Consider the following 138,109-nt stretch of genomic DNA (forward strand, 5'->3'; position numbering starts at 1 on the left):
AACCCCTTGCTAGGGATCAGCCGTGTGCCCTGAACTGGAATCCATGCCCCCTACCAATTCTGCAAAAGCCTCAGCCGTTGCCTCTGGGGGTGGTGCCGGCCGCCCAGCGAGCTTCGCGCTCCAGCCGCTCCGTTTCCCACGCCTGGAAGTTCCGCGGGGCCCTTTCTCAGCTCCCTTCCGGTGCGGTCTTTGCGTCCTCGCCCCGACCTCAGTTCTCTCTGCAAACATCTCTAACTCACTCGCTCCGATCATGCAAACACCTGAAACCCGATCTGGTTTTGCACTGACTGGCTCACCGGGGGCTGCTTCCTCCCGTGTTTGCCATTGGAGTTGAGGCTGTGAGCCAGCTGGCAGCTTGGGGGCCCTGGCAGGACCCGGACAAGAGTGTGCTCCATCCAGCCTGCGCCCCCACTACCAACCCAACAACATACTAGGTTACTACCTTGGCTTGGGGTTCTCAGGACCCCCAAATCCGGGCCTCGAGGAAAGTGGAGGTCAGCCTAAGCAAACCCATTCCCATGGAGACTCTCTTCACCCGCATCCACGGCAGAGGCTGGGACAGATGAGCACCTGGCCATCGTTTTCCGCTAGAAGGTTGGTTTGTATGGACCACCCTCTTCCACTCACGGCGCCACTTTGAAGTCCCCAGCTGCGGACGAGGGTTGCACTTCCTGCTCCCATTCTTTCATGCGCTCAGAATAAAACAATGTCTTCGGCCCCCTGCATCGTGGGGAAAACCCAAGGTTCCGGGTCACTGTCAGGGGCAAAGGCTTCGGTGCAGCCGGAGGTCAGCCTTTGCTTCCTCTTCCGGCATCCCTGGTTTCTTGGCAATTCCCCTCAATTCCTCGCAAACTTAGCTGCCCATGGAAGAAAGAAGCATGTGGTAACTGATCCTGCATTTTGGGGTGTTTTGTAATAGAAGAGTGTCTGCCCCACTCCCCGCCCACCCCTGGAAGACCTGACTGGAGCACAATAGCTCTTGCTGCTCCCCAAACCCCTGCTTCTCCCTCTGGGGCTCAGAATGAGCTTGCACCCCAGCCCTCCCGCAGCCCCGTGTACTCCCGTGACGGTGTCCTGTCCAGTGGGGCCGTCCTGAGGCCAGCCCGCCGAAACCTCCCACACGGTCCCCCGAGTGAAGATGCAGGAGGGGCCTCTAATCGCCGCCTCCATTGAAAGCCCCACATACAATTGTTCCGCCACTTAGTCTCTACACACATACCCTTTGCAGAGCTTAGGGACGTCACAGGTTTCCATCTGGCCTGGCTCTCAGGAGGCGGGACCACTGGTCACAGAGCCTGAGGGGCTTGTGGGTATTGCCGATGGGCCGACGGTCTGAGAAAGAACCCCCTTCCCTTTCCCGCCTTGTCAGCACCCCAGGCCAGGCCCAGTGCTGGCCACTGAGTCCCAGGCCACTCGGACGTGGCCCTGCTCTCGAGGAGCCCCTGGGTACCAGGGACACAGGTGCAGACACAGGTGACCCCGGGACAAGGAGACAAATGGCTGCAGTGGGCTGAGGACAGGGCTGTGGGGACTCAGGCCAAGGCCCATGTGGGCTGAGGTTCAGGGCCCAGCCGCACTGGAGGGAGAGCAGCAGGGAGGCCTGGCCCCCGGGCCTGAGTGGGCTGGACTCCAGGGGCCCTCCCTCCATCCTTGCCCGAGGAACTTTGTGGGGACACAGGGCCTGTAACAACAGCTAACATTATTCTGGGGGTGTGAGGGAAGTTAGGGGGCGGTCAGAGAGGGGGCTCCAGTGGTGGCGCAGGATTTCAGGTTTGGGAGCGGCACGGTCTCCCTCCCTTCCCCTAACTGGCCGAACCCGGGCTGCAGACGCACGTTTGCAGGGGCCAGGGACCCAGGGAAGCCTCGTCGGTGTCCCACGCTCACCGCCAGGAGCAGGGGCCTGGAGGCTGGACCACGCGGCCTTTCTCCTTGCGACGAGAAGGACTTCGGGGAGGCCCTGGGGAGCCTGGGGGCTGGGAGGCATAGCCCCCTCTACGCCAAGTCACTGCCGGTGTGGGGCCCGACTGCGTGGGAGTGAGGTCGCCAGAAACCCCCAGCCGGGCGTCTGCACGGCAGCCCTGGAAGAGAGGAGGCCAGCGTCCGAGGAAGGACAGGTCAGGAGACAGCGCCCCCCTGCGGCGGGATCACCGCACCCTCCGTGCGCCTGCCCTGGTGGGGGAGGCGGGGCCTCGGAGGTGGCGTGTGCGCCCCTGGGGCTCCACCAGCTCCTCCCCATGACAACACGGAGCCCGCACAGACACCGCCCTCGGGAAGTCTAGCCACTGTCACCGGATCTCTCCCACAGGACAGGTTTCACCTCTGCTTCAGAGGCCGGGAAACTGAGGCACAGAAGGAAATGACACCCCGGGGCCGACACAGCCCCGCCCGTCTGAGCGCCCGCACCTGGGGAATCCCAGCTTCGCAGCTCTCCTGCTGCGCCAGGTGGAGGGACTGACTCACGCCTGCCTCAGTTTCCCCGCCTGTAAATTAGGAACCATCCTCCTCGTGTGCCGGCGTCCAGACGCGTGAGACGCCGCACGGGAAGGGCCCTCACCAGATGCTTCGCACGTGACAATCCCAGATGACAATTACTGTCGGACAATTACTGTCAGAATAATAATGCTGTTACTCTAATTTGCTCCCATTAAGCACTCTGTATTTACTAAATAAGTGATTTTTCCAATATTTCATTATGAAAATTTCAAACACACAGCAGAGTCGAAAGAATTTGTAGCAAACACCCGTATACTATAGTGGCAGACTTCTACCACTTACATTTCTTTTTTTTTTTAAGATTTTATTTATTTATTTTTAGAGAGGGAAGGGAGGGAGAGAGAGAAACATCAATGTGCGGTTGCTGGGGGCCGTGGCCTGCAACCCAGGCATGTGCCCTGACTGGGAATCGAACCTGCTATGCTTTGGTTCGCAGCCCGCGCTCAATCCACTGAGCTACGCCAGCCAGGGCTAACTTACATTGCATAACGTTGTTTTACCCACATCCACCCATCGGTCCATCTCATCATTTTGACATCAGTCCAATCCCCCCTAAACAATTTAGCATCTGCTGTTTGGGACATGAAATTTACATAGGATGAAATGCGCACATCCTGAAAGTCCGTTGTTGAATTTTGACAAATGCATATGCCCGTGTAACACAAGCCCCTCGGAATAAAGGGCACTACCCTCCTTCCAGAACATTCCCTCCTGCCTCTTTCACTCAGTCCTGCCCCGACTCCCGGGAGGCAAGCACTCTTCCCATCATTCTTCACTGAGGATGCATCTCACCTGGTGTAGAATGTCATGTAATACAGGATGCGGTTTCGTGATGCAGCATAGTTTGTGCTTATATCAGTCATCTACAGCTGCGTAACAAATTACTCCAAATGTAGGCCGCTTGAAACAGCAGCTCTCATGCTGTCACGGTTCCTGGGGGTCAGGAACCCGGACTCAGCTTAACTGGAACCTCGGGCTGGAGGGGTCCCGAGGCTGCAGTCAGCGTGTCGGGCTGGGGCTGTGTCTCACCTCCAGGCTCGGCCAGGGGAGACCTGCTCCCACGCTCACTGGAGCAGTGCTGGCAGCATCAGTGCCTCGGGGGTTGCTGCAGGAAGGGCCTCCCCCGACCCCACCCCACCCTCATGTTGGAGGGAGACAGCGTTCAACCCCATGTCACCTGGGCATCTCCATGGGGTGGCTCACGACCAGGCAGCCGGTTTCCGACAGAGCGAGTGAGTGAGAGGGGGAAGGAGAGGGGCCCGCACGGTGGGAGCCAGTCTCTCTGCCACCTGCTCTCAGAGGTGACGTCCCGTCTCCTCCGCTGGTATTCTGTTCGTTAGAAGGAGGTCGCTAGGTCCAGTGCCTGTGCAGGGGACGGGGACTCTGCACGGGCATGGGGACCCGGAGGCAGGATCGGTGGGCACCATCAGAGAAGCTGCCGACCACGGCTCCCGGTGGGAAACCCATGGCCCGACCACCCTCTCTCCAAATGCGCTTCTGGCTCCAGGAAATGACCACAGTGACAGACCTGGGCTTGTGTCCCTCCGTGTGGCCTCGATGTGGCCTTGGTGCGGCCTCCTAGGTGGTTGCAGGTGGCCTGGGCCCTGACCCAAAGCTGCCTGGGACTCTGAGGTCATGCCCTTTGCTCCTCCCACCCTTCCTCCCAGGAAGAAGGGTCTTATGGGGAACTCCCCATCAGCGGGCATAAGAGTGGGGTGCCCTGGGGTTGGGGTGAGGGGCTCACCCGGCTCTGCTTCTGGCTGACGGGTCCTGATGGCACTTTTCGGCCAGGGAGGCAGCGGGGCACTGTCAGCCCAGCATGCGGGTCGCCCCCTGATTGGCCCAGAGAGGGCGACCTGGACCATGGTCACTCAGTGGGCTGATGGCAGGATGGGCACCCTGTCCTGAGTGGAGACACAGGAGGCGAGTGTTCACCAAAAAACAGTGCCCTGCCCCGTGCGAGGAGAAGAGAGCACAGAATCAGGCCCCCCAACCCACATGGAGGGGACCTGCCCTCCCCCCTCCCCGGGGGCTGTGAGCACGAGACCTGGACGTGGGGCTGGGCCTGGGAGGTGCTTTCTGTGACTGTACGTACGAGGGGGCAGTAGCCCAAGGCAATCAGCAGAGATGGAAGGAGACGGACAGAGAGATAGAGATAGATAGACAGATGCAGAGAGGGAGGGAGGGAGGGAGGGAGCCACGGGGAAGACTGAAGTTCAAGGACAGGAAACCGAGCGGCTGCTGCAAATGGGCTGAAGCGGAGTGCCTGGACCTTCCCGCCCAGCACTGGCCTTTCCCGGGGAGCCCAGAGGTCGTCCTTGAGGTGCTCACATCTGGTCCTGACAGTGAGGGGACCCTGGAAGCTGGCAGCCCCTCCCTGAGCCCTGCTGAGGGCAGCAAATGCTGCTCGGGTCCCCAGACAGCTGCGCAGAGGGGGTCAGACCTGCACCTCCCCTCCCCCCACCCCACCCCGGCAGAAGAGGGCACGGGGCACCTGTGGGCACCACACACCTACCTCACCATGGAGGGGTCAGTGCAACGGGTGTGCAGGGGGCCTCTCCTCCCCGGAGCTCAGAGCGGCACAAAATGCCGCTGCTCTGTCCTCCCCAGCTGTCCCCTCCCAGGAGTTGGCCTCGGGCGCTGTCCGGGCGGTAGAGGTGGGTCCCCGGCCCACTGAGCCTGCAGGCCCAGGCCTGGAGCCCTTCCAGACTGCTGGCCCTCGGCTTCTTCCGGGCCACGCATGGCCCTGGCAAGCTTTGGCGAGGGAGGGTGCACCACACAGCCACCCCTCCCCACCCTGGGCAGGAACCCCCACCTCTCCCCTCTCTCCTCCTGCCTCCCACCGACTCTCGGAGGGAAGTTTGGCTTCTGGAAATGAAATCACTCCGAAGAAACCACGCACCTCCCCTGAGGCTAGGAGGCACATGTGCGCTAAAAAGAGAAGACGGAGAACGGAAACGGGGGAAATGAGGGAGGCAAACAAAATCTGTAATAACGCGTCCAAGTTTAACCTGGCGTCGCATGGAAGTGGGAGCCGCGGTGGAAGTGGAAACCGGGGAGCCAGAGGCCCTGGGAGACCGTAACACATAATGACCCGGGGACCCGGCGGTTCCACCTCTGGGTAGAAAGACCCACAGAAAGGAAAGCCCGGGTCTGGACGGATGCGCCGCAGCATCAGGCCCCGCGGCCACAGCGGGAGACGACCAGGCGCCGTGAACGGACACACATGAGGTGTGGTCAGTCCGCACGGCGGAAGGTCGTCCAGCCCAGAAGGAAGGCAATTCAGACACAGGCCACGACACGGATGACCTTGGAAGACATTCTGCTGGTGCAATAAGCCACTCACAAAGGGACAGACGCTGCGTGACTCCGCCCCTGCGCGGCCCCTGGAGGAGTCACGGTCACGGCCACGGAGAGCGAGAGCGGAAGGGCGGCTGCGGGAGGCGGAGACGGGAGGGGGGCAGGGAGGGGGGCGGAGCCAGTGCTCCGCGGGGCGCGGGCTCTCTGCTTGCGAAGGTGGATGCAGGGGCTGGCGGCACAATAATGTGAATGTACTCGATGCCCCTGAACTGCAGGCTTCAACATGGTTAAAATGGTGAGTTTTAGGTCATGTATATTTTGCCCCCATTTGAAAAAAAACGCATGGCTAATACCGTGAGGGGCTGAGCGGCAGCAGAGGGCGGGGACACCCTGGAGCTGCAGGAAGCTCCCACGAGGCTCGGTGCCCGAGCTGGGGCCTGAAGGCTGAGGGACAGGCGGCCGTGGGAACCGAGGCTGGAGCGAGGGCAGGCGGGCAGGCGGGGAGTTGCGCTGGTCGCTGGGTGGGGCCCAGAGCACCCGGGGCTTTGCAGGCCTCCAAGCAGGTGCTGGGAGCCCCAGGGAGCCTCGGGGCAGGGCGGGGCAGGCCGGGCCAGGATCAGACTGGCAGGCAGGCCGTGAACAGCCTTCCCCAAGGACCAGGACCAGGGCGGGGTGGCCGGGTAAACCGGCAGAGCGCGTGCCCGGCTTTGCTGCGGGTGGCCTGGGCAAGTCACCGCCCGGCACAGGCTTGCCAGATTCAGCAAATAAAAATTTGAATTTCAAATGAGCCAAGGATAACTTTATAGTGTATGTCCCGAACATGGCATGAGACATACTTACACTAGAAAATTTGTTCATGGTTCATCTGAAATTCAAATTTCACTGTGTGTCCTATATTTCTCTGGCAGCTCTACTCTGCAGAGTCACCGATGCCTGTGCATGGCTATCTCCCCCTTGTCCTTGACTCCCCAGCGGGGCCTCCCCGACCACCTGGTGGAAGGCCCTCCTCCTCTCCCCCACCCCACCATCACTGCAGTGTGTGTCCCCCCTCCTACCCCTCTCTATTGCCTTCCCGGTGCTCCCAGGCCCCCATGCATCCGCTTGCTTTTATTAGCCGTCTCCCGCTCTGAGATACAGGTTGGTGAACTCAGCGACCTGGCGCTGCTGTATCCCCAGCACCTGGCATGGCCTAGTACATAGTAGGTGCTCAACAAATATTTATTGGAAGATGAAAGGGATGCCTCCCTGGCAATCAAGAAGGGGAGGGGGAGGCTGTGGGGGCACTGCGCACTTGCTGGGTGTGCCCCCCACCTCCTCCCACCGGCGACTCGCCCATCTCCAGAGATGTGCAGGGAGGGAGCTGAGCCCAGCCTGGCCCAGCTGGCTGCACCCCCCCCATCCCCGAGGACCAACCAGCCTCTTGTCCACAGATTCCCTTGACAGCCCTGTTACTATGGCAACAGCAATCTGAGTTCCCAGCGCTGGAAACAGGAGGACGCCTCTCTCCTGGAACCCACCACTGAGTCAGAGTCTAATTTTCACTGCAGCCATGATAGTGGCTTTGCACAACCGCACGTGTATTAGTGCTGAATGTCCCCATGTTTGTCTGGTTAACATTCATGAATTCGGGCCTAAATAAAAAGTGCTGATGGCTAAAGCTTTTCATTTTCTTCCAATGTTCCTGGGTGTTTTTGTTATTGTTGTTGTTTTTTATCTTTTTTTTTAAGTCAGTCACTCTCCTTGGCAGCAACTTGCGTTTAATCCCATCATTAATGGGTAAGGGAGGCGAAAACAAGGCAGGTCTGTCCCCAGGTGACCGACCCGGGGGGCAGGTGACCACAGCAGGAGAGCTTGGGTGATGGCTCCCCAGTGGTGGAGGGGCCAGTGTGGGCACCGGTCGCCCCAGCACCACTTCCCTGTGCGACCTGGAGCAGCCTGTCGATGTCCAGGGGACCGTCTCTGGACTGTCCGGGCCCCTGGCCTCACCCTGAAGGGCAGGAGGAGAGCCGCTCTTCCCAAGAACAGAGCCACCGGGACCTGAGCCCAAGGCGAGCAACCCCGGGTTCTGCGGTGTGCCCTGTGCTCCTTCCCTCCCTCCAGCAGGCGCACAGCAGTTTTCCTTGGCCGCGTGCGAGTGGGCTACCCCCGTCCTTGGACCCCAGAGTTCAGGCCGGGCCCATCAGAGCGTGGCGGATCCTGCGGATTTTGCCAGACTGTCAGGGAGAGCAGCTTTCGTTCACCTGGGGATGGCCCAGAAGTCTGGGCTGCTGGGGGCCACTAGGACAGGAGAGAAGCAAACGTAGAAAGAAGCAGAGCCAAGAGGTGGGGAGAGACAGTGTCCTGACAGCTGGGGCCCTTGATCCAGCTGCACCTGAAGCCAACACTTCCTCAGAGGTCTTTGGTTACTTAATTCCTTCCTGTTTCTTTCTTCCCTCCCTCCCTTCCTTTTCTCTCTCTGGCTCTTTATTTCTTTTATTCTTAAGCTCCTTTGAGCTGAGCTTTTGTCCTTTGCAGCCAAGAGAGTTCTGATAAGATGTATAATATGAATTCTGGAAAGAGCACCAAAGATGAGTAGGTTATTATTCCCATGTGACCCTTTCACCCAGGTCCAGTGTCTCAGCTACAGAACCAGAGTGTGCGAGCCAGGCCCTGCCTCCTCCCCAGCCCAGCACTCCCTGGCCCACACCCCGGCCAGGAGAAGACCCTCCCATGGGGTGCTGCTGTAGGTCCCAGACACCCCACACCCCCAGCCAGGGCATGATGGAGAACCCCACCCCTGGGAGACTCCCCCAGCTCAACACCCGCCTGCAGAAAAACCAGGACAGTCACACAGAGAAAATCTGAAATAGGCTTCTGGGTTTTTATTCAAAACAACACTGGTGGCGGCTGCCACTTGGTTTCTCTATGCCCGGGCCGTCTGGGCCAGCAGGGACCAGTGCCCTCAGCAGCTAGGAGGGAGGTCACTCACACCGTAGAAACTGTACAGCGACTGGGAGTGCAGTAGTCACAGCGGCAGAGATGGGCCAAGGGCTTCCCGGAGGGGGCGGCCTCCGCCTCCCCCTCAGGCCCCAGCTCACCCCGGCTCCGCCAGGAACACGGATTATTGCACAAAGACGAAAAGAGTATGTGTATCTGGGCTAAACAGAAGCTTCTAAGACCCCAAGCCCTCACACAGCACAGCGACGGGGGCTGGAGGCGACCCTGGAAACTGAAGACCCCCTGGGGAGGGTCTAGGGGGGAAGACAGGCAGACAGACGGGCTGGCACTGTGCACACTACGTTCTTTGGGGCGCCGCCCGGTGCAGGGGAAGGACGGGCAGGCGACGGGAGGAGGCTGTGGCTGGGGCAGGCCACAGCCCCAGCGGGTCCTAGGTCCATCTGCGCAGATGCCACGGTGCCTGCCAGCCGCCACTCTGCAGAGCCCTGCAAACAGAGAGCTTGGGGTGCTCCACACCAGGCTCCCCGCTCGCCCCAGGGCCAGGGCCAGGCCCATGGGGGTGAGGGTAAGGTTGTGCTTTTGTGATGGACAGGCTCTAGAATCAGGAAGGGCAGAGGGGCCATTCACCCCACCCTATCCATTTCAGCTGGTCCAGGCCAGCCAATCACAGCCTCGGTGTCCCCAGGGCCCTGGACGAGCACAGGGGCCCCCCCGGGAACCAGACCCGCCTCCTGTGACTCCCCAGGCAAAGCTTCTCTCCTCTGGGCTCGGTAGGCCCCACGCTGCTCTGTCCTGCCCTCTCCCCTTCGCGCCCGCGCTCCAGTAAGCCCCTTTGCCTGGACGGCCCTCCCCACGTGCCTGCCCGTTTTGGGACCACAAGGTTCGAGGTAAAGGGATGACTTCTAGTCAGGCACACCCGGGATGTTGTCTGCCCAGCCCTATGTAACCCAGTGACTCCCCGGAAATCACCCCCCTGCTCTGTACCCACCGCTCTGGGCCTCCGTGCGTATTAAACAGGGTGCACCTGGGCCCAGGAAGCGGGAGCCGCTGACAGGTGCCAGGCGCAGGCCCTCTGAGCCCAGCCAGGTGAGCCCAGTTAACTTCCTCCCTGTGGGCTCCCCAGGCCCCGCCGCCTGCCCCCTTCCAGGCTGCTGCATACAAGGCTCTCTCTCGAGAGAGAGACATGCTGACTTACGTGTGTGCTGCCCCCTCTAACTCCACTGCTGGGAGCCCCCACGGTGCTGGTGGGCAGGGTGCGCCAGCCAGGCCTCCCTGTGCCCGCTCCTCCCCCAGACGAGCATCCCACAGGGAACCAGTCAGCAGAGCAAGGACGGCTGGCCCAGCGGCTCCGGCCCTGTGCACAGCACCCCACCCCCCCACCAGGTGTGGGGACGCCCGGGGCAGAGGGTGATAAGACCCCAGGTCCACCTGCTCCCTGAGAGAAAGGGCCGGGCTGAGCCCTCACCCTGGAGGCTGCTGTCCCGGGATGGAGCCCAGTGCTGGGACCCAGGGTCTGTATCGTCACCGAGGCCCACTGTCCACCCTTTGGGGCGAGGAGAGGGAAGCTCTCGGGGTGCGGGGGCAAATCCAGGTCTGGCTGCCATACCAGCCCAACTCCATGGGAGGCCCCTGGCCGGGCTCTGCCTCCTGGGCCCGCCCTCTTTGAACGCAGGCCGATCCTCACATCCCAAGTGCTCAGGTGCTGGCCCAGCGCGGTTGGGGAGATGGGCGGCCTCTTTGCTGCCAGGGCCCTGAGGGATCCCGGGCTGGCCCCTCCACCCCGTCCCCACCTCCACCCCAGCTATTGAGAGAAGGGCTTTCCGGCCCACTGAGCTTAGGCCACTCATTACCTCCTCCCTTTGCTACAGTGTCCAGGCCCCAAGGGTGGCTCTGCCAGCCTGGGAGACACCCAGAGCCTGTCCAAGCAGCTACCCCCACCTCACGCCACTGGGTAGCCTGGCCAGAAGCCAAGTACTTTAAGGTCAGGGTTTGGGACAAGGACAGGCCCGCCAGAGACCGTCTGAGATCTCCAAGGCCCGTGGCCTGGTTATTGCTGAAGCGCAGCTGGGCCCCAGACTCGCCGCAGCTCCTGCCCCACGACTCTGCCGCCACGTTCCCAGCCTTCTTGAGAATGACCTACTCGCTTTTAAAACCTCAGCCTTGGCTTAGGCAATACGTTTGTGAAATCGTGGGTTGAGCACACTGCTTTTTTCCTAATAAACACTGAAATAAATGCATAACTCTTCAAAGAAAAAAAATGCCTGTCTGCGCATCTGTTTGAGTAGCATTTCTGCAGGGAACCTCACCTCCAGCTTTGGGAAGGTGGGGGAAATGAGACAGGTGGAGGGCGGGCTGGGGTCTCCAGGTGACAGGGTGGGAAGGAGCTGAGCAGCGGGGCTGGTCCCAGGCAGCTGCCCCACCCCTGCTCCCACCTGGAGGGTGAAAGGCCGTGGCCAGCATAGACCAGGTGGTGCCCTTGGCCTACGCAGGGCCTGCTCACCCCCCTTCACTGTTCTCCATCTCCTGCTGCCTCAGTCCTGCCCACAGCTTCCTGGGGGCAAGGCCACAGCAGACCCCGCCCTGGGAAGTGCCCGCGGGGACAGGGGCCCGCCCCCCACCCAGCCGTGGAGCGCTGTCCACCCCACCCCAGCCCTAAGAAAATACAGCTATCGCCCCTGATTTTTCTAGAGAAACACAACTGGGGGACTAAGAGTCCGTGGACTCTGGGAGTCTACAAAAGACTGTCCACGCAGCTAGACGGTCAGGAACAAGACAGACACCCCAATACGTGGGGGAGGGGTGGGGTCTTAGCAGCATCTCTTCTTGAAAGGAAAAAACGCACCCTGAATGACACCTCTTTTTCTGGGCCTGTCTCCTGGACCGTGGGACCCTCGGAGAACGGAGAGCCCTCTCCAAGCTACTCCAAACCCAGGGGAGACCCCCAAAACTTGGGGTGCCTAGGCCCCAGCAGGACCGTCTGCCCCAGGGCAGGTGTGGCCTGGGTCCCAAGCATCAGGCAACAAGCCCTGTCTGGGCCCCGGCCCGCACTCCCCAACTTTAGCACTTTCTGGAAGTCGTAAACTCTCGGTAAAAAAAATAAATATATATATATGTCTGTCTCTCTCTATATATATGCATACATATATATATACACATGTATCTGCACGGGAAGGACCACGGCCGGGCCACGGCTGGGCCCCGGCCCCCCAGACACGGCCCCACCGCGCTGTCGGCAGCCTGGCGCTGGCCGGCCCTGCTGCGCGGTGCCCAGGTTGCGGACCAAGTATTGCTGTCTCCCCCCAGGCTCCTGAGGTCAAGGAGGTGAGACGGGGCGGGCGGCGGCGGCGGCGGCGGCGGCGGCGCGGGGCCCCTGCGGCCCTCATCTCTTCCTCTTGCTCGCAGCGTCTGCGGGCTGCGGCTCTCCCGGGGGCTCCGCCGGGCCGGGCGGGTCCTTGCTGCGGTCCGCGGCCCAGGAGGGGCTCCGGGCCAGGCCGTGGGGTCCCACGGCGGCGGCGCGGGGGCGACCGGGGCCGGTGGCCAGGCTGCTGGTGCTGCTGAACCTCCGGGCGGGCGGGAGCAGCCCCGGCGGCGCGGGCGGCCCGCAGAAGAGGGAGGTGAGCGAGAGGCTGCTGAGGGTCTCCGAGTGCTCGCTGCCCCCGCCCCCGCCGCCCGCGCCGCCGCGGCCCGCGCCCTCCTCGTCCGAGGGGTCCATGGAGTCGTGGTGGGTGCATCCCGGGCTGGTGGAGCCCCCGCTGCTGTGGCTGCGCTGATGCGCGCCCAGCCCCCGCCGGCTGAAAAGGCCCCGGCCCCGAAGGCTGAGGCGGCGGCGGGCGGTGGGAGACAGGCCGGCCCGGGGGCCGGGGGTGGGCGCGGGCGGCCCCAGGGCGCACCGGGGACTGTCGCTCAGCGTCAGGCTGTCCTCCAGCGTGGTCTGCAGGCTGCCCGCCGAGCTGCTGCGGCTGGCCTCCAGGGACGTGTCACTCCCGGTGGCCTGTGGGGAGACACGGGGGATGCGAGCCGCCTGGCGTCCCCCAGCCCGCCCCCGCAGCAGCCTGCCCCCGGCGGTGACTGCAGCCCTCCGGTCCCTCGGGAACGCCTTCACAGCCCGCCCGGCGCCCCTGCCCACTCAGCGCTGGGGGCTCTCACCGCCATCGCCGCAGTGGCCTCCTCGGGGCCCTCCCCCCACCCGCCCCCCTGCTCTGGTCCTCAGGGGGAAGCCAGGGTCATCCCACTCACACCCAGCCAGACCCTGGCCTGAGGGCCCCGCCCCACCCCCACCTCTGCTCTGCCTGCAGCCTGGAAAGCTCCGCCCCAGACTCTCGGCCCCCCTCGGGCCGTCCCAGCTCCTCCGCCCGCACCGCCGGCCCACCCCACAGGCCCCTTCCTGCGCAGTGTCCCCCCCAGGGTGTGCCCCTGTCAAGCAGACAACACCCCTTGTGCGCTGGTTTCAGCCGTCCGTCCCTCCTCTCGCACCTCGGAAACATGCATGCTACACGCGACCCAGAGGCCGCAGGGGCAGGGACTCTGCGTTCGTGGCTGCCGCAGCCTCCAGGCCCAGCACACGGCCTGGCACACAGCTGGGGTCGCCAGCCCCCGAATGCACAAATGCCCGGAAGAGCCCCGGGCCCCGCCCTGCCCCCACCGCACTGTGGGATCTGGGGCAGCTCCCACCCGCTCCCTGACCCCTGAGGGTCTGCCCCCCCCAGAATGGGCTCCTGGGTCTGCAGGTTCCTCTGCGTGCCCAGGGGGTGGCCCTGGCCGATCCAATACAGGTGGCCCTGCAGGCGGAAGCCTCCCGTCCCCTAGACCTGCTCCCCCGCCTGGAACGCCAAGGCCCCGCTCCGATGCCCCCCAGCGAGGGAGCTCTGGGAGTCAGGGAGGTGCCGTACCTGCCGGAGGAGGGTGCAGTTGACACTCGGCGACCGCAGGGACGCCCAGGAGCCCTGCAGGGCGATCTTGGGGAGGGTCCCGGCACCGGCACCCTTCTCCTGCCCCTTCTGGCTGGCCGACACGGCGGGGTGGAAGAACTCCGCGGGCATGGGCAGGAGTGGGCTCGAAGGTGCTGCTGGGGAGGGAGGAGAGGAGCTGGGGGGCAGGCTCGGGCTGCAGGGGGGGGGACCTAACAAGCAGGCTGTGAGACTATGGGCAAGTCTCCCCCTCTGAGCCTCGATGTCCCCACTGTGAAAGCAAGAGAAAAATGGTGAGCCTGCCCGTGTCACTCCTGGGAGGACAGGCACTGGGCAAAGGCACAGCTTTCGGAGCCTGGAGCAGACCCGGCTCCAGGACCCCTGGGTTCCTGCCTCTGTGAGACGGGGACCGGATGCCTCCCCTGAGGGGTGGCGGGTGGCGAGGACCAGCAAAGCAGAAGTCCTGAGTGCCGCCCGCCAGGGTTTGACGCCCCACGGGGCCTGGCCGGGCCTGGGGGCCCATCCAGGATGGTAGGTAGGGTGGGCGCTGTGCTGGGTGGGCTGAGCTGACAGAAGGGCGCTGCTGGGTCTGCCCGGCCCGCTGCACCGGGGGTGGACGGGGCAAGGACGAGGTGAGGGCAAAATGGGGGCCAGGCCATGGGGGTGGCAGGGAGCCGCTGCTCACGGTCCCCTCGGTCCGTGCCTTCCAGGGTGAGGATGGGATGAAGGAAGTGGGGAACGTGTACCCAAGGTGGTGGACAGCCTGACTATCCCCAGGTGCAAGGACTTCTGTTCTACGGCATCTTATGATTTAAGGAAAAATAAACAAATGGTTAACTAAGGGGGGATGAGGTTTCATTCGATCAGAATGGCTCTTGGCCCCAGCTGGTGTGGCTCAGTGGACTGAGTGCCAGCCTGCAAACCAAAGGGTCGCTGGTTGGATTCCCAGTCAGAGCATATGCCCAGGTTTCAGGCCAGGGCCCCATTTAGGGGCGCACAAGAGGCAACCACACATTGACATTTCTCTCCCTATCTTTCTCCCTCCCTTCCCCCCTCTCTAAAAATAAGTAACATCTTTAAAAATAAAAATTAAAAAAGAACGGCTCGTGGGTCAGTCCTGCGCCCTGCCTCTTGGTTGGGGTCCTCGCACCTCAGCCACTGTGTCCAGTCCAGGGGCCACTGGTTTTAGGGGAAGTCCCTGGGACAGTCACTGCACCGCCAGCCCCTGGAGGGGGCTCGATGCCAAGCCAAGCCCCTCCACACAAGACTACGGAGATGAGCTCAGCCCTCTGTCCCCTTCCTCAGCCAGTGCTGTGAAACCAGATTCCCGTCACCCTCCAAGAGCACCCGAGGCGGAGGTGAGCCCTTGAGATAAGCAGGCCAGCTCTGTCCTCTGTCCCGGTGCCACAGCCGAGCCGGAGACCCAAGGCACAGCACAGGGTGCGGAGGGAGCAGAAGAAGGAGGAGGGAGCGGACGAAGGATAAACGTCAGCACGTTTTGTTGAAGGGACGGAGCGGGCGACGGGCGTTCTGTGGTCCAGCATCACGGTGTGCGAGGCTCCCTGGGCGCAGGCCTCTCAGATTCAGCTCCAGGGAACCCCTCAGCAACCTGGCGGCTCTCTCTGCTCAGGGAGGGGAGCTGTGTGTGCCCAGCGTGGTTCTCCTTTTCCCCGCCGCTCCTGGGAACCACAGCAGGAAGCCCCCCTTGGCCCAGGCTCCTGGTATAATTTTTTTCTCGTCTCTGTTATCGTTTGGCTCTTGATCTTTTATCATTGTTACCTCGGGCCTGAGATTGCTATCTTTTATTGTCAGTTACTTATCGGTTTCTTTCCCGACTCAATACAATAGCCTGGGAAAAAAATCGCTGAGGACAAAACTCAACCAGTGGCCTCTGAAGCAGCCACCCCAGAACGGGGCTGGGGGGCGTGGGGGGGCGGCCCCACCCCTCACCTTGGCTGCTCTCGTGTTTCAGCCAGGACTGGACGGGGTTGAACGGGACAGCCTCCATCTCGCACAGGAAGTTCTCTGGACCCGAGGACACGGCCGTGTTGGACAAGGGGAAGAAGCATTCACCCAGGTCCCCTCCAAGCCCGGGCTCTGGCGGGTCCGGCTCCTCCTGCAGGAAGAGGGAGGTAGATGGGTCAGGAGGCGGCAGAAGGCGCAGGGGCCGAGCCCACCACAGCTGCCTGCAGGCCCCTGACCCACAGTTCTTTGCTTGGGCAGCTCTTGGTGCCTGGGATGGCCTTCTCCTCACCCTGTCCACCTGGCCAACAACCGTCACCTTCCAAAACCCAGGTGACAGGGCCCCACCTCCAGGAAGCCTCCCCAGTGTCCCAGGCAGGTCACAGTTTCCTGCTCACTCCCTTCTTGACTCTGAGATCCTTGAAGGCAGTGGAGGGTCTTCTTACTCGGACAAAAAATATCCAAGGTGACAAGGAACACCCAAGGCCACTCGATGCCGTGCACACGGGGTCCTGGCTGAACGTGTTGCTGTGTGACCTCGGGCAAATCACTGCGCCTCTCTAAGCCCCACTGCCCCCATCGGACCCACGAGAGACGAGAGTCGGGCACACAGCAGGCGCTGCTCAGGTGGGGTGCTGGGGGGACGCGGTGTCCCGGCTGGGCAGGCGGAGGCCAGGCTGCAAGGGTGGGCCCGCTCACCTTGCTGTCCTTAGGGCGAAGCGGGCAGGCTGTGGGGTCCTCGAGACTCAGGTCATCGCCCAGCAGGATGGATGAGGACCTGTCTGAGTTCAGGGAGAAGGCTTCCGTCTCGGCCAGCTGCACCTGCGGGGAGAGGTGGCCGCCTCGGGTCACCTGTGGAGCTGGGACCGGGCAGGCCTGGTCCCCCAGAAAGGTGCAGGGTGGTGGCCAGAGAGGTCCAGAGACCTGCTGAGCGCGAATGGTATGCCCACCCTGAGCAGGCAGCCCAGCCTAGGTGGGGGCTGGGCGGTGGGGGAGACACGATGGCATCTCGGCCACCGGAGCTCCAGGCCGGGGCTGGGCCAAGGGCAGCTGAGTTGCATGAGCTGTGAACTCCAAAGCACGGCCGCCTGCCCACAGGCCAAGTGTCCCGGGAGGCTGGCCAGCGCGAGCAAGTCCACGGGCAGCTCTCTGCCCAGAGCTAGGCTTTTCCCGCAGGCCAGCCCACTGCCAGGCGCCGGCCTCACCTCCTGCTTGTCGTGATGGCACCTCCGGCAGCCGGCCGGCGAGGAGTAGTGGTGGAAGATGGAGCCAGACAGGTTGTCGATGATGGTCAGTTCCCCCTCCAAGGAGTCCTTGATGATTAAAGAGACGCTGTCCAGCCACAGATTCTCCTAGGCGGACAGGATGGGCGGGGACAGGTGGGATTATCACTGGGTGGGGACTGCGGGGTGGGTGGGGCACAGCTGCCCTCCCGGTTCTCTGCACCTGTGGCCCGGTGGACCCCGGGGCCGACGCATTTGTCGCAGGAGCACACAGAGCTGAGCAGCAGGGGCAGGGCCCGAGGGACAGAGGTCTCTGCCCAGGCCACCCGGGCCAGCTTCGCTGGCAGCCCCCAGGCCCTGCCCTCGGGGACCCGGCCCCTGCCCACCTGGGCTGGAGAGTAGCAGTGCCGGCACAGGCGGCCTTCCGAGTCTCCCCCGCAGCCGGGCCCCCCCGGCGCCCGGCCCGGTGCACCAGGGGAGCTGGCAGGCGGCCGCGGGCTGGGCCCGAGGCCCTGGGCCATCTCCAGCTCGAGCTCCGCGTCCATCTCGGCGTCCTCCTGGGCCTCCTTGTTGCTGTCATCCAGGTGCTTCATGAGCACCGCCACCACCACGTTGATGAGCACGAACTGGGCCGTGAGCACGAAGCTGACGAAGTACAGCGGCGACACGAACTGCAGGCTGCTCAGGCAGCTGCGCTCGTCGTGGGTGCAGTCCCGCAGCGTGTCCTGGGCGGGCGTGGAGGGCGGTGAGGACCTCGCTCCTCGGGCCCTGCCCCCACCCCGCCGCCCCAGGCCGGAGCCAGAGGGCCTCCGCTGGGTGACGGGCAGGGCAGGGCTGCCAGGGCCCTGGCCCCCGGAGGAGCAGTGACTTCAGTCCCCTCTGGCCCTGGGGGGAGTCACGCCCCCCAGCACCTGAGCACGGGTCTGAGCGCCGGCCAGCAATTAGGGGCGGACAGAGAGCGCTGGCCTCCTCTGCACCTCACCGCGATGTCCGGTCGTGGCCAGGGTCTGCTGCGCCTGGGCCCTGCCCTCCCGTCTCGTGGGTCATGGGGCGCCCTGACCGTGGGGACTGTCACCAGCGCCCTCATTCTCAGAGCCCGGCCTGAGCTCTCCCTCCACAGCCTGCCCACAAGCACCTTCATGATCCCGTTCCAATTGTCGCCGGTGGAGACCTGGAAGAGCGTGAGGAAGGCCATGCCGAAGTTCTCGAAGGTGGCGTGCCGGCTCATGCCCTCGCACGGGTTCTCGTCATTGCAGACTGCAAGGGAAGGAGGTCAGCCGTCCCGCGGCACAGCCCGTCCCGCGGCAGAAGCCCCTCCCCTCCGCCTCCTCTCAGAATCCCCACTACAACCCTCGGAGGTGCGTGCGACTGAGCCCAGCCCACAGACGGAGAAGCTGAGGCTCAGGGAGGTGGCACCCACGCCGGGGCTCAGGCTGGGGTGAGCCCAGCTCCTCCTCCAACCCAAGGATCAGTTCCAAGGGGAGAGGACGGGGTGGGCGTGGGCCGGCCCCCAAGGGAGCCCTGCCGTCTGCAGCCCATCCTGTATTGCCCTGGCCATTCTGCCGGTAGGGGTGGCCCTGGCCCAGATGGACACTGGCTTGTGGGGCCAGAGGGGGCATACCCAGGGGTCAGACAGCTGGGAGGCTCCAAGTCAGGGCCCGTGCACAGGCCCAGGGCAGGCATGTGGACCCAGGCCAGCATCTCTCAAGCTCCCAGCCACACGGGAGGGGGTGGGGTACGGATGGCAGAGGGCCCTCATCCACCCCCCATGGCCTGCTGCGAGGACATCTCCCCAAGACCCTGATGGGGCAGTCCGGGGTGCTCTCAGGCCTCCCCCCGACAGCTGCCCCTCAGGCCCAGCCCAGCCCACCCCCCAGGCCCACGTCACTCACCCAGCTTCCCGAAGAGCTCCACCCCCAGGGCGGCATAGATGAAGAAGAGCAGCATGAAGAGGAGGCCCAGGTTGCCCACCTGTGGAGACAGCAGGTGGGGCTGGGCAGGGCCGGGGGAGGGCCGGGGCGGGCAGCAGGCTCCGGGTGAAGGGCAGCCTGAGCGTCAGGGCAGCTGCAGCATTTCACCAGGGTTCCGTGTCCGTGTCTGCCACTCCCCGCATGGCCCCCTGGGGGGCAGGCTGGGCCCAGCACAGGGCACAGGAAATAATGAACCGTTTGTGACGCCTTTACTGTCAGTGGCCTGGGTCGAAGCCCGTCACATTCACGGTTCACTTACTCCGCACGATCCCCCATGAACTCTGTATCACCCCCATTCTCCAGAGGAAGAAGGAAACATACTGAGAGGTGAAGTGCCTTGCCCAGGGTCACACCACTAGCACACTGTAGGCCTCAGATTCACACCCAGCCCGCCGACCCCTGGGTCCATGAAAACAACTGCTACTCTGCACACTTGTGCATGGTTAGTGCCATCCCATGGGCGAACAGAGAGAGGAAGGAGAGGAAGAGAGAGGTGCCTCCGCAATAATGCCACCTCTTCCACGAAGTCTGCCCAGATTCCTCCAGGCAGACTGAGATGCAGCCTGACAGGGAGTATAACCAGTATGTCCCAGCCGCGGTCTCTGCTGGCCTGGGAAGGCCTGGGGAGCAGGAGCACGGCTACATTAAATCAGATCCGCTCTCTCAGACTGGCACGGAGCCCGGCCGCACAGCGGACTGGGCACGGGAGAGGCAGTCGTGCAGGCCTGCGGGCCCCAGAGCCTCCCGCAAACCCGGCCACCCCCGACCCACAGCTCCTGTGGGAGGACAATGTCCCAGATTCCAAACCTATTTCCAATCTATCCGCATGCCAGAGACTGCCCTTCACGTGTGCTGTGGATAAGGTAAGGCTCTCACACGCTCCGGCCCTAGAAATAACGAGCCGTCTCCTAGACCCCGCGGAAGGCCCGCGGGACGGAGTCAGAAGACAGTCGACGAATCGCTGAGAAGGAGCCCCGTGCATCACGGCCTCCGGATGTCCCCTGCTCCGGAGGAGGAGGCTTCCCTCCGAACTGCTCCACAGTCACACCGGCAGTGTCTGACTAATTAAGTGACGCTCGTTCATTAATAAAACGGGCACTTGGCGAACACCTGTGAGGCCCCGGCAGCCGAGGGGAGCGGAGCATGCGTGAGTGGTGGCCCTCGGCCCTGGCCTGCCCCGCCCCGCCCTCTGCAGGACCCAGTCGGCCCATCGTTAGCCAGTGTCCACCTCCCCTTTCCTTTCTCTTTCTTTTTAATTTAATGTATTCATTTTCAGAAAGAGGAGAAGAGAAGGAGACAGAGAGGGAGAGAAGCATCGATGGGAGAGAGAAACATTGATCTGTTGCCTCTCACACGTACTCTGACCGGGGACCGAACCCACGACCCCGGCAGGCGCCCTGGCTGGGAATCAAACCTTCGACCATTCAGTTTGCAGGACGACGTCCAACCAACTGAGCCACACCCGCCGGCGTGTCCTAAGACCCAGGTCCCATTCAATGACTGTTAACTATTTTAAACCTCGCAACACCCTTTTGAGATGAACACTGTTATTACCCCCCATTTCATAGGTAAGGACACCAAGGCACAAGAAGTGTCACATGCCCAGGGTCTCACAGGGGACTAGGCTTTGGCCCCAGGCAGGGTGGCTTAACTCTGGGCTCCACCCACTTCCTGTCTGCACACCGCCCCCCCCAACCAAGCACTCACCCCCATATTCCATGTAGCAAATTCTTTTGAAGGGATTTAGTGTCAAGAAAAAAACACATCTCTTTGAATGAATGCCCCTGCTTTCCATCCAGACCTGGTGAGAGTTATGCTGCTTTCCCTTTGCAACTGGACTGCTGGGAAGCTCACACCAAACTTGAGAACGGAACTCACTAACGTTCTTAGCCCAGGTCACTGTGAGAATTAGCTTTGCTTTCACCTTCCTTTCCCTGAGTTGTTAAATCTTTTATCCTCATTTTTAGTAACTGTGCCTTTTTATTTTAAGATGCATAATGTTCCTTAACACTAGGTGAGTCATGGTGAGTAAATGAATGAGTGTGAGGCTCACTGCGGAGCAGAGGGCATCCTGGGGGGAGGGGGAGGCGGAGCTGTAAGTAGCCAGGACAGCAGGGAGGGAGAGACTGGGACGCGGCGTTCCCAGGAGGATGAACGGTGACCCCTCGGGGGCCCTGGCCCTATCTCCCTTCCACTACTGATGGGGTGCGGGGTCAGGGGGCCGCTTTCCTAACTGCTTAGATCTGTGCCTGGGTCTTGTGCTGTCCCCCCACCAGAATGTCAGAGCCTGTCTGTCCACATCACCACCCCCTTCTGCCAAACCACCCAACGAGGTCAAGCTCCAAGTCCCTGACACCTTCCCTGGTTCCCCCCGTTGTGTCAGGGCCGCCTCTCTCCCAGGCACAGTGCGGGACCCTCGCCACCTTGCTCTGAGGCCTCTGTCTTCCCTACCAGCCTGGTGACTCCTGAGGGCAGAGCGTGGGTCCCCAAGAGCCAGCCCGGGGCCCGGTGCAGAGCAGGGTCAGAGAGCAGCTAGTGACGGCAGGAAGGAGGAGGCAGCGGGGACCTGTTCCGTCTCTCGCAGCCCCAGCTGGAACTGCTTCCCGGAGACCAGACGCGTGCTGGCTCTGGGCCGGCTTGGGGAGAAGGGAAGGCAGGGCCCACAGGGCCCCCGGGACCCGAGTCTCCAGTGCCCAGTGGGACACCAGAGACAGGCAGGAGGGGTGGCCGCAGGGGGCAGCTCTTACCTGGGGCAGAGCTTGCACCACCGTGTCCAGCAGGGCCCGCATTCCCGTGGCCATCTTCAACAGCTTCAGCACTGTGGGGGACAGGCAGCCGGCCCACTCAGCCCAGGCCGGAGGGACAGGTGTGTGTGTGTGTGTGTGTGTGTGTGTGCACTCGCGCACACATGCGTGCGCACGCTCAGTGTGCAAATGCCACGAGAACGTGGGTGCAGCTACAGGGTGAGTGGGGTGTGCATGAGAACGTGTCACACAACACATGGACATCAGTGTAAAAAAGTCCTAGAGAGGGAGGGCACGCCCAGTGGGACCCGAGGGGTAGAAAGACTGTGAATGAGCACCTAATTCACCGCGATGACACAAAAGGGACCAGCCGGGGTGTGCCCGCGCCCCTTCCTGTGGCTCGGGAGGGCTCAGTGTCCTGCTGAGTTTCTCCGCCCCCACCCCCACCTCGGGATCTGGGGGAGATGGGCAGGTGCAGGGCGGGGGAAGAGTGACAGGCACCTGGGTGAGCATTGAGACAGCAGGTGTTTGAAGGAAGTGGGGGGACGGCCTTGGGGGCAGAGGGCAGTCTGGGAGAAGAAAAGGGGTTGTAAGAAGCGCTGAGGCCCGTGCGTCCCAGCTGGTGCTGGGGAAACGCCGGGGAGGAGCCCCGTCTGCACTGGCTGCCTTCGTCCTGCTGAGACCCCTGGACCGAGTGCGGCGTGACCGGAGGCGGGCGGGGGTGGGGTGGGGTGGGGGGCGTGTGCTGTGCGGAGCAGCTGTGGCCGGGCGCTGAGTGTGCACACACACGGCGGGGAGCGTCTGTCTGTCCGGTGTGAGCTCCTCCAGTGTCCCTGCCCATCCTGGAGGCCTGTCCCGCCCACCCCACCCCCCCGCCCCCTCCCGGCTGCCCTCCACCCTCCGCCCTCACCCCGGGCGATGCGCAGCACCCGCATGATGCGGATGATGGTGGGGTTGATGGGCAGGGCCGCGTTGATCTCGATCTCCTCCAGCGTGATGCCCATGACCGACAGCAGCACGATGGCCAGGTCCAGCTGGTTCCACCTGCTCGGGCGCACCACAGAGGGAAGCAAAGCGAGTCACTCTAGCGCCGACAGGCCTCGGGGCCGGGGGAGCTTCCCAGCTCTCCACCCTCCGACTGTGGCCGGCGGGCATGCGAGCCCACCCTCCCTACGAGCTGCTCCAGACCCCCCTAGGTCCAGCTCCCTCTCTACCCCCGGACAGCCTCCCATTCCTCAGGCAAGGGGCTGAGCAGGCTAAATAAACATCTGTGGCCGCCTGCAGGGGGGAAGAAATGGCTCTCTCTGACTTCAGGCTCTGAACTTGACCCTGCCATGCCTTCTGTGTGGCCTAGGGCTAGTCTATCGACCTCTCTGAACCTTCTCTGCTCCCTCTGAAGAGGAGTGGGGCGTGCCCTGCTCTGTCTGTGGCGTCTGGAAGACCCACGGGAGGAGTACTCAGGGGGCTTGGTGGAATGCCCCGAGCCCACCGGGCAGGACCGGGACTACCTCCCGTTCAGGCCTGTAGGGTGCACCCAGAGGCCCGGGCCATCAGCGCACAGGCACCTCTGGCTGCCCTGGGCTTCCCCATCCCGCAGTGCCCTCTCTGCCGCCGTGAGCCGGCCCAGCCACTCACCGGTCCTTGAAGAAGCGCCTCAGCCCAAAGGCCACCAGCTTCAGCACAGCCTCCAGCACAAAGACCGTGGTGAACAGGTAGTTGCAGTACTTGAGGGCCGTCTCCAGGGACTGTGGCGGGGAGGCAAAGAGAAGCATGACCCAGGCCCCAGGACCTGCCCCCGCCTTCCTCTGGTCAGCAGGCCTCCGCCCACCCCTAGGAGGGGGATGGAAGCCATTCACCTTCGGTGCAGTGGCTGAGGTGCCTGCCTTTGTCCCTCCCCTCTCACTAACTCGCACTACTTCTTTCTCGCGGCCGCTCCCCTCCCCGCATCTCTGCAGGTCTGGCCCAGGGAGCCCTTCCTGGAAGCAGCGCTGGGCCACGGTGAAGGGTCATGGCTAAGAACCAGACGGCCCAGACTTACACGCTGGCTCGGCACCTAACTCCTTGTTCGCTGTGGCTTTGGGCGAGTCCCTCGACCTCCGAGGGACTTGGCTTACCCACCCGTGGCACCAGGACCTCGCCCCAGAAAGCGGCTGTGAGAAGTAAGGGAACTAGCAGCCCCGCGCCAGACTGAACTATCGACGTAGCACGGGGTGAGCGTGAGCTATTATTATCCCACTTCTTCGCGTTCATTCGGAAGCTCTGCAACCGCTGCTCCCTTCCGCTCGCGGCTGCCCTCCTTTCCCTGCGTGTGTTGCTGTCCTCTCCCGTCGTTCACGCGAGACACTAACCCCTCACCCGGGGCTCTGCTCCCCTCTTGGTGCCCCGGCTCTGATGGGGTGCACTCGCCCCCACATGCCCCTGGCCTGCCCCTTACGCACGCTGCCGGCCACCAGCTGGGAGCTGGCAGCCCTCCCCGACCTCCGCCTTTGCCCCCAGCAGTCCTGCCCCCCAGGCTGCCCCTCCCCCGGGCCCCACTCGCCCGGGGAGCAGTGGAGGCCACGTGGCGGTCCTTGAACACAAATCAAAGGTCCAGCCCGGCTCCACTACACACTGACTGACCAATCGGGGCAGCCCTTTCACACCTCCGAGCCTCAGTGTCTTCGTCTACAAAGCCTGGAGCCAGCCCCCTCTCCCGCCGTAGGGGCGCTGCTGCGAGGGTGGGAGTCAGAGCTGCAGCCGCCTTGCAAAAAGTCACATGAAACGCTCCACAGCGACTGTTACCCGTGCTCAAGGTGGGGCCCAAATGCCACCTCCCCACTCACCAGAAATGGGAGACCTTTCTCCCTGGCCTTTCCCTTTTGTTCATGTCCTGCCAGGCCGTGAGCTTTCTGGACAGAGGCCCCGGCCCGGGGGAGGGGGGGTGCTGCTCAGGGCCTGCTCCCGGGGCGGGGTCCTGCTGAGGCCCCGCTCCACCGGGGACCCTGGGCTGGGGTAGGGGCTCGGGCTCACCGTTGGCTGGTTGTAGTGCTCCAGGGACATGGTGACCACGTTGAGGCAGATGATGAAGGTGATGAAGATGTCCAGGTAGTGGCTGGTGCACATGGAGTGGATGAGCAGCCGGGTGGGGCAGTAGGTGGCATAGTACGGCAGCCGCTGGGCCTCTGCCGGGGGAGCACGGGGCAGTGGCACAGGCCGCAGAGGGTGGCCACGGCGGGACCAGGACGCGGGGAGGGCGAGGCCGAGGGGAGGGAGGAAGCCAGGGGCAGAGGCGTCAGTCCCCACAGGCCCTGGGAGTCAGAGTTAGGTCCCCTCCACCCAGCCAGGGGGCCACAGGGGACATGGGTAAGATGTGGGGGTGGGGGCAAAGGTGGCAGGACACAGATTCTCCCTCTCCACCCCAAAGCGCCCACGGCAGGGGCTCCGGGCCTGCTGTGGGTGGGGGACAGGGGTCCCACAGCTCAGGGTTGGCATCCCGTCAGGCAGACACTGGGGACGGGGCAGGGCCAGGGGCCCAGGGGCCGTATCCGTTGTCCCTTCCAGCTCCAAAGGCCCAGAGGCTGGTGCCAGGCCCCGCCCCCGCCCCCGGGAACATCAGCCACAGAGGGCAGAGGAGGCCAGGGCTGAGGTGGCCCCTGCCCCCCAAGCCGCCCACTCACTCCGGCGCTTCTTTTCCAAGCGCCGCAGCCGCTTCTCCTCGCGCCGCCGCGCCTCCTCGGCCTCCTGGTGCTGCCGGCACTTGTGGAAGTTCTCCACCACGACGCCCACGAACATGTTGAGCACGAAGAAGCTGACGATGAGCAGGAAGGAGATGAAGTAGAGCAGCATCCAGGGGTTGTGGTTGGCCACGGGCTGCAGGGAGCCAGACGGGCTGAGGCAGGCGGACCCGGCCCTGCAGGGCCTGCTGGGTGGGGGCGGGGGCGGGGGCGGGGGCGGGGCCCGGGGCTACCGCGTACGTGCGCCTCAGAGACACGGAGAGAGCCTGCCTCCCAGGTGGCTGAGGGGTCTGAAGGGGGAAGCTGGTAGGAAGTGCCCACCCTGGCCTGGCAGGAGTTAGGTGCTCAGCAAAGAGAGCCCCTCCCCTCCCCTCCCCTCCCCTCCCCTCCCCTGCTGCAGCCTCCTGGACACATACCCACCTGTCTTCTTCTTCCTCACACCCACGTGCCCAACCACCCACTCACTCACGCATCCATCCTCCACCCACTCATCACTCATGACCCACACCCCCCCACCCACTTTTCACCCACCCGGAAAGAAGGCCGCCAGCAGGGGGAACGCACATCCCCGGCGGAGTCTGGGGGGGTGTGTGCTGGGGGGTGGCAGGCAGGAGTGGGTAGACAGACTCGGAAGTGGAGGGGGATGCCGCCAAGCACTCTCATTCCCTGCCTGGCCCCAGGAGGGGCCCCTGCTCTCAGGGGGACCTTGGGCACAAGAGCTCAGGCCTCCCATCGGGGCCCGACTCCTCTCTGACCCCTTTCCACCCACCCTGCCCTCGAATCCACGTCCCTCTCCTGCCTCGGGCCAGCTCTGCTGTCCCCACTGCCCGCCAGCTCGGCCCCTCCCCACCCACAAGGCCCTGCGCCCCTCCAGGCAGGGGGCAGCTTGGAGGGCTGTCCCTACGGAGCAGGGCCTTCGTTGAAGCCAATGGAACACGACTTTGGCAGCCCAAGGGGTGGCCCTGCTGGTGGAAGAGTCAGGCCAGGGTGCGGAGGGGTGAGCCATGGCGCAGTGGGAGACACTGGAGCCGTGGGTCTGCTGGTGTGGGTTCCAGGCCCCTGGCCCCCAAACCACCGTGTCCCTTCCCTGGTGCCCTGCTGACCTGGCCCCAGCCACACCCACCTGCTGGTCCACAGCGACAGCATCCAGTCCATTGTACATGATGTTCACCCAGCCGTCCTTGGAGGCCAGGACAAAGAGTGACATCAGCGCCTGGAAGACATGCGGGGGTGGGGGGGACATCGAGGTGATGAACTCAGGCAGCTCAGGTGACATCTGCCCCCCCTCATCTCTCTATGGTCCTGTGCCTGGGTGGCCGAAGGATAAGAGGCCTTCTCCATGTCGAAGGCAGAGCTGTGCCCTCAACGGACAAAGCGTTTCTGAAGACCTACTAGGTGCCTGCCATAGACCCTGCAGGCACTGCTGCAGGAGAATGAGCACTGGACCAGGAACCCTGGGTTCCGGTCCCGGCTCTGACGTTTTCACTGGCCAGGGCCCTGACCGATGCTCAGTCGGCTGAGCCTTGTCCTGCAAAGTCAAGAGGTGGCCAGTTCAATTCCCAGTCAGGGCTCACGCCTGGGTTGTGGCCCAGGCCCCCGCTGAGGCACGTGCGAGGGACAACCCATCGGTGTTGCCCTCACCTCTCGATGTTTCTCTCCCTCTCTTTCTTCCTCCTCTCCCTTCTCTCTAAAAATAAATAAAATCTTTTCTTTTAATTAACTGGGCAAGAAAATTCATGAGCTCTCGCCCCTCGCAACCGCAGGATGGAGCTAATACTTAAAGGGCTGCCGCCAGGTTTGCTGGGAGAGTCGGCTGCGACCTCAACCTGGAAGGCTCCTCACAGACACGGTGTCCCTGCTGCTGTCCCTCCAAGCTTGAGCCCGAACACCCCTGGACGTGGGAGGCCCCAGAGAAGTTGGGAGCCCTGGGTCCCAGCCCAAGCTCTGCCACTAAATGGCTGTGTGACGTGGGGCAAGTTCTTTGATGTCTCAGCTTCCTTGTCTATACATGGCAATAATCACCGTCACCAATAGGAGATTTGGGGACAAGGTGATCCCCAGGAGACAGCCAGCCAGGGGACTCCGACCCAGAGAGCAGCCAAAGCATCCGCAGTGTCCCTTCGACAGGGCGGCAGGCTGGTCCTAGAGGACCCAGTGCAGACCCCCATGTGCAGCGGGCGCTCAGCAAAGGTTCTCTGAGCTAGGCTGACCCAGCGCCATCCTCGTGGAGCCCCGGCGTGGCGGGTGTTAGCAGGCTCACCGAGGGTCCAGACCAGCAGAGGCTGCCCCGGAGGCACACCCCCTACTCCGGACACCTTTCCCTCCCGTGCTCCCATCACACTGTTCATCTGGGCCGGGGAGTGAGGCTCTGGGCCGGGTCCACAGTCCCGCCCTGGCCCCTCCTTCCTACCCGGCCAGGGCTCAGACCCGCCCTCTTCCCTTCCAGCGGCTGCTGCGGTGCTGAGGGCTGCCCGGAAGGGGCTCGGGCCCAGGAGCGGGGCAGGGCAGCAGACGCAGGGGAAGCCCTCCTTGCCAGGGGGATACAAGAAGCTCTCGCGTGCCGGGGGGCAAATGTCCCCGTAGACCCTTGGATCGCAGCGGCCTGAAGCGCAGGGAGCCTGAGACAGGGAGTCCCGGGCCTGCTATCCCTGTCCCCGTCTGTGGACGAGGACACGGAAGCCCAGCGAGTGACTGGACACACCCGAGGACACGCAGCAAGGAGTCGGAGGCCCCAGACCATGCTGCCACCCCCGGTGGCTCTGCGGGCCGAGAGCACCCCGCTTAGGGGCCGGGGCATCGGCCTGGCATCGAGCACACTCCGACCGGGAGGGCCAGGACGCCGCACAAGTGCTGGGACCCGGGCCTGGCGCTGGGTCAGGGGTCGGGAGCAAGCTCATCAAGGCCCCCTCAGGCCTTCCCCCAGCTTCTGGGAATATCTTTTTTAAAACATCTGTTTTGCCAACCGTTCCGTTGTTAATAACCTGAAAAGGCGCTGCTTCTGGAAAGTCTGCAGGAGGTGAGGCAGCGACTGTGTCCCACTTCCTGACCCCCTTCCCCTGGCCACTCACTGTCCCTCGGTGGCACCCCCTTGGCCCATCTCCCAGGAGGCACGGGGAGTAGGGTCTCTGGTCACGTGGGGTGCGAGCTCCAGTGGGAACCAGCTGGAGGGTCCCAGCAGAGGGGCAGGGCATGGGCCCCTGGACGCATGGACCCGGACCCCGCTCCCTCCCCATCTGCCATATCTACCCCCCCCCCCCAAGGCCTTCAAGAGTTAGGAGCATTTGGCGGGGGAGGCGAGGAGGGGGCGGTTCTTTGTAGGCAGCCAGCAGGGGTCTCTCATCTGGGCTGCGGCCCCCAGTGGAGGAGACTAACAGCAAGTCAGGACCTGGGGGGGGTCTGCCTGTGACGGGAGAGCACAGCTGAGCAGGGGGGTGACGGGAGAGGACGCCCACCGGGGCCAGGGCCTGGGCACGCGTGAGCCTCTGCAGGGAACGGCACAGCCAGGACTCGCAGCCACCCCAGGGTGACTTTAAAGTTCCCGTCGGCGTCCCCCGTGGGTGGGGGGGACCGGGAACCAGCGCCCCCTGAAGAGCCTGTGAGGCGCCAGGCGCTGGGCGCTGGGCGGGCGCTCTGCGCTCAGGAGCTCCAGCCCTCCCACACCTGCACGGGGGCGCTGCCCCTGCCCGTTCTGCAGAGGAGGAAACTGAGGTTTGCAACGGGGACATCACAGGGCCAGTCCTGGGAGGGCGGGTCTGCAGGCTGGCCCACACCCCCAGGCCGCTGGCACTGCAGAGCTGCCGCCCCAGCGCCCGCGGTGACGGGGCAGGGACGCGGCCGGCGGGCGGAGCTCACCTGGCCCAGGTTGTCGAAGTTGTACTTGTGATGGACCCAGCGGTAATTGGCGGCCATGCAGTCGGAACGGTTGGTGATGTTGCGGGTGTCCACGCCGAGACAGTGGTAGAACTTGCCCTTGAAGAGCTGGGGGAAGGGACACAGGCCGAGTGACTGTCCTGTCGGCACTCCCGGGGGTAGGGGTGGGGTGCGAATAAGAAGGGGAATGGCCCCTCAGGAGGCGCCTCGTCCCCAGTCCATCGGTGCACAGCCCGGGCCAAGCACTCAACCACACCATCTCCCCTGCCCCCCAGCGGGAGGGGGGGCCACTCTCATCCCATCTCACGGATGAGGAAACTGAGGCCAGGGTGACAGGTAACGGTCTCCAAGTCACTGGAGGTTGAGGAAGCGCCAGAGCCAGCGTTCACACCCCGGTCTGTCTGATTCTGGGCTCCCCACAGACCCGAGACCGGACCCAGTCCCTGCACTGCAGGCGTGCGCAGGGGCCCCGAGGGAGAAAGGTGTCTGCATGTATCCCCAAGGGAGAGAGAGAGTAAAGGGACCCTCCCCAGGGACCCAAGCCCTCTCCGTGTCAACCGCCGGGAAGGGGCGGGGCCACTGTCCACGCGGGGTCCACTCCACTGTGCATCTCTCAGCAGCCCCAAAGCGCACCTGTGCCCAGGGCTCCCCACCAGTCACAGCCCCACACGCGGCACCAGGTGAGGAAACTGGGGCCTTGAGGCCCCGACACTCAGCACACAGGAAGGGTGTCAGCGCCGCTCGGACTGCAGAGGACCCGGGTCGCTCCAGCCTTCCCCATCACACACACTATGACCCAGCCCGCTCTTCCCGCCCAGCCCTGAGGCCTGTGGAGTTCCTGGGCTGGGCTCCGCACCCAGACCCACGGCAGCTCACGGCCCTGCCTGCATCGGAGGCCTGCCTCCCGGAGCCCCGAGCCCGGAGGTGACAAACCCCACCCCCTCAGCCGCCACTCCAGGCCTCTCCCCACGGCACCCAGCCCACCACCAGGCTCGTTTCTCTAGCCAGCCGGAGCTCTGGGGCTCACCTCCACGCATGCGTCTGTCCTCCCCGGAAACACCTTCCCCCACCACGGCCTGTCAAAATCCCTGCTCCTTCAAGGCTCGGTGCAAAGGCTACCACCTCCTTCAGGGTCCTTCCCTCATCGTCCCCAGCCCAGCTGCGTGTTCCTGCACAGCTTGGGCCCTTGTGACCCCCGTGACCCAGCCCGCCTTGCCCTTGGCCGTGTCGGCTGTGTCTGTCTCCCTCTCCGGCCCGGGAGCTCACCACCCACCGGGCCACCTGAGCCCCCACGTCAACCAGCACAGGGTCGGGGGAGCTGGGTGGGAGGGAGGAGCCTCTTCTCCGACCTTGGAGCCCGCCCCTACTGCCTGCCCAGCCCGGGAACCCCTCACCTGCACCCCCAAGATGCCGAAGATGATGAAGAAGGCACAGCAGATGAGGACAATGTTGCCGATGGGCTTCAGGGAGGAGATGAGCGTCTCCACCACCAGCTTCAGGCCAGGCGCCCGGCTGATGACACTGCAGGCAGGAGGGACCAGGGGCACAGTTAGCCCTCGGCCAGGCCAGGAGACAGCCAGCCCCCGTCGTCCCAGAGCCACCAGGGCAGTGGCCCCAGGCTCAGGCCTGTGTGCAGAGCAGGGCACCGTGCCTCCACCCCACGCCCCTGGGGTCCACACTCCTTCACGTAGAGACTGAGGCCAGAGACAGCAGTGAGCCACCCGGGGCACACAGAGAGGGGGCGGCCATCCTAGGGGCCCCTTCAGCCCTGGTCTTCCAACACGCTCACACACACGCTCACACACACGCTCACACACGCACACTCACTCCAGGCTCCTGCCCTAGGAGCAGGGCCCACAGCCGGTAGCGCGCTGGGCCGTGCTAGCAGAGGGCCGAGTGGGCGGGGAGGGGCGGTGCCAGGGGTCCACTGAGACCTCAGGGGCTTCCGCAAACACAGAGGCGTCCTCACCGCAGGGGCCGTAGGGTGCGCAAGAGCCGCAGGACCCGGAGGACCCCCAGGATCTTGGCTCCACCGGCCGAGGCCAAGGACACCACGATGTCGATGATTGACACGAAGACTAGAAAGCCGTCCAGCACGTTCCAGCTGCTGCGCAGGTACGCCTGCTCGCCGAAGTACAGACCCAGCGAGACCACCTGGGGGCGGGGCGGGAGGCGGGGCCAGTGGGCTCAGCGGAGCCAAAGAGGGAGGGGCTGAGGGGGAGCGGGAGGGGTGTGCAGGGCAGAGTCAGGCGAGTAGGGTGGGGCCAGGAGGCTGGCAGAGGACACTTGGCCCGCTGCCCACTCAGAAGGTGGGCAATGACTGAGGACCCGGAAGGTCTGGGCCCCTGGGGACACTCCTTGCAACTCGGGCGTGTGGCCTGTTCCCATGCGCTCTCCCCGCAGGCCTGGCAAACCCCATCAAAGCCACACTGTTACACTGTGAAGGTTTCCCAGTGCGGGTCCCAGGGGGGAGTGGGCCTCCGGGGCCCCTGTGGAAAGCTGCTGACAGGCAGGTGAGTGACCAGCTGTGGGTGGGCTGGGCCAAGGCCACCCCTACCCACCCCGACCCCCAGGGGGTGGGAGAGGCCGTGGGGGCTACCTTCAGCGTCATCTCGCCCACAAAGATGGCTGTGAAGATGTAGTTGGACACGGTCAGGAATATGCGTTCCTGGAAGAGCCAGGAGACGCCATGGGCCTGGGGCTCCTGGAACGGCCCGGCCACGCGGTCGCCTCTGCCTTCAGCCAAGGGGCACCCCGGGGAGCCTGCCCCTTCGCCGTCCAAGGAGGTGTCCTCTCCCCAGAGACAGGCCCCCGCCATGCCTTCCCACACACACCAATACCCACCCTGGTGAGCTGCCCTAGGCCCCCGGCCCTGCGCCCTGTCTGTCCCCTAGCGGCCCCAGGGGCCTGTCCCTTGCCCCCCAGCCACTCACGGTGCTGCCAGCCTCAATCTGGGGCCGCTCCAGGGCGATGGTGATGCAGTTGAGGAAGATGAAGGCCAGGACCACGTAGTCGAAGAGTTTGTGGGCGATGATGGTCTGGCACAGGACGCGGAACCTGGGCCGAGTGGGCGGGGCCGAGTGGGCGGGGCCGTGAGGGGCAGTCGGCCCCTCCCCCAGCGGGGGCGGGGAAGACAGCGGGCTGCAGCCTAGGGACGGCTTGGAGCACGCTGACCCTTCTCTTCTCCGTCCACCCACAGGCAGCAGCTTTACATCCGCCCAGGGCGCCCCCTGGAGCCGCCTCCCCTGACCACACACCCACAGCCACTCCTGCAGCCGCAGGAGGAAGGGCGCCCGCCTTGCCCTGGCACTCGCGGCTCTCCCCACACGCGGCCCACAGCCCTGAGCCCTGCCCGGCAGCAGGGGACACACGCTGTGTGCTGCCCAAGCGGCCGCCCCAGACCCGCGCTCAGGCTGCTCCCTGCACCCGCCCCCACCCCCACCCCTCACGACCTTGCTGCGCCCATAATGCTACAAGGGCCTCCTCCTGCCGGAAGCCACCCATGCCCCTTCCAGAAGGGTCAGCTTGAGGATCTGTCCAACCTGGTGCCTGGGACAGGGACAGCCTAGACTACAGGAGAGGCCCAGGAGCCCCCATTCAAACACACCCCCGTCCCGGCAGCCACTCTACCACAGGGGCAGGGGGGCCCTCTGAGGTGTGGGCGGCACCCTCCTCCACGGCCCGGCCTGGCTGCGTGGAAGTTTCTCCCTCCCAGACCCATCCACCCTCCAGTCCACCCTGACCCTGACCGCACGCCCGGCCCCGCCCACCTGTTCTCGGGAGAGAAGAGGTAGACAGACCAGTCCTCGCGGACCTCGCACCAGTCCGGCTTGTAGGCGTCAATCATCTTGCGCACGCGGAAGCACAGAGTCTGGCGAGGAGGGCAGGGGACGCGGCCTGGTCAGCACGCCGGGACCTCCCCATCTCTGCCCGCCCGCCCCGGCCCCCGCAGCACACGGGGGCCTCTGGGTGACCTCCAAACTCTCCCAGCAAGCCCAGCACCCTCGCCCCCCACTCCCCATGGCAGCGGGGAGGGCTTCGCTCCCGGAGGTGGGACCGACTCAGGTGTGGGCAGCTCCAGCCGCCTCCTCCTGCTCAGCTGCCTGGAGCCCCGTACCCGGGGGCCGTGCCCCTTAGTGCCCCCTGTGGGGCCCTCCAGCTGCAGCCCCGCCCCGCAGGCGCCCCCCCCCCCAACCCAGCAGACCTCCTCCACCCCACTCACGTAGTCAGCCTCCTCCTCATCCTGCGCCTGGTCGCGGCGGTCGTTCATCTGAGTGAAGACCTCCTTGGCGATGCTGGGCATCCGGCCGTTGCAGTCCTCGTGCCCGGGCGCCAGGCCCGCTGCCCTCCAGGCGGCCCGGGGGTGGGGGCCCGCAGCGGGCCCCAGCTCCACCAGGTCCACTGAGTCTCTGGTGTCCAGGGACAGCGTCCGGCGGTGGTGGTGGTGGTGGTGACGGTGCACCACGTGGGGACCGTGATACGCGTGGTGGGCATGCGGGGTGTGCAGGGGCGCGGCCCGTGGCTGCGGCCCGCCCTCCTCGCAGGCGCCCTCGCAGGCCCGGGCACCGCCACCCCGCTCAGCGGAGAGCAGGGACTCGTGCTCCGCGGACGGCGGCTTGTGCTTGAGGCTGTTCCAGCTGGAGCGGCGGCTGGCCCAGGCCCCGCTGCGGCCCCAGGGCCCGTAGTAGGAGCTCCGGGAGCTGGACTGGGAGGAAGCCGGGGCGCCGGTCAGCGCCAGCCACACACACACCTGCGGCTGTGACGGACGGCGGCCTGCGGGCCCGCTGAGGCCCTACGAGGGCCACCGGCCGGGCCAGCGGGGGACGGAACCAGCCAGACGGCAGGGGTCCTCTCCCCACCCAGCCTCTCATTCCCCCCACACCCATGGGTGTGTGGGCGTGTCTACAGTGCGCTCCGTCCGCTCCCCACCCCACTTCCCTCGAGGAAGCTGCGGCAAGTCAGGGCCATCCTCCTGTCTACAGGTGAGGAAACCGAGCCTCTGAGAGGGCGGTAACCTCCTCCTGGCCGCACAGCCTGGCAGTGTCGTCAGAGGCCAGAGTCGAGCTCGGGTCTGCCTGGCCACCCCTGGCCCGGCTGTTCGCCCCGGAGCTCCTAATGCGGCACCATCGTCAATACCCGATTCTCCACACCAGACCCACAGGCCTCACCCATTCATTCCTTCACCCCTTGTCACCCGGTCCCGCTCTGACACCGGGAACCCAGAAATGCAACGGACGTGATCCCTGCCTGGTTCCTGCTGGACTCTCTGGCGCCCAAAGCCTGGGTACCAGTCTGAAGCTGGACAGGCAGGCACTTCAGCCCCCCCGGGTCCCTCACGCATGCCCATCAGGGAGCAGCCACCCCGAGCACCCCCAGGGACTCACCAGGGAGCGCTGGTCGTAGCTCACCCTCCCCAGGGACATGACGCTGCTCTTGCGGGAGCCCAGGGCCACCAGCACGGGGTCCGGCTGCAGCGACAGGCGTGCAGGTGCTGCAGCCCCAGCGGGGCCCAGGTGTCCGCCCAGAGGCAGATTGGGGTCCAGGTGTCCATTGGGGGTCAGAGGAATTGGGCAGAGCTTGGGATCTGGAGGGGCGAGAAGGGGACAGAGGGAGGGGCGGGCAGAAGGCCAGAACAAGAGCAAAAGAAGCCATGAGACAAAGAAGTGGACATGGACAATAACTGAAATGGAGAGGGTTTTTTTTTTTTCTGGGGAGGCCTCCTCCACCAGGAAGTCTTCCAGATTGGACCCCATCACCTGTGCCTCCCCTCTGCCTTGCCTGCAGGGCTCTTGGCTTTAATTTTGCATAAGTGAATCCACTGCCTTCTGTATTCAGGACAACCACCGAGCTTCAGCCGGCATGAGAACCTCACTCCCATGGCCACAGGGGGAACCCAGCCCAGTTACTGAGGGCACGGCGTGGGCTGGGGCAGTTTGACCCCAGCTTCCAAAGGGCGCCAACCAGGACCAAAAACCAGGCACCCTGAGGCCCAAGGCTCTTCCCAACAGGCCACACTGTGTGGAGGCGGGAGGGTGGGCTGCAGCCAGCCCTGGGTCTAGAACTCAGGAAGGTCAAGAAGGTCACTGACTTGTTGAGACTTAGCCCATCTTTCAACGAGGAACGCAAACAACAAGCCACAGAAATGAGCCGTCGCAGAGCCCGGGCTGGAGGGGAAACCAGATGCTGGGTCCCAGAGGCTGTGCCCCGTGCCCCCCTGGGTCTTCGGGGAAGGGTCCTGGCCCCTGAGGGGACAAGCGGAGCTCCATTTACCTCCACCGCCGCCGTCCAGGCCCTCCTGGAGCTTGTCAAACTCCTCCACGTTGGACAAACTCTGGTCATCATCGGAGTAGGAGCGATTGGCGTCGCCCTAGGAGACCGTCCCTCGCATTGGAACACGTGTCGGCGCAGCCCTCCCCTCCCTCGAGAACTTGCCAACGGACGTGTTCACCCCCATTTTACAAATGCGGAAACTGAGGCTCGGGAAAGGGAAGTGACGAGCTCACGGGGCCCTAGACCCCCCCTCTGCCTGACTGCAAGTTCCCCAAATCCTCGGAGAACAGAGGAGGCAGGGTCCAGAGCCCCAGGCCTCGGAGACTTGAGCATCTCAGAGATGGAGAGGCCTAGCCTTGCAGCCCTCGGGGAGAGGCAGGGACCCCAGGCGCTGCCTCCATTTCCATGCCTCCTGTGACGGGAAGCTCACTACTTCACTGGCAACCCCCTCTCTTCTGGAGACTCGCCTGCTAGATGTTTGAATTGCCTCCCTCCCCCATCAAGACCCCCTCCCCTCACCCAGTCCGGTGCAGGCCCCGTGGGGGTGCTTCCTCCACCAGGGCCACAGTCACCTCCGCCTGGAAGCCTTCCACCAGGATGGCCACCAGCAGGTTGAAGAGCACGTAGTTGCCAAAGGTCATGAGGGCAACGAAGTAGAGGGAGGCCCAGGGCGAGGTGGAGGCCATGCCGTTGTAGAGGACGACATTCCAGTCCTCCTGGGTGAGGATCTGTGGGGGAGGGGGGCGCAGCTCAGCACCAGGACACCCCCGGGCCCCGCCCAGCCCAAGGACAGGCGGAGCCCTCTGGGCCGCACAGCTCCGGGCGCGCGGCGGCCCAGGCACACCTGCAGCATCCTCCCGCAGGTGCTCGGGCACGCCCAGGGACCTCGAGTGTCCCAGCGGTGGCTGGGGGAGTGCCCACCCGGCTCCACCTCTTGCTCACACACACACACACACACACACACACACACACACACACACACACACACACACTCTGCTCGGCCTGCTGCCCCCAGCGCACCCGCACCTCAAGCCCGTGTCGCACGCCCCTGCACTGACATTCACTCCTCGCTGAGCGCCGCTCCCTCCCGCCCGCACAGCCCCATCCTCTGCCCTGCTCGTGCGACCCGCCTGCACCTGCAGCACAAGCCCACCCCTCCTCCTCCCCCCTCCTTCTGCCCCCCCTGCACTGTGTATGCACACTCACTCCACCACGTCCACGTGCCGGGGGCAGCCGTCTCAGAGAACACTCCTAACACGCCCAAAGGCTCAGGGCGGGAGCGGACGGGCCAGGCATGGGCCTCGGGTGGGCAGCCCAGCTCCCAGAGCCTGTCCTGCACCGGCCGGGCCACACACCCCAGACCCGCCGCCCACTGAGCTGGAGCTGAGGGTCCCCCCCCACCCCGTCAGACATGGTCTGTGGGGTCTGTGAGGCTGGGAGCATCAACCAGAAAACTGCCCTGGTCACGTACGGACGCACGCTCACCTGGAACACCGTGACGATGGCCCACAGCAGGGAGTCGAAGTTCTTCCTGTCGGGGACCGTGTCTCCCGTGTCCGTCCGGAGGCTGAATTTGCAGCCGAAGATGTGCATCCCAAGGATGCTGGGGGGGGAGGGGCAGAGGCAGCTCGAGGGACCCACGGACACCGAGCTCTGGCCCGCTCGCCCTGTGTCCTCCTCAGAACCACCCAGTGGGACCGCTGGATGCTGTGTCGGCCCCGCTCGACAGAAGTGCGCCCTGCCACTCAGAGGGGCCAGTGCTCGCCCAGAGCCACAGGGGAGTAAGGGGCAGAGAGCTCGGCCCAGCCACGCTCCCACCCGCAGCCCCACCCGGCGTGGCCCCCCGGCGGGGGGGCGGGGAGCAGGGCTCACCTGAAGATGAAGATGAAGAGCATGAGCAGCATGCAGAAGGTGGCCACGTTGTCCATGGTCTTCATGAGCACCACGAGCTGGCGCCGCAGCGCCGGCATGAAGCGCACCAGCTTCAGCACCCGCAGCAGCCGGAAGGTCCGCAGCACCGAGAGCCCGCCGTCCGCCTGCCCCACGATCTCCCAGATGCTGCGGGGGGCGGGGGGGAGGGGCAGGAGGCAGGGAGGGGGGCAGGGCAGAGGACCAGGTGGAGTTCCATCACTCACCCCTTCCTTCACCCAACCAATACTAGGTCCCACCGGTCACGGCTGCTCCGGGGCACCCTGAGGTGGGCGCTCCCAACCTGGAGCCCGCGGGCCCCTCCCCCAGGGTGTCTCTGGACAGAATTCAGAAGGCCCGCGAAGGTCGCTGAGCTCTCTTTGAGATTTAACGTTCTTTTGATTACGAATGGAAACAACAAAATACAGAAAAGTGGCGGCTCCCGTGACCTCGTGGTTAATGGAAATCACTGGTTTTATATCCCACGATGGCTGACGTGGGTCTTTGCGAAGACAGTGCACGCTCGTCCCTTCCTGGGGATGGCGGGAGTCACAGGCCTGCCGCCACACTTCGCTATCTGATGCGTTAATCCAGCCGCACGGACACGGCCACGTCACACATTCGTAAGTATTTTGGTTAACCGTGTTTCCACGGCACTGGCTTCCTCGGACCTTACGCACTCCGTGCACAGGCTGGGCCACCCCCTCTTCCCCGGCTCCGCCTCTGGGCCCACCGCCTGGGGACGGGGGCGGGGGTGGGGGGGCACGGGGGGCACAGGCACCTGATGATGACGATGACGCTGTCGAAGATGTTGTAGGGGTTGCGCAGGTAGTCGAAGAGCCCGAAGGCAGCCAGCTTCAGCAGCATCTCCAGCGCGAACATGCTGGTGAAGACCACGTTGCAGATCTCCAGGACGTTGGTCAGCTCCTCGGGCTGCGGGGCGCGGGACAACCCTGTCAGGCGGGAGGCAGCCACGGGTCCCCCACGGACGCCCGTCAGCTCTTAGGACCCCAGGGAGGTGGCAAGGCGTGTGTGTGGCTGCGTGGCCGGGCAGGGCGGTGTCCGTGCCGGAAACCCAGCACCACGGCCTTGAGGGCCTGACGGTTCTGCTGCCCCGGGTTCGGAGAGGCCCCCTGAGACGGTGGGACCCCGCGGGCTGACCCTCCACAAACTCGGAGCTGGTGCTACTGCTGCGCATGGAGGGAGGCATGACGACACCCGTGGTACAGGTGGAGAAGCAGGTTCAGAGAAGGCCCGTGTGCTGCCCGAGGCTGCGGGGCTGGTGGGAGGCAGAGCCAGGGCTGGAAGCCAGGCGGCCTGGCTCTCGGGCTCCCCGGTCCTCCACCCCCTCCCGCGCAGCCAGGGCCCTCCCGGGACTGCGGTGTCGGGAGACCACGACACCCTGGGAGGGGATGCTGGAGACCATGCCCCTACTGTGTGCCACGTGGATCTTCATTCCCTCAAGCACCCCAGCCAGTGGGGCTCACTCCACCCATGTCCCACGGGAGAGCACGGGGGCCCAGGAAGTGAACAGGTAAAGCCACAAACGGGTCACAAGGAGACCAGCCCCCGCTGGCTACAGATCCGCTCTCTGCCCCTAAGCTGTCCACCTCCTGGTTTTTAGCATCAGGCAACACCCCTGAAAATGGGACCATCGGAGCGACCCCAGTATACGAAACGGGCTACGGTGTAGGCCACGAGTGGGGTCCACCCCACCCCTCCTTGGCCTCAGTTTCCTCATCCACAAAACAAGGGAGTGGAACGAGAGGTATTCGTTCCAAATCTCTCCGCGAAGGGCCACACGCTGCTCCAGCCCCTCTGTCCCCACCACCGTCCCTCCGGGATGGGGAAGGGCCCCGCTTCTGCTCCCCGTGGAGCCAGGCTGCGCCCCCTGCGTCGCGGACAAGGGAAGGGCCGTCGACAGGCCTGACCACTGGCCCGTACGGAGCTGGCCACCCGGCGCGCACATACGCCGGTGTCTCAGGCGGCCTGGGAGGCCCCGTAGGCGTCCCCCGTGGGCAGACGAGGAGACAGAGGCCTGGTGAAGTGAACGCACTGCTCAGAGGCCCCCGGCAAGGATGCGGCAGAGCCGAGCACTGAGCCAAGCCAGACTCCAGACTACTCGCCAGTTACACACACCAAGACCCGCCACTACCCCGAACTCCTCCGCCCCTCCTCCACCCGTTCACCGGTGCGGGCACTGGGCCTCCACCGTGTGCCAGCTCGAGCTACCCAGGTTGCGGGGGGGGAGGGGGACGGAGGGAAGGAGTCAGGACGTCCTTCCTGCCCTCGGGAAGGGCAGGCTCTGGGGACAAAGCCCCACACGCAGGTGAGCTAACCAGTCTGTACGTAGGCCCTAAGAACAGGAAAGTTGAGAGTGTTTCGGGGGCCACTGGGGTCAGGAGCAGCTTCCTGGAGGAACTGGCATCTCATCAGAGACCGCAAAGCTGAGAGGGAGCAGGTGACAGGGAGACGAGAAGGGGACCAGGCTGAAGGCCCGGCCAGAGTGAGGGCGGGAGGCGGGGGGCTGGCCATCCATCAGCACCACCCACCCCAGCCCAGCCCAGCCCAGTCCCTCTTCCCGGGACAGGGCATCAAAGGGGCCTGACTTTGATTCCATTTGCGTTAAAAGGAGAAGGAAAAAAAACAACCACCCACTTCCCGCCTGGTGCCTGGGAAATCTAATAAAACCACCAGTTCTTCTCCAGTCCGGATGAAAGGAAAAACCCCATTCCCATCTGTGATTACATCTGACTCACAGAGTGGTCCCGGCAGGGGCCCCTCTGTGGCGAGGGGCTGGGGCCGGGCACCCAGGGCTAGTCGGGGCCCAGATGCCGCTCAGAGCCGCCATTTATTTCCCTGCTGCCGGCCAGGTGATGTTCAACACCGGGGAGGTGAAGACTGTGACGCTGGCCATCCACCACGGCAGACCACCACCCACCCCGCTCTGAGCCCCACGCCGCACCACCCGCTGCCTGCAGGTGGGGGCGGGGCCCGCCGCTCCCCTGGGAAGGTCACCCACGGGCGTCCCTCCGCCCTCGAAACAGCTGTTTGTCTAGTCGAGTGCACATCTGCTCATCTTTCTCTAACGGATCATCCGTCACTCCTGAGAGTGTTTTTCTGGGAGAGAGACAGTGAGTGGGAGAGACAGACAGACAGACAAACAGAGGCTGGGGAGCAGCAGCTGGAAAGAGCAAAGACCCACCCAGGGAAGGAGGAGATGCCTGAGAGCAGAAATGCCAGGTTCAACCCGAGACAGGAGGGTGGGGTCAGGTGAGGAGGGGCTGCCACCTGGAGGTGAGTGCCAGGCCTGGGAGGCACCAGGCAGCCCCGCCCCTGGCCATTTCTGCAGGGGCAGAAGCCCAAACTGCCCCCAGGAGCCCTGGAGCCCAGCACCATCGCCACGGTAACCACGGCAGCGGCTGCTAACATCTCCCACGTGCCAGGCGGTGCTGGCCCCCCCCATGGATTATCTCTCTGAGCCTCAGACGTCACCACCCTGTGGCATCCCCACTCCCAGGCAGGAAGCCTGAGGCCCAGCACCATGGCCGGCCTGTGGTGGGATCCACTCCCAAACCCAGGTCCCCGCCCTGTGGCCCAGGCACCGGCTCCACTTTTCTGACCTGAGGGTCCGGTTCAGCACAGACCTGTCACCGCCCTGTTTACAAGCCTTCCCTGGCCCCACGGCCCTAAGGACAAGGCCAGCCTCAGGACCCTTTGTGGATGGACAGCTCCCCAGCCTCCTGGGCCCTGCTCCTGTCTCTCCTCTGTCTCACTGATGGGATCTAGTCTCCTTCAGCATCCATCTCCAGTACCACCGCCTCCGGGAAGCCTTCCCTGACTGAAACCCATGTTGGTGCCTCCCTCCCCCAAGCCAGCACAGAGGTGGGATGTCGGGCACCCAGCCACCCCAGCCTCATCTTCCCAGGCTCACCCCAGACCTGGGTCAGCTGTGACTTGGGGGCTGCTGGAGGGAGAAGAGAGCCGGCTTTGGCCCATCCACCGGTCTGGAGGCCTCAGATGCAGCCCCTGGCAGCTGGGGCCAGTGCACATGCCCCGGCCTGGGTCACCCCTACCTCGGGAGGCTCCCTGTACCCCTGCCCTGCCCAGAGGGACGACACCTCTGTTTTTTGTTGTCCCACTTGGAGACCATCCTCCAGCTCCAGGACAGCCTTGCCCAGCTCAGGAGGGGTCACTGGCCTAGACAGGGGACAGCCGGGAGGGGGAGACGTGGAGACAGGCATTGCTCCCAGCCCCTGTCCCACCTCCTGTCCGCCCTGTGGAACCTCAGAGCCCAGCTCTAACAGCCGCTCACCACGCCTGGGGTTGCCACCTGGGGCAAGCCACTCCGCCTCTCCGAGCCTGTTTCCCCATCTGCCCAATGGGGTTAAGACGCCCACCCCGCCTGCCGCACAGGGCCGCCATAAGGATGGTCAGGGAAGAGATATGACGAAATACGACTGCAGGTGCCGATGAGGGGTCTGGTGCCCGAGCTGACCCCGCCCACCTGCTGGTCACGCAGGCTCAGTTACTGACAGCTCTGGGCCCACCCTCCTCCCAGGGTGGTGGGGGCTGGGGGAGCACTTCAGCACCCTCAGACGGCCTCATGGGTCACCAGCAGGCCCCTGCCTGGCTGGCACTCCCTCTAACCTGTCCCTCTCCCAGACCAGTACCCGCAGAGACTGGCGTCTGTGGCCACCAGGAACCTGGTGACGCCCCATTGTGATTTCGGCAGCAGTGGCCACCTAAAGGCCACAGGCAGCTATGAGGTCATCTCTCACTTGAGCACGGTGACCAGAGCGGCAGGGGTGGCCCCCACTGCACAGACCGAGTAAGGAAGGAGCGGCCAGGCCCTGTTCCCTCCTCTCACCACCTGCCACCACGCCGGCCACACCAAGCTCCCTGCCAGCAGGATGGGCAGCCGCGAGAGGCAGGCACCCAGGGTGCCTCCCCTCAAGGTCACCGTCCCTGCAGGAGAGGGGGCCGTGCTCACCTGCTTTCCCTGCTCCTCCCCTTCTCCCCTGCCCCCTTGAGGCCCCGAGCACCCCCCTCTCTCTGTGGAAGCCACTCAAGGCAGCTCAAAACAAACACGGGGCAAATCACTTCCCACGGAGCGACGTCTGGGAGTCATAAGGAGAGGGAGAAGAATGCCAGCAGGGTCCCACGCGGAACTCTGCTGAGCGCTGGCTGCCACTCGGAGCCACTTTAAAAAGAGCGTTGTTAAAATGCTCCCTCCCCCTCACTTCTTCTTTAATTAATTTTTTGAGGCTCCAGATAGCAGATGGTAAACTCATCCCAAAGGTGGTGGTGTACGGCCCCAAGGAAAGTTTCAAAACAATTCCTAACTAGGGAATACCTACTATGTGCCAGGCTTCTTAATGCACTTCACCTCCCCAGTCACTCCGTGAGGAGGTTGTGAGGACTCAGTACACCACGCAGGCTCAGGATCTGGCACTTAGTAGGTGCTCTGTCCATGGGAGCCATTCCCTCTGAGGGAAAGGGCACAAAGCTAGGACACCTGCTTCTCGGATAAAGAAACTGAAAATCCAGACAGTTGTACTTGCACAAAATGCAGACAGCTGTACTTGAACAATAAAATAATTTTTTAAAAAACCGAGGTGGACCCTGTGAAGGGGCAGGAGACTAGCCAGTGAGAACTGCCTCTCCCAGCTCGGTGGGGACCCCGGGGTGCCTGCAGTGCCGAAGAGCTGAGGCTCCGCCATACTCGAGGGTAGAAAGCTTGCTCGAGTGGGCTACGGCAGTGAGGGGGCCAGGCCCAGCAGGGAGACCCTGAGCTGGCCCGGGCAGGGGCCATGGCCTGGCCTGAGGCCAGGGCCGATGGGTGGAGGGAGAGGCTGCGCTCAGCAGACAGGGCTGCCCGGCTGTGGAGTCGCCCTGGAGGGGACAGCTGAGAAGACAGGGACCAGCAGCACGGCGGCAAACAGGCCTCTGAAGAAAAACCCTGACTTGTGGTGCGTGCCAATTTCCGTGGTGTAAATATTTCCACCGTGGCCAATTCCGAGCTACCAACTGTGTTTAGCGATGTCCTTGCAAAATCCCTGTGTTAGAAAATTGCTCTTGCAAGCTGGTCCCAGGAAGCCACTGGCACGGAGAGTGCCCGGGCTCTGGTGTGGCAGGGCTGTGACCCGCCCTCTTGGTGCTGCCCCACTGGAGAGAGCCAGCGCCCCCAGGCTCGGGGTCCCTGTGGGGCCTTCCCCAGGAATGCTGGCCTCCCGCAGCCCTGAGCCAGGCAAAGGCCCCGAGGCTGGACCCCCAGCGAGAGGGTCCGCGCGGCCTGTCTCCCCAGCTTTCCCGCGCAGACAGTCTTCCCCGGCCCTCCCCGAAGACCTGTTTAATTAAGCCAGAACGGCTGGTAAACCAGCAGCTCTGAACAGAGTGTCACAGCAGCCCCAGGGGCCGCATTTAAGTAAATTGAATGGGGCCTGCGCTTGGCGAACTAATGAAGAGGGAAATGAGAGCGTGGCCTACCACAGGGCGCAGCGGGCGGGTGGGCGGCGGGCAGGGCTCTGCAGAGCCCGGGCTGCAGGAGGCGAAGGGGCCTCCAAGTGCCGAGCCCTGCGGCGGGGCCCTGGGCCAGCGACCGCCCCTCCCTGGGCCTCAGGGCTGCCAGCTGCCAAGTGGGGAGCCCTCCCAGGGCTGGGGTCACCTACGGGCGGGGAACACTGGGAGCCAGAAAAGGGTGCTTTTCCAAGTGGAGCCAGGGTGGGGGTGTCACCCGGGCTGTCACCTGGTGTGGCCTATGGACTAGGGACATCTGGGTTAACCCCCCACAGCCCCCCATCTCATGTGTCTCCTCCCCTCCTGTATGCAACCACCCCGGGTTCCTGTCCCCTCCCGAAAGCCATCCCCTCTCCCAGGGGCTACTCCCCCTGGGGACCCCCTTCTCTGAAAGCCCCTCACCTCTGAACCCCTGGCCCTACCCCGATGGCCTCAGGGGCCCGGGGATACACCATCCGACTCAGGCAACGCCCCTGGCACCCCCTGCATACTGTAGGGCTGAGGACAGGGGCACCCACAGGGGTGGCCGGGAGGGAGACCACAGTGCCACCCCCAGTGCCGAGGGGGTAAGGGGGGCACTGGGGACCGGGGTGGGGGACGCCGTGTGAGCTGAGGTGTGTCGTGCACAGGGCACGGGGAGACTCGGTATCAGTACAAAGTGGGGTCTGAGCCGAGGGTGCAGGGAGCTGCGGAAGGCTGCGGGCAGGGCGGAGCCCAGCCTCTGGAAACATCTCTCCTGCCGTCCTGGGGGCACGGACAGGGGGCGCACGTGGGGAAGCAGTGAGTGGAGGTTACACTGAGCAGTGACCGACGGGGGTGTGCGGGGTGTCCCGGGTCCCTGCCGAGCTGCTGAGCAGGCAAGGACCTGGCTCTGCCTCCGTCCCGCCCCAGGCGGGCCAGCCCCAGCCCTGCTGCACACGGGCACTCACTTGCCCACGCAGCAGACACCTGAGCCCCCTTCCTCTGTGCTGGGCCCCGGCTGAGCGCTAAGGCCACCTGGGGGACTGGACGCAGCCCTGGCCAGCGGGGCAGACAGACACACACGGGTGTGCGACACACTGGGCTGGAGGGGGCTGGCTGGCGCCCCCCGCCCCCCCCCCCCCGCACCGTGCCCTGCCCGGCCCGGCACCCCACCCCACTGGCCTGCTCATGGTGCTCGATGCCCATGCTGACGGTGTTGACCAGGATGGCCATCATGATGCCACGGTTGAAGTACTTGCTGTCCACGATGCCGCGCAGCTTGGCTCGCGTCTCCCGCCACACGTCCCCGCACAGCCGGGCGGCCCCGTCCGCCTGCTCCTCCTCGTCCTCCTTCCCCAGCCCCGAGGAGGCCCCCTCCTCGCTGCTCCGGGAGCCGTCCCCCTCCGCCTTGTCCTCGCCGCCGCCGGAGCCGCCCGAGCCCGAGCCCTGCTGGCCCGAGTCGGTGCTGCCCAGGCCCGAGGGCCGCCGGCCCACCTCCTGCTGGCAGCGGGGGCAGCTGGCGGGGTCGGAGGCCAGCATGGCAGAGATGGGCTGCACCAGCGTGTGGGGCGTCGGGTCCAGCGGGCTGTGTCTCGGGCACAGCTCTGGAAAGCAAACAGAGGGCACACGCGAGGTCTCAGAGGCGGCAGCCCCCGTCGCCACCAGGCCCAGGGCCCTAACCCTGGGACAGAGCTGCTCGTGGGCATCAGGTCCCCGTTGCCCGCGGGGTCTGCCTGGACATGCCGGCCCCACCCAGAGGCCGAGTGGCCTGTGGTTCCCGAGGAAAGGGTCTCGCCTCCTGGGCTCTGCTTGTCCCTGTGCAGAAGCGTGGGCCAGGAGCGCCCCCCCCCCCCCCGCCATGCGGGGCTGCGGGGTTTCCTATTGGTTAGTACCCGTGATGGACCTAGAACAGCGTCTGGGACACACATACACGTTAGCTGTGCTTCCTCCTCACTTCCTGGCCCCTGGCCCCGGGTCAGTCCTGGACCCGACCCTCCCCACGCCTCAGGCCCTCCCCACCGTCCTGGTTTCTGACGTCACAGAGTTGGGGAAACAGCTGAAGACCTTCTCAAAGAGGCAGGCCGGTGTGGAGGTGGACGCCCCTCGGAGGAAAGCCAAGGCGGCCCTGGGGGCCCCCAGTTCTCCCGCCTGTACAGGGGGCCTGTGTCCCAGGGAGGAAGGGAGGGGGGCAGGAGCCCCCGGCAGGGAGCGAGCCCTCTCCAGAAGGTCCCTGGGCCTCCGTGGCACGAGCTGAGACAGGTCCAGGGGAAGGAGGCGGAACAGGCCCCCGGGGCCAGACGGGGGTGAGGGCGGGGGCTGCTGGAGCCCTCACCCCCTCACTGCCCAGGGAGGGTGAGCAGCCTGGCCAGGCTCGGACCTGAGCCAGCAATCTGCAAACCATTGCAAAGGCAGTCGGAGGGGCCCTCTCTGGGTGGGTGGGTGGGTTTCTTCTTTGTGTTTGTCTGCATTTTGCTAGAATAAACACGCTTTGCTTGTGCAAGCAAAAATAACTTTGTTAAAGGGAAATAAAAACATATAATGTCTCCTTTCCTTTCTACACTTGCCTCCGAATAGCTCCAATGCCCTGGTCGAGGCCTCTGACTCAGTCATCCCGGGAGCCGGGGCGGGGTGATCAGAGACCCAGGGATGGGTTCCCGCTCAGCTGGGGGGCAGGGCAAAGGCCCTCCTCCTCCTCCAACCCCCCCCCCCGCCCCCACACATACTCTGGGCCGGGCTCCCTGGTGCAAAGGCCTGGGCTGAGAGTAACGGCCCTTCCTGGAGCTCCCCGGGGACCTCCCTGCACGCAGGTCCCCAGGGCAGGGGAATGGACAGCAGGTCCCCAGGGCAGGGGAATGGACAGCAAGTCCCCAGGACAGGGGAATGGGCAGCAACAGGAACCCTCTTGCAGTAAAATCCCCTTCCCGCATCACCCAAGAACGCCAGGTGCCATCCTCGCTCAACTCCCCCGTCCCAGTGCCGGGCCAGCCCTCGAGCCACCTGGGGCCTCCCCAAGACCACGCCTGGACGGCCGGAGCCCAGGGTGGGCAGCTCCAAGCCTGTGCCCTCCTCTTGCCTTCTGAGAATCCCAGGTTCCCAGAACAGGAGACCCGTAGGGGCAGGGCCCGGACGGGCTGACCCCCGCTGCACATGGCCTCTGCCTCAGGCTCCAGGGGGACGCTGAGGCCTGCGGCGGGCCCAGGGCTGTCCCAGGCCACACGTCAGCGCCCACTCGGGGGCACAGCCCTGCCACCTGCTGACTTCCTTCGGAGCACCAAGCAGGCCAGGACTGGGCCTGGGGTGGCCCCCTACTGTGGCACAGCTGCCTCCTCCTGAGGTTCGCTTCCCCCGGGCGGTGGCTCCACTGAGCCAAAACTCCGACATCCTCTCAGGGGACAATACCGCCCACTCTGCCCCTCCTCAGGCCTGTTTGAACCGAGAGCCCTTTCTAAACTTCAAGTGCTGACTCTCAGAAACAGCCCATGATGATCAGGGAAGCAAAGAACTGGACCGGAGGCAGGAGGTTGCAAGTGGCCCCAGTGGCCCCAACGTGCCATGCCTTCGCAGGGTGGCCGGCCCCCCCTGTTCCGGGTGGCCACTGCTCGCATGCGCTAGCAAGTGCGCGAGGACGGCAGGACCCCGTGCAGAGCAAGGCCAGCTGCAGTGGGGCAGATGTTTCACAAGACCGAGGGCAGTCAGTCCCTCGTGTCTCTCTAGTGTGGGTCCTGGGGGCGGAGCCTGAGCCCACGTGCACATGCCAGGCAGGGAGAGAGCCCCTCCAGGGCCCAGGCTGGGGCCAGGTGCCCGCAGGTGGTCGGGAAACAGGGAGGGAATGAAGGGTGCAGGCTGGAGCCTTCTGGGGAGACCTGGGTTGTCGGCCTGCTGGACTGGCTGGCTCCGCTGATGCCAGGGAGACAGGGAGACACCGTCGCAAACAGTGCCGTTTGGGAGTCGCCAGCTGGAAGCCCACGAGGCCCACATGGGGCCCCCTGGAGGCCACGGGAGGCAGGGCCACTTACTGAAGTGCCTGGGCTCCTTGGCGCGGGGGCCGGGCTTGGCGGAGGTGGGGACCCCCGGGCCCGGGGGAGCCTGGCGCCGGCTCTGCAGGGCCTGGTAGAGGCCCAGGGCCCGGCGCTTGGCCTTGCGCAGAATGTGGCAGACGTACTGGAAGATCTCCTCGTAGCAGTCGCCGGGCTCGGCGTAGCTGGCCACCGTGCTGGAGGACAGGTAGCGCTGCCGCTGCTCCAGCATCAGCCGGTGCTCCCGCTGCTTGGTCTCCGAGAACTGGGTCGCTATGACAACGAGGCACAGGTTGATCATGAAGAAGGAGCCCACCTGTGACCAACGGGAGGAGAGGACAGGGACAGAGGGGACAGGGAGGTGTGGAGAGGGGGTGGGGCAGGAGGGAGACAGGCGAGACGGAGAGGGACAGGGACACAGAGGCAGAGACGGCGTGGTGAGGCGGGGTGCGAAGCGGAGGGACAGGAGACAGGACGGAAGGAAGAAAGGGGGAGGGACAGGGACAGAGACGAGAGGAGACGGGGAAAGGCCAGAGCGGGAGGCAGACAACCAGGGACGGCCAGGCGCACAGAGACACAAGGACGAGGAGAGACACCGAGAGAGAGAGAGAGAGACAGGCTCAGAGAGGACAGAAGCAGAGGGCGCAGGAGACGCAGAGGGGCAGGGGCGGGGGGAGACGGGGAGAAACAGACGGGGAGAGGAGGGTGGGGGCCCGGAGAGACGGGCACGGCACAGGCAGGGACAGGAAAAGAGCGCTGAGGCCCGGCTCCAAGGGGAGCTCACGGCCGCAGGCGGCAGTGGCCCGGGCAGCTCCCCAGGCCCCCCGGAACCTGCTTCCAAACCTGCCCCCCTTAGGCCCCCCAGGCTCTGGCCACAGCTGCCCTCCCACTGGAGACATCGCTGCTGAGGCCAGGAAGGAAGGCACAGCCCCTCTCGGGCTATCCAGGCCCCGAGTCCCACAGCAGCCCCGCCCTCTCTCTGACCTTGCCTTTGGCCCCGGCTGGGCGTCCACACAAGAACAGAGAGGCATCCCCGAGAGCGTGTTTGCCCGTGTGGCTCTGTGTGGGCTTGGGCGGGGTGGTGGGAGAAGCTACCCAGGTAGCGCCGGAGTCCTGCCGCCTCAGCCCCAGGACTCAGCTCCAGGGGCCCCTCTTGCTCTGGGTTCCAGAAGGCGAGCCCTCCCCTAGCATTTGCTAAGCCTCTGAATGGGCTCAGACCCTGAATGGGCCCAGGGAGGGGGTGGGTGGCTTTTCCTCCCTTCCAGGCTGCCCACCGGGAGGGTCCTGCAGGCTGCAGCCCCGCTCACCGATTCACCCTTCTTCCCTCCTCTCCCCTATGGCATGGCGGGGGAGCTGGGGTTCTGCAGCCTCGAGCTGGGGCCTGTCACACCCAGAGGACTCTGGGAAAATTCCCAGGTAAGAACACACCCCCCTTGCTCACTCTCCCAGTCATTTCCTTCACAGGCATTTCCTGGAGACCTGCTCCATTCCGGGCCTGTGGGAGGGGGATGGAGCCTGCCCTATGGAGCTCACACCTGCCAGCCTCCCACCCTGTCTGCTGCTGCCGCTGCCCCGGGGACCCAGGCGGCTCCCCATGCCCTCTGGACGGCCACCTCCCCGTCTGCAAAATGGAAGGCTCAGACATAGCCAGCTTAGAACTTCTCCACGCACTGGGGACCTGGGGACCTGGGGCTGAGGGCTGAGGGCTCCGCCCCAGCAGGGCATCCCGGCCAGGCACCTCACCACTCCGGGGCACCTGCTCCCCACCTAAGGAACAAGCAGGTGACACTGCATGGCCAGGGGTGAGGCGGTGAAGGACAGCGTGGTCGCTCGGGCTCCGTCTGGACTGTCATTGTCCCCCATTTCACTGTGAGCTCGGGAGCGAAGGGGCCTGCTGTGGGTGGCGCGGGTGGTCACCCACCCCAGCATCGGCGCCAGAGCATGCTCCAGCCTGCCTCTGGACGCCTGGGCTTCTCTAGCTGCCCCCGCGCTCTCCGCGCCCCCTGCTGGAGGGGTCTGTCTGCTGCAGGGTCCCTGGGAACACCCCTGCCCAGAAGGCTCTTCCTCTGGCTGTCACACCCACACCCCCTTTCCCCACCCCTGAGCCTTTAAGGCTCAGGTTCTGGTGTCACCTCCTCCAGGAAGCCTCCCACTTCCCACCCCTCCTCTGAGCTGGGTTAGAGACCTCCCTGGGTGTCTCTCTATCTCAGCTCCTAAGATGCTGTCTGGTCACTGCCTACCACTGGCTACAGCCATCCCACCCCCGAGGCGGTGAGCTCCTCCAGGGCAAGGCCCGTCTGGCTCACTGCTCAGCTCCGAGCACCCTGCCCCGGGCCTGGCGCAGGGCAGGCGTCCCTGAGCGCCCCGGGGACTGGGCCAACCAGCGGATGAGCGGCAGCACTGAACGGGGTCTGCGTCCACCTCCCTTACCCTGGGGGCCTCCTAAGGGTCCACGGCCCCAGCCGCCCCAGGAAGACATCAGAGCAAAACCAACAGCAGGTGGGTCATCGGTCAGCTAGCTCTGAACCCCCAGGACGAGGTCCCACCAGCCCAGGATGGGGGGCTGCCCCCTCTCCCACCGCCAGGAAGCCGGAGAAGCCAGCGCACAGCAGCAGCTGGGAGGCTGCAGCGACTCTCCCAGGAGCGCATCGCCTTGACATCTGGGGACTGTGCGGGGACTGTGGCTGTAGCTGCAGCCAGGCACGGCACAGCGATGCAGCCGCGCAGCCACACAGCCACACAGCAGATGAGCTGGCTCTGGGGAGACTGTGCGGGGGAGGGTGGGCAGGAGGGGCTGGCCACAAGGGGGCCCTGCTCTGTGGAGCAGATGGAGCCCCGTCTCCAGCTCCACATCACCCCCACAAGGCAGGGCTGCCTGCAAGGTGGGGTCCTTCCCAGAGTTTCAGGGAGCTCCACCAGGTCACCACAGCCTCAGCCTCCTCTCCAAGCCCTGCTTGGGAAGCAGGCCGGGCCTCCATTTCAGAGCACCCCATCTTCCCGGCCAGGAAAAGAGGGGGAAGCCGGAGCCCGGGGGAAGCTTCCACCCGGGGGCTGCACGGGGCTCAGGTCAATGAAACGCATGTATCCCAGGGCCTGGGAGGCAGAAAAACAGGAGCGGAGCCACGGGCTGGACTCAGACGCCAGGAATGAGAGGTGAAGACAATCAGACGTGATGGATGCTTCCAGCCACCGCCCCCGACGCGTCCTTTCAATCACCCGCTGCTGAGCTGCATTTCAAAAACCGCCACCCCTGCTCTCTCCCACCCAGCTCTTCCGGCTCTGAGGAGCTCCCCGGGGACCCCCCGAGACCCCGACCCTGTCCCCTGGTCCACGAGTCCTTGAGCTTGCCCGGAGAGGCCAGCTTCCCTGACACTTACTATGATGAGCAGGATAAAATAGATGAAGTTGTAGAAGGAGTGAGCGTCCATCACGTAGTACATGATCTCCACCCAGCCCTCCAGAGTGATCACCTGCAGCCGGGCGGGGCACACGGGGGGAGAGCCTGAGCCGGGCTGAGCCTCGGGGAAGGCAGGCAGCAAAGACAGCGCCCGACAGGGGCCCTACTGTGTGCCGGGACGCTTTGCACAGGCCGCCTCTCAGACAGGGCAGCCACCTGCGCCCTCATCCTCCGGGTGAGGACACTGAGGTTCAGAGAGGGTAAGGCACCTGCCCAAGGGTGCACAGCCAAGGAGTGGACCTTGACCTGGTCCCTATCCAGCCAGAGCCCACCCCCTTTCCAGTCCACCACACCAAGGCGGAAGGGCTGGCCGGAGGGGTCCCTGGGCTCCAGCTCACCAGTGGGCCTCTCTCTAAACCTCAGCTTCTTCCCTTCACTGTGTGTGGGGCTAATGGAGCCCACCTAGCAGGGCTGGGGGCAAGCTCAGCCACGCCCGGGACCATGGCCATGATGCAGCTGGTGGGACTCTGTCCCCACACACTCCCTCCCGGAGAGGGAGGTGGAGCAGCTTTGGGCAAGACAGACACAGGGTCCTCCCCAGCGCTGCTGTCTTGTTCGCTTTCCGCAAAGAAGGAGCCCCTCCCTGGGCAGCCCACCCACCCAGTCCCACAGGCATGCCCCACAGTGCAGCTGCTGGGCTGTGATCACCTCGCGCCTGGGAGCTCTGAATCCCGTGATCCTGCCGCGCCCCAGAGCTGAGTGAGCGGGCAGCCACCCCAGTGAGGCCCCACCCCCTGGGGGCCTCTCCCACTGCCCTCTGCTCCCGCCCCTTCTTCCCTCGGACAGCGGCGGCGCGGGAGCCCTCCCCCAGCGTGCACTGCGCACTGGGGGGGAGGGGGGTGCTGCTCTGCTCGCTCCGCCCCCGCCCCCGCAGCGCGGTCCAGCCCCAGGGGCCTCACCTGGAAGATGACGATCCAGGCGTAGCCGATGTTGTCGAAGTTGATGGCGCCCTTGTGCGGGTTGGCGCTGCCCGTGCGGCACACGTTGTAGTAGCGGTTCCAGTTGACGCAGAGCCCGCTGGCGTTGGGGTCCGGGCGCCCGGGCCCGAAGTCGTAGACGTCGTCCTTGGACAGACAGCACTCGCGGCCCTGCTCCTTGAGCGGCGGGATCTCGTGGCAGCCCATGATGCCGTTGTCCCCCGAGAGGGAGCAGATGAAGGGCATCTCGTCGTCCTCCTCCGGCTGGTAGTAGGGGGGCAGGGCCACATCCCCTTGTCTGTCCACAGACGGTGGCGGGTGCGAGAGGAGAAGGGGAGGGGTTACTGCCTTCGCCTGCAGGCCTTGGCACATGCTGTTCCCTCCGCCTGGGACACCTTTCCCCACCTCCGAGGCTGCCACAGAAATTCCCCCGGAACCACTGTGGTCAGTTCCAGGGTGGCCCCACCCCAGGAGGCTTCCCTGAGGGATCAAGCAGAGCTGGTCCTGGGCCCCCCACCCCACCCCAGGGCCAGCCTGTGTCCTACACGCGCCTCCACTCCTGCTGCTGGGGTACATGCACCCAGCTCCACTGGGAGGCTGGGTGCTCTTCGGATAGGAACTGGGTCCCAGCCTCCCAAGTGCCCACACTGTGTGGATAGCGCAGAGGAGGCCCTCGGTGAACAGATGCCGAATGTTACCGACCCACCCTTCCCATCTCCGGGACCTTGGACGGGTCGCTTGCTACCCCCCCAAGACCCGATTTCCCATCTATAACACGGAGAGAGCGACCCCTGTCCTGCCCTCCCGAAGCGCTCATCTATGATGTGCCGGAATCCCAGCCAACATCTCAACAGGATTTTGTCTGTGGAACTTGACCACACGGTTCTAGGATTGCTCTGGATGAGGGACCAGTCAAGACAACTTTTTAAAACAGGAAACATGAGTACAGTCCAGCCCTACAAGACAGCGAAATACTCTACGACGACAGCTGTTAATACAGTGATACTGTCACCAGAACAGAGAGGTTCGTGGGCCGTCACGGTGCACAGGGACAACCCGTGTGTGAAAGAGAACTAATGCAGCAGAGACGCCTTTCAGACCCACGGGGGATGGAGGGGCCACATAACCAGCGGTGCTGGGACAGCCGCTGTCTGTTTGAAAGATAATGAAGATAGATTCCCTACCTCACACCGTGAACACAAATAAGCTTCCTGAAGACTTGGTACCAAAAGAAGAAAAGAATGTAAATTTCTCATTATTAATTGTTTATATTTTGAATCTATTAGCTTAAGTAAAATAAACTTATTATAATTAAAAAAAAAACTTCCAGTGGATTAGAAAGCATAAATGCAACACATCTAACCACACAAATATTATAAGAAAACATGGAATACTTTTTGTTAACTCAAGATAGATAAGGCCAAGCCAAGAACCACATGATTTCATTCATACGTGGGACATGTAACTGAAACTCTCACACAACAGTATGGCAGTGACCACAGAGGGAAGGGGAGGAGCAGTAAAGGGTACAGGGGCCCAAATATAGGTAACGGATGGTGATTTGGGGGGCACACATTGCACGATGCAGACCAGGGGCCACAGAAATGCATGCTGGGCACCTGTGGGCCCCACTGACCAGTGACACCCCAATACATTTAAGCTTTAAAAAAAGATAGGTAAGGCCTTCCTGGATAAGACACACAAAATCCAAATTCTACAGAGAAAAAAGGTCAATAGTGACTATATACGAATATAACACTTCTAGGACAGAAACCATAGCACACAAAGTAAAAAGACAAGCAACAAACTGAAGTAAAAGGGAGGCCAACTTTGTCTGTAAGGGGCCAGACAGAAAATAGTTTTCTGCAATCCACACAGTCTCAGTGCCAGTTACTCAACTCCGCCCCTGGAGCACGTGAAAACAGGCCCGGGAAACGGGAACGGTGGGCGTGGCTGTGTTCCAATAAAACTTTATTTACAAAAACAAAAACAAAGTATTTGCAACATATAAAACAGATAAAAGATAACTGTCTAGAGCATCTTAAAAATCTGTAAGAAAACTCAATAAGAAAAATAAATAAGAAAGCTAAATCAATAAGAACATAAAAAGAACCCACTTGGGGAAAAAAGGACAAAAGGACAAAAACCCACAGAGACAATGAGAATGGCCAATGTGCGGGAAGAGATGATCACGTCCCGCAGGAGAGTGCAAACGAAAAGAACACTGTGGTCATTCACATCCGTCCTAATGGCACACATTTCAGGGTTGACGGTTCTGAGTGTGCAAAAGGGTGCGTGCCAACCGACACGCTCACACACTGTTGGTGGGAGCGGAAATCAGTACACCCGTTTTGGCGGACGCTTCGGGAACCTCCATCAGCAGTGAACACACACACCCCCACCCAAACACCCACGGACACCTGCCTGCGACGAAGGCCCCACTGCAGCTCAGTGGGGGCAGGGCGGGCTTCCCGACCAGCGTAATGGGACAGGGGGACACCGGGGAAAAGCAGACCCCGGCCCCCACCACGCACCACACTAGAAACTGTTTCAGCTGGAACACGTGGTCCTAAATGTGAACGACAGAACAAGAAAGCTTCTAACAGCAAACGTGGGAGAATATTTTCAGACATGACCTTGCGTGAGGAAAAGGTTTCTTAAACTAGACACAAAAAGCAATACTTTAAAAATGATTGATAATCTGGACTTCATTACCTCGAAGAGCTTCTGAGAGTGAAAATGGAAAACTCAGGCTGGAATAAAAATACCGAATACCCACCACAGGGCCCAGATCCAGGATATAAAGAACTACTGCACATTTACGAGGAAAAGAAAGACAATGCTATTTTAAAATGGCCAGAGACCGTAACAGACACTTCCCAAGAAGACATGCAAACGGCTGATAAAACACGAAAGATGCACACCACCATCAGCCAGCAGGGAAACACGAATTAAAACCACAGTCAGAACCAACACCGAGTTCTGCCACGGGCGTGGGGCGACGGGCACTCTCAGACCGCTCTAGTGGACGCCAAGTGCAGCCGTGTGGGAGAGCGGGGCGGGGGGCGGGGGCGGCCAAACCTACAGCAGCGAAACATACGCACACCCTTCACCCGGTGACTCCATTCCCGGGCGTTGACCCAAGAGGAAAGGGTGGCTATATCCATCCAAAGACATATACAAGAACATGTATGAGTCATGAGACCCAAAAAACCAGAAACAACCCAAGTCAACGGCAGAATGGGAACAGAAGTGGCAGTGTTCTCACTCCGCGGAATCCTCAGCAGTGATGGAGAAGGAGCTACTGACACGTGACAGCCAGGATGAGTCTCACAGACATGTCGTGCTGAGCCCAAGACGCAGCCACAAAAGGTAACGTCCTAGAGGATTCCATGTAAAGAAGCCTCCAAAACAGGCAAGACAAATCCACGGTGACAGAGGTCAGAACAGTGGTGCCCGGGGAGGAGGGGCAGTCACTGGGAAGGCACTGGAGGGAGGCTTCCAGGGCGTGGAAGTTTCTCTGGGTAGGTGGATGGACACTCCGCACACCCAGGGCAAACCTCCTTAGGCTGCACATGTGATGCTTGTGCCTGCTACTAAATGTGATTTATTATATCTCGACAAAAAAGAATTAAAAAGGTATAAAAACTTGGACCAGCAATTATGGGCCTCGCCACAGAGCACCTGTGCACACCAGGCGCCCTGCAGCCTTGCACGGCAGAGCAAACGCTCCGTCTCCTGCTGCGCCGCGGGCTTGGGGGTGGCGGCCCCTCAGGTGCGTTTGTCGCCTGGGAGGATGACTGGAAGTGCTTCCCTGATCTCTCCCCGCCCCCCAGCCGGGCGCACCGCAGGCGTGCACTAATGCATCTGACAACGGACGCACCCTCGTGTGCAGACACATCTGTGCGTACACCCGAAGACGCGGCCGATCCCTCACCGCTGGGATTCTGTAGATGTCAAACTTCCCAGGCAACTCACCCCAGCTCCTCCAAAAGCCGAAGCTTTGTTTAAACAGCTGCTGACAGGCGTGTCTGAGGAGCAGCCCACACCCCCGCTCTTAGACACAAGGGGGCTGCACGCGTGGGGACCCTTCCCGGGTGACTCGGAGTCACTGACAGGGAGGGCTGGCTGCGCTGTGATTCCAGCACCAGGTTCCGCGTCTGCCTGAGGGTTGTCTGTCTGCTTTCTCCCTGCTGGCCTCACGGCTTCCTGGGTCTTCACGGCCCTTCGCCCTCCCAGCCCACCCCCTTCCACCCCGGGCCCCGAAACAACCCAGAGACGGTGCGGCCACACACCCACGCAGAACTTCTGGCTCCCGAGAACCTTAACGACTAACAGCCTACTGCTGACCGGACGCCTTACCGATAACATAAACAGTCGATTCACACACTTGTGTTACACACTACAGTCTTACAGTAAAGTAAGCTGGAGAGAAGAAAACGTTAATAAGAAAGCCCTAAGATTTGTCTGCAAGTTTTTGCAAATTGTTGCACATCTGCACAGAATTTGCCAATATATTTGTTGGGGGAAAAAAAAACCTGCACCGAAGCGGACCTGCGCAGCGGGTCAAACCCGTGTTGTTCACGGGTCGGCTGCGGCTTGCCGCTTCCGCTCTGTGGGCCCCGATTCCCAGTTACCAGGTTACAAGTCTGCATTACGCACAAGCAAGGCCCTGGGAACTGAATGAGCACCGCGGTGGTTTCCTCGCAGACCGGGACTTTGTGATAGTGACCCTGGGAGCTCAGAGGCCTTCTGTGCTCACGTTATGGTCCCGCTGCTCAGGGGAGACCCACTGCTAACCCACCTCCGCACGCCCCTCGATTTCACCACGGGGAGTCAGGACTGGGACCAGGTGCTCAACGGGGAGACCTTCCCAGCCCTCAAAGGTTCAGCACCAGGGGGACCTGGCCGGGAGCCGCCCAGGGGGCCAGGGCTGACTCACATGGTGAAGTTCTCCTCCAGGAAGCAGCGGTTGCGCAGCAGGCCCGCCCACAGCTGCACGCCGATGATGCCGAAGATGAAGAAGACGAAGAAGCAGAGCAGGAGGACGTTCCCCAGCATGGGCAGCGTGTCCAGGAGCAGGTTCACCAGGATCCGCATACCTGGGAGGCCGAAGGGTGGAGGGTGGTGGTCGGACAGGCCGCAGGGAGCCCGGAGAGGACAGGAGGAGAGCAGGGTCAGAGAAACAGAGAGGGGGGCAGGGAGAGGACAGGTGGGGACGCGTGGCCCAGGGCTCCTTACTGCTCCCCGCCTGCTCGGCGGCCACCGGAGAGGCCTTCTCCTTGGTGTCTGCCCCCCTACCCAGAGGCCATGGAAATGGCTCTGGGCCCCAACACACTTCCGCTAGATAGTGGTTGAATAAGCAGGCACTTGTGGGGCCCCTCTCACATGCCACGCACTCTCCTGGGTAATGCACAAGGGTGGCCTCCTTCGGTCTTCACGACAACCCTGTGAGGTCGGTAACTTTACCCCAACCTTACAGAAGAGGTCACTGGCTGAAGAGGTTCATTGACTGAAGCTACTTGCCCAGAACACACAGCCAGAAAATGGCAGCGTTTGGATTTAAACCAGGCGCCCTAACAGCAAGCCTAGCACTCTCTGCCGTGTCCAGGGCCTGGGGCCCGGGCTGGCTCACCTCACTACACTCAGCACCCACCCAGGATGGGCACAGCCGGCGCCTAATGAATGCGTCCTGAGTGCCCTTCATCTCCGGGGCAGTCAGCAGCCCCCTGATCACGCCAGGAAGAATCACCTTGGCGACCCAGCCCCTCGCACGACGGAACCAGGCAGAGCCACCTACAGAAGAGTCATGGCCTGTGAGGGACTCAGCTCTGGCCTGATGTCAGGAAAAGTAGCCTTTTCCCTTCCCGACAAATAGCGGCAATGAGCCAGTCAAGCCAGTGGCAAGAAGAGGAGAAAACGGGGAGATAGGAGTGGAGAGCGGAGTCCCCCGGGAGGCCACGGGGTGACCCCAGGCAGGTTCAGGCAGATGGGGGATGGGCAGAATGCGGTAGTCACGTCCTGGAGCGGCTGCCGGCTGAAACTGGCGGGCAGGGAGCGCCTGTGGGAAGCACGCAGCCCCCGACTTCCAGAGACCCCAGTTCAAGGCCTGCCCTGCTGGCCTGTGGGGCCCTGAGCCTGTCCCTCTCCCTCTTGGAGGATGAGGCCTCTCAGCCAAAGGGCCCGAGAAGACAACAACCACCCTGTAAAGGTCCCCAGCTCAAGGGCCACCCCCCCCCCAGGAAAGGGAGAACACACCCAGCTTCCAGCCCCACCCCCGACACTTAGTCAGTCTTCACGTCTGCACCCCCATCCTTCCTTTCTGTCCCCTCGGGCCCTGGGTTGCCTTTTCTCTCTCCACATCCCCAGTCCCCCGCCTCACAGCCCACCCGTGAAGGTGACCTGCTCTCCCCAGTGTGGGTGATAGCCACCAGAATGACCTCAGTATGTTACTCCCTCCTTCTAACTCCAAGCGTGGAGGTCCAGCCACTCTAACCACTGGAGAACCCACAGAAGCACAAGGCCCAGGCAGGTGGGTCCCCTCTGTGGCTTCATCCAGCCACCTTTCCCAGTCCTGGGCTGACATGGAGACCACATGACCCAGGCCTGGCCAATCCACATGTTTTGTTCCCACAGCCCCAGGGTGTCGGTCCAGGATGGGCATGTGACCCCGGCCAGGCCCAATGAGAGTAAGTCCCTAAGACTCCTACTGGAACTACAGCAGGGGAAATGCTCTTTTTCTGCAGAGGCTGCACGCTGGGCAGAGTTAACGCTGAGGCTGCTGGGCCCATCTGGCCTCAGGAAGGCAGTGCCCGCCCGGGCTGAAGCCAGCCCAGGGGAAACAGAGCCCACGGCAGAGAGGGGGCGATTCCCGACAAGAGCCTCTCTCTAGAACACGGATCTGGACACGTCGCCGCCACCGTGCACGAAAACCTCAGGTCCCCACCACCTACGGAAGTTGTGGGCTAGGTCCCAGAAGGTAGCCTGTGAACCCTAGGAAACTGCTGTAGACGACGCAGGTCTGATGCCGCGGGTTTTTCTGGGAGCAGGTCCATGCAAGGGTCTGCGGCTCCAACGAGGGTCAAAAGCTGGTGCGTCACCCTTGGTCGCTCATCACCCCCACCAAGACCTGGTGAGGTCCGACACCGCCCACCTCTCGAGACTCACCCCCCTCGCCCTCACCCCCTCCCCAACCTCTCGCACCAGTGCGCGCCCCGTGCAACACCAACTACCCGAAGTTCCCCAAACCCACCACGGGTCTCGCGCCTCCATGCCTTTACTCACGTTATTCTCTCCCTCTCTTCCCTCTCTCTTGTGCCTGGAAAACCCCTGCTCGGCCACCGCAGCCCAGCTGAAGCTCGGCGTTCTCCCTGTGAAGCCTCCCCACACAATTTCCCACCCCAGCCCAGGTACAGCCCAGGCCAGGTAGAGAGAGCCCAGCCCCGGTACAGCCCATCCGTCTCTCCCCGGCCCTGGGCAACCTGGGCCCCGGTGACCGAGCCTGGGCTGCGGTGGAGGCTGCTCAGGCCCATCAGCCTCTCACCTTCTCCCAGCCCCGGCGCACAGCTGCCAGTCACCCTCCCGTCCCTTCCCCCGGGCTGTGAGCTCCTGGGCCCGAGTCTGAGGCACCCCCCGGGCTCCCGGATGCCAGCGGGTCCTGGCCCGGAACAGAGGCCCAGCCAATGTCTGGGGAGTGACGGCTCCTGAACACCTGGAGGGGCAGGGCGTGAGCAGAGAGCGGCAGACAGGGCAGAGGGGGTGGAAAGCTGGTGATAAGAACGGTGGCCTGTCTGGATCTTTGTTCACTCCTGGTGTGACGGTGAGGGGGTTTTCAACAAGGGTCGTTGTTTAGGACGTGCATCAGGGTCTCTGGGTGGAGAGGTCTCCAGTCAACACTGAATGCCCACCCACACCCTCCCTCCCACAAAACTAGGTCGGCCCCTCTCGGAGAGGCAGTGGGGCTTCCTTGCAGGCAGCTGCCTCCTGCTGAAAGCAGAGCATGGTAAGTGAGGGCCTGGTACCCCAACTCCCCACATCCGCTATCCCCCCAAAGAGTAGCCAGGGATGTTGGGAGGAGGGAAGCAAAACAAAAAATAGATCAAGCACCCGCTAATCCATCCGAATGCCAACTAAGTCATCGCCGGCCTTTCTGGGGTCCCACCGACCACTCTCGCACTGAACACTCACCGCCGCGGCTGCTGTGTGCCCGGCGCTGGGCAGGCCACTGCGGGCTGAGGACGAGCAAGTCCCACTTTCCACCCCCTCGGGTGAAATGCAGTGCAGCAGCAGGGGACGGGGGACCCCAGGCTGTGGGGAAAGGACCCTGCCCCAGGGCAGGACAGCTCTGGGCACTTTCCTGAGGGGCCGACTTGAGCCAGACCTTCCATATGACAGGAGCTCGTGACAAAGGCACAGAGGGTGACCCTCCAGACAGTGTGCCAGGGGCATCTAAGGAGTGTGGGCTCTGTGACAGCTGACCGGTTGGGGAGGCCAGCCGGCAGACTGCTATGCAGGCCGAGGCCGTGATGGGCTCTGGGGTTGCAACAAGAAGAGGCCAGTCCGGGAGGCCAGGGCAGAGGGCCAGGCGGCGGCTGCTGTGAGAAGGGGCCAGACCAGAAAGGCCTGGAGGAGGCAGGAAGCGGCTGGCTCAGCGCGATCCGCGCCTGGCTGCTCCCCGGAGCCCAGCCTTTGTTGCCCAATTAATTACATGTCCCTTGTTCTCCAGGATACCAGAGTTCTGAACGGCTCCTGAAAACCTGCCCGCCTGGCTTCCCTGAACGGCAGCCCGATCCCTCCTCCCCCACCCCCTTCTCCTGGGCCGGGCCCAGCTCATTCATTCAGGGTTCTCCCAGGGAGCCCCAGGGCCACATTCAAGCTAATCGGGGGCTAAGGATGAGCCTGTCACGTCTGTGCCAGGGACGGGGAGCCGTGGAATTAGGGAGGCACGGAGGAGCCCCCGAGACCCTGGCTAATCCTCCTTTTTTTTTTGTATGCCCACAGTCCAGTGATCGGCCAAGGCAAGTAAGAGGTTTCCGCCTGCCCTCCGCTCCCCTGGCACCGGGCTTGGCGATGGAGGCAGAGAGGGGAGAGAGAGAGCGAAGGCTGAGAAGAGGGGTGGGACGTCCCCAAAATTTGGGGTTCGAGGCCAGAGGCGTGGTGGCCAGAGGCCATCGGTGGAGACGGGGCTCCATTCAGACACGTGGAGTTTGGGGCGCCTGGTACACATCCACGTAAAGTTGTTCCGTAAGATCTCGGGGCTGGGGGGTCAGGAGAAAGGAGTATGGCCTGGAGTTTCACGTGGGTGGCCCCAGGGGAGAGACAGTCTCTGGATGGACGGCATTTCAGTCAGGAGCCAGGAAGGGACAGATGACAGATGGGTGACCGGATGGACCTACTCAACCTCTTCACCCCCTTTTTCCAGGGACCCCGAGACAGGACTCTCTGTTCTAAGGGAAGCTGGGCAGCAGCCAGGCAGGGACACCCGTGGGTGGCAGCGGGGGACCTGGGAGGAGCGGGCAGGCGGGCTTCCTGACCGGCATCGCCCCTGGAGGCCCGGGTCTCTCTGCAGACAGGCTCTATAGCCCAGGTCAGCGCCACCACACTGCCGGGTCAGCTCGGGGGGCGGAAACAGCCCCACTCACAGCAGCTTCTGCTGGGGCTGCGGCCCACAGCCGAGAGGAGGGGCCGGGGGCAAGGGGGCCCGAGGCTGCAGCCCCTTCTCTCTCTGGTCTGGCCAGGGGAGTGGAGGGTGCTGAGCGGCCAGGAAAGGCCGTCCACTGCTCCCACCACTGCCAGCGCCACCTGGTCAGGGGCACAGTGGGTGCCCAGGAGGTCGGGCCACGCAGCGTATGGATACCACCCAGCCCCAGGATACAGCTGCTGTCCCAGCCCAGGTGGGGGCGCCAATGAGCTGATGAGGGGCCTCGGCGCCCACTCCTGCGATAGGAAACACACCCCAGCCCAGAAGTGGGCACCCCTGCACCCTCCATCCCAGGAGAGGCTGTGGGTCCCTTCCCAAGGCCATCATGCCTAGGGTGTGGGTCTGACCCGGGTCCCACTGCGGCACAAAGAGCTACTCGTCTTCAAACGTCCTGACCCCGCTCCTCCGTGAGGCCTCCTTCAGGTGCACGGAGGCCCTTCCCCTCGGCCTCTGCTGCCTCCGGCAGAGCACGTGTCCCCCTGGCCCATGGCTCCGGCTCGCCTGTCTGCCTGCGGAGCAGGGGCTGCGTCCGAATCTTCTCCCCGAGACCCCACAGTGGACCCAGGGCCTGGCCTGGGGGCTACTTTGGATGGACGGATGGATGGATGGGTGGATGGACGGACGGATGGATACATAGTGGTCCACTCCCTTCCACATAGCGCTGTCCCGCCCAGGAATCACTCGCCCCGTCTCCAATTTGTAGAGAAAATGTGACCCCGGGGGGTGGAGGCCGGGGTGTGTGGTGGGGGGGGGGGTCGTGTGCCTTCACCCCACCCCCACCTCCCAGCGTTTCCTCTCTCGCTGTCCTGGCTGCTCTTGTCCCTGAGTCAGGCTCTAACCAGATGTTTTGGCCAGATGTTCTCCCACCTCCATCTCTTCAGAGAAACCCAATCCCCGGGGAAATGGGGCCCCTCCCCTCCATCTTCCCTCCTCTCTCCCCAGCTCCATCTTTTCCTTCCTCCCTCCCTTCCTTCCTTCCTTCTTTTCTTCCTTCCCCCTGGGAGCCGCCAGGCCTTTCTCCCACAGGGTGGCTTGGGAACCCCTTGTCGGTGCCAAGAACAGACAGCCCTGAAGGCCAAGGGGTGCCTGGGGTCAGGGACCCCCCTCCGCGTGCCCCCCGGTTCCGAGTAAACACACACTCCGAGTGAAAACACGGAGGTCTCACGAAGGTCTGCTTCCACGTGCGTCTCCCAGCCCCTTTATCAACAGGCGGCCCCCAGGACCGCGTCCAGGAAGAAGTCCCGGGGCCTCCCTCCTGCGTCTCAGCGCGGCTAGCCTGCCCTGGCGAGGACCTGGCAGAAACAGCCAGAGCAGACCTGGGCCGCCAGGGCCAGGAGACAGCCATGAATGAGTCCAGGGTCCCTCAGTCCGACAGGCAGTCGGAAACGCTATGCCTCCAAGACAAGATTGTTCTGAGGCTTCTCCTTCTTAGCCCAGGAGTCCAGGGTTCCACGGTAGGAAGGGCGAGGCTAAGATTCTCCGTGGTTCCTAGCAAGGCTAACTCCGAGCTCTCAGAGGTAGGAGAACCCCTCGCCATGAATGTGCAGCATCGGCACCTTCCCTGGGCACAGTTGGCTGCCCCACCCACGGTCTAGCTGGGGATGGGGAAACTGAGGCACTCGAGGTGGAGCCGAGTCACTGGACAAGCTCCCAGGCACGAACCCTGGTCTACCTGCCCTGGAGGCTGTGGTCTATGGCCCTGGCACGGGGGCCCTTCCTTGTGAGGAAAGCCAGAGCAGGGCGATTCGCTGGCACTGCGGACTCGCCACTGGAGGTGCCGTGTGCACCCCCATTGTGCAGACAGGAGAGCAGAGGAGGACAAGACCCTTCCCCCAGGCCCTGCAGCCAGTGAACACAGGAACAGGCTCTGCGTGCAGACAGGGCGACCCAGAGGCCAAGCTCTGCGCAAACCACTGCACTATCCTGCCTCCTGCCCCGGCTTGGCCCCGCAGGCTGCACGGGACCCGGTGCCGTGAAAACTCTGCGCCCTGACAGTGCAAGACACTCAGAGGGGCACCTTCGGGGCATCGTTTCAGCCTGTGGGGCCCTTCTGCATTGACCCTGGGTGTGGGCAGGGGGCCTCCGGGATGCCCCGCAGAGGGGCTGGGCAGCTGGGTGCCTACACGCTAAACGGAGAGAAAGGTGGTCATGAAAAGGAGCAAAAAGCTCTGGGGTAGTACAAGCACAGGTTCAAATCCGAGCTCTGCCCCAGCCAGCTGTGTGGCCTCTTCAGCAAGTTACTCTGGAGTGCTCTCTGCCTCAGTTTCCCCATCTGTAAAGTGGGCCGGTATCCTAGGGCTGTTGTGAAGATGCAATAATGTCGCCTGTGTAAAGCACCGTGCTGGGTCTGTGATAAGCACCTGACAAGTTTTAGCCACTTATCATTAGTGCTTCCATGGACGATTTGGAAAATCACCTTCCGCTTTGCCCACCTGCAGTCCTCTGTCCAGCCACACGGTCCCCGGGCTGGCTCCTCCTCCCCACCTTTGCATGTGGGGCTGGTCTTCCAGGAACACCCTCCCACCCTCTGTGCACTTGGTGAGCGTCTTCCAAAGCCAGGCTCTGCCAGATGCCCCGAGGCTGCCCCCTCCATCCTCGATGCCCCCAGGACCTCTTTGTAACAGTGGCAGCGATTATCCACTTACTGCACACGAGGCTCCCCGTTAAGCTCTTTATGCACATTGCGGTATTTCATCCTTACCAAACTATATGGAAATGGGTATCACGAACCCCCCATTTCATCACAGGAGAAATGGGGACCCAGAGAGGAGCAGGCAAGTGGAGGGACGAGACCCAGGGCCTGTCAGTGCAGAGCGACCCTCCAGTCCCTGGTCCTGCAGCTGGGGCCTGGCAGTGGCCTTCCCCCACAACACTGCACTGTCAGCTGGGCGCTGCCCTGGGAGGTCACTCTCCAGCTCTCGGCACCGCCCACCCCAGGCTCCTCCCAGAGGCCCCTGCATTGAGATGAGGTCTCACTCAGCCAGGGATTGCAGCTGGGCAGGGCCCTGGGGGGTGGGCCGTGGCCCAGGCTAGCCTCAGCACTTCCCCCAGCTTCCCCCGAGCTCCCCAGGCCTCTGTACCCCCCGCCACAGCCGGGGCCTGGGCGTGCTGTGCCCAGGTGCACGTGTGAGCCAGCAGCTCAGACTCAGCTGGCTCGGGCCCTAGCAGTGATTGCCCTAGTTTCTCGCTGGAGAGAGAGAGGGGAAAAAAAAGCCACACTTTCACAGTTAAATGGCTTGGCCATCAGGCTTTGGGAGGCACTGCTCAGGCTTAAGGGGTGTGTAGGCCCCGCGAGGACTGGCGTCAGCTGGTGCCAGCAGGGAGCACTTTTAAAGGCAATCCAGCCCCATCTTGCCAAGACTCGGAAAGGGCTAGTGACCTAGGAAAGGCCACACAGCCAGCAACCAGAGCCCAGTTTCCTGGCTCAAAGTCGGGTGCTTCCCCCCTCCCTCCCTGACCTCTTCCTCCATCCCGTCCCCTCTCCTGTATCCAGTGGTTGAGTGGCCGAAGACACCTGCAGGGGTGGGCTGGAGGGACACATTTTTAAGGGGGTCCCCCACCCACCCTGGACAAAGTTTAAAACCGTGCATCTAAGCGAGCCCTTGCTTCCGCTTTGTGCAATTGGAGAAACCGAGGCCCCGAGACGCTGGGGGACATCCCAGCGCACGCAGCACATTCCTGGCACAGCCGAAAACCAGAACTCGCCTTCCCAGAAGACCCAACTGAGTCTCCCTGCCTGGCTGTGTTTTTAAACTGCTTTTTAAACGGCAGGCAGCCACCCCGCTCTCCACGGCTTTGTAACTAATAACCTGTAATTTCACTTTGCCTAGTCCCAGCTCTCCAGCCTGCCACCTAGCGGCAAACTGGAAAGCTGCGGGCTATTGTGGAAAAGAGGGAGTCTCTGAGTAGAGGCAGCTCTAAAGATACCGGGGAGGATGTGGAATGTTTCAGGGAAACATCTAGAAAAAAAGGAAGTAACCAGCCAAAGGTCCCTAGGAAGCACTTCAGAGAGCCTGTGTCCTCCATGTCACTCATTCCCTGGTGACTCGGGGCAGAGGGCCTGGCGCCTGGGGGCAGGGTGGATCGCGGGGCCTGCTCTGGCCTCCGGAGGCCCCTGTTAACTGAGTTACTCAGGAGCACGGATTTACCCTAAGCCCCTGCCCAGGTGGAGCAGCGGGAAGTGTCTAAGTGGGGGAGGGGTGTTGGTTTTATTTTGGACCCCAGAGGGTTTGCGCTCTGGCGCGTTCCTGTGCCAGCTCAGAGTGGGGGTTGGTTCAGAGCGGAAGCCGGCACCCCCGACTCACCCACCAGCTTCCCGGTGCCACCTACCAGCGGGAAGGAGGCCCCCAGGGGCCCCAAACTCTCTGGACTCTCTGGTCCCTGCAGACCCCAAAAGTGGAGCCTCTAGGAGGGAGCACAGGGCCGTCCTGCCCTTCCCCGGAGAACCAGGCAGGCTGGCGCCGGGGACTTGGAAGTGACCTCCACAACCAGGGGCCATCTAATGAGCTCCTACACAGTGGGAGAGGGAGGAAGAGGGGACAGGTGCCTACACATAGGTGCCCCTATGTGCACATGTGTCACGTGTTCACGCACCCCATGTGCACACCCCTCACATGTGCACGTCCTTCACACGTGGGTAGGTGATACAGCTCAAGTGCTAAGTCACTCAGCACAAGTGGGGGAGGGAGTCGGGGGATCCCCTCCTTGGTGAAAAGCTGCCCCATGTGCTCCCTCAAACTAAGCAGCTGCTTGTCACACCTTGCCCCCGTGACAGCCACCTCCCCCCAGAGAGCCTTGCTCCCAGAGCCAGACACCCCACCATACTGCAGTCCAAGTTTTGGGGGCTCAGGCATCAAGGCCACCCCCCAGCATCTTCAGGCCCAAACACCGACCCATGAGCCCCACGAGAGCAGGACCGCCCTCTGTCCCGTCACTGAGAGGCCCCATGACCAGCACAGGCCTGGCGCTGAGAGGTTCTGGTCAATCTTTTCTGAGCGGAACGGGTGTCTCTGTGGGCCAGGGATGGGGGAGGGGCGCCAACTCACTGGGCACACGGTTGATGGCTTTGAGGGGCCTCAGGACGCGCACGGTGCGGATGGCCGACAGGTTGATGTTCTGCAGGTCCAGCGAGTACTCCACCATCCTGCGGGGAACAGGGAAGAGAGGGAGGGATGCTGCAGGAGAGAAAGGCAGAACCACGGGCCACCCCACAGAGGTCTCCGGCCACCCACACTCCCCCATGTGTGCCCGCGCCTGCCTGGGAGGGGTAAGCGGGGGAAAAAGAGGTCAGAATCCGGGCTGTGCCCCAGTCCCCTGCGTGGCCTCGGGCTGTCTCCGCCCTTGAGCGGGAACTACGACGCCACCCTCCTAGCCTGCCCTGAGGATCAGAAGTTGTTGCTGGGGGCAGAGGGAATGACGGAGCAGGGACCCTGGGTCCCCACTGTGTGCCAGCACGGGCCCGGGTGGCCCCTGCCCCTGCTGCCAGAGCAGCCTCCGGAGAAGGGAGGGTCAGCCCCATTCCTCAGAGGGAGGACGGAGGAGCCGAGATCCCTGGGCTGACCCCGCTGGCAGCTGGGTGTCACCGCCCTCATCTCTGCCCACTGAAACACTGTTGACGCTTGGAGACCCTGCGCAGTTGCCCCTTGAGTCCTGCAGGTCCTTCCACACCAGGGTCCACACTGGACCAAGCCAGTGTCGGCGAAAACGAACCGAGAATGACGCCGACCGGCCCCCACCCTCCACGGCACCCGCTCGGGCCGGGAGAGACTCAGAGGCCAGGACAACACCGGAGCCCTCCCAACTGCCCTAGGTCTCATCCCGGGCGGCGCTGAACAGGCCTTCCCGCCGCCTCCGTGGTCAACAGCCCCGCAGCTCCCTGGGGGCAGTCTGCCTCCTCCAGGACGGCTCCCCAGGTCTCCACAGGAGGCAGGTCTCTGAGGTTGCCCACGTGGTTCCCTACCCTTCCACCAGAGGGGGCAGGTGGCAACTGAGCAACCTGCCCCCCTCCCCCCACTGACCCAGGGCCTGCAGCCCCAGCCTAACCCGGGTGCCCCACTCACCAACCCTTCCCCCCAAGGCCCCCCCACCCCCCTCCAACCCCAAGGCTCTAGCACTGCTGCCAGCTCCACCTGTCCCCACCGTCAGCAGGGAATGCAGCCTTTCTCTACGCACAGGCAAACCTGCCTGACTGTTGTACAGCCGCCACCCCCTCCCGCTGCTTGAAGAGTAATTGAGTGAAAGCTTCCTTTGCCTGAAATGCCTCATCCATCCCCCAGCTTTCTGGGGCACAGGCGCTGGCTCTGCTCTCTCTCCGCCCCCCCCACCCACCCTCTCCCCTTCACGCGCGCACACAGAGCCGCGCACCTGCACACAACCACTGGTGCACGCACACACTCCTCGGACACCCTCGTTAACACACACTCTACCAGAGCCCACACTCAGACGAGGGGGTGTGCCAAAAAAAGTGACAGAGACCTAGAGCTAGAGACGGAGCCCTGGGGGGGTCAGAGGAGGGGGGAGGGGGAGGGCAGGAGGGAGGGAGCCAGGGTGCCAGGGGCAGCAGCCAGGCCGAGAGGGAGAGGGTCGGGGTGGGAAGTGCCTGGGGGAGGGGCGAGGGAGGGCAGAGCCAGGTCTGAGAGGGGGCGCTGCTGGGGAGCAGAGCGACAGGAGGATTCCGGGCGTGGGTGAGCCAGACTGTCATTTTCATGTTCTGTAGAAAGAGCTCTCCAGGCAGCCCAGGAGACATGTGTGACGAAGGAGCTGTGGGGGTGGCACACATGGGCACACAAGCAGGCATGCTCTCACTGGTGTGTGCACACGCATGCACACGCACAGCAGGCGAGGAGGGTCACCACGTCCCCCCATCACCCACTGCCTGGCTCAGCTCCAGCCAGCCCCTCCCCCACGCCCCATGCCCCACCCCCACACAGAAGTGCAGCCCTCTTCCTCCCGCCCGGCCTCTCCCCATCCTGACGGTGGGGGCGGCAGGAGGCCCCGGGGAGAGCTGCGCTGCCCAGGCTCAGTTCCCGCTTTGCCGAGTGCGCCGAGTGTGCCGAGTGCACCGAGGGAGGGGGCTCCCAGCGCGTGCCGGACTGAAGCCACCTGGTGCCATGTGCCAGGAGCCCCAGGGCTCACCTGCGGAGCTCCGGCAGGTGCCAGACCCGGACTGGCTCCCACCCTCGTGAAGTCTCACGATAAAAATAAACAGACGCTTCACACAGGACGGTTAGACGGGGAAAAGCAAGTGGCTTCTGAAAGCCAGCAGCCCACCGGGCACGGTTCTCACCCTCACCCTGCGTTGACCTGTTTGAGCCCCCCCACGTTACGTGGGCCCCACACCCAGCCTCTGCCTGCCCCCGGGCCCAGGCAGACCACAGCCACAAGCTGCCCCGGGCACAGCGGTGTGGGGGCCCTCAGGACAGCCCCGCTGGTCTCCGACGCCCCGTCCCACACTGCTGCACAGGCTCCCCGGGCCTCCTCGCAGAACCCACGGCCCACAGGCTGGGACCATTAGTTCTTCATCACGTGAAGGGCACTCATCTTGGCCTCTGCCCTTTACCCTTGACCTGACCCCCCAGGCCTTCAGCGTGGGAACATACCTCTTGAAAAAATTCCCAAGCCCTCATCCATCGCAGCCCTCCAGGTCCCCGCTGAGAAGCCCCCAAAGAGCAATTTCTTGGGGAATTTAGTATCAAGACCTTAGCTCTGTCTGAGCTGCCTGGCAGTCAGGTCAAAAGGGGAAATGAGATGATTCATTGAGTTCTCAGCAGCAGGAAAGACCTCAGCACTGTGGATCCTTCCAGGGTATCCATTGCCTAAACCTTTCTCCCAGGTCCTGCCTTTCTCTTCCACATTCCGTGAGCCTTTCTGGGGGTGTTTGCTGCACCTGCCCCTCCGGTGTGGGGGGAACGAGCCCAGGTGTAAATGCGTTCAGTGATAAAGAGCACACAGTAGGTACACAATGGAAACTCCTGAAATTCTCTGAGAGGACGCAGACACCCTGGGCGAGGACGGGAGAGACGGGGAGAGGCGCCGCCGGGGGTGAGAATGGCGGGTCCCGCCCTCCGCCCCGGGCAGGCAGCACACCGTCCTGGAGGCGACTCCCTGCGCCACGGAGCCCAGCGCGGGACGGCCCGCCGGCAGCGCCACCACCCTCCCCCCCCCAACCCCCGCCCGGGGCCGGCAGCCATCCCTCTCTCCTGGCAGCTGCAGCAGCCTCCCCGCTAGTCTCCCCCCTCCCACCTCCTCCCCCCACAGCCCATCCTCGGCGGGAGAAAGCCTCCTAAACCTCACATCTAGCTGTGTCACTCCCCAGGCCAAACCTCCAATGTCTCCCCACTGCCCTCAAACCAGAGACCGAGCGAGCCCCTGGCCACAGCCCTCAAGGCCTTCCTGTCCGCCTCTGTCCCCTCCCGCCAGCCCTGCTCCTACGCCAGGCGTCTCGGGCACCACGCCAGGCCTGCCGAGCTCCCCAAAAGCGCCCTTCCCTGTCCCCTGTCCTCCGTGCAATGCCCTTCCTCCTCACTCTCTCTCTCTCCCTTGCAGACCGCCTCCTCCAGGAAGCCGTGCCCAGGCCCCCCCACTGCAGCCCAGGCTGAGCTCACGCCCCTCTGCTCTGGCCCCTTCACACAGCAGGGGCAGCCCCCCTCACCTGAGCCAAGGCCTGGGGAGCAGCAGTTCATCTGGGAGGTGACCCCAGGAAGCACAGCGAGGGAGGGGGCGGGGGAAATCTGTGAGGGGCTGTGTGTGAGCAAGTGCTCACTGTGGGCAACGGGGTGCCGTCCCCGCAGAACCCCGTGGTCCTCAGAATCGGACCAGTGAGGGCAGGGGCTGCGGCATCATCCACAGTCTGGTCGGATACTGGCGGAGCACCTCTCCTCCTCAGACGCACAGCACCCCCGCACACAGTAGGCACTCAGGGAACCTAGTAGCGAGGGTAACACCTGTGACAGGTGTTACCCTACCCTCTTCTACCCCCTCTCTCCCCCCGCCCACCCTGGGTGACAGCTGTGGGAGTGTCCCACCCCCCAAAAAGGAGGTGAAGAGGGGCCGCTGTGGGTGAAGAACCTCAGGGCTGACTCTCCTCGGGGGCCCAAGTAAGACATCACTCGCAGGAGTGAGAAGATGTTAATTCCTAATTACACAGTTATTTTATCAGGCGGCTCCAGTGCTAAAAGTCTAAAAAAAATCAACAAAACCCCCACCACCTCCTGCCAGCTCCCAAGCGCCTAATTAGGTAAGTAATTTTGCTGTAAAGTGAGCGCTTTTGTCCCGAGGTTACCCCGGGGAGGTGGCTGCACCCTGTCTCAGGTGTCGTCTGGGGAGAGGGCCTCAGGCGTGGCCGTGCTGGGGTGGGGCTGGAGGGTGGGCAATTCAGTCTTCAGGACACAGCCCCGCTGGTTCCTGCTGAGGGACCTCCCTGTTCCCCCTGGATCCCAGGCGGGCCCCAGAGACTCAGGCCCGGTCAGCCTGGGGACACCGCCCCCCAGCCACCGTCACTGGCTCAGGGTGGGCATTGGGCCCCAGGTGGACCCAGCCCTCGAGCTGGCACCGCCTGGACACCCGGAGGTGCTAATGGCCATCTTGTCTCTGTGGTGACCTGAGATTTTGCCAACACAGAGGAAGGCTGAGGCCAGAGCCGGAGAGAGGCAGGAGCCTGACCATATGGTCCAGCCGCTCCCCCCCACCCCTGCCCGGCTGCACCCGAATCCTGGGCCCGCCCTCTATGCTCCCCAGTGCCATGAGCCCGCCCACTCCCTCTGGGGCCCAGGCCGTCTGCCCTGGCGCCTGTCACTGTCCTGGCGACTCAGAAGGGTCTCCGGAGCACCGTGTGCCTGTAAGGGGCACCTCACACCCCTCCCTGAGGTGGGACTGGGGAGCCCATTGCAGGTGAGGACGCTGAGGCTCAGAAAGAGCCTGGGCCACACAGCCAGGGAGGGGGTCCAGGAGCTCCACATGACAGCCCTCCCCCTCACCAGTCATCAGGACTGGCCGCCTCTGGCCCCTGAGCACCACCTCCCGCCCCGCCCCCACCACTGACCAGTAAGCCCAACACGCACGCATGGCAGCACACGGAATGGGGCCAGCACGGGCCAGCGTCCCGGCAGTCAGAGCGTGGGGCCCGGGCTCCAGTCCCAGCCCTGCTGCTAGTGCCCCTTATGACCTCGGCAAGGCACACGCAACCCACATCACAGGGGTGTGGGGGGGAGAAAGCATTCCTGCCCTGGCCGATGTGGCTCAGTTGCTTGGAGCAGCGTCCAGCACACCATAAGGTTGGGGGTTCGATTCCTGGTCAGGGCACATGCCTAGTTGTGGGTTTGGTCCCCAGTTGGGGCGTGTATGGGAGACAACCAATCGATCTCTCTCTCTCGAGTGGATGTTTTTCTCCCTCTCTCCCTTCCTCTCTCTAAAATCAATAAACATAGTTTAAAATATGAAATAAATAAAGAGCTCCTATATGGACTCCATGTGTAGAACAGAGCCCGGCACAGGTCGGAGCCAAATGGGGTCAGCTGGTATCATCACATCACAGCCGGTCCTCAGCCTCGGGTCCCACTGCCCACGAGTCCCAGGATGCCCGCCTCAGCCTGTCCCGGACCCACCCCTGCTGGAGAAAGCCCGGGCGGAAGGCCCCTGGGAGCTCTCCGGCAGAGCCCCAGCACTGCCCGCCACTTGCCCTGCGTTTGAGTGGCCCTCGAACCCTTCCAGGCCCCACGGTGTGCCAGGCCTTTTCCAGACTACGGGCCTCTGCATTCGCCAGGCCTTCTACACGGAGCGCCCTTCCTGGCTTTCCAGACCCCGGGGCCCGCCGAGCTCCCCTGCCTTCTGTCCCGCTGCGCCTCTATCGGGGCACCTCGGACCCCGAGGCCCGCTCCGTCACGGCCCTGTTCCTCAGAGCCGCGGCTAGCTCTGAGTCCCAGGTGGGCCCCCAGCGCCCAGCCGCGGCCTCCCCTGCCCGCCTGTCAGACAAACAGCCCGAAGAACGAGATCCGAACGAGAGCTTGGAGCTAACAAGGAACAACATTGATGACTGAGGTTCCACGTCTTTCCAGGAAATGCCCCTCCCAGGAGGTGATTTCTGTGTGTTGCCGATAAAAATAGGGTGTTTCCTCAATCTTTTCAAGGGGCCCACGGGGGCTTTCTTAAAATGTAATTTAAGATGTAGCTAATGGAAAGGAAGCTGAGAAGCTGGAAACAGCGGATCAGCTGTCAGGAGGCAGCTGTGATGACTCAGGCGGGTGCTGGGCGGTAACTAGACCACCGGCCTACGCCGCTCTCCCTGCGCCCAGCACACAGTAGGTGTTCCCTGCAGGAAGCGGCGAGGGACGGAGGAAATAACGGAGAGTGAAAGTTAGAGAATAACAACATTGACCCTTGACTTTGGCCGGCACTGACTTAGGGGTCATTTTCACCCACAGGTCCTCACACGAACCCCAGGAGAACAGAGGAATGGGGGTCATTAAGCCCACTTGACTGTGACGGAAAACGATGCCGTGAAACCAGCTCGGGCCAAGTTCAGGGTAAAGGGGGAATTCAGGGCGACAGAGTCGAAGGAAGGGTGGCACAGACAGATCCTGGGTAGGTGGGAACCAGGGCAGCGTGGGGGACCTCAGCAGCAGGGGACCCTGAAACTTCTGTCACCAAGGCTCCGCTCAGGTGACAATACTCCAGGGAGTATCACTGCAGGTAAATACAGGATGCTCAGTTAAGACCGAACTTCAGATAAACGACAACGTGTGATTTTTTAGAGTGTGTTCCGAATATGCCTCATTTCTACCTCCCGTGGAATTTAGCTCCCTTTTGCCATGGAGTGGCCCACCGCCACCAGACAGAGACACTCCCAGCTCCACTAAAGCTTGGGAGAGACGTCTCGCTCCGGGGACCCTCATCCTGCCGGGGGCTGGCCAGACTGCCCCGGCCCTCCAGGGTCCAACACGAAGACTACTTTGGCCCCTGAGGAAGTAAAACCCCTCCCACTGTGAGTGAGCATGGGTTCCGGGGACGGGGGCGCCCGCGCACACCCCAGCTCCGACTCATTCAGTGGCTGGGACCCAGGGCAGGAGGCTCATCAGTCTGAGCCTCCATTTCCTCAGCTGCAAAACGGGATTCCCAGCCCCAGATTCTCAGGATCGTGAGAATGTAGGAGCGCCCAGCCCAGTGAGCGGAGCTCTGGTAAACCCCCTAAGAGGGGTTGGTTTCTGCCTGCTCAGAGGTCCCTTCTCTACTCTCAGGGTGACAGTCCTGGGGTTTACCCAGCCGATCCTGCCCACTCTCAGGCCACGTGGCACGGACACCGGCGACCTCAGACCAGGTTCTGGGGCGGGGCGGGGGGGGGGGGAGCCTTGATCCAGGTTGGGCCAATCAAAGCGCTGCCTCATTCTGGCCCCAATGATTGGTTCAGAGATGAGCACATGACCCACACCAGCCAATCCAAGTCAAGCAGGGTCGATTCCGCACTTGCAGGAGTGGCTGGGAAAGGAAAGCGGGCTTTGCGATGAACGTGAGGGTGTAGGCTGTGAACCCCAGTTCTACCTGCCGCCTCCCACCCGAGAGGAAAGCTCCCGGAGACGGAGGTTGGCACAGACGAACAAGCAGCTGTGGGATGGGAGGGTGCACTGTCTGCCGACATCTTTCAGGACTCTGGGTCAGCAGGCCCTGAAGCCAGAGACCCCTCAGCTTTCGGTAAAGATGATAAACTCCCTTAAACCGGGTTTGGCCGATTCCTACCCCACATAGCTGAGAACATAGCTGAGAACGTCCTGAGTCATGACGGACTGGTATCTGGCTTGCCAACCTGTGGCCTGAGAATCCCTGGTGACGAACCCCCACCCCCCTGGCATCTAGCATCCTGTTTCCATGGAAACAGACCTGAGCAGCCATCACCACTCTCCCACTCTACTCCATATGCAAATGAGGCATCATCCACACCAGGGTTCCCACTGGAACCTTCGCTGGCCCACAACCCCCGACAGCCAGTTCGGCTGGAAGAAAAGGGCCCCAGATAGCCTCCCCGCCAGCTCTGCGGGGACCTGGACACGACAGACAGGACACAGACACGTCACGGAGCTGCCTTCTCCCTGCTGGCCAGGGCCAGGCTGTGGGGACCCTAGGAGGAGGACTCGGCCCTGTCCTCAGAGTACCCAGTCCTTGGGGCAGACAGGCCTGGGGAGCCCACGGTAATTAAGAGCGTGAGGTTGGTGTCATGGCCTGCAGGGTGCCCTGGGCCTGCTGACACATGGGGTGTCTCCCTCACCCACCCACAGAGCACAGAGAGCCACTTGGAAGGGGGGCTGGCGGCCAGGGCTTCTGGAAACGGCCCCAACGGTGCCCCTCCGATGCCTCAGCCACAGCCAGGTCTGCGGGCAGGCATGGACCTCTGAGGAGCTTGCAGTGGTCGGTGTTTGACTTGAGATTTCTCAGCGCGGATCACAGGCTCTGCCCCATCCGCCCAGGGCTCGGGGATAATGCAAGGCCAGAAACTCAGGCCCTGGGGCGGGGCGGGGGGGGGGCTAAGAGTAGCCCACACAGTGTGCATTCTCTCCTTCCAATCCTGGCCCCGGGCAACAATTCTTGGTTGATTTAGCCAAATTCAAAGATGTTTCCTATTTTCCTAATTCCCCTGGCAGCTAAGGACGGCCGCAAGACCCCATTCGGGCCACATATACTGGGATGTGGGGAGGATCTAGGATAGAAAAAGATATTTTCCTGGCATAGCCCTATCTCCCTGTCTCCCTGCCGTCAATGCAAACACGATGCCCACAGCTTCAGCAGCCGCCTTGTGACCAGGAAGAAAAGCCTGAAAAATTACAAGGACATCACAGAGCCATCACCAGTAACCACGGACCTCAGAACTTCATGTTACATCAGGAAAAAACACCCCAAGATTCGCTCTAGCCGCTGTTCGTTGGATGTTGGTTACTTGCAGCCACGTGCACCCCTGACAAATACACCTGGCAAGTTACACAGAACCGGGACTCGAGCCCAGCCCGTGGAGCCAAGCACCCCATGTGCAACTCCTGCTGTGCCCCTGACCGGCCCGTGACCTGGAGCAGGTCCCTCCCCGCCCCTGGGCCTGCCGTGTGAAATGGAACTGACCACAGTCCCTCCCCCACAGAGCTCGTGGGAAGATCAGGCCAGATAATGCGCAGCATCGGCCCACAGTGAGTACTCGGCAATCAGCGGATGCTCTTATTTTTATCACACCCCTGGATGGTGCCTAAGAGGATTCGATTCCCTTTGCTTTTTAAAGTCCCCCGGATGGGGCACTTTGGACAAAAGGAACTCTCGGCGCACAAGCACAGAGGGGACGTGCCTGCCTGATCTTTTTAGAAAGCTGTCGACCAGAGCTGAGGAATGGTTCTTACTGACGTTCTATTTCCCGGGAGCCCGTACAAGCCAGGGTGGGGAGCTGTGCCCTCGGGAGGTGTTTCCAGAGAGTGACAAATCCCGGCCCAGCCTCTGCCTCCCACTCCCTGGCCAGGTGCTGAGTGACTGACGGTAGCGCTATTGGTGTTAATATTATTAATAATAGAAATCCTTAGGAGAAGCCCCACTGTTCTGTTCACAAAGCACACCTACTTGTCGTGAGGATTCGTTCAGACCGAGGACGTCGGTCGGAATCGGAGCCCTCCACACGCCTCATCCTCTCGCCCCCACCCGGGCAGTGCTCCCAGCGAGGGGCTCTGCAGGGTCTGATAGACAGGAGCATGCGCAGCAGGGCCACCTGGGCATGCGGCTAAAATGCAGGTTCCCAGGCACTGCCATACCTGAGGGGTCCGGATCCCCAGGGTGAGGCCCAGGAATCTGTATTTTAACGTGTGCCCCAATCAGTCTGCTGTTCCTTGCCCTCTGAGGAGCGCGGAGCAGGGGTGCAAGGCTGTGCGTGTGTCCGAGGACTAGGGAGGTCGCCCGTCCTTCCCTGGGCTGCTTACACTTGTCCCTCCACCCTTCCATTTGATGTCTTCACAGCCACAGCCAGACGCTCCAAAGGTTTTCTGAGACTCAGGGCGGCTCCCGTTCCCTGCAGTCGTGCAAGGTGGGGCTCACGCCAGCCGGGCCCTCGGCCAGGCCAGGGCCTCACTCTGGAGAGGTCGCTGCTGCCCAGCCCCCTGCTCCAGCCCTTGGCCCTGGCTCACCCTACAGACTCAGCAGGGGAATTGGTGGGGAAGCTTTTCATACGAAGGTGCCCAGGCCCCTCCCTACAGCTCTCAACGGCCCTTCCGAGCTCTGGTCTAGGGGAGGAGGCAGAATTACCAGCATGACGCACCGAGGCAGATACGCAGGTAAAGAATATCTCAAGTTCAACAAGAATGTCCTTGAATATTTCATGACTTCCTAATGGACGGAGACAGAAAGAGTAGCTCAGATAAGGGAGGGAGGTGGGGTCTGGTACAACCCGAGGATTACAGGGGCTTTGCCACACACCGGAGGAGAGCGTCTCGTGAGCTCCCACAGGGCCTGCCGTCCCGGGCAGATCGAGCCCGGGAAGTAAAGGGGACAAGGCAGGTGTCCCAGCGAGCGCTGCAAGGTGAAATGAGCAATAAATACAAAGTTTGGAACTGCGCTCGGTTCCTGGGGGGCGGAGAGACCTGGCTTGGAAGTTAAACCCCACCCGGGGGTGACAGGAAGCCCAGCCACTCCCCAGGTCACTGCGATCCTGCGTGACACTGGGACAAAGGCAGCCCATTCTCCTAAGTCCTCGCCAGGGGGCGGGGGTCCTGCTCCCGGCCAGGGACCAAGGCTGCCTTGGCTGCCTGAAGTGAGCCCAGCAGGTGAGGTCTCCTTCAGCTCACCTGTCCTTCGGCAAACGGTGGGCAGTGCCGGAACACTCCATGTGGAGGACGGGGGACTCGGGGAGGCAGGGAGCCACCTTCCGAACGCCGAAGGACCGTCATGGGTCTGTCCGGGGTGCCCTTGCCCGCCGGCTGCAGGCCCCTCTGTGGGGTCAGGTCCCTGCACCCTCTCTGGCCTCACTCCTCAGCACCCACCTGCCCCTGGGAACCCTAGGCTCCAGCGTCCCCACTGCCCTTGCGCCCTGTCCTCAAACAGCCCCCTCAGGTCCTCTGCCCATTGTCCCCTCCACCTGAGACGCCCGGGCCCCGCCCTCTGCCTGCTGAGCTCCTCCTCGCCCAGGCGTCCCTCCTCCGGGAGCCGTGTGCCGACACCCCAGCCTCCATCAGGCCCCTAGTCCATGCCCTCATGGCCCTCTGTACGTCTTTCTACAGCGTTGACCCCAGTTTAGAGTTGATCTAGCATTTCATTATCTGCCTTCCACCCACGTTCTAAACCATGAGCTCCACGAGATCGGTCTTGTCCCCACCGCCCTGCACAAGGCCTGGCCTGCTGTAGTTACTCCAGAAATGCGGGTTTGGGGAAGGAGTAAGTGAATGCATGACTCCGTCCGGCGGGAGCTGCAGGGGAAAAAGGAACTGGTCAACCCATTAGGCTGTCCCAGTTTGGGATTGGCTGCCTCGTGAGACGGTGGCAGCAGGACGCAGAACGCAGGGACCAACCACACGCAGAGCAGAGCAGAGATGAAGGCTCTGACCTCTAAGGAACCTTCCAGGGTGCAGGCTCTGTCTCCTGCATCGTCAAGGAAGAAGCCAGTAATTTCGGGAAGGGGAGGAGCAGGAAAGAAGAAAATAACCTTTGGATGTCAGGCCAGTTACTCGGGAAACAGAACACTTATAGCACCGAGCCTGGCTGGGACCTCGGAGGAGGGGGGAAGCTCTGGGGCCTGGGCCCTGCAGCCCGGGGTGCAGCTCCCCATCCTGCCTCGTCACCCGCCCAGAGGACGCGGAGGACCTTGAGGACGGGGCAGGTCTGAGTCACCTGAACCCCCAGCACCCCACACACGGATCTCCCTCCTATCAGCCCCCAACCAGGCCCGGCTTCACAGTCTGTGGGGCCCGGCGCTGCAGGAAAATGTAGAGCCCCCTGTTCAAATGGATAGAGAGCGTTTAAATGGTGACGGCGGAGCGTTACACCAAGCAGGGGACCCCAGGCAGCCCGCAGGAGGACGCTGGCCTGTGGGCCCCACCCGAGGACCACCAAAAGGTGTCGGACACAGACCTCACCGCAACGCTGAAGCCGGCTGGCTTCTCCCTCTGCTCGGCCAGAGGTCTTAATCTGTAAATGTGAACAGACACGGGGGGCGGGGGGGGGGGCCGGGGGGGGATCGCTAAGCAATAGAGTGTCCCACCTCGAAGTCAAGTTGGGGAGTTCCTGGGAGGTGGTAAGTACAGCCAGCTGAACAAACGACTTCCTCAAAACAGGAGTTTAAAAAATTATCCACCCTGGCTGGGGTAGCTCAGTGGATTGAGCTCAGGCTTCGAACCAAGGCATCACAGGTTCGATTCCCACTCGGGGCACATGCCTGGGTTGCAGGCCACGGCCCCCAGCAACCGCACATTGATGTTTCTCTCTCTCTCTTTCCCTCCCTTCCCTCTCTAAAAAAATTAAAATAAATAAATAAATAAAATCTTTTAAAAACATTATCCTAAAACTTGGAAATAAGGCGGGGGGTGGGGGCAGTATTTCTGACTGTCATTCTGGAGCATTATTTAACAGACTCCTCTAAGGATGATTTCATTAGGGGAATATACGTTTGATTCGCCATTTCCTGCTAATTAAAGGTCTGTCTGCCGTGAATTTACATGTTAACTTGTAGCTTTTTATTAGCGATTTCTTCCCGGCAGGAGAGAGAACTCCAAAGGGTATGGTTTTCTGACCCTGTAGTTCGCTAGGTGGCTTTGATTCTGACCTGGTGCGCCCATCCCCACACTTGCCGGCGCTCATTTTCCAGATTCTGCCACTTACCGTCCTGCTGCTTCCTCATTAATGAGCTGAATGAATCCGTGATACATCTTCCTCCTAAACATCGCTGGGAGGGTCGTCTTTTGAAAACTTTTTGGAACTTACGTTTTGACTTCGGGATCAGGAAAGGACTTCTAAGGAGCCCCATGAGGGTCCGTAAGGAGAGTCGAGAGAACATCGCATCCAGGAAACAAGAACAGGCCCAAGCTGCTCCGAAAAGTAAGAACTCCAGGACAAGGAGCCATCTCGGGAATTAACAGGATGCGGAGGAGGGGGGCACTTCCATGGGGGTGGCGAGGGGAGGGGAGAACTCGGTCAGTGCGTCGGGAAGGCAGCGTCCAGGACCCCTCCCCCAGCGCAGAGGAGATTGGCGAGGGACGGGAGGAAAAAAGTGCAGAACAGATGGAGGAGGGAGGCGCCCACTCAGTGGGAACTTCAGGAGAGGCCAGAGAAGAAAGAAAAGAATTTTCTCCTGACCTTGAGCTCTAAAAGGCCCCGCAGGGCGCCTCTTCCACCAAGGCCTGCCCTCGTGAAATGCCTGAGTTCTGAAGGCAAGGAGAAACCCCCCCGACGAGCTTCCAGCGAGAGAACAGCGGGCTGCCTCCCGAGAAGGAAGAGCCAGACCTGTCCTGGACCCACCTGCCACGCTCCGCGCAGATCCGAGCGGCGCCGTGCGCCAGGTTCCGGGGGACAGGAACTGTGACTCTCAGACAATGCGGACAAAAGCTATCCCCCACACACAAAGCGCAAAGAAAAACATGTCTGAAGACGCAGGGCTGAAAAACGACACCATCCGGACCCCTGTTCTTTAAAAACAAACAAACAAATGACTTAAAGAGACCCTCCAGCCAAACCAGAACCAGGATGAGAACAGGGAGCTTGACAATGGGGTGACAGGGCTCACAAGAAACCGTGTGGACCCCACGTAACCCCCAGCAAGGTCTAAATCACTGCCAGCGACGTGGCTGTGACACTGAATGCAGTTCCTAGAAGAGGTGGAACTTTTTTTTAATCTTCAACCGAGGATATGTTTACTGGTTTTAGTGAGAGAGGAAGAGAGAGAGAGAGAAACATCCATCGGCTGCCTCCTGTTTGCACCCTGACGGGGCATCGAACCGCAACCTACACAGGCGCCCTGACCAGGAGCTGAACCCGCAACCTTTTGGTGTCCAGGGTGACGCTCCGACCCACCGAGCCACCTGGCCAGACCAAGAGGTACAAAATACTTCTTTTTAACCCTGGTGGACACGTCATTTCCCTCTGGGGCGTATCTGTGGAATTTCACACGGACGGAGTGGTACCGACTCCCCTCTCAGGCCTGTGTCTGTGTCTTAGTGGTATCACACACACACACACACACACACGCACTCACGTACACACGTGTGCACACGCACCCACAGGCCTCCAGCCTTTCCCTCTCCCCCCGTCACTCCTGCCACCGTGACTCATCACTGGGCCCGCTCCGCCTTCAGCTCTGCGTCACGTCCTCCGGAGAGTCCTCCCGCCCCCGAGGCCGGCTCACAGACGCTCTCAGAAAACCACTACACTTTGCCCAGAGCCCTTGTCTCATTATGTGCGACACGCTCACCCACGGGTGCACCTCCCCAGGCGGTAGCTGGGAAGGACAGGGCCTCCGTCTGGGTCTGCCGTCCCCCATGCCCTGCTGACCCCCACAGTGCGGCAGCGCTGGCGCTGAGGAGCCCGCCCCACCCCCTGGCGGGTGGGTGGATGCGGGACTGAGTTTCCAGCCTGGCCGGACCCGGGAGAGCGGGACCAGGCACAGGCGCTCCCAGCAGGCCCAGCTATAAGCTGGCCTGTCTCTGACTGTAGCTGGCGTCTTGGCTGAAACAGTCATGATTTGGAGTCGGAGCTTGAATCTGTGCTTATCTCTGACATGCTGGTTGATCTAAGATAAGAATAATAATAGCAGCTAACATTTATTGGCCGCTCACTGAGGCAGCTACTACTGTTATCCCCATTTCACAGATGAGGAAACCGAGGTTTAAAGAGGGTAACCGGCTTTCTCAAGGTCACAGGGTCAGTTCGTGGGAAACACACTCAGCATCAGTAGCAGCTGACAGTGCAGGAGGACGCACGCCTCACCGGAGAGGGGAGGGAGGAATGTCTGTCTGTCCCAACGTCACCACGTAGCTCCGCCACGGTCACCAGGAAGACCCACGGATCACTGACACTGTCTGGCGAACACGAGAGGCTCAGACCTGCCCGGCGCGCTACCTACCCAGCCATGACGATGAAGAAGTCCAGTCGGTTCCAGGTGTCCCCAAGGTAGCACTTCTTGCCAAAAATGCCCAGGGCTACCATCTTGAGCACCATCTCCATGGCGAAGAAGACGAAGATGAAGTCGTCAAAGACCTGCCGGGCAAGAGGAGGGCGGGAAGAAGGGTCGGAGTGAGGTTCCAGGGCGGGACCCTGGGGCTGGGCGGGGCATCGCGGGTGGGCGGGGCGTCGTGGGCGGGGCAGGCCGGCCTCACCTGCAGGATCTTGCAGCGGTCGGACAGGCAGTCCATGTCGTCGCACGGCTGGTACATGCCCAGGGTCACGCAGTTCAGCAGGATCACCAGCATGCTGACACACTCAAACCACGTGCACACAGAGTCAAGGACGAAACAGTGGGGCCCGAGCCGTGGCCACGGGGGGGGGGGGGGCAGAGTGCACCCTAGAGCATAATACCCCCCACCCACCACCAGCTAAGCACACACCCCTCTCCTGGCCCGCCCCCACCCCGGGCTCCTTCCCTGATGGGCCAGTGCCCGAGTTCTCACAAGGCCTCAGAGCCCACCAACCCCCCTCACAACAGGCCACACGTGCCAAACCCCCCAGAGAACCCAAACCCCACCGGGCCCCCACGGGCCAGGACCCCCACCCCGCCTTCTTGGCCCAGCTTGAGAGCTGCCCTCAGGCTCAGGAAGGAAGGGTCCCCGCAGGCTGGGCTGGCTGGCCGGCCACCCCTGGGCTACCCGTGCCTCCCCACCTCTGACCGCCTCTCCCCTCCCCTGACCCACGCCCCCCACCCCTGCCCAAGGCCTGGAGCTGGGGCCTGCAGAGGGCCAGCCAGTGGGGCTGAGATTGGCTGGAGACCCCTGACCCTCTGTCGACGCCTGTGGCCGGGTCAGAGCTCATCTCCAGCCTCCGGGATGTCTGGCCCCGGGCCCTCCCCAGCCCCTGCGCCAAGCCAGGTGGGGCCCAGCCTCCTCAGGTGCCCAGGCGGAAAGTGTCCCATGGCCAGAGGAGGCTGAGGCCATCCGGGCAGCGCCTCTGGGGCCCATGCCTGGAATCAGGATGAGCGGGCTCCCCGCCCCCCCCCCCCCCGCCCACTCCCCCAGCCAGGCCGTTCCCCTCAAACCCGTCCTCTTTCCCTTCCCTCCAGCGGCTCCTGCCCGGTCCTACAGCACAGCCGGCCGAGACCTGGTCCCCCGCCCTAATCCACCTGGTCTCAGAAACAGGGAAACAGGGGCCTCAGAGAACCTGTGCCTCAGTCTCAAGAGGGCGATCCCCGGGAACAATGGACTTCAGCAGGTGCTCCGTCTTGAAGAGCAGGGGTGCCGGTAGACTGCGCCACCCCCTGCCCGCCTGCACCACCCCACTCCCGCCCCCCGGAAACTGAGCCACAGGGGTGAGAGGACAGAACCCCAGGGGGCCTGCATTTGAACTCTAGTCCCAGCGCTGACCAGGTCCAAGGCCTCGGGCAAACTCTGGAATGCCCCCATCAGAGGACAAGGAGCCTCCTCGAGGGACTGCGTGATCCACTCTGGCCCCCGGGCCCACTCCCCTGAAGCAGCAGCAGTGAACTGCTGAAAATGTTGGCGAGAGCTCCGAACCCAGGCACGGGGACTCCCTGCCGCAGTCAGCAGAGCCGTCACAGCCCTCCCCACGGTCTGCAAGGCCCTCCCCACCCCCCCACCCCCATGCCCATCCCCTCCTCCTGCCCCCACCCTGCCTCTCAGGCTCCTTAGGCATGCTCCACCCCAGGGCCTTTGCGCCTGCGGTCCCTTCACCTGGGAGGCTCTGCCCAAGGCCTTCAAGAACTGCCCTTTCTGACCTTCCAGCCTCAGTGTCCCCTCCTCCGAGAAGCCCCGCCCAATCTCTCCCCCTGCAGTGGCCACCCTCTCCCCATTTTGTGGTCTCTGAGCACTTACGCCCCGAGGGTGTCTTGGGGACAGGCTCCTTGTCTTCACCCACAGCTTGGACCGCATTCCAAGGGGACAGGGGGTTTGCATTCACAGCTTTGCCGGTGACAGGTGTCTAGTAGAAGTCTGTGGCATTACTAAGTAAATCTCTCTGGGCCCTGCCCACTCTGACATCTAGTGATGCTTCTGTGTCTCCAGATAGAAACCCACCGTTCTCGATTTCACCCCCCTGCTGTAAGCTCCATGAAGCCACACAGCCAGACCCTCAGCCAGACCCCAGCCTGAGGGGAGCCAGACCTGGTTGCCCTGGCAACAGCCTCCCTCCCATCCCTGGGCCCTTGCTCACCTTGGGATGCTGCCTTCCCGCCCCCTCCCCCTCAGACCCTCCTCGCCCCAGCCCTGCTCCTTCCTGCCCCCCCCACCCTGCTGCCACTCTGTCGCCACAGCCTGTAATTAATTTGAGTCGCTGCCAGGGCCCCTTCTAGCCTGAGCATAGCTCCAGCAGCAGCTTCATCGTTAATTAACTTTTTTGAAGTTCAAACGTTCTAATTACCAGTGAACCTCCCCCACCCCCCTAGCCTTTCCCCCTGCCTGCCGTGCTCTCTCGCCTTCCAGCCTCCTCCTCTGCTCCCTCTGCCCTTCCTGCCAGTTTCAAGTTCAAAATGCACTTAACAGGGGCCTCTCGGGAGCCCAGCACCCCCCACTTCTTCCTCACCAGGACCCTGAGCAGTAGAGGTCAGCAGGCCCATTTTACAGATGAGAAAAACTGAGGCTCAGAGCACCGAGGGGCCTCTCCCTGATCACACGGCTGGGAAGTGCAGAGCTGAGACTCACACAGGCGTGCTGGACTCCAAGGCCAGCGCTCCCCTCTGTGGCGCATGGCCTCTCCCTGCCTATGACCAGCCTCCCTCCCCTGGAGCTGCCAGCTGCTCTCTGCCCTTTGACCCCGCCCACACAGGAACCAGGCCGGCTGCACGATCAGAGCGCTTTGCAAGTGTTACCTTGTTTAATCTTTGCAGTGCTGTTGTAAGTCCCGTTTACAAAGGAGGAAATTGAGACACAAAGGGGAACGTGATTTGCCCAGGGTCACCAGCTGGGAAAAGGCAGAGCTGGGCTACAAAAGCCAGAGCCTGCTTTTCTTGTCCCTGAGCTGTTTTGCCGCCGCCGCGGGAGTAATCTGCCTGAAACACAGCTCCCAGGAGGCCTCTCCCCTGTTCGACAGCCTCCCGGGTTCCCGTCGCCCTCCTGGGCCTGACACCCACGGCCTCCCAGACTCCGGCCTTGACGGGCCCTGAACTTCTTGCCGTCCCCAAGCATACTCCGCCTGCACTTTCCCTTCCCTCTACCGTTTCAACCAGACAAACTCCTACTCACCCTTCACCGCCAAGTTCATTGTTACCTCTTCTTGAAGCTTCCCTTGGAGCACCTTGGCCCACTCACAAGGTGGCGGCTCAACCTCCTCTCTGGAAATGCCCCCCGATCTAGCCAGTGTCATAGTAATTAATGAACTTGGCAGTAACCCTGGGGACTGTGTGGCAGGCCCCTGGGGACGTGGCCCTGGGTCTTATCACAGCCCACAGTGGGGGGGGCAGATGAGGAAACAGGCCTGGAGGGCTGGATGGGACTTGCCCAAGGCCACACAGGCAGTGAGCAGCCCCAACGGTGTGATGTGGTGGGGCCCGGGCGCAGCGCTGCCTCTCTCGCTGGTCCCGCTCGCCCCTGGCACCGAGTCCCTCAAGGGGGCAGATGGGTCGGCTTTCACCTCTAGATTGCTCGGCTGCAGGCGTCCAGACACGGGCAGTCTCAGCCCTGCCCTGAGGCGCTCGGGGAAGTCCCAGATGGCAGGGTCTGGGCCCTTTCCAGGAGCCCGCGAGGCTCAGAAGCCAGGCCAGAGCCGGCATCGCTGCCCGCGGTTCCCGACATGCTCCCCGCCGGCTGGGGATCAAAGGCAGCAGCCCTCCTTGAAGCTGAACCACACGGAGGGAGTCGCGGTCTCCGGGCTGCCGGACTCGGCGGCCTGGCCCGGTGCCCGGTGCTTCCCCATCAGCCGCTGAAGAACCCCCTGAGGGCAGCGCTGGACCAGCCCCGGGGTTCTGGGACAGCCTGCGGAGGGAGGGTGGAGGCCCCCAGCGCGCGGTACAGGGTTTCTGGGCACCAGGGCAGGTGAGGGCTTGAGTACCCGCTCCGTGAGAGCGGGGGGGGCCTTCAGTGACTCCCCACTGCCTCTCGCAGCAAGGCTCAAAGCCCCCCGCCTGGCATCCGAGGCCCTGCGGGTGGGACCCTGCCACCTTCTTCCTTCATCGCTCAGACCCTCACTTCTGTCGGGGTGACCTTGTCACAAAACAACCGCACCAAGGTCCTCACAAAGCACCTGGTCCGACCGCCCACTGCACACACAGGTGGGGCACAGAGGCGGAGAGGCCTCTGAGACACAGAGAGCCCGAAGGGAAGTGACCGTCAGCCAACAGCCTCCCCACCCGTGGGGGTCCCGACACCCCACGTTTCCCCAAACGCCCAGGCTCCACAGGGGTGCCATCCACTCGGAATAGCCTCACTTGGTCACCTGAGGCTGACGGGACCCCTGAGGGGCAGCACGGGTGCCCCTGAGGAACGCAGGTGTGGGAACACATCCACGGCAGCCCAAGCAGTAACACCCTTTGTGGGCGGAGCCGTCCCAGACACCCACCTGGCTGCGGGGCACAAACCACCATGGTGGCCTAGGGGCTGCTGGGAGCCCCCACTGCATCCCCTCCCACACCCACTCCCCCGGCTCAGCCCCACCTCCCAGCCTCGCGGCCAAGGCCCCAGCCGCACCCCCACCCCCAGTCCCCCCTGCTCTGCTCACGGGTCACAGGTCCTCAGAACTCGGGCCAAGGAGCCCAGCAGTGAATCCACGAGCACGTATTGAGTGCCTGCTGTGTACCAGGCACCCGATCAACAGCAGCGAAAATGGCACCGATGGCAAACATTTCTCAAGTGGTCTTGAGCGTTTTGGGCCAAGGAGCTTTCTAATCGAACTGCAGGTACCACCTCATTTAAACCTCAGGGCACGCGCCCGAGGCAGGGAGGCCCCAGAGGTGCCGAACAGAGGGCCCGGCAGCCGCAGGCGTGCAGAGCCACCCTCGCGCCGCCAGCTTCCCCTGTGACAGGGCCCGGGGCCTCTCGCTCTCCGTCCTCTGGAGGGGGAAACACCTCACCCTCAGGGGACTGAGTGCCGGCATTGCCGGCTGATTACTTAACTCGACCCTGAGTAGAAACCAGAGACGCTACCCCAGGCCCCCTGGACAGGTGTCTGCCCCGCGGCATGCTGAGTCCTCACTCAGCCTTCCAGAAAACTCCGTCTGCTCAGGCCCAGCAATGTGGAGTCGCCCCGAACGTAAACAAAGTTCCCTACACCTGGCAGGTGCCGCCGTTACCCCCATTTTACAGATAAGGAAACCGAGGCACCGAGAGCTGGTTGCAGGGCACCAGCCACACGCAGCCACCCAGGGTTCCTACAGCCAGTATGTGGCAGGGGCAGGATCTGAACCGGCGTCTTGCCGACTCCAAACCCCACGTTCCCAGCCACCTGCCCACGGACCCCAGGCACAGGGCCTGGAACGTGAGGGACCCGGGACTGGCACGTGCTCAGTGGATGCTTGCTTTTCCCTTCTCGCCCACGCCGTCTCCGCCCACGGAGGCCTGGGTCATCGGGAGCTCGGGATCGGCCGTCTGTCTGGACCCCAGGGGTCGACAAGGGGGCTGTTCCGCCCCTGCCCCTGGCGGGGAGGAAGGGCCTGTCTGCAGGAGACAGTGGGAGGGGTGCTGCTCTCAAGACCCCCCCGGTAAGAAGCAGAGCTGGGCCAGAACCGTAACTCCAACCCACGTCCAGGCTGCTGAGTCCTGGGATAGCCGGAATGTGAATTGGGAGGTCACAGTCACTGGGGCAGGCACCCATGCCAGGGGTCCCCTGGCACCTGCCACTTCCCAGGGAGGAGAGACACCAAACGAAGGGGCAGCGCCTGGCACCCCAGCAGGTCCCCAGGGCAGCCTCCTCTCCGGGAACCAAAGCCAGAGGCCTGCGCGGTTGCCATGGCAACCACCGCCCTCCATCCTGTAGGCCCAGCTGACAGTCGCCGCCGTTTCTGTAATTGGGGGGCTCGGGAAGGGTGGGGGGGGGTGAGAGCGCTGGATTGGCTGGGGCCGCCAAGTTTGTTTTTATTTTTGTGAAATCCAGGATCTAATCCATTTCCCAGGGTGGGCCTCGGTTGTCTATGCAAATCAAGTGGAGAACGGAGACTGGGGGCTGCACCCTTCTGGCCCGGGGACACAGGGAAGCTGGGCCAGCCTCTCTGTGGGGGTCCCCCCCCCCTGCCCTGAGGACGGGAGCGCAGTCCTTGGGCCTTCACAGGCTGCAGACCCCAGCTCTCGGCCCAGCTCTGCGCTCCCCCGGGGCCGGGGCCGCAGACATCACACGGCGCCTACCGCATCAGCGCCCAGGACGAGTCAGGCTCGCCCGGCCCTGGAGGCGCCCCGTCCCCGCCCCAGCGTGACAGGGGGCCGTGCGGCCTGCACTGCAGGAACAGCGGCTGCGGCATTGAACGTCAACTATGCTTCGGGCGCTGGGCTTTAAGAGGATATTCACTCACTCACTCACTCACTCACTCATTCACTCATTCAACTTATCTTTGGGCGCAGTGGCCGCTGGAAAGTTTCTTGGCACCATCTATTAAGGCAAACCAGAGGCCCCCACTGGGACCCAGCAGCGCCACTCCTGGGTCCACACCCCCGAGGAATGCCGACGAAAGTCCGCCAAAAGGCACCCATTATTCGTAATGGCCCCGACCAGGGAACCCCTGAAGTGCCCGCCACCAGGAGAATGAGTCGGTGGCAGGTCTTAACTGGGCGTGATTTGACCTCCAGGACTGCACTCCGGGCCTGGCCCGGGGAGGCAGGGCGCTGGCATCTGATGAGCAGCGAGCGAGGATGCTGCAAAACCCCCCGCAGAGCACAAACCCGCCTCCCCCAGAGAACTGTCCAGCCCCGAACGTCAACAGCGCCAAGGCTGAGAAACCTGGTGGTCCACCCACCCGGTGGAATAGTATGCAGCGATGAAAAAGAGAAAACTATCAATACCCGCAGCAGCATGACGGTATTGAAGAGCAAAGAGTGTATAAACACAGTACATAGAGTGAAAAATCAGCTCTGGCCAGTGTCGCTCAGTTGGAGGGGCATGCCATGAACTGAAAGGCTGTAGGTTCGATTCCCAGTCAGGGCACATGCCTAGATTTCAGGTTAGGTCTCAGGGTGCATACAGGAGGGAGGGAGGAATGAAGGAATGAATGGAAGGAGGGAGGGAGGGAGGGAGGGAGGAAGGAAGGAAGGAAGGAAGGAAGGAGGAAGGAAGGAAGGAAGGAATAAGGAAGGAAGGAAGGAAGGAAGGAGGAAGGAGGGGGGGAAGGAAGGAAGGAAGGAAGGAGGAAGGAAGGGGGAAGGAAGGAAGGGGGAGGGAAGGAAGGACGGAAGGGAGGAAGGAAGGAAGGAAGGAAGGGAGGGAGGGAGGGAGGAAGAAGGAATAAGGCAGAAAGGAAGGAAAGAAGGAACAAGGAAGGAAGGAATAAGGAAGGAAGGAAGGAAGGAAGGAAGGAAGGAAGGGGGGAACGAACGAACGAACGAACGAACGAACCAGGCAGCGTTCAGCCACCTGAAGGAGGTCTGAGCACCGGTGTCTTTAGAGGAGTGGCCACTGGGGGTGGGGTCGGGAAGCTTCCAGGGCTAAGACATCCTCGTTGGACTGAGCGGGGTCACAGGAGCGTGTTTATACGAAAAGATGCCTTGAGCCGCACATCCAATTTGAGGTTCTCCACCGCATACGCGTTTGACCTCAATCAAAAGTGCCACAAAACATAACGAAGTGCAGCTGCTACAAGGCACAATAAAAATGGCGAAAATTAAAAACCACAAGCACCTGCTGGGGCGCCCGCTGTCACCAGCCCTTGCAAGGGAGGGTGTCACCCTGGTTCCCCCAACTCGCCCGAGGCCACAGCGGCCGAGGGGCAGAGCGGGGGTTGGGGCCCCACACCCACCTCCCACTTGTTCGAGGATTTGTTCCGCTCCCGCCCACTGCAGGCTTGGGAGACAGGCAGGCCGTCCTCATTGCACCCACTGGACAGATGCGAAAATGGAGGTCCAGCGATGACCAGAGATGACAGGACTTGCCCAGAGTCACACAGCGGCCAAGCTGGGACAGAAAGTTTCTTCCTAAAGTGGACAGACCTGCTGGGCAGAGGATCCTCAGCCCCCCTCCCCACACTTGCATGAGCCCCCCACACGCCACCCAGCCCGGCCCAGGCTGAGGGGTGGGCTTCCAAGCTGCAGAGCCTCCCTCCGTGGGCTGAGACCCCTCCAGGGAGGGGGCGGGGGCGTGAGCTCGGCCTCCCTTCCTCGTCCCCACCCCTGGCTCCACTTCCTCCTGTCCCCACAACGTGGGAACGCACTGCACTTGGCCGGAGTCTCTGATTCCCAGATGTCCAGCAGGCCGCGGTGCCCAGAGCAGACAGCTGGAGCGGGGGCGGCGGGGACGAGGGAGCCAGGGCCGCCAGCGTGGGAGAAAACCCAGGGTGGATGGTCCCCGGGAAGGCAGCTCCAGCCCAGAAGACGCTCCAGATGCGCCTGCAGGGAAGCCTGTTGGCATCCTAGGCAGGGGGTGCAGACGCCTCCTCTGGGCCCCCACAGCACCTTGGCTTCCCCCCTTACAGCAGCTGCGAACCGAGCGCGCTCTGTCCTGGCCTCTCACCCTCCCACCCGCCAGGCTGTGCTCTCCGAGGGCGGGGCATTCCCACCCCGCTCCGCCCGGAACCCTCTCTGGGGCAGGTGCTCAGAGGCATCACACAGCCGCAGGAGGGGATGAGATCCCCGTCACTTGGAGGCATCAAGGAGGCTAAGGAGGGATTTCTATGCGGAAGGGCGTCATAGCCTCCCTTCCCCCTCTCCACCCCCACTCCTCTCCCCTTCAACGCCCACCGCTCTGTGCTCATCTCTTCGGCACCACCCCTCGCCGGGTGAGGCCTTACAAGGGCCCTGGGGACCTCGAGGGAAGAAGCCGTGAGCCGGGCCTCCAGGAGCCCGGAGTGCACACTCGGCGGGGACAGAGCGAGGCTGGGGGCTGGACGGAGGCCTCCCGAGGGCCGGCCCCCACCCCCGGCACCCCCCCACACACCCCCGGCTGCCCCGCCGCACACAGGTCCCCGTTCACTGCACCTGCGCGCTGCGGGACAGCCCTCCCCCGGGGCCGCCCACTCCCTCCAAGCGCATCTCACACTTCCCTGCGCCCCCGGGGGAGCCCATGAGCCCCTCCTCAGAATAATGTTTTGCAGTACGTACATTTTTTTGTTTGTTTTTAATGCTTAGGACTAGAAAGGGAGGAAGCCAGTTTTGTTAGAATCGGTGTCAAAACATTTTACTAAAGGAACAAATTTGTGATCGAGAACAAGCTTCACTGTCACCTCGGAGACCGACCGGGGCTGGCGGTGGGCCCGGCACCGTGTGACCGGCCGCGAGGCAGTGACAACGGCCGGAGGGCGTACAGCAGCCAGGACGTGACACGCCGCCACGTCAGGTCACGGCCGCCGCCACCGAGCCCGCCGTGGCTTCTCACCTGCATTCTCGACAGAAGGAAATGCCGGTTTCCGTCAGAGGGCAGTGAGCACAGACCTCCAGGTTCACGAACCTGAACCTGGACTGAAGACCTTTGCTCCAGAAGCTCCCCCCTGGGCCCCGGGGACACCGCAAGGCCCCGGGCAGACCCTCCTCCTACTTCGTGGGCTCCGTCCCTTACACGCCGGCCCTCCCCGGGCTCCCCGGCCCCCAGGCTCCGCTCTCCCGTCCCTGACCCCACCACGCCCACTCCCGGCAACCGCCCCTGGGCGAGCAGTCCCAAGTCTGCCCCACCCCAGGCTGACTCCCTGGGGGCGGCAGGCCTCCCTCCTGGACACCGCCCTGGGACAGCCCTGGGCTCCTCAAAGGCATCACGTCCAAAGTGGGAATGTCATGTTCTCCCCAGACCACCAAGCGTCCCCCCTGCACTCCCCACCCTCGTGAACAAACCCCCAACCACCAGCCATCCTGGAAGCTGTCCAACGAGAACCCCCGGAGTCTCCCTCGTCCCCACGTCCGTCCCAGAGACCTAGCTGGCTCACCACCTGCACCTCTCCATCCGTGCCTCGGCGCCCCCGCTACCCCCAGCGGGCCACGCTCTCTCACTCACAAGTCTCTCAACAGCCTCCTCCTCCAGCCTGGCCTCCTAGGATACATCCTCCACACGGCAGCCAGGGGGCCCCTCCAAAACCAAAAGCCTTCTGTGCCCCGCCCCCACCCCCCCATGCCTCCCAGAGAGTTTCCAAACTCCTTGGCTCAGCACTCAAGGCCTTTGTGTAAGTGTCCCTGGGTAGACAGTTGGGAAGCTGGGTGGATGGACGCATGAATGGAAGGGTTCTGCAGATGAGTGGAGAAGAGCTGGGAGGACAGATGACGGGTGGCTGGGTGGCTGGGTGGCTGGATGGATAAATGGGTGGGGGGGTGGGAGCCTTCCCCACCACCCTTGGTGCACTGCTCTGCCCACCCCCACCCCTGCCCTCTCCCCCAGCCCAGTGCCCCAAGCCCCCCGCATTCACAATGCACCTCACAGTCGGCCAAGCCTCCTCCGCCTGTGCTCCGATCCAGATGGAAACGGGCACCCAGAGAGGCCAAGTCGTTTGCCCAGTGTCACGCAGCAGCATGCACCAGCGGGAGGATCTGAGTTTGGGGAGAGGAGAGGGAGCCCAGAGGAGCCCCGGGCGGAGCTCCACGGGGCAGACGGGCACGGAGCGTGCCAGCCGGCCCCGCGGGAGAGCCGGAGGGAGGTCAGCAGGAAGACATTCCGGCTGATTAAAAAGACGTATTAGACTTTCCTCCGAGGGACACAAACGAGGCGGGTTTCCTCCCAACAGGACGGCGCGGCGGTCCAAGGCCCGCAGCGGGTCAAAGCTGGCTCCTGACTCGGAAGCCAGAGCCCGGGCCCGACGGACAAGTAAAAATCCAATCGTGTTCTAAACGCCTCAGGAGGGCCGAACCCCTCATCAGCCTGCCGGCCCTCTCCCTGGCTCTCTGCTCTGTATCAGTGACAACGAGACGCTCCGTCACCCGGGCACCGCCGGGCTGGGTGGCCTGGGCGAGCACGTCACCTCTCGGGGCCTCGTCTGTCCAGCGGGCAGTCTCTAGAGCCGGCATGAACGGCACCCAGCACGTAGTAGGTCCTTAGCAAATGCCGGCGCCCTCCCCAGGGCGGTCCTCCCCTTTGCCTTCCAGAGTCTGGACACCGAGCGCCCCTCCGCACACAGCCCGCACCCCAGACTGCTGTCGGAGCCCCTGGTCACTGAGCTCAGCTCCAGGACCTCGGCCAGGCTGTCTCCGCACAAGTCGGGAACGGCGTCCCACACACGGCTGGCTTCCGTTAACACTTGTTGAATGGATAGATGAATGAATGAATGAATCAATCAATCAATCAATCAATATCTGTGGCAGGAGCCTCCTGCCTGGTCTGCAGACCTCAGTGTCTGTCCCTCCACACCCTCCCTTCTGTCCTAGCAGCAGCCACTCTAATAAATGAAGTTTCTCAGTCCCCATCCCCTCTGGACACCCACCAATGACCTCCCAGCTACCACAAGGTCAAGTGCAAGCTTCACCCGCCGTTCCACACCCTGCTCTCCGGCTTCCCACACTGTCCCAGCCACCCTGACCTCCTCTCTGTTCTCTACGCTAACACCATCCCTGCACTGGGCTCCTGGAAAACTCCTACTCACGCAGCAAGACCCAGGCCACGTGCCCCCTCCGCCAGCAAAGCTTCACCGTGCCCCCGGGCAGGCCGGGGGCAGCTTCTGCACCCGCAGCTCTCCTCACACAGAACTCTGCACGTGACGGCTCCTGAGGTTGTCCTGCGGGTCAGGGCTCCTCTGACTGGCCGTCCAGCCGCCCTGCTGACCAATGACAGTGCAGCACCCACTCTGGCACCACGAGCATACCCAGCGCACAGCTTGGTGCCGACTTTTACTTTGGAGAAAAACAACCTTCTCTATGCCAGATGGAGGGACACGGACAATTTCCCGGACATGTGTTGCTTCTCCCAGCCACACTTGCTGCCCGTCTGGGTGTTCCCGTTAGGCCAGGGCTGAAGGGGGAGGGGACAGCCACAAGCAGGCTGGGTGGGCGCAGCACTGGCCAGAGAGCCTGGAGCCCCAGGCTCCAGTCCACCCTGGCCTTGCTGACTACTCAACGTGTGACCTTGGGCACGTCATGCCCCCTTCCTGGGCCTCAGTCTCCCCAGCTGCACTATGGGGAGTTGGCACCCTCTGGGGCCTGCCCACTTCACGGAGGTGCTGAGAGGTGTGAGAGGTCACTGGGTGGGAAGGTACCATGGGGAGTGGAGAGTGATGCCCACGCCGGTCGGCGCGGAGCCTGTGCTGCCCGTTAGAGACGCAGGGGGAGGGAGAGGGCGCTGCCCTCTGGGGCCTCCCCCCGCCTGGTGCAGGAGGTCAGGCAACAGTGCCCTTGAGGCAAGGAGCCTTGTAGGATGGGGGGGGGCTGTAAAGTGTTGAGGGGTTCTAAAGGAAAAAAAGCTGGAACCCAGGAAGACTTCCTGCAGGTGGTGGCAGGAAGCAGAGCCTGGCAGAAGTTGGAGCTCCGAAGGTACAGGGACAGGGCATGGCGGGTCAGGGCAGACCCAGCATAAGCTAAGGCGGGGAATCAGGGGCCCCAGGACCCATCAACAGCTTGTCTGGGCTTCAGAACAGAGTGGGGGGTGGGGGGAGCAGAACGGCGGTTGGAGGACACCTGGCGTGCAGCCTGGAAGACCTCGGATCCCGGAGAGAGGAGAAAGAATAAGCAAAGAAAAGAAAGCAGGCAAGAAGGCAGGGGACACAGCGCTTGACAGAGGGGCCCCAGGAACCCCTGAGGGGAGAGGCATGTCTGTCAGGAGGAAGCAAGGGTTCAGGGGAGAAGAGATCACCCAAAGTCACAGAGCTCTGGGCTCCTGGCCAGGTGCTCTGTCCACTGTGGAGGGGAAGAGAAAGAGGGTGACACCAGAGGTGCTCTCTCCATTGTGGAGGGGAAGGGAAAGAGGGTGACACCAGAGGTGCTCTCTCCATTGTGGAGGGGAAGGGAAAGAAGGTGACACCAGAGGTGCTCTGTCCACTGTGCAGGGGAAGGGAAAGAGGGTGACACCAGTTGTCACGAGGGGCAGGAGGGGTCATATCCGGGAAGCTGCCCGTTTGTACAGGAAGAGACAAGAGAACTCAACCCAATGGCCACCCCACAGGGGAAGGGCTCGGGACAGGAGGGATGGAGGTTAGACTAGGGGAGGACTTCCTGATAGTCAGGAGCTCCCAGAACGGTCCCAGAGGCCTTTACCCAGTGGCCCAAGGTGAACTGAGAGGTAACCTGCAGAAATTACTGGAGCAGGCTGGACCTCTCGGACCGCCAGCGAGGACACCAGGCCCAGCTGGCCGCCGGCCCTGCAGGACCCTTGTCCAGGGTGAAGGCACCTCCTGCAGTGCAGCCGGGACCACCCCAAGCGGCGCCTGCCAGCTCCTCCGTCAGCCCCGGTGTGCACGCAGCTGCCACTTGGCACTCAACGGTTTGTCCGGTCCATACTTGGCCTGGATTCTCACTTGACCCCTTGACATCCCAACCTGGGTTCTCACGATGACCCCCATTTCACAGATGAGCAAACAGAGGCTCAGCAAAGTCAAGAGACATGTCTGAGATCCTCGGCCAAGAAGCCAGGAGCGGGTCTTCCCTCATGCAGCACCCAAGCTCCAGTGGCTGGGCCACCTCTGAGTCCTCCCCTTCCAACTCCAAGCCCCACGCAGCCACACCTCCCCTCGGTCCTTCCTCCCCAGGCCCTGCCAGCACCTGGACCACCACCATCCCTCCAGCCCACAGGTGTCTTCTCAGGACGGTCTCCCAGCGGCTGTCGCCCGTGGGAGCCAGAGCGGCGTTCCCCTGCACAGAGGGCGGTGGCTGTGCTCTTCTGCATGGGCCTGGTGCACGGCACGCACTCAGTGAAGGCTGGCTGAACGATCTCACGAGCGGGCGAACGAATGATGGTGAACGGGAGCCCTCACCCCCTCGACAAGCAGGCCGAGCCCTCCCGGCGAACAGTGCAGACCTGGCAGTGTGGGGCTGGGCTGATACCCTGGGGTGGGGATCCCGGCCCACCGGACTTCAGAGCGGGAGCACCCACGGACCCCAGCCTAGCAAGCAGAGGGCCAGGGACAGGCAGGGCAACCGACGCGGACGGCAGGGGGCAGCTGAAAGGCAGGAGCACGGCCACCAAGGCACTAACCAAGTGAGCCCCGCCCCCACCCTCGCAAGGACCCCGGAGCCTGGAGACGCTGCTGAGCGGCTTCCTGAGGGGGGTGGCAGAGAAGCCGTGCCCCGGGGAAGCCCCTTCCCGACCTCGCCGTCCACCTCTCCTGCCCCAGACAGGGAGACTGAGGGCCAGAGTGACGTGTCCAAAGTCACTGGCAGCTGGCACCTCCTGCCTCCCTCTACCTGGGCAGGCACTCTGCCCCTGCCCGGCAGAGACGCAACCTTCACAGCCGGCCGGCTTCCCACCGAGCGCGGACGGTTCGCCAGCCGCAGAAGTGCTGGCTCAGCCCCGGCTGGAGCAGGAGGCAGCGAGCAACCCCGAGCATGCTGGGAGAGAGAGGGCTGCATGCAACCTCCTCAGGGGCGGGGAGGGGGCACCCAGGCGGGCCACAGTGAGGCGGCTGCTGAACGTAGATGCGGGAGCCCAGGGAGACCTCGCTCGGCCGCCCGGAACTTCGGGGCAAACCCCCTGCCCCGTGGCAGGTGGAGCACCCAGGTTCCGCTGCGGGCAGCAGCACCCTGGATGAGAGCGGAGGCCAGGGATGCAGAGAGACGGACGTCTTCCTCCCAGCTCTGCCACATCCGGGCCGTGCAGCCCTGGGAAGAGGTCACTCAACCTCTCCCAGCCTCCCTTCCCTCGCGTGTAGAACGGGGCTACGGCAGCACCTGCCACGGGGCGGCTGTAGGGATAAGAGGCGGCAGTGATGCAGGCGGAGAAGTCGGCACAGAGAGAGCCGGCCCTCCTGGCTGTCACCCCTGAGCCCCTTCTCGGCACTGGACACACCGCTGGGTGCTTTACGGGGTCGCCTCTACCCTCCTGAACCGTCCCGTCATGGAGACAAGAACACTGGACTCGGGGCGCAGGGACCAGAGTGCGCACCCGCACCGCTGGCCTTTCTCCCACGGCAGCCGGTCACCCTCCGAGAGGCTCTGGGCGGCTAATCTCGGGGGAAATAGGCTTCCCCCGACGAGTCCTGCCGCGGGCGCCCTGCTGGAGGACGCTGGGCTGGACCGGCAATGTGCACGCGGGAGTGGGCGCAGCTGCGAGCCGCTGGACCGGCACGACTTCACCCCAGTAACGGGGACCGGCTCTGCTTCTCCCAGAAGCCGCGTCCTCTGAACGCACCACATTCTGTGTGAAGACATGACGGCCCGGCCCGTGTCTTGCAGACTCTCCACGAGCAGAGAGTCTGCTCAGCCACACGCCCGGGCCCTGTGCACCTCCGGGGCGCAGATAATAGGAAGGAAAACCGCAGGTGTGGCGGCTTTTCTGGTCTGCATGGCTGCATTATCACATGCTCCTTACGCAACGGCCTTGGTCTTCGCTGCCATCCTGTGCGGTGGGGAGAACCGCCCCTGTTGGGCCGGTGGGGGACCTGGGGCTCGGGCAGGTTAGGAACCTGGCCCATGGCCACACGGCGAACAAACGGGAGGCAGCCCCAGCGCCCAGGTCTGTCTAACTCAGGCCCACGCGCTGTGCACCACCGCCTCCCCGAGAGTCAGACGGCGGCCAGAGCCCTCCCGGCTGAAACCCCGGCTGACAACAGCACACGCTCGGGGCCCAGGCCGGGCAGAGAGTACTGCTGGCGAGGGGTTGAGCGAACCTGCCCTGCTCGCCCACTCGGGGAGGGTCCCGGCAGCCTCCGGGTCTCCGGTGAGTCAGGTGGTGACTCAGGGCCCAGCGCTGGGCTGGCGAGGCATTGAGTCAGGGAGCTCCAAGCTTCAAAGGGCAGCGGGCTCCGAGCCAGGCCCCTCCGCACCCGAGACACCAGCGCTCCCAGCAGCCTGTCTGGGGCAGACCTCCCACGCTGCCCCGGGGGCGAGCCCGACCCTGATGCCCGCCCACCCCGCGCTGCTTAGGGTTCTCGGTGAGGAGCAGAATTCTGCAGAGTCTGGGGAGGTGACGGGGTCTTTGGTGGCGGTCACGATGACAGGAGAACACTGCCTATGAAGTCACCCAGCATCCTGTAACATGCAAGACAGCCAGGAGCACAAAAGACCATCACACCCCAAACGCCACCAGGGCCCCCCCTGCGGAGCGCTGGGCGAAGCACTGTCCCTTTCCTGGGCTCCCGCTCAGGGAAAAGGCGGGGGGTGGGGGGAGGGGTTCTTCTCAGGGAAGAACCCTGGAGGCCTCCGCATCTGATCAGTCACCCCAAACTGCACACCCCTAAACCCCAGCCTGAGCACCTCACGATCAAGTCTCTACTGCAGGAGCCCCCTGTGGGCACCAAGGCCCTCTGGGCTGCATGCGTGGAGACCCACCCTGGCCTCTCCCCCGTGACCCGACTCGGGCTCCGAAACCTTCGCACTGCCGCGCGGTACTCACGGGGCCCAGGTGCGGGGGCCCGCCCACTCCCAAACACGCACCACCGCAGTCGGACACATCCTGGGCGCAGCACTGGACAGTCTCTGAGTCACGGACGCTTAGAGTGTCACTCAGTGTCACTGAGCGCTAGGTCTGAACTCTGAACCCCTGGGCTCAATCACAGAAGCCGGGGATCGGACGGAGAGTGCCAGAACTCGACACTCCGGAGGCTGCTCCACGCCGGAGCCACCGGATCTCTGGTCCAGAAGGCGGCCCGGCAGTTGGGCGGCCACGTCAAGCCGAGACCTCCGCCCCTCGCTGCAGCCCCGGCAGCCCCAGTGCTGGGGCGTCCCTGTCTCAAGAGGGAGCTGAACTCAGCTCCACCCCCCACCCCGTGCAGTCCCACACACTAGGACCCAGGCTCTCCCCAAGACAGGTGAGGACCGAGCCCAGCCCCGCCTGGAGTCCCAGTCCCTCCCCTCCCCACCATGGTCCCCGACCCCAGACTCTCACACACCCTCGGGGCGGAAGCCAACGGGGTGGTGAGGACCTGGGGCTCTGCCCGCAGCCCGGAAATGGGGCACCTCGGAGGGTCTCTGCTCAGCGGTCAGGGCCCAGGATGCCCAAGGTCGAGGGTGTCTGAGGCTGGTGCCCTGGGTCGGGGGCTGGATGGGGGCAATTCTTCCAGCCCTTCCTTTGCAGGTGGAGTGGAGGTGCCGAGACTCAGAGAGAAGGGACTGTCCCAAGTCACACACCCCCACTTCCTGGCAGATGAGCCTCGGACCTACTGCCTGCCCAGTGGCTTCCCTGTGACGCCTGGGCCGCTCCGGGCCGCTCCAGCCCGGCCCGGCCCGACCCACCAGGGCTGCTGGGGGCGTGGCTCAGACCCCGGGCCAAGGCCGTCTGGGCCACGACTCTGACCATCCGGACCTTGCGAGGTTCAGACAGGTAGGGTGTTTTTCCCAAAGTGACACAGCACCTGAGTGGCAGAGCCAGAACCACCCCTGTGGCCCACCAAGGCCACGTCCCTGTGATGCGGCTGTATGGCCTCCCTGTCCCCCCAGCGGCTTTCTGTCCCTGGAGGGCCCCCTCCCTGACCTGGCTGGCCCCCAGTTCACATGATGCGGGTCCCTGTGGTCCCAACACTCTGCACTAAAGCTGCTCCCATGGGTGATGCGTGCACCCCCACCCCCACCCCCAGGGGCTGCTCAGGGTGGGCCAGCTCTGCTTCCCCATCCTTCGGGGTCCCAGGGCAGGTGTCAGGGGAACCGAGTTACTGAGGGATCCTCCCGTGGTGCTCGAGGCCGCCTGAGCTGTCCCCCAGAATGAACATCAAGGTTTTTCGGCCCCACCCAGCAGGGGCCTCAGCCCTGCCCTCCACCCACTTGCGCACAAACCCTGCTACTTCCAGATGTGGGAGTCTGGGGCCCCTCAGCACCTCAAGGCCCGACACAGCGGGGAGGCCAGCAGACATGGGCTCAGCGTGGGCCTCGCGCCTCACTATCCCGGCCTGCATCGGGGCACCCCAGGCCCCCAGGGGTGGGCTCAGGCCCTACTGGCAAGGACTCTGTCCTGCTTGCGGGGCCCCCAAAGCCACAAGGCCACCACATCTGGGTCCCAAAGCCTCCTCCTCAGCCACCCCCAGCCACAGGCTCACGCCTGGGACCCCCACTCACAGCACGGCTCAGGGGTCCTTCTCAAACGCGCATCTCGCCACGTCATGCCCTTCCTTTAAACTCTGCCAGGTCCCCCTGGCCCTCAGGACGTGGGCCAGCTCCTCACTCAGCCCAGGAGCCTGTCTCATCTCCCGCCACCCGGCCAGCCTCATTTCCCTGCTCTGCCCCTCCCCCCAGGCCTTGGCCCCTGCCTACCCTGTCCCCGCTGCCCTCTCCACCTGACACCATCCACTGCCGGAGACTCGGCTCAGACGTGGCCACAGGGTGCCCGGCGCACACTGAGGCAGCCCCTGGTGTGCTCCGGGCCGGGTGCTGCGGTCCAGCAGTGAACATGACGAGGGTGGTCCGCACCCTGGTCACCCGGCGGCACCTCCGCAGGAGGCAGATGGTGGATTCAGAATCCCACAACTGGAGAGTGACAACCGACAGGGCAGCTGAGCGGGGTCCCCGAGGGCTGCCCTGAGGAGGGGACACGTGGGCTGTGATTTGAAGGATGCAACCAAGACTTTGCCCCAGTGCAGAGAGCAGGGAGGAGCGTTCCGGACAACGGGAAGAGCGGGAGGTGGCCCCGGAGCCTGGCAGGGCGCAGAGGACGCAGAGGGGCGGGCGGGGAGCCTGGGCATGGGCACGCAGGGCTGCCGGGCCTGGGGAGGGCTATCGGCTGTTGGAGCAATGGGAGCTGGGGGAGGGGCTTGGGCAGAGGGCAGCAGGTGCAGACTAGAGGCGACAGGGAAGGCGGGAGGACGTGTGCGGGGCTGCTTGCTGCCGCCAGGGGCCCCACACAGAGGCCCGGCCAGGAGAATGGGGCGGGGAGCCTCACCCTGCTGCGAGGTGGGACCAGGGGCCTCGGCCCCAGTGCACACAGGTCCCCATCTCAGCTCCTGTCGCCCCCATGGACACCATCCATGCAACGGCTCGGTCACTGGGCACTGGGCCATGGGGCTAACTCTTGTCCTGGGTCCCAGCATGGCGCTGGGGTTCGCCCCTGAGCACCTTCCCAGCCAGCCAGCCGCTGGACCGGCCTCTGCTGACAGCAGCCTCCAGAATGTTCACATCAGCAGACCACCAGGTCTCCGTCCGTCCAACCTCCAGGCCCCCAACACCCCCCCAGACCCACCACTGAGCTCGCTCCCCACCAGCAAGGCCACCCTGCCAGGCAGAGGCAGGTGTGGGAGGCCGGGTGCCACCAGGGAAGCGCGCACCCCAGGGCGGGGCCCCGACCAGCCACGGCCACACGAAGGATATGGGTTGCACACCATCTTGATGCACCAGTTCCGGGGGCTGGTGGTCTGGCGCAGACAGAAGAAGGCAACCGGCGCCAGGTCCGGGTGAGGCACGTCCGGGTCGGCTCCATCCGGGGGCTCCTCCAGGCCTGGGGGGGAGGGCGGGGCGCTCCGGGGCCCCGGCTGCTCCGTGACCCCTGGCTCGGGGGCCAGGGCCGCGGCAGAAGAGGAGGGCGGAGAGGAGCGCTCAGCCATGTCAGCGTGCGGCGGGGAGCCTGGGGGAGAAGAAGAGGTGACCCGTGGCGGGGGCAGGCCTGGCACGCGCCCCCCAGCCAGCTTCCCCCCGAAAGGGGGCAGCCCAGCCTCAGGCCTGCAGGCCCCCGGCCCTCACTCCGGCCTCGAGGATCAGGAAAGGACCTCGGGCCCAGAAGCCCGCGGGTTGAAACCCACTCCCAGGCCGGTGATCCTGGCCAGGCCAGTCCCGTCTGGTCAGCCTTGCTGAGCCTCAGTTTGGGGAGACAAAGAGTGGGGAGAATAAAACCTTCCCAGAGTGTGGTTGTGATATTAAGTGTGTGTGTGTGTGTTTAAATAAGAGTAGACTTGTGTGTTTATTGCACCATCAAAAATCAAGAAAATTTACAGGATAGAAGGGAACGTTGCTGTATAGACAGACAGACAGACATCATTGCCAGGGTGACGCGCATTACGAGGAGAAGTTGGGGTGCTGTGGGACCAGAAGCCGGGGGCGGGGGGGGACCTGGGTCAGCAGAGAGGAACTCAGGTCAGGCTTCCCCGAGGACAGCGGAGCGGAGACCTGCCTTGTGGCCCAGGGACCCACCACCACGGCCTCTGCAGGCTGGGAGCCCAGGGGCCTTCCCCACCAACCTCTTCGCTCTACAGGCGGAGGAACGGGGCCCAGAGAAGGGACCCCCAGAGAAGGGACAGGGGGAGAATGGCCGGGTCACGGCAGAGACAGAGCTCCATCGGGGCCAGCCTCCTGGGGGTCCGACCGCGCAGCCACCCAGGCCCCACTCTCAGAAGGGCCTGCGCCTGCTTTAAGGCTCTGCTGTCGCCAACCTGAAACGGTCCGTCTGACGCAGGAGCCCCCCCCCCACGTTCACTTGCACTGGGCCCTGCAAGTCGGGCAGCTGGTCCTGACTCAGTCTCAGGGGTACGTCCAATCCCGGTCTCATTGGATGCTCCCAACAACCCCCGCAGGGTTACGCATGCCCATTGAGCAGATGGAGACACTGAGGCCCAGAGAAAGGAATGGCCTGTCCTAGCCACACCGTGAGGCCCCTTTAGAGGCCAGAATCCCAGCACCGGCCTTCCAGACTCAGTGATGACTGACCGTGACCGTGCTTGTCCCCCTTGACCGCCGGATAATGTCAGGGTGGGAAGAACAGCACTTCTCAGGGCCTGCCCCTCACCACCTCCTCCAAGAGGCCTCCAGTCCCTGAATCCTTATCCACGGGGTTCTCCTGAACCCTAGGGCCCCGACAGCACCGGGCAGTGCGGTGGGAGTTGGAGTGGAGGCGCAGAGCCCTGGCGTCCCCTCCCCCCGGCTGCCACCTGCGGCTGCTGAGCTGTCTGCTGCGCTGCCCAGAGCTGATGCATTTGGACGTGTCCCCGGCTCCCGGGGGCAGCAGGCGGGAGTTGGCTCCTCCCGCCACTTCTCCCAGTTGGTCAGTGAGGCAGAGCTTCCTCTCCAGCCCAGGGCTCTGCGCCTGGTTCCAGAAGCACAGCCACAGGCCTTACATAAGCTCCCAGGCGCCTCGGCCCGCCGCCTGTCAAGCCCTGGGCGGAACAACGTCCTCCCCGGGGTGGCTCTGGGCCTGCCCACCACTGTGGCGGCCTCGGAGTCCACCGGGCCCTCGCTCAGGTCCCACAGAGACGCCGGCTGCCCCCTCCAGGCCTGTGGCTGGAGCGCTCTCCCCTCCATCGCCCACACCCTGTTCTCCCAGGCCCTGAAGATGCATTCACTCATCCAACAATACTTCTTGAGCACCTACTATGTGCAGACCCTGGGAACCTACTATGTGCAGGCTCTGGGACTAGGCTGATGAACGGGCCAGACCTGGCGCCAGCCCTCATTCACAACGCTGGCGCTGCAGCCAGGGAAAAAGGCTCCAGTCGATGAGTCTCTCTCTCTCCCTGGGCTTCCAGAGCTCTTATCACCACCAAACACGCTGTGTAATTTATGTATTTACATCTTCATGATTTAGAGTCTGTCTCCTCACCCGAAAGAGGGCTGGGAAGAGAGCGGGGACGGTGTTCTGTTTTGGTTCACTGCTGTATCCCCCCATCGCCTGGACCACACTAGGTGCTCAGTAAATATCTGTTGAATAAAGTAGTAAAAAGTGCCAGAAAATAGCCCTGGCTGGTGTGGCTCAGTGGACTAAGTGCTGGACTGTGAGCCAAAAGGTCGCCAGGTCAATTCCCTGTCAGGGCACACGCCTGGGTTGCCGGCCAGGTCCCCAGTGGGGGCCACGTGAGAGGCAACCACACATTGATGTTTCTCTCCCTCTCTTTCTCCCTTCCTTCCTCTCTCTCTAAACATAAATAAATAAAACCTTTTTATTTTAAAAAAAAGTGCTGGAAAATAAACAGGGGAGAAAGGTGCGAGTGGGGAGAAGCCACCTTGCCCTCTCTGCAGAGAGATATTTAAGGTGAAAACAAAAAGCATCAGAAGGCGTCACAGGGACCTGTGGAAAGAGCGCTGCTCCGCGTAGAAGGAACCGCACATGCAAAGGCCGGGACGCTGGAATACGCCCCACGCCTGGAAGGAGCGGAAGTGAGGCCAGCGTGGCCGAGCCTGGACGAGCGTGAAGGGTTCGGCAGGGCCCGTTGCCAGGCCACGGGAGAAGCTTGGGTCCCAGTCCAAGTGCAACAGGAAGCCACGGAAGGGCATTCACGCAAGGAGTGGGGAGCTCAGGTTGCTGCCTTGCAGCACCCGTCTGAGGGCGGAGGGAGAGTGGCTGGAGGCCCGGGGTGTGGAGCATGGAGGGCCAGAGGAGGCTGGAAAGATGCGCTGGCCTGGCCTGGGATGTTGGTAGGGGCGGGGAGAAGGGGGTGAACTTGAGATCAGTTTTAGATGCAGAGGAGCCAGGCCTCGTATCGGCCCAAAGCCACCCCACCCAGCACCGCCAAAGCCCTTCCTGCACCCACACAGTTGGGAAGAGCCGCTGTAGCCTCTGGGACCACATGTGATCACCCCCTCTGCTCACCCCCTGTTTAAAGCTGTCACACTGCATTGTTGTCCTCTGACCTCTGACCTTTCCCCCTCACTGTGGGGTTACTAGTGACCACAGCTGCCAAGGATACCATCCCCAGCCTGCTCCCCAGGGACCACCCAGCCTCCACCCTCTGACCTGTTCCCAAGGACCACCCAGACCTCAATAGTCAGATCTGCTCCCCATTTCCAATCCCTCTGTCCTGTGCCCATAGCCCAGCTCCTGTCCCCAACTGCCCACGTGCCTATGGCTGGGAGCTTCTGGGGGGCTGGCAGCTGGGCCCACCTGAGCTCCAAATTGTCTGCAAGATGGAGCCCCACAGACTCAAGAGGACTTGCGTTAAGTGGCAGCACTGGTGGGTTCAAACTAAGGTCATTCTGTCCCCAGCGTCACAGATGCGTCCACACCCCTGCACCCACCCTCAGGATGCCCCCGGGGAGAGCCACCAGGCAGTGGCGTGGGGACTCGGCCGGCCTCCATGTGCAAGGAGCAGGGCAGAGCAGGCCCCCACCGGGCCTGGAACACACGCCCACCCCCGACTCCATCGGCCTCCTGGAGCCTCAGCTCTGCTCTCTGTGAAGCTCAGCCCTCCTCTCACCTACCTCACGGGCCTTCATGAGCACACGGTGTGGACTCAAAGGCTCTCCAGGACCCACGAAGGTGGATGTCCAAGCATTCGTGGGGCCAGCTCAGCCATCCCCGGGGCCACCCAGCCCTCTCTCCACCATCATTACCATTTCTGCCACCATCATCATCACCACCATCACCACCATCACCACCACCTCCATCACCTCCATCACCACCACAACCATTACGTCACCTCCATCACCATCACCATCACCTCCATCACCATCACCTCCATTACATCACCTCCATCACCTCCATCAACATCACCTCCATCACCACCACCTCCATCACCACCACCACCTCCATCACCACAGCACCACCACCACCACCATCGCCACTATCACCTCCATCATTATCACCACCATCATCACCATCACCACCATCATTGCCACCATCACCACCATCACCACCATCACCACCATCTTCACAGCATCATGGAAGCTCAACATCTGACTGTGCCAGGCAAAGGGCAAAGGTCTTTCTCTGCATTGCCTCTGTCAGTTCCCACCACAGCCTCCCGTGCACAGACCGTGCTTATCCCTGCTTTATGGGGAAGGAGGCTGTGGCTCAGGGAAGTGCCGCAGTGCCCAAAGTCACCCATGCGGCATAGGGAAGACGCTGGGTCCCCGTGTAGGTCTGCCCGTTCTGAGCCCGAGCCCTGAACCATGACAGGCACCACTCTGGGACAGGGACGGGGGTGCTGGCACCAGGTCCTCCCTCCCAACTGAGTCACCAGGCAGTGCAGTGGTAGCTGCCGGTCTTGCCAAGACCCCGGTGTGGCAACAACTCCCCAAGTGGTCCAGAGTCTGTGGGGAAACCTGCCTCCAAGGGCCTTCCAGCTGGTGCTCCGAAGGCCCAGAGTGCAGAGCAGGGAGGCCTCTGTGTGCACGGCTCGGAGTCCCAGTGGGGACAGGCCCGAGGCCTGGCCTGGTCGCCCCCGGCCGCGCGTGCGCACGTGTGTTCACAGGCACACACGGGCAGGCGACTCGTTTGTCCTTTGTCAACAGCCACACATCAGCTAACGTCACGGCTAGAAGAACGAGCAACAGATTCAGCCTGCGAATACTAGAATCCAGGAATCTCCGAATCCTTCTGTCTGAGATTCACCCAGAACCTCGGAGGCCCAAGACATTACTACAGTAACCTGGACTCCACAGTGTGGTGCTCCAGAGCACGGGCTCTGGAAGCCGAGGCCTGTGCCGGAGGCCCAGCCGTCACCAGCCCACCATGGCACGCGACTCAGCCAGGCAGGGGCCCTTGGTGGCCCTGTTTAGACAATGAGGGTGACAACTGCCCGTCGCAGGGCTGCTGGGACGATGAACTGGACAACACATGCGAAGACCTGACCGCACCCCAGACGCCGGGCCAGAGACAGGGAGCCCCGGGAGGGTGTCCCGTGTGTGAGCGCCATCAGCCACGGGACTCCAGGACCCGGGAACACGGGCGTCCCAGGAGCGCGGTGTCTGCTCCCAGACCCTGATGAGCTCCTGATCTTCACGCAGGGAATCTCTGAACAGACGGGGCCTCAGAGTGGCCTGGCCTGTCACCACACACACTACCGTCATGCACACACAGGGCACCCACACAGACACACACTCACAATCACACAGACACACGTGCGCTCTACTACACGCACCTCACACACTCATAGACACGCACACACGGACACGGACACAACACCTACTCAGAGATACACGCACCTGTGCTCACAGACTCACACACGCATCGCCCACTCACACACGCTCCACTGCAGGGGCCGACCTGCTGGCCTGCAGAAAAGTCTCTCGAGGCTGCAGAAAACCTGCCTCCCAGCATCCTCCAGCCCCTCCTTGGCGTCCCAGAGCCCCTGGCACCCTCCGTCTGCTCCCTCTTCCGCGTGACCGCCCTGCAGACGCTGGACGGCAGCCCGCCCACCCCGAGCCTCGCCGGCTCCAGGCCTCTTGTCACCAGCTTCCTCGTCCCTCCTCCGGTGACAATTGCCAGGTCATCGGCTCTTTGGGACCCCATCCCCAGTCACATCCAAGATGGCCTCTTTCCCCCACAAGGGCCGGACCAGGTTGGCACCAACTCACCCAGAGCAGAGCCGACAAGTCACCTGCCTGATCCTACGGGGCGGGGGGGCCTCTCTTGCTGCAGCCTGGGCGCCCCACATCCTGGCGGGCAACCCAGCCGGACTGCAGCCCCCGTGGGGCATGGGGTCCACTGGTGCCCTCAGATCTTCTTCCGAGTGGCCGCAACAAAGACAAGGCTCCTCTAGCCCACAGACGCGTGGCTGCGGCATGGCCCAGACGTGTACGACCGGACGGAAAACCTGCTCTGGTCCGGCCAGCCTCGCCTGCCCGCAGCTTGCCGTTACCTTGGTCTGTCACCAAGATCAGCAGCTAGCCCTCCCAGCCTTGCCGTGGTCAGCGAACTGGAGTAGCAGCCCCTCCCCCGACAGCTGACAAGAGTCACAGACCTCCTCTGCAGAGCACTTGCACTTACTGTGTGCCAGGCACCTCACTACCACCGGGTGAAGTAAGCGCTTTTACTCTCTCCACTTTAGAGCTGAGGAAACTGAGGCACAGAGAATTTTCCCAAGGTCAAGAAGCACTCGGTGAAAGAACTGGGATTTGGATCTGGGAGGCCCAAGTCCAGGTCGCTAGTGAGAGGGCAGGCTGCGGACCCCAGGTTACAGCCCACCCGCCCGCCCCCCGCTAGGACGGGAGCACCGAGCGGTGTTTGCTGCCCCGGGGGCGCAGGTCACGGGGGGCTGGGGAAGCAGCAGGTGTTCGGACGCCCTTGAAGAAATGCTGCGTGCTTGTGAGGCCCCAGAACACATGGGTACCTGTCCATGTGTCTGTCACCAGGCATCGTCATCTGTCAGCTCTCAGCCTTACGACAAGTGCCAGCCCGTGAGACTGTCTGAGTTCCTGTCAGTTGCGTTTGAACATTTCCCAGCAGGCAGCCCTGCGGATCGGTGTCACTCCCTCCGCAGTAATTACGGCCTTGGGTCCTCCTTCAGCTAACAGACCAGGGCGAACATGGTCCCCGATTGGGGGCGGGGGGGAGGGTGTTCTAGAAGAAAGAGCACTGGGTCAGGAATCCCGGGGCCCAGGTTCGAGTCCCAGCCCCACCCTCACGGCGTCACACTGTCTCACCAGGCTGTATCTCCTCTCGTACAAAGTGCACACACGACTCCCTCTCTATCTGACGGAAAGGAGAGCGAACTGGAAAAGGTGTGGAAAGTACCTTACGGGAAGGGAAACCGCTTCACCGTACCGGGCCCCCGGGCTGGGCCCTGCAGAGACGCGTCTAAGCCTCACAAAAGCCCTGGAAGGTGGAAGGCGTTCTCCCGATTTACACGACGCTGACGCTCCCTCGGGCTGTGCTCACGGTCATGGGCGTGCTCGCCCCTCTCCGGCCCGGGCAAGAGCTCAGTGATCGGGCAGGAGGCCTAAGTGTTTGGACCGACAGAGAGTGGAGCGTGGCTCCCGCTGCCTATCGAGGCCAGTGGTCAGCGGTGAGGAGGGGGAAAACCCCGATGCTGTTCTCGAAACGCACCATCGGTGAGAGAGCCCTGGCCAGGGTATGGGGCGGGGGTGGGGGGAGCAGGCAGAGGTGGGGCCTCGGCTGGAGAGGCAGGGCCAGACCCTTGCCCACCGCCAGCCCAAAGGCTGTGGCCTCCGCCCCGGAGAAACCACTTCCTGTTCATCCTCTCCCGCTCAGGGAGTCCCGGAAGCTCCCAGCATTTGCTCACGGGCATTCAAACACCTTGTGCTTTCAACGCCTCCCATGGCCTGCTCCCCCACGTGTGGGACACAGCCCAGGTCTCCCCTCCGAGAGCTCGAGAGGACACCAGGCCCCGGGCCACGTGCCCACGTGGCGCCTGGCACGGGGAGGCCACAGGCCCCTCCGGGGGGCACAGAAACTCCAGGCTGACGTTGTCTGTACCTTTCTGTTCACTGCAACGTCCCCCAGTGACCATAGCGGAGGGCTTGGCACATAGTAGGTGCTTAATAAATATAAGGGTGACATGGAAATCAGGAAATCAGATTCATTTGCTTCCTTTCTTATGCCGGCAGCCGTGAGGGGGAGAGGCTCAGCCCACATCTTCCCCACTATCAGGATCCACAGGCCCACACACCGGTGGGCCCTCAGATCCACGGAACCCCACTTCTGCAGGTCCGCAGGTGCATACGCCCACAGACCTGCAGATCTACGGCCCCGTGGGCCTTAAGGCCAACAGACCCCACACGTTCAGAGACCCAGAGACCACAGATCCCGGAGCACGTGCCCACAGACCACACACCCACAGCCCCCTGGGCCATCTCTGAGTCCCCAGCCCAGGCCCGGACTCCCGGGGGCATGAGGGTTGAGGGCGCATCCTGGGAATGCGTGGGAAGGACACCTTCTGCAGAAAGGAACAGGAGGGAGGGGAGGGTCAGAAGGGAGCAGAGGCAGAAGGAGGGCAAGTGAGGAAGAAGAGGGGAGGGGGAGGGGGGAAGGAGGGGAGAGGAGGGCCCTGCAGCCCTCGGGGGTCTCCCTGGACCCCTGCAGCATTCCCTATGCAGTACCTGGCCCATCATTCCCTCTTTCCAGATGCCCTGGTGCTGGGTGGAGGGGGGCGGCGCTCAGAGAACAAAGCAGCTGAAGGAGAGACGGAGGGGATCAAAGAGCCCCAAGCCCCCAGGACCAGTTTCTTCCCCTGGCCAGGGCTCGGAAGCTGCTGGGGGTGGAGTCCCCCGAGGCTGGGGGAGGGACACAGTGGTGATCAGAAACAGACTCTCCTACGAGGGCTGAGGCCCAGGGGAGCCCCACTTGGGGCTCGGGTGAGGGTGGAAGACATGGCAGTGGTGCAGACTGGGAAGGGGAGTGCAAGGTGGCCCCCGTGGGTTCGGGGTGTGGACCTGGGTCCAGGACCACAGAGGCTGCAGCAGCGCCGGTCCCTGAAACTGCTTCCAGCTGGGGTGCGAGCTCTGGAGGGCCAGGCTGTCTGGGGCCAGGGACAGAAGGTAGGAGAAGAGGGGTTCTCCCAGCAACCGCAGCCCCCACCTCCCCACCCAAGGTCAAGGGAGTCCGGAACAGGGACAGGGGAACGGCGCTGGGTGCCTCCTGGTGGGCCTGGAAGATGTCCTCTCGGAGGCCGTGGAAGAGGAAGATGGGAAAAGGGACAAAGGACCTCCCCCAAGCTGGCCATCATGGCCCCCAGGAGCAGGTCTGGGCAGCTCTGAGCAGCCAGGAAGGGAGCCCGGCCCCACACCCCACACCACCCCGATGTGCTGTTCTCTTTTCCTCCCCCTCCCCCCACTGCAGCCCCGGAGCTGGTCCCCACTCAGTGCCACCCTGCCCTGTCACCCACTGGCATCCCTCCCCTCTGGCTCCGTGTGGACGGCGAAGGTGGGAAGGGGGCAGGGAGGGCGCTACACCTCGTGCCCAGGCCCCATCCCGGCCCCGTCCTGGAGCCTGAACAGAAAGTTTGTCCTGAAGGGTGGACACGAGTGTGCAAAGCCCGTCCTTGGGGCCGGAGGCAGACACGGATCCACGAGGTGACCCCACCGGGTGGGCAGGGCCTGAGGACTGCAGCCCAAAATCCTCGGCCAGACCCTGGTCCGCAGGGCAAAGCCCACGGCCCCGCACCCCCCTCGTCACTGCGTCCGTCCCACCCCCAGCACGCCAGTGTCCCCGGCGTGCCTCTCCCGGGCACTCGGAGACGGAAGGACGGACGGGCCCCCTGCTCGGGCCAGCCTGGGCACTCGGACCCCAGGGCGCTCCTCACACACACACGGTGTGTCAGGCCCCGTCACCCCACACAGGCACAGGCGCAAGCGGGCGTCCTCTCTGTCTGTCTGTCTGTCTGTTACACACACACACACACACACACACACACACAGAGACGCCCAGGGCCAGAACACAGCAGCCCCCGGTCTCCGCACAGCCACTCTCACGAACAGCCACTCTCACCCCCGTTCAGGAGGCCCCAGGACCCTGAAGGGGGAGAAAGACACAGTGGCTGACTGGTGCCTCCCCCAGCTCCTCCAGGAGCCCCCTCCCCCAGGTATCAGGACCACCTCCCCCCACCCCCAAGGCCTTCCCTCCCCCTGCCAAGGCCTCTTGCCCCCTTTGCTCCCCCCCACACACACGGCACCCAGTAAACAAATAAAACCCAATCATCATAAACACTCATTATATAACCAGTCCCAACCTGCCGAGGATTCCTTTCCCCCCTGGAGTCCCAGCTCTGACCCTGGCCTGGCTTCACGCACGGAGACCTTGGGCACCCCTGGGGTTCTGACGAGGGAAGGGTCCAGGGCCACCTGGGCCTCCGGGAAAGTTAAACGTGGCCTGGGATTCCCCCATTCGATGCCCCGCCGCCGCCGCTCTCCCTTCGCTGACATTCCAGCTCCGCGCCCTGGTCGCCGGCACCGCTCTGGTCCGCCGGCCGCAGCGCCGCAGCAGCGAGGGCAGCGGGACAGACAGCCAGCCTGGGCCCCGCCGGCATCCTGACTTGTTGAATAAATTTCTGCAGAGCTGGCTCGGCTGGCTTCAGCATTGGCATGGAGAGAACTTTCGTGGCCTTGGAGAAGAGACGGGTCAAAGTTTCCCGTCCTCCCTCCCAAGGCACCTGCCCTGAAGGCAGGGGCCGGGGGGCCGACCTGATGGGCACGCGCGGGCGGAGGGGCCAGTCCCCAGAAAGGAATAAACGCCTCGCGAAAGAGAGAACCGACGCGCCAAGAAATTGGCATCGGAGCTGAGCCCTCCCGTTCCCGTCCTCCCCCGGCCCCCACCTACCTGGGCATGGACTTGGGGCAGCGGGGGGTCGTCCAGGTTAGAGACGCGGGGGCGACGCGTCCCCCGAAGCCAGAAATCGAGGGGGACCTCCAGCCCCGCCACTCGCCCCCGGTCAATTCAGGATCAGCTGAGCCCGTGGGGCGCCAGGGGCGGCGGGCGGTGGGCGGCCGGGCCCGGGGCCCCAGCCATGGCGCGGGGAGGCGGCGGGCCGGCGGGGGGGTCGGCGAGGCTCGGGCGGGCGGCTAGAAGCCGGCAGCGCGGACGAGCCGCAGACGGAGCCGGAGTTGGAGTGCGCGGCGGGCGGGCGGGCGCGCGGCACTCCGGGAGCGGAGCCGGGGACGGGGGTGCTGCGGGGACCGAGGGCGGCAAGTGCCTGGAGAAGACCCGCGGCGGCGGCGGCGGCGGCGGCGGCGGCGGGCGCGGGCGGCAGCCCGGGGCGGGGGTCTGGGGTCGGGCCGCGTCCCTGGCCCGGATCGGCTCGCGCCTCTCTCCGGCCCCAGGCTTGAGGCGCGGGGGTCTGCGCGGCGGGGGCTGCGGAGGAGACCGAGCGCCTGGCGTTGCGGGGACGTGCGGCGGCGGCGAGACCCAGCCGCGCCGCGTGCGAGGCAAAGCCGTCCTTATACTGACACCAAATGTCTTCGGGGAAAGCTGCAGGCGCGGGACGCTGGAGGGGGGAGGCGCGGAGGCGACAGACAGACTGACTGACGGCGGCTGGCGAGCCCCTAGCCCTCTCTGGAAGGCCACAGGCCCCCAGCCGTGCGGCCACCTCCTTAAAATTCAGAGTCGCACCTGGGGGAGTGTCCTACCCCCTCGGCAAGGGGGCTGCGTCAAGTGTAAAAAGGGAGGGACCCCACTGCTGACCGCCCCGTGTCCAAGGTGCCTGGTTGGCCACCTTGGATTCCACTCGGGATTCTCGCTGAGGTGCCGTGAAATGCGAGGGGTGGTGTCTGCCACCGCTCCAACGAGGGGCTGCCCGTCTCAGACCACCGGCCCTCAGACAGTGGTGCCAGGCTAGAGCTCCAGGCCAAAGGTTCCTCCTCACTTCTCACTCAACGCTGATGTTTCTTCTCCACCTTCAAGGCTTGGCGGAAAGACCACCTCCTCCAGGAAGGTTTCCAAGAGGGCTCCCAAGTGGAACAGATGCCTCTTTCTCCAGCTGCAAGGGCCCCGGCCTCGCTGCTTCCTCTGAACAGCCTGTGCCGCCACGGGAACCTGAGAGATCAGGGACCTCAGCTCAGCCCTCCCCACCCCCACCCCCACCCCCACCCCCACCTCCACCTCCTCTCATCTCCTTGGGGAATGTGGAGTAGGGGGTGGGAACTGGGGGTGGGGGTTGGGGTGGGGGTGGGAGGGATGCTGAGGCCTGCCCTGGGGGCCACGTGGTCTGGCAGATGCGGAGAGCTTTGGAGGAGGCTGCACTGGGAGTTCCTTCTTCTCACCCTTTTGGCTAAGGTCAAAGGCAGAGTCTCAGCCTCGCTGAGTGCTTTGGACAAGCCCCTTAAAGCCTCTGAGCCTCCGGTTTCTCATCTGTGAAGTGAAAAATTGCCCATGTTGCAGAAGGAACCCTCGCCTGGCACACAGTAGGTGCTCCACAAATATTTATCTTGTCCTACCTTTTCATCTGTCCGGGGAGACAAGCCAAACCAGACCACAGTGCAAGGCCACGTAAGCACCCAGGAAGGAGGCCAGGAGGTGCCCCCTAGGCACGGACGGAGCAGGCCGGGAGGCGTCCACAGGTGGGGTGGGTTTGTTTCGGATCGGAGTGGGCGGCAGATCTCGAGTCTACGGGGAGGGCCTCGTCAAAGGCCAGAGGCTTACACCAGCCGAAGGCTCGATTGCGGTAAGAAGGGAGGAGGTGGGGGAGAAACCGCATCCGCTGGGAGGGAGAAAGGGCCTGGACAAAGGCATGGGAGTGGGAATACGGCAGCACTCAGCAGGCGCTCCGTGCCCTGGCCAGCCAAGTGCCTGCTGCAGAGCCCAGGCCTGGGCGGTGAAGTCCATCTGGCAGCCGGGCAGGGAGATAACCACCATCACTTTCTCGCCTGCTCTCCTCTGGCAACATTTTCATCAAGTTCAGAAGGCTGGACAGGACTTGGAGAAGCCAGCAGATGGCGAATTCTCAGGACTGGAGCCTTTCCGCGACAGCCTCCCGAAGTGGCCGCCCGGCGCCAGCTTGCATGCCTGGGGTGGTGGAGATCTCACCGCCTCTTGGGGGCAGCTCCTTTGTTCTCTGGGCAGCTCTGATCACTCGAAGTTCTTCTTCATTTGTTTAAGGATTTTATTTATTTATTTTCAAGAGACAGGAAGGGAGGGAGAAAGAAAGGGAGAGAAACATTGATTGGTTGCCTCTCACACATCCCCACCTGGGGACCTGGCCTGCAACCCGGGCATGTGCCCTAACTGGGAATCAAACCGGCAACCTTTTGGTCTGCAGGCTGGCACTCAATCCACTGAGCCACACCAGCCAGGGCCAAGTTCTTTTTTTACATTTAAGGAGAAATTTGCCCCCCTGCCCCCGCCATGATCCTAGACTCTTTCCTGTTCCAGCAGAACTAACACGCCCTCCCCAGCCTTCTTCAAACACTCACACTGCCAGGAAGTCCTGCTTAATGTCCAACCTAAATGCTTCATGCTTCAATTAAAGCCTTCATTGTCTGCTACTTCCCCCTCCTGCCCACCACACCCCACCCCTCAGAGAGGAGCGGGCTCTGCGGACATGCAGGGTGCACATGGACTAAAGGTCATGGTGGAAGTGGGGTGAGGGGTGACCCTCAAACCTGCAGGGGGATGGGATTGTGATTCCAGGTCTTAGCAGGAAGCAAGGCTGCGGCAGTCCCTCCCGGAGGCCCTCGCTGGCTGCAGGAGCTTCATTTATTCATTATTGCTATTTATATTGTGCCTGGTATTTGCAGAAGGCTGCAGCAGCCACACGCACTCATTAGGCCCCGCCCTGCGCTGGGAGCAGGGGCCTGCCCAGAGGTGGGCGAGACGGCCGGTCCTGGAATCCCCTAGGGCACTCGCCTGGCCACTGGGCCTGGCTCCGGATCCCCTCCCCCAGGGACAAGGCCCAACCAGGCAGGCCCTCACTCACTACTTCAGCAACTGCTGGACACAGCAGCCCAGACTCACCTCAGTCCCCCAGGAGAACTTTCTAGCAACTGTAGCATCAACAGAGACAACCAAGGTGGGGCTGAAGGGAGCCAGGACATGAGATGCGGTCCCTTCCAGGCCTAAAGACCCTGAGATCACAGAGACAAAAAGATTCTAGTATCCTCAGAATCCACACCGATTTCTTCCTCAAATCCTAGCAGAGCATTCCTCTGCACCAGGCACTGGTCTAAGCCCTTGACAAATACTAGCCCATTTAATCCTTTCCACCATCTTGTGAGTCCGTTTTCCAGGTGAGGAGTCATTGGCACAGAGAAGTTAAGTAACTTGCTCAAGGTCACACAGCTAATCAATGGCAGAGCTGGGATTCGAATTCAGAAGGCCTAGCTTCAGAGTCTGTGCTCTTAACGAGGGTTCTGGGTTCTAGGATTTAAAACGCTTCAGAGTCAAGAGTTCCAGGATTCCAAACTGGCAGAGCGGCCCCACCGACCAGATAGAGGAAGGCGACAGAAATCCCGCCCGGGAAAGGAAGGACAGGGGTACAGTGTCTTACCTAACTAAGGGGCAAAGTGCACCCCTCCCTGCTGACAGGTGCCCTTTTACTCCTGGTAACCCTGGCACAGTGCGAGGGGAGAGGTGTCCTGCAGCTCATTTCACAGATGGAAGAGCCAGAAACCAGAGAAACTGAGTAAACTGCCCAGGGCCACGCTGCTGATGAGCCGCAGGAATCTGTGTCAGAGTGCACATGTGTGTGAGTGTGTGTGTGTGTGTGTGTGAGAGAGAGAGAGAGAGAGAGGGAGAGATTCTTCCCCCCTTCTCCCACCTGCCCAGGAAAGGAGGCTGGAGATGGGCAGAGGAAGAAGAGACAGATCTCAGGACCCCCAGTTTCCTGCCAAGTAGGAAGCCCCCGACTCTCAGCCAAGAGAGGCAGTTGATGCCCTGGAAGCTCCCTTGGATGGGGCTTGAACGATCCAGTCTGGGTGCACCTGGAGAGGGCCGCTGGATGGCCCGCAGTCTGCACGTGGCCGGGGGAGGGCGGGAGCTGAAGTGCGGATGTCGGGGAGACCGGCCAGGGCTGCCCAGGCGCCCACCCGGACAGGAACACCGGAAGCCCCCCTCACTTCCGACCGGCCCTGGACAGCGGGCACGCCCTCTCCTCTGGGCCTCACTACACGTGCAGTGCGCACGGCCAGGCATGCAGCAGGCGCTCCATACTTGCTGGGCGCATCTCTGGAATGCCAGGGCTGCCAGCCGTCATTTCCAGGCCCACCGTATCGATGGGGAAAGTGGGGTCACGAGAGGTGACCAGACACGCCCACAGTCACCCTGGGTGGTCCCTCGGGGACGCACATCGACCACCGACTAGGTGCCGGGTGCTGGACACGCGGAGACGCAGCTGTGTCCAGACAGCCCAGGTTAAGCACCGTAGGAGGGAAGTGGGGGCCCCGAGAGGAAACTGTCATTTCTGCCGGGGGACAGACAAGGAAGGCTCCACAGACAGAGTGACAGAGTGCAGGCTTGGAGCAGTGGGCCGGCACCAGCTCCCCGAACAGACCACTGACAGACAGTCATCCTGGGAGGGGTAAGAGCAGGAGCCCAGGCCCCGGGGTGGGAAGGAGCAGGGCTTGCTGTGGGGACAACAGGAAGTCGCCTGGGGCTTTGAAGGCCGAGCTCAGGGAAGTGTAAGTGGGGGGCGGCAGGGTCGGGCTGCAGGGTCATGCTACCTGGGTTCAGCACGAGGGCCAAGCGCAGAGAGCAGCACGCCCCCTGCAGGTCTGACCTGGCCTGGCGCCGCATTGCTGACAGGAGGGGCCGCGCGGGGCGGGTCTGGGCTGTTGAGGAGGCAGGGGGCCAGGACTGGGAAACATAAGGAGGGAGGGAAGCAGCAGGCCCCGGTCTCTGGGTCTCTGGACCCTCCCTGTGTGGATGCTGGCCTGCTGGCTTCTGCAGCAGTGGTCCCAGGACCTGGCTCCAGAAACTCCGCAGCCTGGGAAGGCAGGAGCCGTGATGGGGGAGAGACAGGCCCCGTGATGGGGGAGAGACAGGCCCCGTGAAGGGGAGACAGCGAGTCAGGGAGAGGGGAAGTATGAGCTACAGCAGGACACGGGAAGAGAGAGGAGAAGGAGAGACAAGTCCAGGCGTGATGGAGCGGGAGGCGGAATGGAGGGAGGAAAGACGAGAAATCAGCCCAGGCGAGGGGCGCCCTGTGCCCCCTGCTTCCTCCCCTCTGCCCGGTCTGTGGTGTCCTTCCCCTCCCCCCCCATTCCTCTGTCGCTGCCCCCCAGCTCCACGTGTCGGGATCCCCTGCCTCACTCTCCCCGTCTTCCTGTCCTGTGTGTGTGAGTCTCCCGCACGTGCGCACTCACTCTCACGCCCCATTCTCCACGCCGCTCCTGCTGCTGCAGAAGGAATAATAGAGCAGGCAACTCTTCCTTTCATCCTCGGCTGAACAAAGGCTGGAGGCCCAGGGACCCAGCAGCCAGGCAGGCCTCCTGGAAGCCACCTTCAATGTCACCATCAAGGAGAGATGATCGGGGGCCTGTGCAGCTGGGAGCAGGGCCCCGAGCTGGGGAGGCTGACCCAGGCTGGCCTTGACCCCTGCCCTGCAACCTTTTGACCCAAAGTAGCTCCGTAAGGGCATTTTAGAGAGCAGACTGGCTTTGCCCAGGGGCAGGGTGGGCAGCGTCCCAGCCTCCCACAATCCTGAAAGTCCATCCTCAGGTTACTGTCCTTTCTCTGGACCTCCCCTGGGAAGGATATCGGAGCCCAGAGCTCCCCGACCCTGAGGCCAGCTCCATGCCCCATCTGGGTTTGCAGGGTAGTTCCCAGCCCTGCCCTTGGCTTGGCCCCAGTCTCAGGTGGGGTAGAGCAGGCCGAGTCAAAGGCCATCACCTAGAGAGTGCCTCTGGAATCACGCCAGGCCACGTCGGGTTCCCTCACGCCACACACCCTCCCTGTCATGACGGCCTGCCCCGCTGCCCGACCCCCACCAGGCCGGGGGCCTAGCGAAGGAGGGGAGGGCAGGCATAAAAGGGGCTGGAGGTTTGCCGAGTGGACGGGGGAGTGAGTGGTTTCCACTCAGGGGGTACAGCAGGGCAGCTCGGTTTCTTCGGCAGCGCCTCTCGGAGCCCCGACCGCGTGCCCAGCACAGCCCCAGGCCCTGGGGGTGCAGCAGTGACCAAAAGGAAGTCCTTGCCCCGTGGATGTGACCCTGCAGTGAGTCAGAGCCACACACGCGGTCAGTGTGGGCACTCACTGTGTAGCACATCGGATGCTACCAGCCTGTGGAGGAAAAGAAAGCAGGGGAGACGGTGGGCAGTGAGGACAGCGGGGGGTGTTCGGTGCGGTGGGCACGGTCACGAACGAACACCCTGAAAGACTACCCTGGTTGGCGTGTTGTTATCAGCCGACACACTCCCTAGGGTGAGAAGGCTGATGCTTCCTCAGCAGGCTCCTCGGTCCCGATGCAAACAGCCCCTGACACCTGGGCGCCCCTGCCCGGCCAAACGCCCAGGCACTCCTTCCCGGCGAGCAGGCCCGGGGCCCAGGCTGCCCCACCAGCCTCTCCACCCATTTCTCTCTTTTGCTCCTTCAACCACCCCCAGGGCACATGCACTTCCTTCTGGAAAACCTTTCCAGGTGGGGCGGGGCGGGGGGTGGAAGAGGGATGCGGGCCATGGTGGAGTAAAAGTGGAGACAACTATACTTGAACAATAATAAAGAAAGAAAGCCTTCCCAGGAATCCCTTTGTCGGGGCAGAGACACAGACCCCGGTGGGTGTGAGACAGGCCGGCGCTGGGAGGGGCGGGGGAGGCAGGTGCACACCCTGGGCAGACAGCGGCTTTTGAAACACATCTCGAGCCCTGACTGGTGCAGCTCAGTTGGGTGAGCGTTGTCCCAGAAAGCAAAAAAGGCGCTGGTTCGATTCCCAGTCAGGGCACATGCCTGGGTTGTGGGCCAGGTGCCCGATTGGGGAAGAGCGAGAGGCAACCAATCCATGTTCTCTCAAACATCGATGTCTCTCTCCTACTTTCTCTCTCCCTTCCCCTCTCTCTAAAAGTAAATACATAAAATCGTTAAAAATAAAAAAAAGATGAGGAAGCGCTTCCAGTGGGGGTGCCAGGCTCCAGTTCTGTTTGAACACAGGTACAAATTACAAATGCTCAGTGGGGGAACAGTGGGAGCCAACCCCCCGAGGCAGAGAAGCACACATGTGACAGAGAGCCCTCTGGTGTTCCAGGGACCAGCCTGTCCTCACCACCCTCTGCCTACACCTCCACACCATGAATTCCCTTGCACCCCACCCCGGCCTTGCAAGGTGAGCATGTTGTCACGTTCCTGTGGCAAATGCAGAAGCAAGGACCAGAGAGGCCAAGAGACTGGCCTAAGGTCACACAGCAAAAAGAGGCAGAGCCCAAAGGCCAAGGCCACTGTCTAGATACCACGGAGCCTACGGCCACCCTGCTCCCAGTCTACAGGGACCTGGGGATCCCCCTGCACCACCAACCTCCACAGGAAACTGGGGGAGAGACTCTCTCCACAGCTTAACCCAGAGCCTCCACTTCTGGGGCACGGAGCTGCCCCCCCCCCCAAGGAGAAGACACACACGAGACGCTGAGACACAGTCCTCACATGGCTGTGTGTGTGCACACAGACACACAAATGACACATTCACACAGACTCACCAACACCACAGACACTCTCGCACGTACACCCAGGCAGATATCACTTTTATTAAATGCACCCTCCCACCAAAACGCAAAGACACACACAGATACTTTCACACTCCCTCCCAAGCACACCCAGCCGGCTCTTGTTCCTAAGTTCACACAAACACAGAGACAAGCGCAAATAGGCCCTTTCAAATGCACTCAGGAAGGGGGAAGACATATTAACGTGTTAGGAGGAAGGGAAAGAAAGAGACAGAAAAAGGAGGACAGAAAAAAATCAAGGGGAGAGACACAGGGAGGGGACCGGCAGGTCAGGGAGCGAGTTCGGAGCATGCAAAGGCAGAGACTGAGGGAGGAGGAGGGGAGGGGAGGGGAGGGGGCAGAGACGGAGGCAGGAGGGGCCGGAGCAGGGAGCCGGGGAAGAGAGAGGGGAGCGGGAGCTGCGGTTGGAGCCTAACTTTAGCTGCAACAGCACGGATGACTCACACCTCGGGGGGAGCGCGGAGCGGGCCCCAGGTTTCTGTTTATATACCTCCATGAGCTAAATATACAGGCTAAGGGGCTCTTCTGTTCTGGTCCAGCAGCTCCTCTGTGTTCTTCCTCCCGCCCTCGCCGCCCCCCTCCCCGGCTCACACTCGCACACACGCACACACTCGGTGTCCGCCTGCCTCTCCCAGGCCCCCAGGGCCCTGCCTGGGCCCTGCTGCCGCACCAGCACGCACCCTGCCCTTGCCTGCAGCTCTCGCCACCAGGAGCTGACCGTGGGGTTTGGGTGCAAGCACAGAAATAACATGGTCCAAATTGCCCCTCTGATGCCAGGCGGCCGGGTGGGAGGGCATGCCCAAGGTCACATAGCGTGCAAATAGAGAGGCCACACCAGAGCCTCCTGTGACTGTCAGACCAGAACTCCCCCAGGAGACAATGGGGGGGAGGGGTGTGGGGGGAGGGCCAGCGGCAGGTGGGCTGGGGGCTGAAGGAGAGAGAGTGCAGAGTGGAGGGGGAGAGGCAGCGCCAGCCATGGCCCGCAAAGCAAAGGAGAAATGGAAGTGGTGTGGGGGGCGGGGGCAGGGGATCCAGTCTTGGGAGCGAAAGAGAGAGAGAATTCCGTTGGCAAAACCATCTGGGGACCGAAGGGAGCTCCTCCGACATCATCAGCCCCCCAAACCCGACCTCCCAAGCGGCCCTTCAGGGACCCCCAACCAGCCCAATTCCCTTTCCGACGAGCCCAGGTCTCGCCGCTGTCCGTGGTGCTGAACCGCCTCTCCCCAGCCCCCTTCCCGCGCGGACGACTCCCAGGAGTTCAGCGGGGTGTCGGACGGAGGAAACACAGGACAGGGACTGTCGGGGAGGTGGCCTCAGCCGCAGATTTCGGGGAGGGAGAGCGGTTTCTTCTCCGATATGGCTTTCAAATCGCCACAGGGGCCCGGAACACCGCCGGCGAAGCTGGCGGCCGCAGCGAGGAGGCCAGGCGCAGTGGGACGCCCGCAGAGCCAGGCCAGCGCCGCGCGCGCCCAGAGGCACCCAGGCCGGCGGGCGGGACCGGGGCGGGCCGAGAGGAGCAGCCCGAGCAGCGCTGCTGCACCGAAGCGCTCCCAGTTTTCCTGTTTCATTGCCCGCCCTGATGAAAAGGTCGTGAGTTTTCGCACTGTCGCAGAACAGACGGAGCTGCGACTTCTGGTTCCCAGGGCGCGGGGCTGTTTCATGTGCTCCTGACAGTCCCATCGTATTTCTGACAGTTTCAAGGTTTTGTTCCCCTCGGGAAGCGCAGAAGAGCACTCGCCCTCCTTTTCCCTGCCACGTGCCAGGCTCAGGAGCCACACAGCTGACCCCCCACCCCCGCCGTACTCCATGTATACCCCCACTCCTGCACCGTCTTGTGCCTCCGGGCCTTTGCGCATGCTGTCCCCCCCTTGGAGTGCCTCCTTTCCCCCCACTCTCCCCTTCCTGGCCCAGCTCCCCTGTCTCCCCCGTGGGACGCTGCGGGCAGGAAGGGCCACACTGGCCTCAGTATCCCCGGCCGCTAGCACAGAGCCTGTCAGAGCCATTCCATCTCCTTTCCTTCTGCAAGAATGAGCCGAGCCAAAGGAATACAAGACTGGATAGCCCTGGATGGGGGCGCGGCGCCTACTGACACCTGGGCAAGGACAGGGTCGGAGGTGGTCAAGGGAGAGGTCTCCAGTTCTTCGTGAGGAAGGTACTGCCTGCAACAACAACCTTGAAGACTATTTCGTGTACTCTTCCCTCCCCACGGTGTCCCATTGTGCTGGTGAGAAGACCGAGGCTAAGAGAGAAAGGGCCTCGTATGAGGTTGGCCAGGGTGGTGGTGGGGGGGGCACCCTGAAGCTGACCGAGCCTGTGGGGATGTCCTCCTGAGTGGGAGCAGGTGGGGAGGGGGCCACCCCCTCTCCCAGGCCCCTGGGCCCCATCCTGGCCATGCACACACCCTCGGGAGGAAATCCGTGGGCCCCTGGCAGGAAGACGGCCCTGCCTCCCCGCCGCCACTGCCTCACCTGCTGGGGGATCCCAGCCTTTAAATAATGAATGGCTCCTAATTTAATTACATCTTTAATTAATCCAGGTCTCCGAGGAGCTCTGAGCTGGAGTCTGAGGAAGAGTTCAGTCGTTCCCAAGAGGCAGGGGGGAGGGATCCCTTTCCAGTTTCGGGGAGGGCAGAACGAGAGGCCGGGGTCCCATTGTCTGCTGGGTGCCCCCTCCTTCCCCCGCGGGGAGTCACACTTGGGCTTCTGGGCAAGCGGGGTGCTGGGCACCGGTGAGGAGGCAGTAGGGGGAGCAAGCGAGGGGCAGAGGGCAAAGGTCCTGCCTGCTGTTCCCGAAACCCTGCTCACATGCACACAGCGAGAGGATCCGCATGGGGACATTATCATCACTGCAATCATTTCTCGCGGGTCTTTTCTTGTCGAGTGCTCTACCCAACTCCGACCCCGCAGTGTCACCACCTGCACTTTGCAAAAGAGGAAACCGAGCCTCGAAGGACAGGGCTTGGGGGAGTGGCTTGGGGAGGACGCAAGACAGGTGGGCCTCAGGGCGTCCCGCCTGCCACCCCGGCCAGCCTCTTGCGAGTCCCTTTCTCTCTCAGGCTCCGTCTTCTCACCAGCACAATGGGACACCGCGGGGAGGGAAGAGTACACTAAATAATGGTCTTTAAGGTTGTTGCAGGCAGTGCCTTCCTCACGAAGAACTGGGGCACAACCACGACCCAAAGCGCTGTCCTGGCTTGCAGCCCCGGCCCACGAGCTCCGCCTCCGCAGGGGTCCCTAGCACATGCACGCCCAGCGCAGGCAAGGAATCCCAGGGGACAGATGTCTAGTCCAGGATGATGACACTCCCAGGGTGAACCTCCTGGAAATGTCTGGGAAGTCTGATGCGTATATGCAAATCACTTCAACAAATACTACTACTACTAATAATAATAATAGCAGACACTTACACAGTCTCCATTGTTCGCCAGAGCCTGTTCTAAGCCCTTTCACCTATAAACCCACTTTACCCCAGAACAGCCCCAGAAGGGGGTGCTGCACCACCACCCCCGCTTCCAGAGACAAGGAGACGGGCACCCCGAGGGGCGAGTCGCCGGCGGCTGAGGCCCCTACAGCCCGAAAGTGGTGGGTTCTCAGAATCCTGCAAAGTAAGACCTTCCATCCTGAGTCTCACAGTCCGGAGGGGGAGGCTGTCCCGCAAAACCATGCAGGAAACAGCTCAAACTCACACCCAGGCCTGACGCCCAAGTCCCAGCCTCTCTGCTGCACTGAGCAGGTGGGGACCTCAGATCCCACACCTGCCGAGTGGGCCTGACACCTGTGTCTCGGACTGAGTGCGAGGACCAGATGTTAACTGGGAAATGGGCGGGCACCAGAAACGTGACAGCTGCGTCCGTAAAGCATGTGACCCTGTAACCCTCACAACAGCCTCCCGGACTGACATTATCAAGCACAGCGTGTAATAAGGAAACCGAAGCACAGAGAGCCGGAGCAATTTTCCCAAGGTCACGCAGCCCACAGATGGCGGAACCAAGATTGGAACCCAAAGGGCTGGCTCCCGGCGGGGCTGCCCTGAGCCACCATGCTCTGCTCCCGCCTCCGCGGAGATGAGAGAAGGGAGAGAAGGGGACGGGGCAGAGGCAGAAAAGGGCATGATTCTGGGACCAGACCTGGGGTAGGGACACAGCCTGGCCCCCCACCCCAGGACCAGGGGGTCTTGTGAGCCTGCTTGTGCTGAAGCTGTGGGCCCCCAGGCAGGAACAGTTTGCATGGCGGGGGGGTGTTGCTGGCATACAGGCCCCAAAGGCCACGCGGGCCACCACCTGGGCAGGCAAAGCCGTCCACCACTGCCCCCTCCCCATGGGACCTCCCAGCAACTCCTGGGCAAGCCTGGGCAGAAGGGAGGTATATGGGGGAGGGCTGGTGACCGGGGTTGGGGGTGCGGTTTCTGGGGGCAGAGAGAAGGGGAGAGACTGAGGGTGATTTAGACAGGACAGGTGACTCCTCTCATTCAGAGTGAAGGGGACAGTAGCACCCCGGGTTTCTGGCTGGGGTGAGACCGAGGGGAGAGGAGGGGAGGGGAGAGGAGAGGAGAGGAGAGGAGAGGAGAGGAGAGGAGAGGAGAGGAGAGGAGGGGAAGGGAGGGGAGGGGAGGGGAGGGAAGAGGGGAGGGGAGGGGAGGGCAGGGGAGAGGAGGAACAGGTTCAAGGGAGGAAGCAAGCTCTCTTTGGGACAAGTTAAGGCTGAGAGGTGTGTGGGACACGCAGGAGCAGGACAAGACAGGAAGCTCTGAAGGCAGGAGTCTGGGGGCCCGGAGAGGCCTGAGCTCACTCGGAAGGCACGCAGCCCTGGATGGCTCAGCCAAGGCCGGTGGGCTCGCCCCGCCCTCCTTGTACCAGTCTCTCAGGACAGGAGTTGAGCCGAGCGGCCAGAACCCACTGGAGCCATCTCCTGCCACTGTCCACCTCGCCAGGGCCCCAGCCACCCAGGACTCCTCCCAAATCGAGGCTGCCAAGGTGCCTGTCCTCAGAGCCCTGTGGGCGATGCCAGGGACACGTCCTCAAGCTCAGAGGCTGGCCGACACTATGGGCACCGGGCACTAACCCCAGCTCCACGGAGACTTTCCCGGGTCTGAGGGCCATCCCGCCAGGGAACAGTCCACCCGTGGAGGAGTGAGCTCACCGTGACAGATGAGAGTCACAGAAAATACAAAAGCTCCCTCTTCCCCCGGCTGGTGTAGCTCAGTGGATTGAGCTCGGGCTGCGAACCAAAGCATCGCAGGTTCAATTCCCAGTCAGGGCACATGCCTGGGTTGCAGGCCACGGCCCCCAGCAACCACACATTGATGTTTCTCTCTCTCTCTCTCTCTTTCTCCCTCCCTTCCTTCTCTAAAAAGAAATAAATAAAATCTTAAAAAAAAAAAAGCTCCCTCTTCCCAAACCAGCCTTGCCACGGTCTCCCCGCCCTTGAGTCTGTGGACACCATCTCCACCCCGCCGGCCCCCCGGGCTTTACCGGCCCTGGGCCGCGCTGCCACCCGGCTCCCCTCCCGCCTCCCCGCCCCAAGCCCGGCCCCTGCTGCATCCCCAAACAGTCCCTGGCTCGTCGTAGGTGCTGAGTACATGTCTTTTACCAAATGAGTCATTTCACCTGACACTCATCCTAGAAACATCTGTCACGCACCTACTGTGTGCAAGGCACCACTCTAGGCCCTGAGGCAGCAGGTGAGAACAAGATACATAAAGGTCCCGTGTCCTTACATTGTGACTGAGAGGACACATGACAAATAGGAGTAAGAAGTCCCGTGGGCTTGTTGGAAAGTGGTACATGCTGTGGAGAAAACAGCAGGGAGGGCACGGGCAGGGGGCAAGGGGCAGGGGGCAGGGGCGGGGGGCAGCTGGAGGAGCTACCAGCTGCGGGGGGAGTTCTGCCCCAGCTCCTGGCTCAGTCTCTGGCCACTGTAGCTCACAGAATCCTCACAGCAACCCTGGAAGGTGAGTGTTATTTATTATTCTTTCCGTTTTGCAGGTGAGGAAACCGAGGCACAGGCAGATCCTGGTCCCAGCTGGATCTGCACCCAGGCCACCTGGTCCAGTCTACGCCAGAAGCCGCCACGGTACCTGGGACGGGGTGGCAGGTGGCTCAGAAAATGCCTAAGCTGAGAACCGTCCCTGGCCCTGCACCACAGAGGCCGCCACCCCGCCGGAAGGGCCTCCGGAAGGGCCTCTGCTTGGTTTCCTGCCCCGCTGTCGCCACCTTAACACTTTCGAACAAGGGGCCCTGCATTTTCGTCGTGCACTGGGCCTCACACACCGGTGGTCAGCCCTCCCCTCAGGTCACAAGGCCTCCGACAGATGGCCGCCCCCACTCCCCTCTCCTCCACAGCCCACCGGCCCTGGCATGCCAAGTCAGGGTGCGCAGTTGGCTGTCTCCCTCACTGGACCCCACGGCGGGGGGGGCAGATGATTCTCCCCGTGTCCCCTGCAAAGCCCAGCCCAGACAGGGCCTGCACGGAGCAGAGAGTGGAGGGCACTGGCAGGGTCGGCCGGCGGGGGTGGGATGGAACGAACCAGCCCCTCCCGGGGGTCCTCAGTGGACTCGTCAGTGTAACTTCTAACTCTGTTTCCCACTCGGAAGTCCTGCCGCTCCCCTCGGGCCACACCCCGACCCCCGTCCGGGGCACCTCACTCCGATGCAGCCTCTCAGGACAAGCCCCGCCCATCAGGGGCTCTGGAGTCCAGAGAAGTGTCCTCTGCACCCTCTGCTCCACCTGTTTGGAGTGAGGAGACGCAGACATTTTACGCCTTCTTTGCACAGGCTGGCAGGGGTGGCCCAAACGGGGCTGACTCTCCTGGCAGCAAGGACAGGTGGGGGCGGGCTGAGAGCCCTGGCCTCCGACCCTGGTTTCTCTCGAAGTCCCCCTCGAGAGCCCTCTCAGGAACCGCAGATTTCCTCCTCTGTGGGAGAGGAAGCCCCGGGGGCCTGGCCGAAAGCCCAGCACTGCCACGGGCCTCAAGCCCCGGCTCCTGGCCAGGGCGGTGGAGGGGCAGAGCCCGGCTCTGCATTCTTGAAGGCTGAGCCTTTAGGGGACTGGGGTCCTCACAACCCAGCAACACAGTGCCCTGAGGCTGCTCTGACAAAGCCTGCTCTTCCTTGGTCTTCCTCGGAGAACACACCTCGTAGGACACAGGTCATCCCAAGCCCCAGCCTGAGCTCCAGGGGGTTCCTGGGGACCGTCAGGAGGGGACCTGGGAGGTGCATTAGTCAGGATACGAGAGGCTATGCTGCAGTAATAAATAGATCTCAATACCCTCAGGGCTTTAACACAACAACAGTTTGCTGCTTATTTGTGTCCCGGTCCAGCTGGGTGGTCCCCTGCCATCCATCCACCTTGGACCAAGGTCATGACAGCAAGGAAAATGAGCTGGAGTTGCAAGGGATGCTTTCAAAAGCCAGACCAGGCTCAGAACTCAATTCCTGGCCCCACCTGATTGCAAAGAAAGCTGCGGCAGAGGTGGGGGAAGCGCGTAAACACCAAGCTCTGTCCTCTTCTGACGGGAAGGGAGCTAATGTACCTCTTCCTCGGGGAGCTGAGCCCCACCTGGCTCCGTCACAGTCCCCTCCAACCCCAGCCCTTCAGCCCCCGCCCCCCTGCGCCTGCTGGGAGGCAGTTTACCAACAGAGCACTAAGAACGCAAAATCAATCACCAGACAAAATGCCAGCGCTCCCCGCCCCGCCCGCCCCCTCCCGGCAGGCACTCCGCGCTTCACTTCAGAAGGCCACAGTCGCCCAGCGGCGCGGCAGCTGAAAGGTTTGCACGGAGCAGCCACGCTCATTCTTTTTCCCCTCTGTCACAATTGTTCATTTATAATTTACACTTTCAGCTATTTCTAAAGAGGGTTTCTTAAAAAGTAAAATAAAAGATCAGAAATCATTTAGAGAGCAGGAGCGAGGGAGATGTACGAGGAAGTGGAAATGAATATTTATTACAGTGGAACAATACGGCAGTGTAATACAGGACTGTCATAAATCACATGTATTACTGTAACACAGGAATAATGCTATTCGGCCCGAGCTTCCTAGAAGCACAGGCCGAAAAGGGAAACCCAGCGTCTTCCTCCACGTAGTCATCCCGTCCTGCTCCGTTTGCCGACACTCTTTTCCTTTCTTAAAGTTCTTCTCTTTATCCTCCCTTCCTCGTTTTCGGATCCACCGAGGGCAGAGAGATCTGCCCCCATTTTTCAGACACCCATATGCCCCCGGCAAGGACAGGCCGGCATCAAGCCAAATGGCTGTGGGGTCCGTGCAAGGGAAGCCTGAGGCGCTGAGCCTACACGGGACTGCAAGACTGTCCCCACACCGCCCTGTGGCTCCTTCTCCAGGAGGGAGCAGGGGCTAGAACTCCAGGGCATGAGACGCCTGGACTCCACACGGGGAGGAGTCCAGGCCACAGCGTCACCGAGTACCCCAGAACTGCATTTGGAGGGCGACCCCCTGCCCTGATGTCCTGCGCATTCATTCACCGGATCCCCGAGATAACCCCGCAAGAGAGGCCTGTAATGTTATCCCCCATACCCAGGTGGGGAAACGGAGGCCAAGATGGGGAAATGACTTTCGCAAGCTCGCCCAGCCTCCATCCCTTGAAGACCCAGCCTCAGGGCAGGAGACCCCCAAGTTGGGGGTGAGATGCTCGGCGTTCTGAGAGGGGAAGAGAGGGGCACCCCGACAGTCCCCCACTTGGTCAGGAAGGATCCAGAGACAGCTCCCCTCCCCACGCCCAGACTCCAGTTGTTGGGACAGAAAGGCCTACACTCTGGGTGTTTGTGGGAAGTTTGTATTTGAATGGAGATGCAGTTAGAATTGCAAAGCTGAGGCTGAAGGGGCAGAACCCCTCTCGCCCCCTTGGGAGCCAGAACCCCCCTCCTGCTCCTCCCCTGAACCCCTTCTGCCCCGCTGCACAGATCGGGGTGCTGAGTTCCTGGGCAGAGGAGGGGCTTATTCAAGGTCTCACGATGAGGCCAAGTCCCCAGAGTCGGGGCCCCGTGTCCTCTAAGGAACCCCCATATGACCCCCTCCCTGCTGGTGGGGTATGAGTTGGCTGCCAGAGGGGGGTGCTGGCTTGCTAAGGACCCCCCAAGTCTTCCCCTGAGTGTTCAGCTTACCGCCTCCTTTCCCTAAAACCTCCCACACCTTAGCGGCCCTGGGGGCCTGGCAGGGCTGGAGGTCTCTTCCCATCCTACCCCAGAGGGAACTGAGGACCGACCGGTCAGGGTGGCACCATTAAGAAGATCCCACCTGTGACGCCCACCCAGAGTCACTGTCTGGCCCCAGATCTCCATGGAGAATTTCCAGCAGCTTCTTCCTGTATCTTCATTGAGTTCTTAAAACCAGTCACGGCGATAATTTTATCTTTTCATTATCACATCATTGAAAAGAAGCCACGCGGTCTCTGCCTGGACACTCCCCAGATGGGGCCGCTGCCCCTGGGGGCCACCCTGACCCCCGCAAGCCCCGGGGGTCACAGACGCAGGCCCTCGCAGGGCAGCAGAGGCCCAGACCCGCTGAGAGTGCGGCACGAACGTGAGAGCGCTGCCTGGCCCACAGCAGCCCCCGTGGACCCGCCCCCGCCCCCCGCCCCCACACATGGGTGCGCTCAGCAGACGTTCGCGCAGGGAACGCAGGACTAAGCGGCAGGCCCCGGCGCTGAGCATGCGCACCCCACGCAGCCTCCTGCTGCACTCTGCGACAGACCTGTGACCGGGACGCCGCCGGCCCCCGCCAGCCCCCGCGAAGCTCAAAGGTGATGTAACCTCCCCAGGTCGCACAGCTGGTAAGTAGCAAAGGCTCTCTGAGCACTGACCTGCCGACTCCAAGCTCTTTGCATTGCTCTCCGTGGCCTCCACCCACCCCACGTGCTGACCACAGAAAGAGCACGGGGCCCAGCTGCCACACACACATGCACGCAGGCCACGCCCACGGGCATGGGCACAGGTCCCACGGGCGCACTGCTGGCCCACGGGGCAGTCATTTATTACAAACACATAGCGCCTACTCTGTGCCCAGTGCCAGTCCAGGTGCTTTGTACTCAATCCTCACAGCAACCCTAGGAGGGAGGGGTGATTAGTATACAATCATCATGTTCAACTGACAGATAGGAGAAAACCAAGGCACAGAAAGGTTATGTGACTTATCCGAGGTCACACAGCTGGTGTGTGGAGAAGCCAGGATTTACACCTGCACAGCCTGGCTCTAGAAGCCATGCTCCCTCCAGGCCTCAGGACCCAGGAGCTCGGGGCCCCTGCCGCCCTCGGCCGTGGGGAGGGGGCGGGGCAACACCGCTCAAAGCCCAGTCCAGGGAGGAGGAAGCAGGCCTGGCAACAACAGGCAGCTCACTCTCGGGCATGCACTGTGTGCGCGAAGCCTGTGAGCCCTGAGCATCTGCGTCAGCCCTGGGGATCCCCCACCTACAGCCCCGCCTCTCTGCCAACACCTCCCACCCGGGGGGACACTGATCCGGGGCCCTGAGGAGGAGTGGTTGCCTGGTGACAGCATGGTCAGGAGGGGAACAAGATGCATGCACAAGCATCGCTTTTTAGAAAAGAAAGCCGCAGAGCCCTGATCCGTGTGGCTCGGCTGGTTGGGCGTAGGTCCGCAGAGCACAGGGCTGCTGGTCTGATCCAGGGATGCTGGTCGGAGCAGACGCCTCGGTTTCGGGTTCTGTCCCCAGCGGGGGTGAGGCCCAGAAGCAACCAGTCAATGCTTCTCTCCCGCATCAGCGGGCCTCCCCCTCTCTTTCTCCTTCCTCTCCCCTCTCTCTTTAAAAGAGTACATGAATAAAACCTTTTTAAAAATCTGAATTAAAAAAGAACTAGGAACTCTACTTTAAAAAAAGAAACAGAAAAAAGAAAGCCGGAGACTCAGTCAGAGCCGGAGAGACCCCGAGAGGGACGGGCGGGACGAGAGCAGAGGCCAAAGGAGCCGACTCCGCCGACAGTCTGGAACCAGACAGCGCGGAAATGGGTCTTCTCCTGAGCTCTCCTGCAAACGCACTTCAAAGGCACTGAATGCAGGAGTCAGAGGTCAGACGGAGAGAAGGAGACTGCACTCAGCTCTAATGCAGCCGAGGGAGGGGGAGGGCGGGGCACACAGAGACTGGAAATCCCCTGGTGGAAGGGCAATCGGAAATTCCATTTGGGTTTTCGGAGAGAGGCCAGGCATTCGTTTGGGGGGCAGGGATGACTGAGGAAGAGAAGGAAAGAGAGAAGGCTCCAGATGGAGAGAAGAGAGGAACGGAATGAGACAGGAGGCAGAAATAAAGATAACAGAGATAAAGGACACTGAGGGTGAGAAGAAAGGAGGGAGGAGCAAATGCAAATCACAAGATCCCAGGTGTCCCCCAACACACTACTCAAAAGGCCACACATGGCCCTGGCTGGTGTGGCTCAGTGGGTTGGGTGCCGGCCTGTGAACCGCGGGTCACCGGTTCTGTCCCTGGTCGGGGCAGGGGCGTGTGCCTGGGTTACGGATGGGGTCCCTGATTGGGAGTGTGTAGGAGGCAGCCAATTAATGTTTCTCTCCCTCTCTTTCTCTCACTTCCCCTCTCTCTAAAAATAAATAAAATCTCTTTTTTATATATATAAAAAAACAAGGCCGCATACACACACACAAGCGCTCACGCTCACATACACACTCACGACTTAGAGACCTGGGCTCTAGAGTTGACTCTGCTCCGGGAATGCTTTGTGACCTTGGGGAAGACCAGCCTCCCTCTGGGCCTCAGCATCAGTGAGGTTAAGCGGGTTCCAGGAAGGCCAGGGCATGTGGGCAACAGGGTCTAGGAAGGCAAAACCTCACCGGGATGTTTCCCTCACATGGCAGAGGGCCCCAGCTGGGCAGGCACTGAGGGCGACCTCAGGAAGGGCCTCGGGCCGCAGGGACGCAGCGCTCCCTCTCCAGAGGAGGAAACAGGCTGCAGGTGGCAAAGCAGCTCACTCAACACAATGCAGCCAGGACAGGAGCCCCCCCCACCACCACCACCACTGGGAGACCCCATGACGCACCCTCTGCCAGCAGAGCAGGGGGGAGCTGCCTTTCCTGAGCCTGTCCCATCAGAGGCTCAGGACAGGTCTGGCTGGCACTTCTTAGGCGCCCAAATGTGGGCACCTGGTTCTTGTCCAGAGTGGGAGTGAACACATCTGCAACACCAGCGCCAACAGTGGCCGGGCGCTGACTCATCCACTGCCTGTTCTAGGTGCTTCACGCTCTTAATTTACTGGCTCCTCACACGCACCTTGTTCCGAAGCTGAGCCCCATTAAACAGAGGAGGAAACTGAGGCACTCCCTGTTTAGGGATTGCCTAAGGTCACAGAGCCCCCTGCAGCCTCCCCAACCGTGAGTGCCCAGCCGCGCCTCCCACCCCCCACCCCCTGCTCGCACACCTTTTGAAAAGGAGGTCTCATCGCGCCTTGGGCAGCCCAGCCTGCCAGCTCTGCCCCAGCTTCCCACCCACTCCTCAGGCCCAGCAAGGGTGTGTAGCCCGGTCTTGGAAAGCTGCGGAGTAGGGGCAGCAGGAAGCCAGGGCCACGCGGGGATGGCTGCAAAGAGTCAGCTGAGGCCCCGAGGTGTCCCGACCCCGCACTCCTGTCTGGACACACCAACCGGCCCGCAGCACACGGCATCGGGGAGTCGCGCAGCGCGAGAAAGATGATCTGCGGCGACACCTCGTGGCCAAAAAGGCCTCCTGGCCCCAGGCGCCCCTGTTCCCTGGGACAGTGAAATGCAAAGAATTCCTCCGCTGGGGACCGCGTGCTGACCGCCCCAGGTGGGGAGGAGGAAGCTTGTCGTTTGCACCCCCCGCCCTCCGGGAGGGACAGACTCACGCATCCCACAACCACCTGGCATCTTTCCCCGAGCCCACAACGTCCCGACCTCATCGAACACACGCAACCTTCATCTAACGCGTGCATTTATGAAACACTCACATATGCCAAGCCCTGTTCCAGGGGCTAGAGATACAAAGATGAGCAAAGCGCAGATGCCTGCCCCTGTGGAGCTTGAGGTGGGGCTAGTGGGGAAACGCAATAACCAGCAAACATAAGAAATAAAATAATCCGGCTATTTTAGAAGCAGGAAAAAAAACAGTGACAATTCACGTGCGCGCGGGCGCGCGCACACAGCCCTTAGGGCAAACTCACAAAATCAGACGCCAATCAGACCATCCTGCCCTCTCGGTTCCTCTGGGGACTCTCCTGTCTCAGGGGGTGTCACCTCATCACAGGGTCCTCCTGCCCAGTACTCTCCCCTGTCACATAGCTCCTCTTCTCTGGAGGTCTCCTGACCCCAGGCTGGCTGGGCCCCACCCAGGGCACAAATGCTCAGGCCAGGCTGCCTGGCTGCCTTGCTTGCCAGCTCCCATACCACCTGTGTGACCCGGTCAGGTTCCTTGCCGTCTCTGTTTCCTCATCTGTTAAAAGGGAAAAAATAGTAGTTCCCACTTCAGAATCATGGGGGAGGGAGGGACGCAGTTAACGAGCGCAAAAACACTTCTAATAGCATCTTGACATAGTTTTGTTATTATTAACGTCTGTTTAGGTGTTTCCCTCCTGGCCGAGTTGATGGAGGTTAGACAGTGAGCTCATCCAGGAAGGACCAGCTGAGTCATCACTGCGTCCCCTGCTCCAGAGTCGGGTTTACGGAAGGCTCTCGGAACGTGTTTGCTCGGTACATTCGGTGGTTCCTTCTCTCGCCACTTACGGAGTGCCTCCTGCACGCCAGGTAGTACTGAGAAGTGAGGGAAGTTTCTATCCACTGAAGGAAGAGTAATTTCTAGGCCATGAGTTCTCAAATTTTTTTGGTCTAAAAACCTCTTTACACTAAAAAGAAAAAAAAATCAGGATACCAAAGAGCTTTTGTATATGTAAATATCTATAGCTATTTGCCATATTAGAAACTAAAACTGAGAAAACTTTTGAATACTTACTAATCCTTTAAAATAACCACCTCATTGCATGTTAACATTTTTATGAAAGTAGTTGTCTTTTCCAAAACAAAATAAAATAGTGTGAAAACATATTTTTTGCATTTTCTCAAATGTCTTCAATGTCTTGGCTTAATGAAAACTGAATTCTCGTGCCGCACTCGATCTGTGCGAGATGTTGCTTTGGTTCGCGTATATGAAAAAAAGAAATCCAGCTCAACATTCTTCTTCGTAAAAATTGAGAATACTAACACCCCGCCGTGTCCCCGGCTTCGCTTACTACCGAGCAACCAGACAAGACAGGTCTGACCGACCAAGGTAGACTAGTCGTGTGTGGTTTCCGGGAGAAGGCGTGGCCTGGCGTGCAAAGGAGCGGCTGGGCTGGGATTGGACGGCAAATGCGTCCTTCTGCGCATTGCCCCCGCCCCGACTCCCGCCCCTCCTCCCTCCTGAGTAAACCCGGTAACCCAACGCCTGCGTCTTAGCGAAGGTGGTCACTTCCGCCTGCCCACTTCGGGACTTTCCGTTCCCGCTCGGGTTTCCGCCGAGACGACTCGAGCGCCGAGACGGAAGTAGCCTGAGCGTGTGGGCGGGGCTAAGTGCAACAATGTCCGCCGCCTTGCTGCGGCGGGGCCTGGAGCTGCTGGGGGCCCCCGAGGGTGAGGAGATCCTGCGCGGAGGCTGCGGGCGCGGGCAGGGGGCGGCTGGGGCTAAGGGCGGGATTCCGGAGGGTGCGGAACGATCCAGTCAGGGCTTATCCTGGGTGGGATGGTACCCGGCTCTCCCTCCGACCCAGGTCCGTCCCTCTCTCTTCCACTATAGCCCCCCAGGCCGCGCCAAGCCAGGCCAAGCCGAACGGGGCTCCGGTGAAGCGGGCCCGTAAGGCGAAGGCGACCCAGGCTGGGAAACTGCGGAATTCGGCCAAGGGAAAAGTGCCCAAGTCGGCGTTGGGTAAGCTCAGGAAGGGGGCTGGCCGTGCTGCCCCCAGGGTCGGGATCTGCAGCCCGGAGGAAGAGGCACTTGAGGCAGGGCTTAAAACGTTCGCCAGGCATTTCTAGAATACCTACTGGGTGTCATGCACCGAGTGGAGTCCCGGTAACACGGAGTGAGCGAAACACATCGTCCCAGTTCTCGTAGTGTGCAGCCGTACTGGGGGGAGAGGCATTAAAGAGCTTCAGGATCAGCCCTGGGTGGTGTGGCTCAGTGGACTGAGTGCCGGCCTACAAACTGCAAGGTTCCCGGTTCAATTCCCAGTCAGGGCACATACCTGGGTTGTGGCCCAGGTCCCCAGCTGGAGACACGCGATATTTCTCTCCCTTTCTTTCCTCTTCCCTTCTCCTCTTTCTAAAAATAAGATCTTTAAAAAAATTTTTTTAAATAAGGAGCTTAAAAATCAGCTAAGTTTGATGAGGGCTTTGAAGACGACCTGTGCTCTGAGAGGGAATTCAGATAAAAAGCCAAATCAGACTTCTCCGAGGGAACGACATTTAAGTCCAGAGCTGAAGGAAGCATAGAGCGAACCACAGGGGCCCGTATCCTAGAGAGGAGAGCCTATGCAGAGTCCAGAAGTTTCAAGTGACTGAAAATTTGAAAGGAAGAAGCCCAGTAAAGGTGACATGTAGGGAACAAGGGTCAGAGATGGAGCATTTAATAGTTAATAGTCTGAGCCCGGAGCTGTTCTAAACACTGTGGATGTTCACTCATTTAACCCCTCACGGCAGCCTTGAGGGCGGTGCAGGTGGCAGCCATGCAGCGTGTCTGCAGAGCCCTGCTCTCACCTATTCTGTGCAAGTGGGAGGTGCTGTGACCGGGGCAGGGGTGAGGGTGCAGGGATGAGAGAACTGCAGGGGGAAGACGGAGGGGGTGTGGGGCGTTGATGGGCTGCAGTGGTGAACTGGCTATGAGAATGGGGGAAGAGGGAGGCACGGAGAGCAGAGCCCAGTCTCTAAAGAGCACCGTGAGGGATGCGGTGCCACTTAAGGAGGGGCAGGATGGTGGGAGGATACGTGGCAGGAGTCGGTGAGCTCCTAGAGTGTCTTCGAACCCCAGGACCTGGTGGGTAAGCAGTGCTCAGGCATCTGTTAAAGAGGACTGCGAGTTCCCAGGAGGAAACAGCCCGAGCAGAAGTGCGGAGGCAGAGAAGTGAGGCCATTGGAGCAGGCGATGTGGGTGTGCAGAGCACGGGACGCCAGAGGTGCCCTCGTCCAGCCCAGACCTGGTCCCATAATGGCTACCTCCTTGATGAGGGAGGGGACCCTCAAGCCTCAGTGGCCAATCTCAAGGACACCGCTGTGGCAGCCACCTCTGTAAACTAGACACCACCTCTTGCCTGGATGGTTGTGAAAGCCTCCCAGCTGGTCTCTCACCTTCCACCACCCCCACCACCTGCCACCACCTGCCCAATCTTGTTTTCAGCACAGCAGCCGATGGGACCCTATAAAATCCCATCGAACCCCTCTCTTCTCTGCCCCGCACCCTCCTGTGAAGCCCAGGTTCTCACAGCTCCTGATGAGGCCCCACATGTCTTTCCCCTTCTGCTGTCTCCTCTCCCCTTCCGGCCACTTTCTGTTCTTCAGATGGCATTAAGTCACAGCTCGCTCCAGGGCCTTTGCACAGGCTGTTCCCTATATCTAGAATGCCCTTCCCCCAGACAGGACACTCTCCCTTGAGTCTTTGCTCAGACGTCATTTCACTGAGGCTTTCCCAGACCCTCAGGTTTAGAACTGCAACCCTCTGGCCTTGGCATTCCTCATCCCCACTTACTGCAAAACATGCCGCCCTCTACACACTGTTCGCCACCTCTCCCCCCGCTGGCAGGTGAGCCCCATGAGAGCAGTGTTTGCCTGTGGGTTTCCTGCTGCAGGCTCAGCATCTATACCAGTGCCTGACACACAGTAAGCACTGAGGACATGCTTGTTGAGTAAGTCCCTTGAGCCTCAGGGAGCCAAGGGGCACTTTCAGCAGGATCCGTGTGGAGAGGCCAGGCTATCGCAGTAATGGAGGGAAGGGGACAAGGCCTTCGGCGGGGCTGTGGAGGGTGGGGGTGGTGTGGGTCAGGGAGCTGTCATGAGGAGACACAGAAGGCTTCCAGGGAGTGACTCAGAAATGACGCCACCTTGCCTACCCTCCACAGCCGAGTTCCAGAAGCGAGAGTGTCGGGGCTACCTTGGAGTGAACCTCAAGTTTATGACCAGTGCCAGGAGCACCGTGCCTGAGTCCGTCACCCAGCAGGTCTGTCGGGGACGGCTGTGAGGAGCAGCCTGGGTGTGGGGTGAAGGCTGGGCCACCCCCAGGCTCCTGCCTCGCTGTGCTGTGAGGGCTGTCCCCCGAAGGGCTGGGGGCAGGGCAGAGGAGGTGGGAGGCTGGGCCAGGCCCTGTCCCGAGTGGCAAGTGTGCAAACCAGATGAGGGGCAGCACTTGGCCGGCTGTGCCAGGGTGTGCGGCTTCCTCGTGTCCTGACTCCCACGCGCCTCCAGATCGTGCGCCAGAACCGGGGCCGCAAGGCCTGTGACCGGCCTGTGGCCAAAAAGAAGAAGAAGAAGGCTGAGGGCACCGTGTTCACTGAGGAAGACTTCCAGAAGTTCCAGCAGGAATACTTCGGCAGCTAGCCTCCCGGAGGGCTCGGCGGCAGAGGCACTCAGGCCCGGCGTCCCCCTCTGGCCTCACAGCCACTGCTGGCCCTGGGACCCGCTGCACACAGCGGGGGCCAGGGTGACGCAAGGAAGCCCCGGAGCTGAAGCCAGGGGCAGGCTGGCGAGCGGCTGGGGAGCTGGAAGCCTGGGGGAGGACTCCTACTCAGAAGGGGCTGGAACCCGCAGGCCTGGGAGGAGCGATCTCCCCACCGGAAGGAAACGTTTCTGACTGTTCTGTTTGCTTTGGCCGCAGGAGGGCTTCTTGGCTGTTTGCCGTGCAGAGGCCAGTTCCCGGGGCCTCGGGGCCACACCTCTAGGGTGGGGGGTGGCTGCTGGGTCCGCTTCAGGGTTCTAATAAATGTGGGCCCAAGACCTGTGTGTGTGCTGCTGCCTGACTTGCGGGTATTTGTTGTCTTCTGTGGCTCAAAGGGGCCTTCCCAGCCTTCCCCGCCTCCCAGCGTGGTTCTTAGAACCCCAGCTCGGGAGTCCTCCAATCCAGCCCCAGCACAGGCGGCCGCCTGGAGAGGTCACCTAGCATCTGCTGACACAGCCCAGAGGGGCGCCCGCCCCACGGGTGGCGGCCACAGCTGCCAGAGGCTTTGCTCCGTGGACCCTGCTTCAGGATCCGGGGAAAGGGGTGCTGCCAGCCCGGTGCCCAGCAGGTCTGTCAGGGT

At 62.6% G+C, this 138,109-nt stretch overlaps 2 protein-coding genes across 3 annotated transcripts; one reads left to right on the forward strand and one right to left on the reverse strand.

The window, feature by feature from the left end:
• Positions 1–8,652: 8,652 nt before the first annotated feature.
• On the reverse strand, positions 8,653–101,675 carry CACNA1I (calcium voltage-gated channel subunit alpha1 I). Of its 2 annotated transcripts, XM_045834944.1 has the most exons (36): positions 101,443–101,675; positions 82,174–82,285; positions 81,921–82,054; positions 66,913–67,010; positions 57,110–57,269; positions 52,150–52,465; positions 51,171–51,263; positions 47,794–48,109; positions 44,960–45,381; positions 38,079–38,230; positions 37,262–37,447; positions 36,875–36,992; positions 35,962–36,117; positions 35,390–35,486; positions 34,504–34,703; positions 33,342–33,824; positions 32,890–32,990; positions 32,053–32,176; positions 31,719–31,787; positions 31,089–31,273; positions 30,514–30,640; positions 29,102–29,227; positions 26,373–26,462; positions 25,193–25,385; positions 24,546–24,697; positions 23,172–23,281; positions 22,447–22,580; positions 21,540–21,610; positions 18,715–18,793; positions 17,958–18,079; positions 17,209–17,547; positions 16,805–16,951; positions 16,299–16,421; positions 15,588–15,753; positions 13,620–13,795; positions 8,653–12,721 (listed from the first exon to the last, which is right to left on the reverse strand). In XM_045834944.1, exons 1-36 carry the CDS (start codon positions 101,673–101,675, stop codon positions 12,110–12,112), a joined length of 6,522 nt encoding a protein of 2,173 aa, XP_045690900.1. In that variant the 3' UTR covers positions 8,653–12,109. The 2 variants fall into 2 exon arrangements, with proteins under 2 accessions (XP_045690900.1, XP_045690899.1); XM_045834943.1 differs by lacking the exon at positions 101,443–101,675 and having other exon boundaries at positions 13,620–13,792; positions 82,174–82,247.
• A 32,627-nt stretch (positions 101,676–134,302) lies between these two features.
• RPS19BP1 (ribosomal protein S19 binding protein 1) lies at positions 134,303–137,807 on the forward strand. The gene is made up of 4 exons (XM_045834962.1): positions 134,303–134,462; positions 134,626–134,754; positions 136,937–137,034; positions 137,280–137,807. Exons 1-4 carry the CDS (start codon positions 134,411–134,413, stop codon positions 137,409–137,411), a joined length of 411 nt encoding a protein of 136 aa, XP_045690918.1. The 5' UTR covers positions 134,303–134,410; the 3' UTR covers positions 137,412–137,807.
• The last annotated feature ends 302 nt before the right edge of the window (positions 137,808–138,109 follow it).

The sequence above is a fragment of the Phyllostomus hastatus genome, unplaced genomic scaffold (genome assembly GCF_019186645.2).
Source record: "Phyllostomus hastatus isolate PE091 unplaced genomic scaffold, TTU_PhHast_1.1 phas_contig_198, whole genome shotgun sequence".
Taxonomy (NCBI): domain Eukaryota; kingdom Metazoa; phylum Chordata; class Mammalia; order Chiroptera; family Phyllostomidae; genus Phyllostomus; species Phyllostomus hastatus.

Bases quoted from the DNA above. Each gene is read 5' to 3' on its own strand.
- CACNA1I (XM_045834944.1), bottom strand. From the start codon at position 101,675: ATGGCTGAGCGCTCCTCTCCGCCCTCCTCTTCTGCCGCGGCCCTGGCC. The intron at 38,231-44,959 runs GCCAGTGGGGTG...CGCGCCCCGCAG, and splicing joins GCATCGAGCACCATGAGCAG to CCCGAGGAGCTGACCAACGT. The intron at 36,118-36,874 runs GTGAGCGTGCGT...CCTCCCCCACAG, and splicing joins CCATCGTCACGGTGTTCCAG to ATCCTCACCCAGGAGGACTG.
- RPS19BP1 (XM_045834962.1), top strand. From the start codon at position 134,411: ATGTCCGCCGCCTTGCTGCGGCGGGGCCTGGAGCTGCTGGGGGCCCCC. The intron at 134,463-134,625 runs GTGAGGAGATCC...CTTCCACTATAG, and splicing joins GCTGCTGGGGGCCCCCGAGG to CCCCCCAGGCCGCGCCAAGC. The intron at 134,755-136,936 runs GTAAGCTCAGGA...TACCCTCCACAG, and splicing joins AGTGCCCAAGTCGGCGTTGG to CCGAGTTCCAGAAGCGAGAG.